General features: G+C 37.3%; 8 protein-coding genes across 38 annotated transcripts; 7 read left to right on the top strand and 1 right to left on the bottom strand.

Annotated features, from left to right (window-relative positions):
* The first annotated feature begins 12,711 nt into the window (after nucleotides 1–12,711).
* LOC105040859 (protein SPEAR1-like) lies at nucleotides 12,712–14,361 on the top strand. Its single transcript, XM_073253296.1, has 5 exons — nucleotides 12,712–13,056; nucleotides 13,214–13,309; nucleotides 13,697–13,758; nucleotides 13,853–13,925; nucleotides 14,005–14,361. Exons 1-5 carry the CDS (start codon nucleotides 12,850–12,852, stop codon nucleotides 14,119–14,121), a joined length of 555 nt encoding a protein of 184 aa, XP_073109397.1. The 5' UTR covers nucleotides 12,712–12,849; the 3' UTR covers nucleotides 14,122–14,361.
* A 20,359-nt stretch (nucleotides 14,362–34,720) lies between these two features.
* Nucleotides 34,721–38,976, top strand: LOC105040861 (probable xyloglucan endotransglucosylase/hydrolase protein 26). The gene is given in 5 exon segments (XM_029263072.2): nucleotides 34,721–34,962; nucleotides 34,964–35,066; nucleotides 35,854–35,954; nucleotides 36,058–36,251; nucleotides 37,208–38,976. Coding segments are annotated over 5 exon segments (942 nt in total). The 5' UTR covers nucleotides 34,721–34,827; the 3' UTR covers nucleotides 37,617–38,976.
* A 15,679-nt stretch (nucleotides 38,977–54,655) lies between these two features.
* LOC105040862 (casein kinase 1-like protein 4) lies at nucleotides 54,656–64,650 on the top strand. Of its 5 annotated transcripts, none has more exons than XR_003800249.2 (17): nucleotides 54,657–54,936; nucleotides 55,032–55,072; nucleotides 55,610–55,679; nucleotides 55,767–55,915; nucleotides 56,838–56,933; nucleotides 57,032–57,102; nucleotides 58,395–58,456; nucleotides 58,536–58,599; nucleotides 59,132–59,216; nucleotides 59,307–59,433; nucleotides 59,883–59,965; nucleotides 60,283–60,340; nucleotides 61,729–61,868; nucleotides 62,943–63,143; nucleotides 63,235–63,356; nucleotides 63,681–63,791; nucleotides 63,906–64,650. XR_003800249.2 is itself a non-coding variant. In XM_010917587.4 (15 exons), the coding sequence occupies exons 1-14, from the start codon at nucleotides 54,861–54,863 to the stop codon at nucleotides 63,138–63,140; spliced, it is 1,296 nt and encodes a 431-aa protein (XP_010915889.1). In that variant the 5' UTR covers nucleotides 54,656–54,860; the 3' UTR covers nucleotides 63,141–63,143; nucleotides 63,235–63,630. The 5 variants fall into 5 exon arrangements, 2 of the variants coding, with proteins under 2 accessions (XP_010915889.1, XP_010915888.1); XR_003800251.2 differs by having other exon boundaries at nucleotides 63,681–63,813; XR_003800250.2 differs by having other exon boundaries at nucleotides 63,675–63,791.
* Nucleotides 64,651–73,682: 9,032 nt separating this feature from the next.
* LOC105040864 (VAN3-binding protein) lies at nucleotides 73,683–77,019 on the top strand. Its single transcript, XM_019849121.3, has 7 exons — nucleotides 73,683–74,320; nucleotides 74,427–74,878; nucleotides 74,957–75,323; nucleotides 76,083–76,232; nucleotides 76,534–76,583; nucleotides 76,674–76,731; nucleotides 76,808–77,019. The coding sequence occupies exons 2-7, from the start codon at nucleotides 74,462–74,464 to the stop codon at nucleotides 77,017–77,019; spliced, it is 1,254 nt and encodes a 417-aa protein (XP_019704680.1). The 5' UTR covers nucleotides 73,683–74,320; nucleotides 74,427–74,461.
* Nucleotides 77,020–77,034: 15 nt separating this feature from the next.
* Nucleotides 77,035–89,029, bottom strand: LOC105040863 (probable lactoylglutathione lyase, chloroplastic). Its single transcript, XM_010917588.4, has 9 exons — nucleotides 88,733–89,029; nucleotides 87,366–87,570; nucleotides 87,141–87,265; nucleotides 86,846–86,910; nucleotides 80,738–80,950; nucleotides 80,579–80,626; nucleotides 79,630–79,737; nucleotides 79,305–79,445; nucleotides 77,035–77,377 (listed from the first exon to the last, which is right to left on the bottom strand). Exons 1-9 carry the CDS (start codon nucleotides 88,881–88,883, stop codon nucleotides 77,336–77,338), a joined length of 1,098 nt encoding a protein of 365 aa, XP_010915890.1. The 5' UTR covers nucleotides 88,884–89,029; the 3' UTR covers nucleotides 77,035–77,335.
* A 4,480-nt stretch (nucleotides 89,030–93,509) lies between these two features.
* Nucleotides 93,510–111,898, top strand: LOC105040865 (uncharacterized). 18 transcript variants are annotated; one of them, XM_029263300.2, is made up of 15 exons: nucleotides 93,510–93,669; nucleotides 93,841–93,922; nucleotides 96,243–96,349; nucleotides 97,555–97,912; nucleotides 100,107–100,144; nucleotides 100,267–100,346; nucleotides 104,382–104,449; nucleotides 107,764–108,054; nucleotides 108,615–108,738; nucleotides 108,838–108,950; nucleotides 109,028–109,093; nucleotides 110,347–110,437; nucleotides 110,576–110,643; nucleotides 111,391–111,428; nucleotides 111,521–111,898. In XM_029263300.2, exons 1-15 carry the CDS (start codon nucleotides 93,644–93,646, stop codon nucleotides 111,702–111,704), a joined length of 1,734 nt encoding a protein of 577 aa, XP_029119133.1. In that variant the 5' UTR covers nucleotides 93,510–93,643; the 3' UTR covers nucleotides 111,705–111,898. The 18 variants fall into 18 exon arrangements, with proteins under 18 accessions (XP_029119133.1, XP_019704825.1, XP_019704829.1 ...); XM_019849266.3 differs by having other exon boundaries at nucleotides 93,511–93,669; nucleotides 96,252–96,349; XM_019849270.3 differs by having other exon boundaries at nucleotides 93,511–93,669; nucleotides 96,252–96,354; nucleotides 97,758–97,912.
* A 1,328-nt stretch (nucleotides 111,899–113,226) lies between these two features.
* LOC105040866 (protein phosphatase 2C and cyclic nucleotide-binding/kinase domain-containing protein) lies at nucleotides 113,227–129,854 on the top strand. 10 transcript variants are annotated; one of them, XR_012139999.1, is made up of 19 exons: nucleotides 113,227–113,527; nucleotides 113,632–113,749; nucleotides 113,886–115,002; nucleotides 115,308–116,599; nucleotides 118,239–118,370; nucleotides 118,474–118,698; nucleotides 118,838–118,963; nucleotides 119,132–119,194; nucleotides 121,189–121,271; nucleotides 122,469–122,700; nucleotides 123,013–123,326; nucleotides 123,469–123,553; nucleotides 123,661–123,727; nucleotides 123,918–124,195; nucleotides 124,285–124,350; nucleotides 124,454–124,575; nucleotides 125,997–126,153; nucleotides 126,277–126,831; nucleotides 129,837–129,854. XR_012139999.1 is itself a non-coding variant. In XM_019849264.3 (19 exons), exons 5-19 carry the CDS (start codon nucleotides 115,583–115,585, stop codon nucleotides 126,520–126,522), a joined length of 3,213 nt encoding a protein of 1,070 aa, XP_019704823.1. In that variant the 5' UTR covers nucleotides 113,227–113,527; nucleotides 113,632–113,749; nucleotides 113,886–114,726; nucleotides 114,831–115,002; nucleotides 115,308–115,582; the 3' UTR covers nucleotides 126,523–127,074. The 10 variants fall into 10 exon arrangements, 7 of the variants coding, with proteins under 7 accessions (XP_019704823.1, XP_073110534.1, XP_010915903.1 ...); XR_831280.4 differs by lacking the exon at nucleotides 129,837–129,854 and adding an exon at nucleotides 127,203–127,441; XM_019849264.3 differs by lacking the exon at nucleotides 129,837–129,854 and having other exon boundaries at nucleotides 113,886–114,726; nucleotides 114,831–115,002; nucleotides 126,277–127,074.
* Nucleotides 129,855–134,703: 4,849 nt separating this feature from the next.
* LOC105040867 (probable aquaporin TIP2-2) lies at nucleotides 134,704–136,045 on the top strand. Its single transcript, XM_010917606.3, has 3 exons — nucleotides 134,704–134,908; nucleotides 135,006–135,253; nucleotides 135,472–136,045. Exons 1-3 carry the CDS (start codon nucleotides 134,782–134,784, stop codon nucleotides 135,841–135,843), a joined length of 747 nt encoding a protein of 248 aa, XP_010915908.1. The 5' UTR covers nucleotides 134,704–134,781; the 3' UTR covers nucleotides 135,844–136,045.
* Nucleotides 136,046–144,179: the final 8,134 nt, after the last annotated feature.

The following is a 144,179-nucleotide window of genomic DNA, read 5'->3' as shown; positions in this document are numbered from 1 at the left end:
GAGAAAAGAGCATTCGAGCAAAAATCAAAATGTTCGAGATAATTATCCAATTTGCCATCCTATTCAATATTAAAATGTTATCAAAAAATTGATATATTTATCGTATTGGCCATATATATAATCAGCTACAAAGTTGCCGGTGGATAAATCTAAATCATTGATATTGCATCGGGTGGTTAGGGATATTATAACAATAAAAAGATTCAAATATCCTTCGAAGCATAAAAAATCCATCCTTCTTTTCTGTTTAGGTTGGACTTGCATTAGCTACATCACCCTAGAACCCTTCATGATTGCGTCAGATCTCTACTATGTATCTCCTTCCATCATCTATTATTTCTGCGGCTCTGCCACATCCATCAATTCTTTGAAAGAGGATGAGGTGTTATTTCAAATGCAAAAAAAGAAAAAGAAGAAGAAGAAGAGAGAGAGAGAGGGAGAGAAAAGAAGAGGAGAGAGAGAGAGAGAGAGAGAGAGAGAGAGAGAGAGAGTTATGCATCTTGAAGGGCAAAATGGGACTGTTGTCATGCAAGAGGGTATCTAAAATAGTCGTAACGGTTGCTTCAAAACATAACTTTGAAGCATGACTTTGGTAATTTCATTCACTCTGTAACCTTTAGATAAATAAATGAATAACTATCTGTTCATATGTAATAATTATTCAAGGAAGTCGGTGGAACAGTGAGAGATGATAATGAGTGCAGATAGAACTTGGTAAAATTACTTACTTTTCCGGGTTTCATGATGCTTTTGTGATCAATTTAGCATCTGCTTTGAAAAAAAAAGGGGCTAGAATTAATACTCATGATTCTAATGTTCCTCAATGTTTCAGCTTTTTCACACGTCTTATTTTTGGAATATTATTTAATATTGTTCTTGTTATGTGGAAATCATAATCCAATATATCCGTTATCTCTGATTTTTATAAAAGTAATACAACTTGATGGTGATCAAGCTACTTTGATTAATCATTCCTCTAAAATTTAATGGATGGGTCATCTAAAATTTTGGTTGGTGGACATTTCATTAGATGATTTTCTTTTTTGATTTATCTTTTGCGTTTATGAGATGCCCATTGTATGGTTCTCTTCAATTAACGTTGCAAAAGAATATATATATATATTGCAATGATAATAAAAAACATTCAATAAATGTCCATGAGTTGGCCCAGCCTTTACAGTGGAAAAGTGGACCATGGGCCGGCCCATTTGCATCCAGGTGAGAGTGAGGTCCACTGTTCTCAATCTGAACTCGTGCCATCAAGGAGTAACCATCTGAAGTTTGCCTGGACTAGAAAAGTATCCATTGAAGCTGAGTGATAACATTTTGCATATGAAATTGTTGCCTTTAAGGTACAGTTTATCAATCAGAACGTTAACCGAAATGAAATATTTGCAAATCTCGTCTAATACAAAACGGTCAAGATTATCACACAGTTCTCTCTATCGATTTATCTAGTCCAGCACCTAATTTATTTATACCTTATTATTGCTATTGCAAAGTAAATATTTTATTGTTTTAAAGAAATTAAAAAGGCAATGAGTTGTATGTGTTCTTGGAGGTTCATTTCTTGAGAAGATTGGTTGATTAATCAGCGACAAAATTTGTTTTAATTTCATGTTTCTCTGATACATAGCACATAAAGAGAACAGCCTTGCAGTGCAAGGAGTTTTCAACTGAGGTTTACATCCTAATAAGTTTTTCATGCGACGCCATCTTAGAAGTTTGCAGGGTAAAATTCAACATATAAGTGACACATTGACCCTATATCCAACATTTGAACTTCATTATCAGTTTTTGTATATATGAATGTATGTCTTCATGGTGTGTAAAGCATGGGCTCCCTTTTCATTCAATACTAGTTTTGAGCCCACACGTTGTGGGCAGGTTCTAGGTCATATCATTGCCCATTTTTTAAAAATAATTATTTTTTATATTAATAAATTAATATGACAAAATTATGTCCATTCAAATTTATGATATTAATTCATATTGTCGGTTACATCATTTAATTGCAAGAGTGGACTTTAATCACATCATTTAATTCGCATATATGAGCTTCAATTCAATTCTTTAATATCATAATATTTTTTTATTTAATTAAATAATATTTTATAGAATTTTTTTGATCCACGTAGCATTCACAGTTGATAAGCTCGTGCTCACGTAGATAGCTTAAATTATTATTCTATTTTTTTTCAATTCCTACTTTTATATATATATATATATATATATATATATATATATATATATATATATATATATATATATATATATATATATATATATATATATATATATATATATATATATATATATATTAGATTTAGTCATGTGCATTCACTTGCCTAAACTTTGTGGCAACATTTTTGGTGATGTGCATGTTGATGCCGGGCTCTTATTATCCTTTTGTTACTGGGTTTTGTCTCAGATTTTCCTCAACTTTAGATTCATGTAATGATGAAGGCTGATCGAGAAAACTTGGCGACCGTTGAACTTATCATGCGATAATCTCTACCATGCTAAAGAAACTTTTAAGCGTGGATGACTGCTCAATTTGTAGTACTATAGCAATTTCACAACCTGTGTCCTTTATCAGTCACCGCAATAGGTGGATTTATTAATCACCATCATATAATAGCACCAATAATTGTGAGATTATGCGATAGGATGTCTTTACCAAGAAAAAAAAATTGACAAATGTCTCGGTCTAGTTTTTCTCTTTTTTTTTTTTTTCACTATAGAAAATAGAAAGAAAACAAAAACACCAAGACATTCAAAGATAAGAAAAACCAAAGACATCCAAATACAGAGAGATGCAAGATTCGAAAGAACACCAGAATCCTCTTGATAATTGATTGTAGAATTTCCACCTGCCAACCAATCACCCACCGCATTAGTTGCACCCTAGTTTTCTTCACTTCACAATAAAGCCATAGCAAATTATGCAGATTGAGCTTCATGTCAAGTAGGGTTGAGATTGGATCTCATAGAACATCGTAGGTTATGGGTTAGTCTAATTAAGTCAGGCCAAGGGGATCAAACTACAACCTAGTATGGGTCAAAGAGTCATGACTGACAAAATATTGCTCTAATTTTGATCTGATTTGAAACATCACAGTGTCTAGTGTGCCATCCTACGCTTTTGTTAGCAAGCAAGCGGACAATTAATCAACCATTCATTCATTTTCCAAATAATTTTTTACATAAAATATCAAAAATTAATGGAAAAAGAAAAAAAAGATCTCTCAAATAGAATGTGCAATTACAGCAAGCTTTCAAGCCAGATAAGCTTCTTAATTTGATGGCAGCTGCACCCATAAAATATTCCGGCGCTATCTTAAGGCAGAAAGCTACTGTTTTCCATGGGAGATTTTGTCTCCCATAGAAGCATTAGAAAAATGCTATTGGGAGGACGACGGTAACCTAATCTCATGCCTCGGTAATAGAAACGATTCGATAGGTCAAATGCCTTAGAAGAAGGAACACCCATAGTTTGGTTTCTCTTGTCATCATCCTTTTAGACAAAATGGATTGATTGACCATAGATATAAAATGGGACCACGCCATTCTCGTTGGCTTTTAAAAATAAACAGCCTTAGCTATCAACCAATCGACACAGTAACCTTATGGGACCCTGGAGGGTGTTTATAATATTGATACCCTTTAAAACAAGAGTGTTGGATATATCTCCTTTCAGCGCAATTTGACAAACAGCAAGGAGGAGTTGATTTTGTGGCATCTCAACATTTGATCATCAACTATGTGGTTAGCTATCAGTCCTTTTTTTAATTAATGCATGGCAGTATCCATATATAGGAATTGTTTCCTTAAATTGCTACACCCTTAGGCTCTCACATGCTTGCTCATAAATTTAGAATATTTCATTCTGAGTAAAGTTTTCATGTCCCCTTCTTTTTGTCCTTGGCAGGTCGATCGACTGCGCATTTAATTTGCATAAGGAAGTCTAGATATCCACGAGATCATGGAACTCATCAACTTGAGCTTTAACAATTCTCCACAGATCTTGGCGAGTATTCTATGAGAAATCTATAAGAAGAGATTTTTTTTTTTTTGGAGGTAAGAAAGCAACTGCGATTAGTTTATTTTATATTTTGAGAATCTCTGGAGAATGCCAACTTTTGGTTTGAATTTGGAACCTAGAGTTTGGCTGAAGAAAGAAAATAATAATAATAAAAGACTACGGAGACAAAAAACATTTTGACAAAAATCTTTTACAGGTTGTCCCTTTCATGTCCACTTGGTACTTGTGAGATGCTTTTTTTTTTTTTTTTTTCCTCTCTGATTGATTGAAAGTTGGCACCTAACACTCGACTAGGACAAAGGCGAGATTTGATATCAAGTACTTGGTGCAACCACCAAGATACAACAGCAAGAGAATATTTCTAGCGAGCTAGTTGACACTTATAAAACAGCAGGATCTAAAGTCCTGATGTTGCAAATGATTGCCAAAATCCTGGACTTGCAGATCTGTTATTTCTCTTACACCGTGGGCGTTGAACTTAACACCTCCAAATAAGTTAACACGGGTAACCATCTTTAGCGTGTTTCTTGAATTACGATATGGAGTGCATACAATGCACGCACGAAGAAGAAATGTTTATGAGCTTTGATCAAACTTTGCTTCAGAATTCTTATTTAATTCATGCTAAATTATCAAATACGATCTCACCTTTAGTCTGTTCAAGTTTTCTGTCTTAAATAATGATAAGAAGAAGAGTTCTGAACAATTATCATCATCATTATTATCATTATTATTATTATTTTAAGAATAATAATTAAAATTTTCTCTTTCATTTTTACCCCTCAACTTTTGGGGGGGAGAGAGAGAGGCTCGCATGTACTGTAGTTACTCGGATCTATAATTTTGGAATGCAATATCTAAGGATCAAAACAAAAGCGTTGCTGCGTGTGTTCTCCTGGAGTCACACACAGAGAGAGAGAGAGAGGTGCAGAAACTAATCACTTCATAAGTTATTTGCTTGATAGGATAGCATAGAAACTAATTAGTTGAGTCAACATACATAGATCTCAGCGAACATATTCACATAGAATTAAAAATTTGCACGACCCATTCCCTAAATAAATGTTGCCTAGTCGGTTTATTGGTCCAATCTACAGTTCTCACCAGATTACATCTACTAAGAATTTGGTGAAGAACCACTAAAAATAGAACAAAGCATGCATTAGATATAATTAAACTTTATAAAGTAATCAAAACAAATGAGTCTGAACTAATTTTAAGTTATTTTCTACATAGGAAGAGATCGAGCTTGGTGCAATACTAAGGTTGTTTCATTGTAATTTGGAGGTTACTGGTTTAAAACATGAAAATGATTTTTTTTTGGGTACAACATGAAAATGATCTTTGATAGATAGGAGCACAACAGCATATATTTGACCCTCCCTAAACCCATTAATGGGAGAGCCTCTTAGAATTAGTTGATAGTTGGCACCCTACCCTTTATTACGGAGGTATGATGGGACTCTACTCTTCTTCTTATTTTCTAATAAACTAATGTTAAACAAAAGACTAACTAATTGGATATATTATGAATAGAATCAATCCTCAATTGCATCAAGAAAAAGAGATTTCTTTTAGCTCCACCAAAAAAAAAAAAAAAAATTTCTTTTATGAGATTAGTAGTCTGAAACATCTCTGGCCCTTAGGGAGTCCCTTTAAAATTCAAAGACAGAAACTTCTTCTAGACAGCAGGAGATCAATGTCTAGTATGATTGAGTTATGGTCTAACTGTGACGGCAGCAAACTGAATTATGTGCGCTCCTTAATTCTTGGTTCCAATGTCAGTGTGCATGTGTGTGTATGAACAAGACTGTGGACCCAAAAGAGAGAGAAAAAAAAAAGGGAGGATACAAGAATTCAACAAGTATTCAAATAAACCTTGCGTCGTGTCGCATAGGCCTCCACATGTTTGGGAATTTAAGGTTAGTTTGTAGAGTTGAGGTTAGCAAATCCTGGAGAACAACATTTTCAAGGGGATGCATGTGGCCGCATTCTACGTTTGATATTCTATGTTTTCTTCCAAAATTTTCTCCCTCCGCTTTCCTTCCTTTTTATTATAATACTCATGAAAACCAAACCAACCCTTATCTTATATGTCATCATTCTATGTTGTAACGTTCCTTTCTTTGACTAGGAATTAGGGTTTGAATTTAGTGCTGCATCGGTCGCTAGAAGGCACTGTGCTAGATAGCCTACCTAGCAAACGAGCGTCATAACTAGCTAGGGACGGCTACCTAATATCTTCATATGTTATGCTTTGGAGCCCTAGCATTTTATCCCCTCATAAACAAGCAAGTATACTATAAAGAAATACATATGTGCTCACATATGTAGATTGGAATTGGGTTCGTCACACAGGAGGAACTGAAGTAAGAGTGCTTGTTGGCTCTAAATCGATGTATAAATTGTCAAAAAGAAAAAAAAAAAAAAAAAGTTGATCACTAAAATATATAAAGAAATAAGACGTTAGGGTTGCAGGTAATGCTAACTTAATGGAGAAGCAAACTTCCATCGATGCTCTTACAAATGTTATATAAGAAAAAAAAAAAAAAAAAAGGCGAAGATGCGTTTGTTGGGTTCCAGAAGCAACTTGGCATGTTTGACGCAAAGGGCTCCATCACGACACTGCCAGCACGCTTCCATGTGTTATTATTAAATAATTAAGTTGTTAGAGGTTTGCATGGATTTTGTCGTATTCTGCGCTGAGTCTTGCTCTTCAACTAATAAAGCACGCAGAAAGACGTAGACCATGAGCTTCTTTGACGTCACTTTTAATTTTTTATTTTTTTAAAAAATAAAATTATAAAAACTTAGATAAAATATATATTTTTTGTTAATATTTTTAATTTTTATTTTAAAAATATTTTTATTATTTTTAAAAAATAAAAAATAGATATTTTTTATTTTTTATTTAAAAAATAAAAAATTTATATTTTTATAACGACTATGATACTGCCTTCACCAACTCAACCATGCATAGTTGCAATGATCTTCACCGTCGTCATAATCACCATTAACCACCAGCTTATCATCACCATTTCCACAATCAACACTATTGTTATTGGCATCAACTCTAAAAATTAGTATAATTCTGACATTACTACTATCCTTTCTATCTACAGCATCCCACTATCACTATTAATTATTTTTTTGATCATCACCACCATCAGTACCACTATCATAATGATAACTATTGCCATCCTCGCTGTCTCTATTACCGCTCGATATTGTTACTGAACCTATCATCACTATTGCCATCACCAATATTTCTACATCACTAGCATCCTGCTATAATCATCATTATTATCACAACCACCACCACATCCGCTATCCCTGCCATTGTTATCATTATCTTTGTTTTGACCATCACCATTATATTTATATATATTTTTAAAAATAACTGACTATCCCAAACATATTCATATTTTTAAAATTAAAATTTTATATTTAGTTTTTAAAATAAACATAAAAGTGATGCATGACTGTAATTGTACCTTCCACTATGGGTTCATTCACAAAGCATAGGTCACAATGGACTATTTGGCCTCAGTCGATTCTTTTCCAAATTGGTTAACGGCATAATAAAAATTTTAATATTTCAGTATCATAATAATTACCTTAGTTCTTATGGTTACAGAGAATAGGCAACCTAAAACGAATGCAATCCAAAGAATAGTCAGAACTCTGAAGTGAGCTAGCTTTTGGTGCTTAGCGGATTTATGTAACTCGAACTTAAACAAACCCAATCCAATATTTCGGTCATAAGGATCGATGCCTTAAAGTCGGATAAGTTTTTGCCTTCCTTACCAACCCAATCTTTGCTAGTTCAGTCGGGCTAGGGTTTACAACTTGCGCAACCCAACTGAAGTTTTATTCCAAGCAAAGCTGATACGATGAGGTCCACCACCGAATCCACCTTTTCCCCTCCTTGCAAGGAACCTTCAAAACTTGATACGGATTATTTGTCTATTATATAAGTTAAATAGATAGAATAGAATTACTAATTTATTAAATAGAATAGATTAAAATTTTAAAATCTCATCTATTTAATAAACAAATGAGATTTAGATTTAAAATTTTTTTAATCCAAAATGAATCTCATTCGATCTGATCCTACCCCCGTTGCCACCTCCCAACGTTAGTTGCATCAAGTACAAGATTTATTCATAATTATATAATACATGTTATTCGGATGGACAGCGCGACTTGTGGTTTCATAATTATCTTCATCATCCGTGATGTAATTTGGCTCGACTTGACTTAAGCTAATTTGGATGGTGCGTGACTTAAGAAATAAAGAGTTGGTTAAATTTAGATCAAATAGTACATCATACGTTTGGGTTTGTTTGAGTGCAGATCTCAATATTTGATAATTTACACATACCAAATCAAATTAGTCCGGTCCATATCCCCATGTGGAGATCAACAAAACAAAATTTAGAAGAATCCAATAATAAATAAAAAATTGAAATTTTAAAAAAGATATACGTGGATCAATGGTTAGATCATAACAATGAATCGGATCACCTAATATCCATCCTTGTCTCATTATTTAAAATTTTTTATCTATACTCGTCTTCTACCCATTTTGGATTGGGTGTAGAACGGGTTGGATGGAATAGGTATACAATCATGAGGAAACAATGAAATATCGGAGATGCCGACAATCTAATTAAAATTATATGATCAGCATTTCCGAGTAAGTACATGTAAAAAATGTATTATATGTATTCGTTTTAGGAAAACAAATTGGTAAACCGTGTGCGCCCCACGTCCCATGTGATCGAGCCTCCATGCGTGCACCAAGGAACTAGCATAAGTAAGGACTCATCAAGCACAACCACAGTTAAAGGTGCAATAGTTGCGCACGACGTGGGTGTGCTTTCCATGCCTAGATAACACATTGTTACCAAGTATCGGTTCTAATGGTTTTTAATATACAAAAATTCGATTTTTCTTTTTCTTAAAAAAAAAAAAGTAATGGGAGTAAGATTTCTCCAATTGCTTGAAGATTCCATGATTGTTGATATAAATGGTTAGGTGGGTTAGGACAGCTTTGGTTGCGGTGTTATTGAGATTGCTATGATCGGCGATAAGCACATGGGTCTAAATTTGATGATGCTTTTTTTTCTTTGGTATAATAAATTTGATCATGTTTGGTTGTATAACTTAAGGTTTGAATGGCTTGGGTCTCGAAAGATCTCTCTGTCATAAGAAATGCTTATAGAGATTCATGGAGGAAAAGAGGGATAGGATGATTGTTAATTGAAGTTATTGCCCAACTATCAATTAAAAAAAGCTCGATAGTTCGGCATCTGTCTTAAAGTAGTGAGAACCCGAGCTATAGAAAAGGAGGCATCAGCAATTTATCTCAACAATTTGATCTTTCTTCGTAACACCTATGATATCTTGGGTTAAGATCTAGGTGTTTAAAAAAAGAGTGAAATTACATTATATTTTAAAACCGATATCATTAGTTATGCTCTATGCACCTTAAAATATATATGTCTTATAATTTTCTAGATTTCAATGTGCACCATGTCATCAGAATCATCTATTTTGTAAACCAAAAAGTTACGATAATTCAATTATATTTCAATATTAAAAATTGTATTACTTTTTAATGCTTGCAGGCTTTGGAGATAGATGAAATAAAATATTTCTTCAAGAGGTAGAAAATGCTGATCATATAAATCCTCAAAATTTTTCATTTTGAAAGCAAAAAAGAAGGTGGTTGTCTCTAAATCATGCATATTTAAAATGGTATGGAGGATGACGGAGGGTGAGTCACTAAAAATAATATGGTAGATCCAGGACTGCTATAACATATGATGATTTGATTTATCTTACTTCAATTTATTCAACTCTCAACAAATCTTTATGCATATTTGCAATTCGAGGTAAGAAAAGACTTTTCTTTTATTTATGAATATTTGAGTCTCATCTTGTTACTTAGCCATGATATTATAGATTGCTAGTCAACAAAGATTCTTCCTAGTGACTTATATTTATTGGTATTCATAATAAACAATGGACAGTTCACCTTCTTCAATGGAGTAATAAAAGTCAAATATATTTTTGTAGCGAACCCAAATCTTGTGGTACTTGAGCCATATCAAGAAACTGGAAATATTAATAGTCTACCATATGCCGTATACGTCTTCAAGAAATCAACCATTACTATGCTATCAATCAAGGCAATGCGATCATAGTTGGATTCCTTTTTTGATGTAGCATGGTTGGATTCCTTAAGGGAGCTTTAGGTAGCTTGTATGGCTTGAAATTTTCGTGACAGAAATAGCTTCTTGCAGCAGCATGAGAAGAAGAATAACTTTATGTATTCTAAAAAAGGGAAAAGCAAATTGGGCTACAGTAGGTTAACCCTACCTTCAACAGGAGAAGACTTTTTATTTGAATTTTGAGATATGTTTTCCCAAATACTTGATGCAGTTAATTCTCGTCTTTCTCCCAAAAAAAATTCCCAAGTAGTTTTTTTTGGATCAACTGGCCCGCTACAAACAGTTGACAACGAATCCATGTTACTATTGACACTTGAGGTGGGGGGGGAGGGAGGTGAAATAAGAAGCCTCTTGCACCATGGGAAAATTTTTATAGGTGCAACTAGTGTACGTTGAGTTAATTTTCTCAAAGAAAGGAGTAAAACTAGGGTCGGGTTTTTGTCATACCCATAGTTTCCGTTGGCCCAGGTCAATTTGAATTAAACATGGACCGGTTTAAATGTTTTTTGAATAACGAAAAAGATGGTAAAAATATTAAAAGATACGTTGGGTTTTAAGCATATTACCATCGGTAAAATGCTCAAGATTAGACAACTCCCCCAATCCAAAGCCAGTTCAAATTAGCTTGTTGACTTGTACATTACAGTTGCTTTCTTGATTAACCCAGCCTAATTAGATAGTATAATGTTATCATCAAAATACTATCAAGAAATAACCTTCAACTACTAATTCTAGGTTATATACTAGATTAAAGCTCAATAATCAAAACCGTGTTTAGGTTAAAATAAGGAGTCGGGTTGGGTTAATATTTGGTATTCATGAGCTTGTCAAGTTGGATTAGATTAAAACCAAGTAACTTGTTTGTCCTTTGTTGTGTTGTTTGCTTAATTAAATTTCCGTCATGAGCCCAAGTTGGTTCGTGAGTTTGGACTAACTTGCTCCAATGCATCCATACTACGTAATTCCTCTACAAGTTGTCTTTTTTTTTTTTGGGCTTTCCATTCTGGGAGCATATAATATTTGCATGCATAAGCAGGTTTACAACTATGAATACAAAAATTAGATTGTATTGACCCCTCAAAAAGATATGCCTAAATGTTCTCCACGTGACAAGCTTTGTGGAGAGTCCAAGAAACTCTCTTCGTGCCATTATTAAATATCGATTCATGCAATCTGCGTTTAAGTGTCTTGATGACTGAAATATTTACTAGGATCTCTCCGAGATTTCTTTTCTCTAGTATAGAGAGAATCATAGATCTTATAATAAATCATTTGTTAAGTTATTCAGCCACTAGCCATTTTTGGACTATCTCTAATATATGGTCGCTTTGAGAGTGGAAGTAGACCATACAATGCTCGTCATTCACCAAATCTATATGAATACGAATATAAATATGAATATTCGATTAATAATTGTATCCATATCTATATTTGTTAAAAAAAATAATTGTAATATGTACAGGCAATTATCTAATCCATATTTATTTGATTTTATTTGATACTTAATTTATTCTTATATAAAATTTATATATTAAAAATAATAAATGATCATATATAAATGTACTACTAACTTAATTTATCTTTTATTAAATAATGTTTTGATTTTATGTTTATAATATTTAACCATTTGACTTTTATTTATATTTACATCCAAGCTTTTAATATACCTAAATGTTCTTCACATGACACTGTCTTCATGCCATTATTAAATATATATAATCTGCATTTAGTATTCTAATGACTGAAATATTTAGTTGATCTCTCTAAGGTTTCTTTTTCCTGATATTGAGAGAATCATAGATCTTGCAATGAATTATTTGTTAAGTTATTTGGCCACTAGCCATTTTTGGATTATCTTGCCTTGGGGGTGGAAGTGGATCTACAATGTTCGTCATTTACTAATTGTTATATCTAAATCTATATAAATATGGACATAAATATGAGTATTCTATTAATATTCATATTTATATCTACACTTGTTAAAGAAAATGAATGTAAATATGGATAAACAACCATCCAATCCATATTTATTAGATTTTATTTGATACTCTGATTTATTCTTATATGATATTTATGAATTTTTAAAAATAAAAATGACTAATAGATATGCTACTCACTTAATTTATCTCCTATTCAATGAAATTTTTGATTTTATGATCACAAAATTTAACCATGTGACTTTTATTTATATTCACATCCATACATTTAATATTGGATGTTTATTTACATCTGTTTGAAGCAAATATAAATATAAATTTCTGTATCTCGTATCCGCCAAATATAAATAGATCCGTATATACCGTGTATTTAACGCGTTTTCAATTCCAGGTGACTTTGGAGACTTTGCAGAAAAAACGATGTATGATAAAACGAGAGAACCAACGAGAAAACTAAATCTTCATCAAAAGTCGGGCCAGCGAAGCATTAATTAGTTTTTAGCTTGGAAGCACCTTAAAAGGGAGTCGTGGATGTGTGTCGTTCTTATCGGCTTTCTCCCAGTCTTTCTTTCTCTCGCTCTGTCTCGTCAGTTTGGGAGGTCGTTCTCTTGATTGGATTGGATAGGAGATGGGCAGCAGCCTGTATGGCGAGCTGTGCTTGGGAAAAGGAAGGTCGGGGTCTTCAAGGAAGGGAAAGAAAAGTGATTCAGACAAGCCCAAGCTGCCGCGGAGAGGTCTTGGGGTAGCTCAGCTGGAAAAGATCAGATTACACAATCAAATGATGGCTGGCTATCTCTCCTCACTTCACCCTCCATTTCAGACCCATCTTAACGAGGTGTCTCTCTAGATCTACTCTCTCTGTATGATATTTGATGATTATTATCCAGACTTACTGGCTCTCTTTATTGAAGTTTTAGGTTTTTCTACTTACCAAGTTTTTTTACTTACCTTGATGGTTGCAAATTTTTTTTTGTTGTGTTTCTTTGGAGCAGGAGGATGCAAGAATACACATGGGATCTCCATTATCCCTTCATGCTTCCTCAATTGCTACTACATCTTACTTATGTGGTGTTCATCCCAACACCATGGTATGTCAAACTCGATTCCAATAGAATATCGTGCATGGTCTAAACAAGCAAAAAGGTTGTATGTGAAAGCCATCTGACATGCGACATCTCGATGTTTTACACCCTTTTGCTCAGGAAGTCGTCGTGCTGCCATGTTATTAGTCATAGTTTTCACGTCTCAATTCATGTCTAACACGTCTTGTAGGGAAGGTTGCTCCAAGATCTTTAGGTGGAGTGCTAGTTCTCTGCTTCAATTAACATAAATTACACTCTCCATGTTCATCAATCACCTTTATCCTCCCTTTATCATATCAGGCTTAATATTCTGCATACTTGATGATAATTCTATAGCATCATGGGAACCTTTCATGTACACAGTCTCAATGAAACAACTTCATTTGCTTACAGATGGGATTTGGAGGCAGTGACAATACTAGATTTGGTGATTACTATTCGGGTGCAACGGCTAGGTACTTACTGAGTGCTTTCTCTTTGCTTATAATCCCGGCACAGTTTCTGATGAGTATTATTATCTCATGATTTTTATGATGTCCTATCTAGCAGCAATAACATGACGCCGCTCCATCATTTCGAAAAACCAACTGTGACACTACCGCTTTTGACACAAACATTGCAGGTGTATTTACGAGTCTATTTTTTTCTTTTTCCCTTCATTGTTATGTTTGTTTGAAGAAATTTTTCATTTTTATGTTTAGGATTCGGAGCAAAAAAAGGTGCAACATGATCAACATTCGCTGGGTTCAATCAGTCAGAACTCTGATTCAACTGATGACAGTCAAGAGCTAGATTTGGAGCTTAAATTATCCATATGAGTGATTCCAATAGAGGTTCTGTGGATGGGTTTGTTTGTTAGTTGACACGAGTAAGTATCAAACTGCTGGTATATATATGTTAAATTTTCAGAGTCTGGTATTCTGATGAAGATATGTAAGAGAGCTCGACATTACGCTCAAAAAGAGTGTGAGTGATCATAGTCTGTTTTCTGACAGATCATGTAACGTAGAACTCAAAAGAGCAACCAGCTTAAATTCTTAGCCTTTCATATTGGCAAATACTAGAAACTTCCTTAAGCATTTAAATATATGTTCTTCAAGTAAATCTTGCATGTCTGTAATGTATGCTTCTTCTTGTCATCTAGGTTAATTAGCCAAAGTTCATTTTGTTTAGCGATCCAAATAATAATAAAGGAGTTTAAACCTGAGCCTCTCGTCATATATTGTTCTCTTGAGCAGAAGCTGGACAATCTGTCTTTCCTAATCCTGTTATTTGTCTTGGGTGCAAGAAGAAAAATAGGTAATAAGATGCATGATAAAGAACTTTTTAATGGAAAGCATGGGGATTTTCATTTGAGTAGTGGAGTGGTACAAGAGGTTTTCAATGGCTTTTTTTTCCAAAGGTTCCGATCTCTATTTATAAATACAAAGATGACTCTCAAGCTATCCTCATGAATACAAAAGTGATCCTTTAACCTCTATGTGACTCTTAGTTTATTTAAGATGGCTCTATAATCTCCACAATGTATTAAATACTGAAGTTATACATAACTCTTTGACCTCCGCAATACATTAAATACTAGAGTTACATGACTCTTGAACTTACTAATACTAATTATAAATTTAATTATAAATTAACTTCTAACACTCCTCCTTAATTTATAATTCTCATGATATCTCTTGTTTGCTGAAATTTTTCAATTGTAACTGATCTGGTAAAGATATCGGTCAGGTGCTTATTGGTATTGACAAACTCCAGCTGTATATCTCTTTTCTTGACTAAATCTCAGTGAAATGATAATAGATATTGATGTGTTTTGTCTTGTTATGAAATATAAGATTTTTTTTATTATGGCAATGGCAAACATATTATCACACTGAATAATTCTTGGATCTTGTTCATTATGTTGCAAATCAGAGAGATTCTCTGGAGCCAAACTGCTTCATATGCTGTATTAGTTGTTGAAATATATTCAACTTCAGCAGATGAAAATATCACGATCTTTTGCTTCTTTGATGACTAAAGAATGATTTTTGTTTCCAAATAAAATACATGACTTGAAATGCTTTTACAGTCATCAAGAGAGCCTATCCAATCACTATGTGAATATCCAACAACTTTCAAATTTTTTATCTAGAGCTTTTGCCTATACCAAGCTTCATAAGATGTTTTATTTTGGTACCATCTTTGTAGGAGATTGACTAAGAATGAAAATAATTTTATTGGTAGCTTCCATCCAAAATTCATTTGGCAATTCATTTCCTTTCAATATACTTCAAGCCATCTCCATTATTGTTCAGTTCTTGCATTCTACTACTTCATTTTGCTCCGACGTATGACATATTATAAGTTACCTCTTGATGTCTTTCTTCTTGCAATAGTTAGTAAATAATGTAGAGATGAATTCACTACTCAATCTGTTCTTAGAATCTTTATTTGATGACCACTCTATCTTTCGATATAAATTTTGAATTGGAGATGGAGAAGGCTTTTGACTTTTGCTTAAGAAAATAAACCTATATCATCCTACTTTAATCATCAACAAAGAGAAAAAAATATTTTTTTATTAAAAGAAAGAGTTTTTGTAGGATCACATATATCTGCATGCACAAGCTCAAGAGAAGCCCATGCTCTCTATGATGTCTTTGGGAAAGAAAGCCGATATAATTTACCATAGATGAATATCCCTCACAAATTTGCTCTCTTTTATCAATTGGTGGAAGCTGAGCAACCATGTTCTTTTCTTTTAACAAGTTAAGCTTTTTATTATTTAAATGATCATATCTCAAGTACCATAAATATGATTCATCAATCTTTTTACTTTTTAAAATAAGATTTTGCTTGATTGATATGTTAAGAACAAAGACTTTATTTTGGGTCATGTTGATTTTTGTCACAAAAATATTCTTATCTTTATCAAAGAATTTTGCATTCACCATTATCAAAGATTGCCATATTTTTATTTTATAGCAATTTTCTAATACTTAGTAAATTTTGAGTTAATCCAAGCATGTATAAAACATCATGGACAAGTCTCTTCATACTTTTTTTTCATATAGACTGCTATGATCCTTTTGCCTTCAACTTGCTGTAATTTGCCATCTTCAAGCTTTACTTGAGAGGAAGTCTTCTGATTTAGATGGATAAAAAACTTTCAATTTTCTGTCATATGATCGCTACATCCACTATCCAAATATCAAGTTATTTTGTTATTCGTCTTGCAAATTCATGTATGAATAAAATAGTTTTTCACTATTATCATTTCAAGAAAGTTTGCTTTTCATTCTTTTTTTTATCTTGGAACCAACTTTCTCTTTTAGAATGATTTGAATTTTTTTTTTTTGCATCTATAATGATAGGATTTAGATTCATGTTTAGATTTTTTTTGCAAATAAAGCATTGAGAATTAGTATTACTATTTCTTTGATTGGATTGAACCTAATTATATTTTTCTTTGCCTCAAACTTCCATAGAAGACTGCTTCCACTTGTCTCAATCTCTTCTTTGATATGTGCGCCTTTCTTTTTCTTCTTACTCCATACTTGAAGATTTCTTTTCTCTAATTATAAGCTTGGATTAGAATGCTTGCTTTAATGGTTGAATTGAAAAATTGTTCATTCTTTGTTCATGTATGAGTCTCAAGTGACTTTATTAGTTCATAAAAGGTGAGAATAGATAAATCCTTTGATTCTTCAATTGCCATCACAATATGATCAAATTTAGCAGTTAAGCTTCTCAATTTTTTTTTTTTTATAATCTTCTTATCTTGAATATTATTGCCATAGCTTCTCAATTGATTAATAATTTCAATAACTCTAGAAAAGAAATTCTTGATTATTTCATGATCTTTCATTCCTAAATTAACAAATTCTCTTTATAAATATTGAAGCTTAATAGAGACAACTTTGCCGGAGTTTTGAAACTCATTTCTTAGAATTTTTCATACATCTTTAGATTTATTTGCGCCCATAATTCTGGAAGAGACGGTTGTGCTTATCCTTTGTTGAATAAGAAGTAAAGATTTTACATCTCTTCTTTTATTCTCTTTGTACTCTTTTTTGCTTTGCTTGAGTCCATGCCGTAAATGCTTCTTGATTTGCTGATTCTTTATAGCCACTTTTAATTGAGTCCCACAAATCTTGTGTGATGAAGAGAGTCCGATTTGAATGCTCCAAAAGTCATAGCTCGTCGAAGATTGGGACTCGACTTTGCATGTGGTTGAAGGTAGTGTTATTTGTACTTGCATTAGAATTTGTTGTCATAGTAGAATTTAATGGAGAAATAGGACTTAGGTAGATGATATGAGATGAAGTTCAAAAGGCTTTGGATGGAATTAGAAATAAGGAAGAACATTGCTCTGATAACAATTTTGTGGGGTGCAAGAAGAAATATAGGTAACAAGATGCAAGATAAAGAACTTTTTAATGAAAAGCATGGGGGATTTTCATTGTAGTAGTAGAGTGGTAAAGAGGCTTTCAATATCTTTCTTTGTCAAAGATTTTAGTCCCCTATTTATAGATACAAAAGTCCCTCGTGAATGCAAAAGTCATTCTTTAATCTCTACAATGTATTAAATATTGGAGTTACATAACTCTTTGATCTCCATAATATATTAACTACTAAAATTACGTGACTCTTGAACTTGCTAATACTAATTACAAATTTAATTACTAATTAACTTCTAACAATTTGTACAATTAAGTACCGGCTGTTTCACTCTTTGTTGCAAGAGTTGTTCTTCCGAATGCACTTTAGTTTGCTTAAATGCTCATTTATTCTCTTTTTGAATTGAGAAACCATCTTTCATTTAATTTGGCAAAAAAAAAAAAAAAAAAGACGCTGTCTATATAGAAAATTTCAGTTTTACTCCCACATAACCCTTAAGAATAGAGGCAAAATGATATTGGGTTCAATTTAAGATACAATACCAAGTACGATCAAAGGAAACCATTTCCGTTGGGAGCAAAATCTTCTTCAATAATGTGATTGCTGTCACTTATATATGTCAGTGCTATTAAAGAAGTGCCATTTTTTTAACTCTTCTTGATCTTCATATAATTGGCTCATTGTTCTTGCGCTGGGAAGTGCGGGCATATGGTACGTAGTCAACACTTCATGAACAAACCATCATGTGTAAGTTAAGGAAAAGACTTGTATTCTTTCATTAATAGTTTAAGGATTGCTGAATCGCTGTGAAAAAGATAGGCAATAGGTTAAGGAGCTTGATTAAAGTTAGGTTTGGATGATGACGACGGATACCGTTGCAAGAGATTGTATTCCATTGTGCATTTTTTTGTTACGAGGAACTTGATAGATCTTAATTTTCTGTAGTAATGAATGGTATGCTTGCATGAAATGGAAAATGATCAAATTCTACAAGTTATATTTTTTGCGCTTGGTGAAGAAAAGAATGAACGCATGCACATTAGGGCTTTGCTCCCTGCTAGCACCATATCACGTCTAACATTGTGATTCCTACAAGAAAAGTTTGCATAGACAACTGCATGGCTAGGAATGTTCCTTATATACTTCCTTTAAGAGCTAGCTAGCAAGAAGATTATATTTTATCAACCTCCAAAGAAAGCTGCTCTCTCTTTCTCTCTCTCTCTCTCTCTCACTCACACACACACACACACGCATACACAATTTTTTTTATGTCTTCTTTAATTGTGGAGGGACTTATGGTGTTGAGCCTTCAATAACTATTGATAAACCTCTTCATATACTCTTCCGATCTTGATCATTAAGGTGAAATTTGTTCAAGGCCTCCACTAAACTGTACTACCTGCTTGATGATGTTAAGATGGTGAGAATTCTCATAATCATTACATAGGACTCTCATTTTAGATTTCAGAATCTGCATTATTTTTTAATATAACAATGTTTATTAACTGACATGTAGTATCATGAAATATTACAGTTTTCTTTCAGTGTGCTCCTTTTCCTCATCAAAGCCAAGGTTTGCTTGCAAAATATAAAGTAACTCAATTTTGGCACTGATGTTTAGCATGCTCTTTCTTTCTTCCTTTCTCCATGCTCCAAATTTGGATGTCTTGGTACGTGGTGCACTTGGACATAAGCTATACTTCATAACGCTTCTTGACATTTCACATCATCATATCCTGATAACATCATCACTACTCTAATTCTCAAGTCTAATATAGTAAATAGCAACCACATTTCATCAAATTTTATGAATTTAAAGAACATAGATCTAACTCATTATTCATTATATTCTTATGATGATACATATTTACCTTTTTAAATTGGAGATTTTTATTTTTCATTAAATCTAAGGGTCTTTCTTGGATGACAAGTAATAATTAGTGGAATATTTTTTACTAAGATTTATATCCCGCATGCCTATGAGTTGATTTGGAGGAGGATTCTTGACTAAATGTTTGAATAGGTTAACTCCCTTTTGTAATTTTTATAGCAAAGTTTACACTTGAATGAACCTGTGATGATTTAAACTGATTATTTTGCCGTGCATCTATTATCTGCCAGGTGCATCTTTTAGGCTGCACTAGGAAGGGTGAAGAGTAGGGGTCTTCCCTCAGGTGGGGATTTATCCCGCCAGCACTTTAAAACAGCAGGGAATAGTACTATTTGGATAAAGCAACACCGAATAACTCCATTCCACCAGACCGGCATAACGGAATTATTCTGTAGAATAAGGGAACTTATCTCTAATAACAGTTTTGGCCCTATTCGCTTTCTAAAAACACCAAAAAGTAAGATGACGGGTTTCTTTTGCACGTACCTCTACTTATCCTTTCGTTTCATTGGATGGATTATCCCATTTACGGTGGAGAGGATAACCCTCCAAAAATTTTATCATACCTATCAAATACATCCTTACTATTTATGTTCGCACATTTTTTATATTTGTCATGAAATATATTCTTTCCAAGTTCATATTTATTGCCGTCTTAGTATCTCGTACCGGCTCAAACATTTCTTAACTACCACTTAAAGGAGACATATTTGAGATTGTGATTCTTGTAGACTAGGAGCGGATAATTGGAATATAACATACTAGATTTAGTGACCCACATAAAAAAAACGTTGCGAAAAAGAGTAGTAAGTTATGGACATGAAATCGTGGACAAATATTAAATATGTATCTTCTTGCTACATTTGGGGTGATCATTGTTACGGCTGGCATGGTTGCAGTGGATCCATCGTTCTAATGACAAAGGTTCAAGATTAGCATCACAAGTGAGGATTAGCTTTCGGCAAGCATACTTATAGGCATAGGAAGTTGTATGGGTTAGAAAATATATTAAGTGAAAGAAGTGATTTAATGCGAGAGATAAGAGGACATAATAATAATCTTTGGATTCACATCAATGATTTAGATGAGCACCATGCGTGTATTAAAAAAATTAAAAAAAGAAGGAATGGATAAACTCTAAAGATATTTGGACAGTTTGGATAACTATAAAATTTATCTGAACCATTGATGTGGATTCAAAAATTATTATTATATTTTTTTATCTCTCATATTAAGTCACTCTTCTCATTTGATACCCTTTCTCTCTCTCTCTCTATATATATATATATAAAGTTTACTTTTTTTTTTCTTCTTTGCTAAAAGGATTTTTTTAGGAGATAAAAGGGTATTGCATTGCATGTTTTACTGTCCGTTGGCAGGTGTGCATCAGATCCCATGTCTTCCATATGCCAAGTTCAAATGCCATTTTACATAGGAAATGGTGCCGGTTGCCTAAAAAATAATTAGAAAAACAAAACTTTTGCAAGTTTTGAATTTTCTAATTATTGATGAAATAAAAATTATAATAGTATAAAAACAGATTTCTTAAATTTGACTATTCTTCCTGGACAAACTTTCTATGCTTTGTTTTCCAAAGTTTTTTGAGCAAGCAAATATAGCCTTACAGATTTTGTTCTAAGGAATTGAAATGTTAAAGTTGATACTGGTGTTTGTTTTATACTTCCACCCAAATTATATTCCATCACTTTGTGGATATTAGTTCCAATGTTGGGAAACTATTTTAGAGGATGTTTGCTTAATAAATGTTCCAAGAAATAATCTAGATTGTAGTATACCATGAATGCTACAGTATTCTCAGGACAAACTAATGGGAGGCATTGTGTTCGATTCAATTCTCCCCATATATTGCACTCTCTTTTTTTTGGTAAGACCATATATTGCAATATTTATTGAGTGAGACCACGATATGAAGTGAAATAATCTCTTTCCCATTAGAAATAATCTCCTAGATTTTGTCTTATAATTCAAATATGCCAAGAGTCAAATATATCTGTCACCCGCTAAGCATGTTGACTACCTTCTAATTTTCAGTATAATTACGTAGAGGCCATTATCTCCACTACTTCGATAATTGAATGCCCTGGAACGCACCAAGCCGGTCGAAATCCGATGCTATATACGAGCAATACCATTGGAGCCTTAGATTCATAACGAGTTATCTCATACATTTAAACAACCACCCCAAGGCAAGAGGTTAGAAAGATAGAGAGAGAGAGAGAGAGAGAGAGAGAGAGAGAGAGAGAGAGAGGTAGTAGAGAGAATTTGGAAGGCCCGGATATAAAAATTGCCATGGAGAGAGAAGAAATTAACCTTGGAGACAAGACGTTAATCTACTAGTTAAAAATGCAGATCTATCCCGGGTTCCACTCTCCCACCCTCCTCCTTCCCCTTCTCCTGTCCATCACCCGCGTCGAGTCCTCCCTCTTCCCTTCTTCCTTATTAATAGAGATAATAATTTACCTAAAGGCCATTATCTCCACTAATTCAATGATTGAATGCCCTAGAACACACCAAGCGGACCGAAATCAAATGCTATATATAAGCAATACCGTTGGAACCCTAAATTCATAACGAGCTCTCACACACACTTGGACAACCACCCAAAGCCAAAAGGTTAGAGAGAGAAAGAGAGAAGAATAGTAGAGATAATTAGGAAGGCTCTATTGAAACAAAAATTAGCATAGGAATAAAAATGATACGTAAGAGATATATCCTTTAATTAAATTTTTATAAATTCATGTTTTGGAGGTGTAATCTAAATGCGGCATTGGCATTTTTTCTCCTTTGAAGCTAGTGATGACTCCATGGACATGAAGGTGTCCAAGCACGCACCGGCCTTCACGACACACGGCTACTCCATGAACCAGCTTTTGGTTGTGCTCAAGTTGGTAGATTTGAGCTTTGCGGGTATTGGGAGGCATCATATTGCTCGGTTGATTAACGTCACCTTCGTCGTTCAGTCAGCATTTTTTTTTTTTTTCATAAAATCAATTTTATCAAACTAGTCTGCTAAAAATATATATGTATGAATGAAAATATAAAATATTTTAAAAAATAAAAAATATTCGATACAACAATCTATAAAGTAGTGGTCGTATGGTCAGCCATGTAATTCATCATCCAATCAATGGTGCTATTTGCTTCTTTGCAAAGATGAGCCGGCACAAAAGATTACAGAGTAATATAAATTTTTTATTCTTTTATTCCAAGAGAACACCGAATAGAATGGTTTAATTTGTTAGAGTCGATTATGATTAGAATTGTTTCAAATTCTTATGCCTCTGCTCGTGCAGGTCAACTTTGATGAAAGAAAATTTCTAACATCTGTAGGACGCCTAGCAACTTTTTGTTGGTAAGCAGCAAATTTGTTGCAAATTTCAAATCTGATCCAACTCACCAAGATGGTTGGGTTCTCAGTCACCTCATAAGAAGCAAATTGTGGATCATACTTGTTGCAGCCAACTCTCCATCATTTGTAGTCGGTATCGAGCACCTGCAAGACAGCGTCCACACAGACTGAATTGGTGTCCGATGGAAACTCTCTGATGTTTAAGTCAGAAGAAGTTGGTAAACAGTAACTTTGATTGTATGAAGTAGTAGAGCTTTGGCCCAATGTTAGCTTACCCGTACTGTTCACTTACTTCCTCTTTTTATAGGTGATTCTGGTGTAACCGTCGAGTACATGGTCCCATTTTTTATGACACTAAATTATCGGACCATAAATATAGAATTAATGGGGCGCTACTTTTCCTTAATAGCCGCGACATAGTCGATAACCATTCGTGACGATTATGGTATGTTGAGCAGATTGCTGACCATATATCGATATAACCTATTTTATGTCGGCAGAATCTATGAGCGACCATCGATTATTAGCTCTGTCATATCGATGCATGCCGACGGTCTAAATCGTCTGCTGTCGATCGGTGGTAGTCGAATACTAGTCGGTCAATTGATCTTAGTTGATTAGCCGACAGTAGACCGATGCAATTAGCTCGATCAGTCGATGAAGAATCGATACTATCTGTTCGGCCGATGCATTGTCGGAGTCGTAGTGATCAAAGTCGAGGGTCGGTCGATTTACCCCAACAGTTGCCCCCCACTCTCAAGTCCAAGGTAAGCCGACGTGTGAATTGCCACGTGGTTTATCACGTTGGACGAAGAGAGTTCTGTCACATCAAGTCCCAATTTTGATGTCATTTTCTCCGAGATATGGATGATCGGCTACTTTATCATGTTGGAAGGTACGATCATCTGTCATACTGACTAATCGATCTGGTATCAGTTGTCAGTGTCAGACGTCGTTTTGAGAAGTCGATTCGATGTCGGATGATATGATTTTGACAAGTAAATTTGTGCCACGTGTCCGAATGTTATTGGGTCGGAGTTGTTCATGCGGATAGAGGTGATGTGGCTTGATCTGGGACAGGTGTGTCAAACCATCCGATCAATGGTCGGTCCAGATGTTGTCATTTATCGTCATCTGGTAGATCTTCAATTTGATCGCCTTCATCTCGACCGTTGAGGAATCCTATATATATAGGGTCACTCTCAACTAAATTTTTACTTTTCGTTGTCTTTGGTGTCGGGACTCTGTCGGATTATTACCCCAATAATATCGCTCCCAACTTTCAGGTCAAGTTCATTTTTCTTTTTGAGTTCTTTCCTCTAGAATCCTCGTCTTCTTTAGAGTCGTTCTTATGGCTAGGACTTCTCTTTCTTGGGATGATCGATCGGAGAATCCGACTGATGAATTCCAGTTGAGTCCGGATATAGAGGTCTCTTCACTTTTGGGATCGAACGTTGAGCGGCTCCGAAAGTAGTTCTGTATCTTGGAGTAGTTTCAACTTTTCGTCCCTGGAGCCGATGGTCGGGTGAATAACCCTCCTTCGGGCCAGGTGGCCTTCTATATCGAAGATCTTTGGATGGATCTTCGATTTTCGATCTCAAAATTTATTCAAAATATTTTGAATTATTATGGACTTTGCCCAGCTCAGCTGGCACCGAACTTGATCCGACTGATAATTAGTTTTACTTTGCTGTGTCGGATATTGCCGACCATGCCTCGTCCTTCTCTTTTCCAAGCCTTCTTTGTCCCCCGACCTCATCTGAAGGTCCAAGGGTGGTGGTTTTTTAACCTCCGAAAAGGTCTATCCTTTATTACCAATCTTCCATCATCCATTCATGGATGGAAGAATCAGTTCTTCTTTGCTTCTTCTTCCCTTCCTTGGGATTTTTCTTCTCGTTGAGGTGATCCACGGACTGACCCCAACGATAACAGCTGAGTAGAGGTCGACGATCAGAATGACTTTCACCGGTTGAAAGACATGGCGGTCCCGAAACAGAAAGAGCTTGTAACCGAACATGCCCTTTATGACGTCGGCCTTAGTTCGATTCCTCATCTAGGTATAGTATAGTTGGTCGATCATTTCTAACTTTTTTTACTTGCTGAATTGTACTGACTTTCGTTGTAATTGCAACCATACAGCAGAGGGTGCGAGTGTTGAATGCCAACATTCGTCAGTACGTTGCCAAGAAGAGGGCAGCGTCTGAGGTCGGGCCTTTGCGGCCACCGAAGAGGCATCAAACACCGGCTCCAGTCGGCATTTCAATGTCGGTTGTGGAACCCGATGCTCCGTCGGCATCAATTTTCGAGCCAGTTCTGGCACTATCGGCCCCGAGAGTGCTCCCTGTTGCATCATCCAAGGAAATGGCGGCAAGGAGAACTACCGAAACAGCATCGGTAGTCCCACCATCTGAGGAGGTTCGGGCCGAGGCAGGAGAGCCCGAACAATCTACGACTATGCCAGTTGCTCCTTCAATTGGGGTGCAGTCAAGCTCAAGCTTTCCCTCGCTTTCAAACATGGGGCCGCCGACAACAAACCGAGGAAAAGCTTCGATGATATCGGTGGAAGAAGTTGCATCGGAGGGTCATACGGTTCACTTCGACCTTCAAGTGCCTGTCGATGAATCGGCCCTGGTTAATTTTATACTGGCCAAGCCACTGTGCCAGACTACTCTTCTTCTGTCTGATTGGGAGCGCCGGAGGAAACGGTCGGTGGTTGAGATGTTTTCGTCCTTTTATCTGACGATTATCGGGGTAAGTTTCTTTGATAGACTCTTCTTCTTCTTCTTCTTTTAACCTGACCTATCTTCTATCTGCAGTTGATCCACGACATGTCCGATCTGGAGGCTGGCTACATGAAGTTCGACGATATCCGTAATGCGTAGAAGAATAAGGTGGCAACCGCCGATGCTGAGAAAGTGGCTGCACTCGAACAACTTAAGTCGGTGGTGGAGCGGGAAGCCAAACTTCAAGAGGAGGTTTCCCAACTAACTGATGACTTGGTATCCTCGGGGGTCGAACTTAAATCAGCTCACGAGGCTATTTCAGCTTTTGAGTCGCAGGTCAAAAGCAAGAAGCACTCTATCCACCGGCTTCGACGGGAGCGAGGCGGATGCATCAAGGAACTTGAAGCCGAACGTAGACGTCATCGGGCCAGCCTGAAAAGGTTGGCACTGGCCGAAAAAAAATTATCTTCCACTCGAGCTGATGCTGACTTGGCAAAGGCAGAAGCAGAGTCGGCAAGGGAGGCATTGAGTCGGACAGTCGAAGATTTTTGAAGTTCAAAAGAATTCAAAGAAAAGATCCTCGAAAATGGCATCATCTCATACTACGTCGGGTATGAAGACGATCGAGATGCGGTCAAAAAATTATACTCGAATCTCGACTTGAGTGGCATCGTCTCTCCAGGATCGGAAGACAGGGTTGCTGAAGAAGAAATTGCTCCGACTAAAGATGAAGCATCGAGCGGGCCTAAAATCGTTCAAGTCGATGATGTTACCCCCGAACAAAGAAACAGGAACGGTGACAAAGCTTGGTGTATTTTACCTCTTTTTTTTTTTAGTCTAATACTTGTAGTCGGATTTTGGTTTAATTTTGTAACTCTTTGTTGACAATGAATGAAAATATTTTTAAGTTTGAACTCGTATTTTTTAGAATGTCTGCAATGTAAAGTAACCACCGAACATTGATCGATAATCCGATCATTCAATAAGACTCGTAGAATATCCATTAGTTGCATAGTCCTCGACGTACTTTGATGGTAAGTCGAATATCTATTACCCGACACTTAGTCAGATTTGTACGTCAGATTATTTGATAATCGGTGGCAAGTCAAATATCCTTTGACTAGCTGTAGCCATGTCGGTATAATTTCAATCCGACTTTGATCATTTGGATATTTTCGTTCCACTTAGTTGGGACTAAGTCGGTATATTAGTCTTTCGACTATAGTCAATTTTTACAATGGAGAGCCGATATTGAGAATCGAGGTATAATCGGTAGTACGACTTTTGCAGTGAAAGCCTGTATAGTCGATGTCAGTTGAGATTGCAGTCGGTATGTTAATTTTTGCAGGAGAACTAAAATACGGTCGTCACTGAAGCAGTTAATTCTTCGATTTTTATAGTGAAGGCTGAAATAAACTTCATGTCAAAGTACAGCAGATAGTTCGGTTTTGGTAATGAAAGTCGATATATAGCCAATAGTTCATAAAACTTGTCAAAGATTTATGATTCTGAAATTCTGATTATATTTTAAATAATATACATATCGATGACTTTATTGATAATACATCTTCAGATTGTCGGCATTCCATGTTCGGAGAATCGCTGACCCTTCAAGGGTTTCTAGCCGATATGCATCCGGTCTAAGAGTTTCGATATTCTGTAAGATCCTTCCCAGTTTGGGGATAGTTTTTTTTTATCCAAGGATTTTGAGATTTCTGCTTTTCTTAAGACCAAATCTCCTGGTCGGAAGATCTTCGGCTTGATTCTTGCATTATAATACCAGGCTATCCTTTGTCGATATACAGCCATCCGAACTTGAGTTACTGTCGGAGTTCTGGAAGGAGATCTAAGTCGGCTCTCCGACATTCGGAGTTGCTCGGTTTACTATATTATTTCACTCTTGTTGATGGCAATCCAATCTCGAGCGATATCATTGCTTCTGTCCCATAAGCTAAATTGAAAGAGAATTTTCCTGTCGGTATACAGAGAGTCGTTCGATATGCCCACAAGATCGGATATAGTTCTTTCACCCAGAGGTCTTTGGCTTCATTCTGTCAGATTTTTAGCCCGTGCAGGATTGTTCGGTTAGTTACCTCCACCTCTCCATTTGACTGTGGATGGCCGACCGATGTAAGTTTGTACGTAATATGAAACTTCGCACAAAACTCTCTAAAATTTTGATTGTCAAATTGTCAACTATTATCGATGATGATGGTGTGTGGCAAACCGAATATGTAAATGATGAATTTTTGAATGAAGTCTTCCATCTTGCTTTCAGTGATTTGCGCTAGAGGTTCGGCTTCCATCCATTGGATAAAGTAATCGATGGCGATCACTATAAATTTTCTCTGATCAGATGTCGAGGAAAAAAGATCAAATATGTCGATCCTCCATTGTATGAAGGATCATGGTGCTACAATCGATGTCAGCTGACTAGCCGATTGATGTTGTATATTTGCATACTTTTGACGTGGTTCACACCTTCGGACGAGTTCAGCTGCATCTTTTTTTATGGTAGGCCAATAATATCCTTGTCGTAGGACTTTATAAGCTAGAGACTGGCCCTCCAAGTGATTTTCACAAATCCTTTCGTGTACTTCTCTAAGTGCATAGTCGGCATCTGTAGGTCCCAAATACTTTAGCAAGGGAACAGAGAAGGATCTTTTGAAGAGATGATCATTCATCATCACATATTGAGAGACTATCCATCGGAGTCGTTTAGCTTTCGAAGAGTCTGCAGGAAGGATCCCATCGGTCAGGTATTAGATGATCGGATCCATCTAGCTTGGTTCGATAATGAGCTGCAATACTTCCTCGACTTTATCGATACTCGACTGTTTGAGTATTCAACGAATGCTCGATTCAGTGAGTTGAAAGCAGTAGTAGCCAATCGTGAGAGTATGTCAGCCCGAGCATTTTCAGTTCTGAAAACATGAAAGATCTTCAAATATTTCAAGCTCGCTGTAATATTTTTCACCTTCTGAAGGCACATCATAGTAGGATCTCGGACTTCAAATTCATCCTTGACTTGTCTAGCAATCAGTTGTAAGTCGGTGAAGACCTTCAAATTGTCGATCTCAAACTTCTTGATTATCTTCAAGCTGGCTAAAAGTGTTTCATATTTGGCTTGATTATTTGAAACTTTAAAGTTGAATCGAAGGGCGTATTCAGTGACTATCCCTTCGAAATTTATGAGTATAAGGCTGGCTCCACTACCTTGTGTATTAGATGCTCCATCAATATGCAGCACCCAAGTCAATCTTAGATCGGGATCGATAGTCGTAGCCTCCTTTATTGTATTATCATCTGTATCTTCTGGCTTATTGTCGGATATTGTACATTCTGCAATAAAATCGGTTAGAACTTGTGCCTTCATGGATGGTTGTGGGCGATATTATATGTCGAACTCATCAAGTTTCACTACCCACTTCATCATTCGACCTGACGTATCAGGTCGATGTAAGATCGTCTTCAATGGCTGATCTGTCAAGACCACAATTGGATATGCTTGAAAGTATGGATGAAGTCATTGTGCCGATATGATTAGGACGGAGATCATTTTCTCTGCTCTTGAGTATTGGACTTCGGTATTATGAAGTACTTTACTGGTATAGTAGATCGATCGATGGATTCGATTTGTATTCTCCTGGACAAGCACTGAGCTAACCGCTTCTGTTAAAGTTGCCAAGTAGAGATACAATGTCTCTCTGATCTTTGGTTTTGTAAGCAAAGGTGGAGAAGCCAAGTAGGTTTTCAAGTCTTCGAAGGATTGTCAGTATTCATCCGACCATGAGAAATCCTTCGTCTGCTGCAAAGTTTTGAAGAATGGTAGACATCTCTCGGCCAACCTAGAAATAAATCGACTGAGCGCGGTAATCCTTCCATTGAGTTGTTGTATCTCTTTCTTTGAACTTAGGTGCTTCATATCGATAATGACCTTTATTTTTTTAGGATTAACCTCGATTCCTCATTGTGAAACAAGAAATCTAAAAAAATTTTCGGATGTTACTCCAAACGCACACTTGATCAGGTTTAACTTTATCTGATGCCATCGGAGTGTGCCGAATACTTCCTCCAGGTCCCAAACATGATCTGAAGTTTGGAGACTCTTCACCAGCATGTTATCCACATATACTTTCATATTTCATCCGATCTGCACCTTGAAAATCTTGTTGACGAGCCATTGATAGATAGACCGGTATTCTTCAGATCGAAAGGCATTACTTTGTAGCAGTATATGCCTTTGTCGGTCATAAAAATTGTGTGCTCTTCATCTTTTGGTGCCATGTGGATTTGATTATACCTAGCAAAGGCATCCATGAAGCTTAGAAGTCGGTGGTCAGAAGTTGCATCAACCAATTGATCAATCTTCGGCAATGAAAAGCTATCCTTCGGACAAGCTTCATTCAGATCAGTATAGTCGATGCAGATCCTTTATTTTTTATTAATTTTTCTTACCATCACCACATTGACGAGCCAGTCGGGATATGTAGCTTCTCTGATGAAGCCTGCTGTGAGGAGTTTGTCGACTTTTTCAACAATGATCTTGTATCTTTCAGGAGCAAAAGGTCGCTTCTTCTGTCTCACCGACTTAACTTTTGGGTTGATATTAAGTCGGTGAGTTATTATTTTTGAAGAGATCTCGAGCATGTCGGTGGCCGACCAAGCAAAAATATCGGTGTTAGCTCGGAGCAATTTTATTAATTGTTGCCGCTCTGAGTCGGATAGTTGTGATCTAATTTGGACCATCTTCTTGAGTTCTTCTCTTAATGAGATAGAAACCAGTTGTTCAGCTGGTTCACCCCTCTCCTGATTCTCTCTTTGGTCCAATTTATCAACAGATAAAGAGTCTTCAGGTTTATTACTTTGGGTGGAGACAAGGAAGCAACGTTAGACGAGTTGTTGATCTCCACACATTTCTCCAACTCCATATCTCGTTGGAAATCGGACTAATAAATGGTATGTCGAAATCACTGCTCTCAGAATATTAAGCCCAGGTCGTCTGAGTATGATGTTATAAGCCGAAGGTACTCGAACCACCGTGAACGTTGTAAAAATAGTGCTCTGTTGTGGTTCGATTCCAGCTATTAAGGGGAGAGAGATTTCTCCTTCCACTATGACAGCATCTCCTGTAAAGTCGACCAATAGAGTCGAGACTCTTCTGAGTTGGTCAGTCGGTAGTTGTATTCGGAAGAAAGTCGAGTAAAACAGAACATCAGTTGAACTTTCATTATCTACAAGAATTTTGTTTACATCATAATTTGCTATCATTGTCGAGACAACAACAGCATCATCATGGGGAGTCTGAATTCTCCAAACATCTTCTTTCGAAAAAGCTATTACATGGTTGAGTCATCATCGTTTCACTGACTCTTCTTCAAAAATTGCCCTCCAATTCGGTCATTCAGAGATCATGTTGATCACCCCTGCAGTTGGTTGATTATTTACAACTTCCTCAGTTTGCGGCTGAGGTCGTCGATCGATAGGAGATTGTATCGGCAGATCTCTCCGGTACTTTTCAAAGTAGCCTCGTCGAATCAGGACTTCTATCTCGTCCCTGAGTTGAATGCATTGTTCGGTATCGTAACCATGATCACGATAAAATCGATAATACTTCCTTCGGTCACAATTCCTCGACAATGCTTTCATCAATGGAGGGTGTCGTAGATATTCTGCTCCTTCGATTTCCATAAAGATCTGCGCACAAGAAGCAGAAAGAGGAGTATAGGAGTCATACCTGTCGTAACTCGATCTTGGACTCCGTCGTCGAGGCAAAGCTTGCTTATTAGAAGATGGCCAACTTGATTCGGTCGGAGCTCCTCCCTTCTTCTTTTTCTTCTTCTGACCTTTGCCTTCTATCTGACGTCGGTCAGAAGCTCCTTCATCTGTGCATATATATTTGTATGTACATTTTAGAAATTTGGCATAAGTCCGAGGAAGAGTCTTGTCCAAAGAATACGTGAATCGAGATCCTCTCAGACCTTTTTTCATGGCCAATATGGCCATATTTTTATTGAGATCTTTGACCTCAAGTATGACTGCATTAAAATGAGCCACAAAATCTCGAAGTATCTCAATCCCTCCTTGTTTGATCAAAAAAAGATTGTCGGAGGTTCGTGACGGCTTTTGACTGGTGTTAAAGTAAGCCACGAAAGAATGTTCTAGTTATCCAAAAGAGTATATGCTTCCTGACTGAAGTCCGGAGTACCAGGCTCGAGCAGTTTTTCGAAGAGTTACCAAGAAACCGATACACAAGAGGACGTCGGTTGCCCCCTGAATTATCATGAGAGCCTTATAGCTCTCAAGGTGGTCAATCGGATCGGTGGAACCATCATATGGCTCACTTGCAACATCTGAAATCGAGATGGGATTAGTTCGTCCAAGATGTGCCGAGAGAGAGGCTGGGCGGTGTGAAAGTCGTAGTCATTGGAGGACTTCCGACCTTCCACCTGAAGTTGGACGAGTCGGTGGTTGATTTTTTGAAGCTTGTGCTCATACTCATCGAACCGACGCTGCTGAGAAACTCTGAGGGTAGAACCCCCCGACGAGCCTGAAGGAGAAGCAGAAAGTGTCTGCAACCATTTTTCTTTCCTAATGCGGTCGAGATGGAAAGAAGAGGAACGTCGCGAGTGGTGGACGGTACGGTAAGAGTGCCAAGAATGTCGCTGTTCGTCTCGGTGAGAGAGACGAGATGGCCGCTCCAGAGAAGGGGAAGGTGATCGCCGTGGATGGCGGCGGTTGTGCTTGGACGGCACCGAATGTATCACCGATTGTTCCGCTGGCAGCGGCTGCTGCTGCTAGGTTTGCTGTTGTTGGAGGCTTTTGACTACCTCCGTAAGAACATTCATTTGCTGCACGAGTGCAGTAATCTGGACGTCCGTGGTGATCACGAGACATGAGAAACTAGGCTCTGCTACTGGAGGGGGAGGAACCTCTTCCCAACGGGAAGAGTGTCTTGCTGATCCGGTTGCAGTCGAGCGTTGGGCTCTGATTTTCATCATGATACAATATTGTATTTCACCCCTTTCTGGTGCGTCAATTTGTTGCGGCCAACTTTTCGTCACCTGTCGCCGGTATCGAACATCTGCAAGACAACATCCACACAGACTGGATTGATGTCTGGTGGGAACTTTCTGATGCTTAAGTCAGAAGAAGTTGGTGAACAATAACTTTGATTGTATGAAGTAGCAGAGCTTTGACTCAAAGTTGGCTTACTCGTACTGTTCACTTACCTCTCCTTTTTTATAGGTGATTCTGGTGTAACCGTCAAGCACGTGGTCCCACTTTTTATAGCGCTAAATTATCGAACCATAAATATAGAATTAGTGGGGCGTTACTTCTTCTTAATAGCCGCGACATAGTCGATAACCGTTCGTGACGATTATGATATGTTGAGCAGATTGCCGACCATACGTCGGTATAACTAACTTTATATCGATAGAATCTATGAGCGACCGTCGGTTATTAGCTCTGTCATGCGGATGCATGCCGACGGTCTAAATCGTCCGCTGTCGATCGGTGGTAGTCAAATACTAGTCGGTCAACCGATCTTAGTTGATTAGCTGACAGTAGGTCGGCGCAATTAGCTTGGTCAGTCGATGAAGAATCAATACTATCTATTCGGCTGATGCATTGTCAGAGTCGTAGTGACCAAAGTCGAGGGTCGGACGGTTTACCCCAACAATACTAAATTGAAGTGTGTTGCAATATAATTGGCCGTAACAAGGAAGGACAGGTTAGTTGGCAATTCCATATTAAATCAAGTCTCCAATATGCTAAATTTTTTCGTCTCTCTTGTGTTGATCACTTTCCCTGAAATGTTTGTGCATCGTTCTTCCTGTATGTCTTGTGGATGTAAAGCATTACATAAACGAATTTGTCCATCATATCTCCAGAAACTTAAAATCATCAAGTATAGAGTGAGCTGGGGGTCTTATTTGTTGCCGTCCCTACATTCGGACACTGATGTGGAACATGGGAAACTAGGATAGTCGCGTTAGCCATGGGTGAAATCCACAAGAGTTCTATATGGACTCGGCATGGCATTTCTCTCTTCTTTCCCAGAAATGTTTGCTTGGTGAAACCGGATTCACACTAAACAATGTGGTTTCAAATGACATGATAATGTCATATGACAAGGTTTTTGTTATGTGTTAATCGTCAACATTTGGATTAGTTTATATAAGTTTTGCATATAATTTTTACTTGTTTTATTTAGCCTAATAGCGGTTATTGTCCAACGGACTTCCCTGGGCCAACCAGCTCGAGACCTATCCAAAAGCCCAGACTAGAACGGACTTGCATTGGGAAGTTTGGAGGGAAAGAAAAGATCGGATATTTTTGAGGAAGAAAGACCCTAGTTTCTTTATTTTGCAGAATATTCTTCAGACTCTCCGTGGCTGAGAACATCTTGTTTTTGAAGAATGAATACAACCATAGGAGACTCCGGATCAAGCTAGAAATTTTGGCTACAGCTGCAAAATAATCTTCTCTTTTTCTTTCTTTTCTTCCTTTTTTATCCAATGTAGTTTCTTTTGGAATATTTTTACCAGAAATAAAAAGGATAACATCCGGCTACCTCCGGTTTCAATCAAAAAAAAAAAAAAAAAAAGAAGGAAACGCGCCATGAGCAAAGTTGGTGCACTATCTCCAGTTGGACGATACCTAAATATTGCTGGCCTTGGCCTGGACCCATCAGATCACCTACACTTCGTCCCTCGCACGACTGATAAATACTACCAGCACCACCACCAGGCGCCAACGCGGATCGAAGGTTACATGGCTCCAAGAACGTCAACGGTCGAAACAAATTTAAAACTTCATCTTCTCATAATATATTGTTATTGGCACCTCTTCATCAAAATATTAAATGGGAAAACCCGAGAAACAATATTAGATCAGCAATACATATATCTATAAATTACTCTCAGAGGGCCGTTAGTGCAGGGCACAACACTGGAACTAAGTCATGGAATTTTTCAAGCAAAGCTGGGCACAAATTTTGTATTCCTGAAGCGAAGATGAATATGTCAAATCACACGCTTTTATTCTTCCAAAAATTTTCATACAGACTTGGGAGGAACTAGGGAGGCAAGGGTTCCCTTGTTCCAATGGTCAACCACAATGTATTCTCGATCCTATATAAGGCACACTCATGGCCATCTCTAGAGCACCCAAGCACGGTTCCATAGAGACAGAAGGCACACCTGGTTGCAGGCTGCAAATGGGGAACTTGCCCATTTTCCTTGTTGCTCTTGTTTCTCTGGTGCCATTGAACCAAGGTCTTGTTTCATGCTGATTTTTATACCGACGCCGTCTTCACCTGGGGCTCGCTGAACTCAGCAATCTGGGGCAGTGGCAACAACCTTGCACTCTTGCTCGATAAGGTCTCGGGTATAGAAATAAAGGTTTGCTAATTTGTCGAATTTTAGAACGGGTATTTAACTTTAGACTTTAGTATTGCAGCAACGCATTCTTAGCGTATAAGCATAGGGAAATCTACCGAAAGCTATCGAATGAGTGTGCTTTTTTTTTTCAGAAGTTTGCAGTCATTGACCCTGTCTGACCAGTTATATGCTGCATTTCAATTTCATCCCTGCTTACCATAAATAAAATGCAACAACTGAGAATATAGGATAATCAAATTCCCATTATCTTAAAATATCTAGAAATATCTCATTTATTGTGCTATAACAATTCATCATTGAACTAAATATATGAAATGTGATACACAAAGTTAAAATGTGTTGGAGAAGAAAATAAAAATGAGTATGTAAAGCTGTTTGTATTCTGAATTACTTCACTGATGATCACACCCTTCGTTGTCCAAACTCAGGTGAGGTCTTGATGGTTTACGAGTCCCATTTTGCATATATTATGTAAGAAGAAAGATTTTCCTCCATAAAAGACAAGAAGAAACGAGCTTGAAGCAAATTTTTGTACAGAAAGCCTCAGGCTCATCCTTTTGATTAGCTACATTCCTGACCAGCAGCAGTGGTCAATACTAATTCATTCTGTTTCTTTCTTCTCTCTTTCTTGCTCTTTTTTAAGTTTTTCGGGCTCCCAACTCCCTGTTCACAGCATAGAACAGGGGCAGGTCATGATTATATAAGAATGTACTGACACTGTACCTCCTTTTCTGATTCCTATTCAATTTACATGTTGCTGTCTTCAATTATAGGTTCTGGGATACAAACGAACAGAGAGTTTCTCTTTGGAAGTATAGAAATGCAAATCAAACTGGTTCCAGGGAATTCAGCCGGCACTGTCACCGCATACTATGTAAGTCCTAATCTACCAGGATCGTGAGAATTCACTCACACAAACTTAACATTGGATTTCCATTGAACAGCTATAGCTAAAATATATTCCACATCCATTACAGATGTCGTCAACAGGAACCAAGCATGATGAGATAGACTTTGAGTTCCTGGGAAATTTATCCGGACAACCTTACATCATTCACACAAATGTCTTCACTCAAGGTGTAGGAAATAGGGAACAGCAATTCTACCCTTGGTTTGACCCAACTTCTGATTTCCACAATTACACCATACACTGGAATCCAAGTCAGATTGTGTAAGTTAACTCTGCTAATCTTAGTGCTGTTTCCAACCTAAATACATCTCAACATTCTTCCAGAAAGCTCACCATCCCTACAGATCTTAACACCATCTTTTTAGATGGGTTCAGACTTCAGCACTTGGTAACTTCTCAAAGCTTAGTCTACCTGCTACCAGGGTTTAACATGCAGCATATAATACCTAAGGAGGCAAAGAAAAAAAAGAGAGAAAATAAAAGAAAAGAAAAGGGTATGCTGTGCCATTGCTGTATCAGTCAGGCTTTGACATGATCACAAATGTTGTTGATTCATATAAAGATCAGAGAAAATAAATTTCACTGTAAATTACAACTGCAAACAACTAATGTAATTTTAGTTTAAATATTTTCTTGCAAAGTGGTACAATACAAAGAATAATGTTTAAAAGATTAAGTTCGTTAGTAGCAATGAACTTGATAATTATCACTGCAAACTGCTTTCTTATTTGCACATGTTGATTCACTGATTTATGAAGCACTACAAACCAATATTTATTAGATTCAAGCACACCCCTAAGATAATTAAGCATCAGTATCATATCATGCTACTGAGGCCGACCTCTGCAAAAAGAGTATAAACCATAGCCTTGAACCTTGGCTGCTAGACATCACCAGAACATCAATCCAGTTCTAATGCACAAATATTTCTGTAACAAGATCCAAACTTGTTTTCAAGTGAATGGACCATTCACAACTCCATCTTATAAATTTTACATCTTTTGAAGTATTTGAATTCCTATTTCTGTAATCTAGTTCTAATGCACACCTAGTTCTAATACAGGATTCATGTTATGCATGCTTCGAAGATCTTTTGAAGTATTTGAATTCCTGGCAACATGGCCACCATCCTCAGTGACTAACAAACGTGAACAATCTATAGCTATTAAAAAAAAAAAAGTCAGATTTATGATTGATATAACTCCAATTCATTGCAGGTGTTTTGTTGATGGGCTCCCAATCCGAGTCTTCAGAAATTATGAAAAAATCAGGATTCCGTTCCCCAACAAGCAAGCAATGACAGCCTACTCAAGCCTTTGGAATGCTGATAATTGGGCAACTAGAGGTGGCCTTATAAAGATTGACTGGAGCAATGCACCCTTCATAGCAAGATATCGCGAGCTCCGCCTGAGAGCTTGCACATGGACTGGACCAAACAGCATCAGCCAATGCGCTCAAACTACCCCTGCTAAGTGGTGGACTTCACCTGCATACAGTGAGTTGAATGACATGCAGAAGGGTCAGCTGAACTGGGTCAGACAGAACTTCATGATATATGATTACTGCAAAGATGCAAAGAAATTCAAAGGGCAAGTCCACCCTGAGTGTTCTCTGCCACAATTTTAATGGATGATTTGATTTTATAATGAAGTGGTTGTGATGGTACAAGTGACAAGGTAAATAAGCCTGTGTTGTTTTAGTTGATTTCGTTCTTTAGCTGTGAACTGAAGAATAAACAATATGAGGGTCTGTGTTCCAAGGATGACCAGTAATTCTCAATTCTTAGGTCACAGGCCTATTGTATCCCTTTTCTCGGGAACCGAGTTTAATTTTGAGTTTCACTTTGTATCTGATACATTTTCTTGTTGCATGAAATAAGCAGCATATGAGCCGCAAGCATTTAAGCAGTGTATTATTTTTTTTCGGTGTTCAAAGAAAATATTCTTTCAATTTATGAGTTCTTCCATCCCATGGACAGGATTTCTTAAAACTAGGTAATATCGAGATTATGAGTGGAGATGTTAAAATCACAACAACCAATAACAATGACAGGATATATTTACCTGCTTAAAAGACAGAGATTTCTTAGATTTCCTTCTTTGTATTAAACAACCAAAAGATGTAACAATGAGAAGATCATGCAGGAAACGATATTAAGATCATCTGAGATTTGGTGAGAAAAAGGCAAATATTGTAATGTTCACACTTCAAAATGTGCCAAGCAAAGAAAGTTAGAGGGGAGTATTCTCTTGACATGGAAAAGCAAAATTCAAAGAGAAAATATTAGGAGGAAAAGGAGGATCTTGATTAAACCTAACAAGTGAAATATTCACAATTCTTATCTATTTCTCCATTGAATTGCTTCCCCTTATGTTTCTTGACAGCCGGATAGCGTCTAGAGGGAAAAGGGGAAAAGATCAGCCACCCAAAACTACACCCGGTGACACACTCCATTTCAACATGTGAGGCAACCATATCAATACATATCTCATGTAGCAATATTGGTTTATGATAGGAATTAGAATTAGAATGGTTAGAATCGGAATCAAAATGGCCATATCCTCTTATGCATTTAGTTCGTGATCACAATCAAAACCGGAATTGGAATGGGATTTAAATACTAGGAAAGAGCAGGAATTGGATTTTGCAGTATTTGGATGTCTTATTTCTTCCTGAAACTGGAATAGAAATGGGATTCTCTCCAAACAAACGGCTGGAATAGGAGCCACTTATTCCATCCCTATTCTAGAGTCCAACTCCTTCCAATCAAATATTCAAATTTCAAAATTATTCAAATTCCTTACTTACATAAAAGCCAAAAAAAAAATCATATAAAAAATCAGTTGGATGTCTTTATCTCAGGAGAGTATAATTATGATTAAACGTGGATCAGGGAATTAACTGCTTAGAATATAAAAACATATAGATCATAATGCAAAAAGACTCACACAAACACTTAGGTGTCACTAAACCAGAAGCCATTGTCTTTTATTTGCAAGCATTCATTGCGACGGAAGACATATCTATTTAGTACGTGAACGAGACAGGCGTGAAGATTGAATCTGAAGAATAAAAATGAAAATATTTAGGGAATGATGGAAGAATATATACCTTAAACAACTACCATAGATCGCGTCCAATATAACGCCAGTGGGCTTCAAGAACTCCATCAGAAAAAAAAAAAAAAAAAAAGGTAAAGATTAGTTTTTGATGCCGTAGATTGAAGAAGGGAAGGGAAAAAAGGAGGCGGCTTTAGGATTGGGGTGGGGAAGCAATCGGTTGGGCGAATGACGGAAAGGATGGCGGACGAAAAACTTAGCCTGGAGGGAGTCTTCGCTGGAGGGAAGGCGGTGGAGAAGGCAGCGATTTGTTGCGGGAGACGTGGGTCATCGGTTCAGGTTGCCGACTCCGGAGTATGAGATAAAATAGTTACTTACCTATTACCACGAATGTAAAATTATTTCTTCGTCACTAGCAGTTTCTTCTGATTCCGGCCCAATTGCCGACTTTGGAATTTGATCAAGAGAAGAGTTTATGTGTTTTCCTGATCTTGTTTAGTAATTGGAATATGATAAGGGAGAACCATCATAGGTGTTGCAGCCAATCCTCTGTTGCATCTAACTTTGACAAAAAGCAACTTACAAAAGAAGTCCACAAATCAAAATTATGTCCAATGATGACCCTCCGATGCCTAAGTCAATGAGGAGTGATGAACAGCTGATAGAATAATCAAAGTAGCAAAGTGTTGGTCTAGAAGTGTCTTACCTAAATTGTTCATTTACCTCTCTTTTATAGATAATCTGCTGGTAATCATTTGTAACAGTTAGACATATGGGTTTCGTTTATTTCGGCACTATGTGATCGTGAGATGGACAGTTAAAACCCTTTGATGATCATGGTATATGGTCGTTATGTGCTTTCTGTGCTGGCGATTTTTGATATATCGATTGTATATCAGTAATCTTAACGTACCGATTATATGTCGATATATATGGTACATCGACTAATCGTCGATTGATTATTTTGACATATTGATTATTCTGATCAACTCGATCCCAAGAAGAAATTGGTTGAGAATCTCTGATTATGTGTTGGTGTAACATATTAATAGTCGGAGGTTTCATTTATTCCACCAACTGAGAGTGGAGTTCACCGACTATGAATCAGGGGGAGTAGATCTAATTGCCCCAGCAATTGCCTACCACTCCCAAGTTCAAGGTACTTGACACATGAATTGACACGTGGCTGGACATGTTGGACGAAGAGAGTTGTCACGTGTTATCTCGAGCTCCGATTCAACTATAGACATTAATGATTCCTTTGAAAATTGAAAAACCTCCAATCATTTTATCGTTTCGATAATCGTGTGACCATCATTGGGATGTCAATTTGAAAAGAGGGTTAGACGGCCAGACGATCCAGTCGATTTGATTCTGACTAGTCTATTTCCACCATGTGTCCAATTATTATTGACTTTTAACTATTCACACGGATAGAGATGATATGGCATAATCAAGCAATAGGTGCGTCGAACCGTCCAATCAATGATTAGTTTTGATGTAGCCACATATCAAAATCTGAGGTAATCTTAATCTGAACAAATCCATTCCGACTGTTGACGGACTCTCTATATATATAATATCGCTTTCATTTGGATTTTCTACTTTTCTGCTTGCCATTTTTTTGCAAACGAGAACTTTGCGCTGAGTGTCAAGAGCTTTAGGGATCTAGGAGTTTTCTTCTTTGTATTTTCATAGTCTCCAGGTCATCCCTTAGTTTCAGGTTAAGCTTTTCTTTCTTCTTTTCTTTTTATAGTCTTCTTTGATTTCTTTTCTTGCCATTTTCGATATCTAGTAGCAATAAGAAGGGTAAGAAAAAGGTTAGAATAGATGAGCCATTTCGGGATAGTCGATCGGATAATTCGGTTGATGATTCTCCTTCGGGTCTAGACGTAGAAGTTTCTTTCTTATGCAGATTCAATGTTGATCGGCTCAGAGAACAATATCGTATTTTGGAGCAATTTCAACTTTTTGTACCCAATCTGGATGGTCGGATGAGTTCTCCTTCTCCAGATCTGACAGCAATTTATGTGGAGGATCTTCGGACTGATCTTCATTTTTCGATTTCGGAGTTTGTCCGAAATCTTCTTGACTATTACTGTCTTTGTCCTGCTCAATTAACTCCAAATTTTATTTAATTAATCATCAATTTTTTTTGTTATGTCACATGATCCCGACCAATCCTCGGTCTTCTCTTTCCTGTGCTTTTTTTGTTCTTTGTCCTCATCCAAAAGCTAAGGGTTGGTGGTTCTTCAACCTAAGGGTCTGTCATTTATTTCTGGCTTTCCTTCATCCATCCACAAGTGGAAGAACCAATTTTTATTTGTTTCTTCTTCTTCATCTTGGGGTTTCCCTTCATCTTAAAGTGATCCAAGAACAAGTCTAAATGAAATAGTCATGTCAAAGATATCGATCGGGAGGACTTTCTCCGACTGAAAAATATGGAAGTCCTTGCGCAACGAGAGCTACTAACGAAGCAAGCTCTCTATGATGTTGGATTTAGTCCAGTGACTTCCTTAGGTATAGCTTAGTTGGTCCTTTATTTTACTTTTCATTTGCCTTCGAACTTTATAACCGAGTCATTTTGCCTTTTGATTGCAGCCATGCAACCAATGGTGCGGATTTCAGTGGCCGACATTCGACAGCATGAAGTCGAGTGACTTCTTTAGGTATAGCTTAGTCGATCTTTTATTTTACTTTTTATTTACTTTCAAACTTTGTAACTAAGTCATTTTGCTTTTTGATTGCAGTTATACGACCAACAGCGTGAATTTCAACGGTCGATATTCGACAGCATACCGTCAAAAAGAGAGCAGCGACTGGTATCGGATCATCTCGAGTGTCGAAGAAGAGTTGGGCTGAGGCACAATCGGCACTAATGAGGGAGACCGACACTCCATCGGTAGTCATTTCTGAAGCTGAACCTGTCATCGCGCTATTGGCTCCGATAGTTCTTTCATCGATCGAAGTGCTGCCTGTCGAAAGAAAATCGAATAGAGATGATGACATGGCGGTCATCATATGAACATCGACAAAGACAATGCCGACCATAATCTCATCGATAGGGGGATGAACAGAGTCTGCACTTGCATCCGAACTAGAACCGACCGCCACAATGCCGACAGTACCTCGAGCCCCTTCAATTGAGCCGACACTATCTCGGGCACCTTCAACACCTGAATGGATGATGGCTTCAAGTGAGCGACCACCCACTGGAGAGCAGAGAAAGGCTCCAGCTGTTTCGACTAAAGATGGGTCGTCGATGAGCTTCATAGCATTTTTTGATGTCTAGATCCTTGCAGGTTAGTCGGTCTTGGCCAACTCGAAATTGGTCAAGCGACTCATCGAAGCTACACTTCTCCCGACTGATAGGGAGAGCAAAAAAGATTGGATTATGTTCAAAATATTTTCATCTTTTTATCCGATGATGCTCAGCGTAAGTTGATACTTTACTTTACACTTATTCTTTTTCCTCCCTTCTTTTTTTTGACTTTTTTTTTCTTTTAAGCTAGCACATGAATGCAGGCATTAGAGAGTGGATATCAAAAAATTATCGATTTTCGTCAAATATGGATGGAGAAAGTTGTGGCTGCGAACGTCAAGAAAGCTGCAGTCACTGAATGACTTCAAGCGATGACCGAGCGAGAGGCAAAGTATCAAGAGGAGAACTCTCACATGAAGACAGAACTGGAGTTGGTAAGAGTCGAGTTGGAGTCGTCAAGAGGCGATCTGCAGTTAGCCCATGCTGAGTTGGAATCGGCACAACAGACTATCAAATCTCAAGAGTTCTGAATAAAGAAGAAGAAGCATGAAGTTAATCGGCTCCGAAAAGATCGTGACAGTTGCATTAAAGAGTTGGAAGAAGAAAAAAAATATTGGACCACCAAAGCAAGGTTGGCATTAGCCAATGCATAGTCGGCCTCCGCTAAGGAGGAAGTACAGTTGGCCAAGGATGCTCTAAGTCGGGCGCAGGAGCAAGCCGTCGAGGATTACAAAGAATCCGAAGACTTCAAAAATAAAATCCTCGAGGGTAGCTACGGCTCTTACTGTATCAGCTATGAAGACAGCAGGAATGCGGTCAAAAAATTATATTCGGACTTAGATCTGAGCAGTATCACTACCCCTGATTAGGAAGAAGAAGAGGCTATCGAAGAAATAGTGCCGACTGAAGAAGCTGCACCGACCGCACCAGAGTTTATTCCAGTTATGGAGGAAGCCATACTGGAGTCGGCTACTGTTGAAGGCCACGAGACTGGTGTTGCACCAGCTACCGACACAGTCGAGGAAGAAGCCGATTGGTGACCAGTATAGAAATTTTTCTTTTCTTTATAATTGGACAATTGTCCAACTCATTTTTGTAATCAGACTTTAGGTCTAATTTTGTAACATTTTACTCATGAATGAAAAGAAAAAGTTTTTCAGATGTTGAAGATTTTCTATGTATGGAATTCTTTGTATGTCACCTTTTTAAACTTGATACTCATTATTACTGATATAGTTAAATATCAGTCGAATAATCAAATACCAATCGATAGTTGAAGTTGTAGAATTTGACTGTTAGTCGGATACTAGCCAACTGAATTGTAAGCGTAAATTTGCCTAAGTGTAGTCGAGTATCAATCAACTAAACTTTAGGCATAGATTTTTCTAAGTATTTGATAGACAGGGTTTAGCCAAATATTTTTTGACTGATCGAAGTTGAGTCGGTTTGTTATTCTGTTCAACCGTAGTTGAATCAGCATATTATTCTGCTTAGCCATATCTAAGTCAGCATGAGTAGTCATGACTTGAGTCAGCATTCACAATCTTCCAACCGAGATGAAGTCAGTATATATATTAGCCGATTACTCATCGACCTGATATTATTTTTGTAGATAGCCAAATATCAAAGAAAAATCAAAATCCGATCATTCCATTAAGTGTGTTACACATGCGAACAACTTTACTGATAATATATTTTCAGATTATCGGTATTTCAAGTCTGAGGAATAGTCATTCCATTGAGAGTCTCTAGTCGGTATGCACTTGGATGAAATATTTTGGTCACTTCGTAAGGTCCTTCCCAGTTTGAAGATAATTTTTTTTGATCTAAAGATTTTGAAACTTCTGCTTTCCTCAAGACCAAATCTCTTGGATGAAAAACCTTCGGTTTGACCTTTGCACTGTAGTATCAAGCTACTCTCTGTTGGTATACTGCCATCCGAATTTGAGCTTGTTATCGAACCTCAGGGAGTAAGTCCAAGTCGGCTCTTCGACATTTGAAGTTACTTGGCTCAACATACTGTTCGACTCTTATTGATGGTAATCCAATTTCCAGTGGGATCACTGCTTTATCCCATAAGCCAAGTTGAATGATGATTCTCCCACTGGTATATGAGGAGTTATCTGATACGTCCATAAAATCGGATATAATTCTTTCACCCAGAGGCCTTTGACTTCATTCAATCTGATTTTTAGATCATATAGAATCATTCGGTTTGTCACTTCTACCTCACTATTAGATTGTGGGCGGCCAACTGAAGTAAGTTTGTGCGTAATATGAAGTTTCGCATAAAATTTTTTAAAATTTTAATTATCGAATTATCGATCATTATCAATGATGATGATATGTGGTAAACTGAATCTGCATATGATTGACTTTTGGATGAAATCTTTCATTTTACTTTCAATGATCTGCACCAGGAGTTTGGCTTCTATCCATTTAGCGAAATAATCTATGGCACCATTAAAAAATTTTTTTAACCAGACATCGGAGGGAATGGATCGAGTATGTCGATTCTTCATTATATGAATGGCCATAATGCAACGATTGATGTCAACGGGCTAGCTGGTTAATGTTATGTATTGGCATATTTCTGACATAATTCACATCTCTGGATGAGGTCAGCTGCATCTTTCTTCACGGTGGGCCAATAATATTCTTGTCATAGAACTTATAAGCTAATAATTTGTTTCTCAAGTGATTTTCATAAATTTCTTCATGAACTTCTCAGAGAGCATAGTCAGCGTCTGTATGTCTCAAATATTTCAGTAGTAGAAGGGAGAACAGCTTCTTGTAAAGTTGTCCATTCATCAAAACATATTGTGAGGCCATCCACCTTAGTTGTTTGGCCTCCAAAAAATTTTTGAATAAAGTTTCATCGATCAAGTATTGAATAATCGGATCCATCTAACTTGATTTATCATTTATTTGTAGCACTTCGTCAACCATGTCAATATTCGGCTATTCGAGATATTCGATGAATATTCGATCGAGTAAGTTGGATAAAGTAGTTGCGAGTTAAGAAAGTATATCAACTCAAGTATTTTTTATTTTCAAAAATATAAGAGACTTGAAATATCTGAAGGCTGATGTAAGATCTTTCACTTTCTGAAGGTATTTCACTATAGCCGGATCTTGGACTTCAAACTCACCATTGATCTGTTTGGTGATCAGCTGTAAATCGATAAAAATCTTTAAATTGTCTATGTCGAGCTCTTTGATAATTTTCCAGCTAGCTAAAAAAGCTTCATATTCGACTTGATTATTTGAAGCTTTGAAATTAAATCGAAGGATATATTCATTCACAGTCCCTTTAGAATTGATGAGGATGAGGCCGGCTTCAATCCTTTGAGCGTTGGATACTCTATCAATATGTAACACCCATATCGATACTAATTCAACCTCAAAACCTTCGATTTGTTTCGACTTGTCATCAAATTTATCTTTGTATTTATGATCGGACATAATACACTCAGCGACAAAGTCGGCTAAAACTTATGCCTTCATCAATGATCATAGGCGATATTGAATATCAAATTAACTGAGTTTAATTGCCTGCTTCACTATCCGATCAGAAGTATCTGTCGATATAAAATTACCTTCAACGATTGATCTATCAAGACGACTATCGAATGTGCTTGGAAGTATGATCGAAGTTATTGTGCTGATACGATTAGAGCGTAAATCATCTTTTCTACTCTTGAATATTGCATTTCGATATCATGGAGTACTTTGCTGATATAATAAATTGATCGTTGAATCTAATTTTCATCCTTCTGGACAAGTACCGAACTGACCGCTCTATGAAAGTCACTAGATAGTTACAATATTTCTTCCATCTTTGATTTTGTGAGTAGTAGGGGAGATGTCAGGTATCTTTTTAGGTTTGCGAAAGATTGTTGGCATTCATCGGATCATGAAAAGTCTGTCGTTTGTCATAAGATCTTGAAGAAGGATAGGCATCTTTCTTCTGACTTCGAGATGAATCGGCTAAATACGACGATCTTTCCATTAAGTTGTTGTATCTCTTTTTGGAGTCGGAATGCTTCATGTCGATGATGATCTTTATCTTCTCTAGATTAGCTTCGATTCCTCATTGCGATACAAGAAATCTAAAAAATTTTTCGATAATCACTCCAAATACACACTTGATTGGATTTAGCTTCATTCGATGTCATCGAAGTATGTCGAAGATTTTTTTTAAGTCTCGAACATGATTAGAAGTTTTGGTGCTTTTTATCAGCATATCATCGATGTAGACTTCCATATTATATCTGATTTATGTCTTGAATACTTTATTGACTAACCGAGGGTAAGTCGCTCCGATATTCTTTAAACCGAATGGCATCACTTTGTAGCAGTAGATGCCTTTATCAGTTGTGAAGGTAGTATGTACCTCATCCTCGAGTGCCATTCGAATCTGGTCGTAGCCTACAAAGGCATTCATGAAACTCAGAAGTCGATGTTCTGAAGTCACATCGACTAGTTGATTGATCTTTGACAAGAAAAAACTATCTTTTGGATAAGCTTTATTTAAATTGGTGTAGTCGATGCAGATTCATCATTTTCCATTGATCTTTCTCGCCATTACTAGATTGACGAGCCAATCTAGATAGTTTGTTTCTCTTTTGAAGACAGTTGTGAGGAGCTCATCAACTTCTTCATCAATGACTTTTTGTCTTTCAAAGGCAAAAGATCTTTTCTTCTGCCTCACCGATCTAACTTTGGGATCAATATTTTAATCGATGAGTTATTACTTCTAGAAAAATCTCTGACATGTCGATTGCTGATCAAGTAAATATATCGGTATTTATTCTTAGTAAGTCCACCAGCTGTTTTCACCCCAGATCAGATAATTGCGACCTAATTTGAATTGTTCTTACAGGATCGTCTTCTCTTAGTGGGATCAAAACCAGTTACTCAGCAGGCTCATCTCTTTTTTCATTTTCTCTCTGGTCCAGCTTGTCAACCGACAGAGGATCTTCAGGCTTACTGTTCTCAATAGAAACCATAAAGCAGCATCGGACTAATTTTTGATCTCCATGTATTTCTCCAACTCCATTTCTTATCGAAAATCGGATCATGTCGATACTACTGCTTTCAACGCATTGAGTTCGGATCGTCCAAGTATGGCATTGTAAGCTGAAAGAACTCGGACCATCATAAATATCAAGAGAACAATGCTTTATCGTGGATCTATTTTCGTAGTTAGTAGGAGAGTAATTTTTCTTTCCATATTGCTGCATCTCCAGTGAAACCGACTAATGACATCGAGATTTTTCTGAGTCTGTCAGTCCGTAATCGTATTCAAAAAAAAATTGAGTAAAATAAAATATCATTTGAACTTCCATTATCTATCAAGATTTTTTTTACATCATAATTTACTATCATCGCTGAGACGATGGTAGCATCATAATGGGGAGTCTGCATTCTCCGAACATTATCCTCTAAAAAAGAGATTACATTATTATCAAGTTGTCTCTTCTTTACAGATTCTTCTTCAGAAGTTGCCCTCTAGTCTTTCAATTATCCAAAAATCATGTTGATAACTCCCATCATTGATCGATTGTCGATTGCTTTCTTAGGTTGTGTCTGAGGTTGTCGATCAGTAAGAGATTGAGTTGGATGGTCTCGTTGAAATTATTCGAAGTAGCCTCATTGAATCAAAACTTCTATCTCATTCTTGAGTTAAATGCACTATTCGATATCGTGACCATGATCACGATAGAACCAATAGTACTTCTTATTACAGCTCCTTGACGGTGCTTTCATTAGTAGGGTTGACAAATGTACTCATCTCCTTCAATTTTCATTAGGATCTGCACACGAAAAGTAGAAAGAGGAGTGTAGAAGTCATACTTGCTATCGTAATTATTTGGCCTTGAACTCTGTCGGTGGAGTGAAGCTCTCTTAATGATCGTTGGTCGAATTGGTTCGATCGGAGCTTCATTTTTTTTTATTTTTTTTTAACCTTTTTCTTTTATTTGACGTCGGTCAAAAGTGCCTTCATCTGCGTGAATGTATTTGTATGTGCGCTCCAGAAGTTCAGCATAAGTCCGAGAGAGAGTCTTATCCAGTAAGTGAACTGGATTCCCTCAGATCTTTTTTCATAGCCGAAATGGCTATATCTTTGCTGAAGTCCCTGACCTCAAGTGTGGCGGTATTAAAATGCACCACAAAGTCTCTCAATGTCTCTCCTTCATCTTGCTTGATGAAGAAGAGGCTGTCAGATGTTCATGACATCTTTTGGCTAGTGCTGAAGTGGGTTACGAATGAATATTCAAGCTACTCAAATGAATTTATACTCTTCGGTTGGAGCCTAAAATATCAGACTCGAGCAACTTTTCGAATGGTAGCTGGAAAGCCAATGCATAAGAGGGCATCAGTTACCTTCTGGATCATCATGAGAGTCCTATAACTCTCCAGATGGTCAATTAGATCGGTGGAGCCATCATATGGCTCCATCTGTGGCATCTTAAATCAAGATGGAATCGACTTATTTAAGATACGCTGAGAGAGAGGCTGAGCAATATAAAAGTCAATGTCGTTGGAGGACCCTCGGCCATGCATTTAGAGTTGGACAAGTTGGCGGTCGATCTCTTTAAACTTGTACTCGTAATCATCGAATCACGATTGTTGGGAGAACCCAGGGTAGAGTCTCCTGAAAAACTCGAGGATCAAAAAGTTGAAGATGAATGTAGCCTCTTCTCCTTCTTGATACTATATGTATGCGAAGAAAAAGGAGATCACCGCGAATGGTAGGCGGCATGGTGAAAGTGCCAGAAAAATGATGGTTCGACTCAATGAGAATGTCGAGATGGTCGCCATTCTGGAGATGAAAAAAAAGATCGTTACGAAGCACGATGACTATATCTGGATGGTACTATATGCACCATCGGCTCCTCTACCGTCGGTTGCTGCTGTTGCTATGTCTGTTGCTATTGGAGTCTATGCACTGCCTCCGTAAAAAAAATTATTTACTATATTAAAGCAGTGATTTGGACGGTCGTAGTGATAACAGGACACGAAGAATTGGATTCTGCCATTGGAGGTAGAGGGAGGTCTTCCCAATGGGAAGTTGTCTAGCGGAGCCAGTGGAGTTATTTTGAGCTCTTATTTTTGTCATAATTTTTTATTTCACTAGTTCTTCCTTCTTCGTGATGCACCAATCTATTGTAGCCAATCTCCTATTGCGTCTAGCTTCGGCGAAGAGCAACCTGCAAAAGAAGTCTACAAATCAAAATTGTGTTCGATGAGGACCCTTCGGTACGTAAGTCAGTGGGAAGTGGTGAACAATTGATAAAATAATCAAAGTGGCTGAGTGTTGGCCCAAAAGTGCCTTACCAAAATTGTTCATTTACCTCATTTCTATAGATAATCTGCTGGTAACCGTTTGTAACAGTTAGATATATGGGTTTCGTTTATTTCGGCACTATGTGATCGTAGGATGAACAGTTAAAGTCCTTTGATAATCATAGTATGTGGTCGTTATGTACTTTATGTGTTGGTAATTTCTGATATACCGACTGTATATCGGTAATCTTGATGTACCGATTGTATGTCAGTATATATGGTACATCGGCTGATCGTCGATTGATTATTCTGACATATCGATTATTCTGGTCGACTTGGTTCCGAGAAGAAATTGATTGAAAATCTCCGACTATGTGTCGGTATAACCGATTAATAGTCGAAGGTTCCATTTGTTCCATCAACTAAGAGTCGGGTTTATTGACTATGAATTGGAGGGAGTAGATCCAATTGCCCCAATAATAGGTCAGCTCCGACAATGTTGCAATATTGTAATGGAGAATTATGCATAGGTCCTCAAATAAATGTTCACCTATTTTTCATTTCTTAATTCACAAATTTCATACAAATTCAGCAGAAAATGCTGAAAATATGGCAGGGCATTATAGGTCCTTAAATGAAACTAAGTTAGGAAGATGAAAATATGATCAGAAAACTTCAAATCATGAACTGATCATAAGATTATTCTTTTAGATCCCAAAGAAAAATTGCACTTGGGGGCCCAGGAAAGAAGTTTTCAAATCTAGTGCTTCAAGGCTTTGGCAGGGGTGTGCTGAGAGTGGGAGAGGTTTTCTTTTTGGCTGGGTCATGGAGCAACCTCTGGAAAATGGCGTGATGTTGGTACAGGTTTTCTTGGAGACCACCTCAGGAAAAGAGAGGGAGAGCAAGAAAGTGCCCTGGTGACCGCTAGAACAAGAGAGAACAAGAGTTCCAACCAGAAATAATTCTACCAGAGCCACCAATAGCATACAAAAATTTCCAAACATTTAATCTAGGAGAGCCCAGGGATTTTAGAGGTCCAAAAAAATGATTCGAGAATTTTGTTTCCTGTATGGTTGATAGCTCAAAGTCCGCGGACATCAACCACATGCGTAATAGAACTCCGTGTATTCAGTTGGCCTATTAATCCAAATAAATGAAATATCTTGACACATTATTGTATAATTATGTGAGTTAGAAACTAATTCTTTTATTGGAAAACTAATCTAAGGAATAAAACGGGATCGTCTCAACTGCAACAAGCCAGATTACCGGTATCACGAGGTCTAAATTTATAATATCGGTAACATCCTAAGGGAAGCCAGTCAAGCTACGGTGGCTGCACGATGTGACTCAAGACAACCAAGAAATCACGTGGAACTTGCCTATCGACTTCTTCAAAATAGTTGATGGCAACTTTTTTTTTTAAAAAAAAAAAAGAAAACTACCTTCTTGAGAGAAGTGGGCAGGCTTTTCTATATTTCAAATATCAAACGTCACAATGTAGATGATAAGACTGATTATAAAAAAAAAAAAATGCTAGACAATAGTGTATCGGTCCCCTATTGTACTATAATACTTGCAGTCCTCTCCTTGGCCATTGGTTTCTTCATGGACTTTGGCCTTTGCACGACAAGGAAAATAAAAGGAACCACATAAGAGAAGAATAACCACGTTACGGAGAAGAAGCCGGCCGATTAGAGAAGACCCAGCCGTCGCTGGGTGGGAGGCCGGCGACCAGAGAAACTGATTCCGATTGAGCCGCGACCCCCGGCGCACAGTAGCGCTTGACTCCACCGATGGTTGAAACTTGTTCTCCTTGGACGCATGTGGCCTTGGTTGCATCCGACGCTGCCAAATTACCAGAATACCCTTGACTCCACCGATGATTGAAACTTGTTCTCCTTGGACGGTCGTGATTGATGATACGTTGATCGATTTTGTTCCTGTTTTGGCTGTAACGGCCGGGATCGGATGGAAGCTGCGATACGTGTCATACGGGGCCAGGAGTACGTGTAGGCAGGAGCCAGGATGGTGGGATGGCAACCACGCCCCGCGTCCCGCCAAATCCCGGAAATAGCGTGACGCCGGCGACAGTTCACGTATACGTTATTGCCCACTTTGACCGGTACGTATCGTGGCTGAATTGGCTCCGCTGCTCCGGAGAATTTGAACGAGAAGACCGAACCGGCCAGCGGACCGGATTGATTTGGAACGGAATTAGTTCCGTCATCTCAACCGGCTTGGTTTAGAAAAGGAAGGCATTGGGGTTGGCCAATACCAACTTTTGGCGGGACCAAAACTTCTAAGAAAGTGGATAAGCACAGACAGATGCAATCAAACGTTATAAACTTCGATACACCGACCCTTAATACCTTTCGAGGATGACGTTTGACTCAACTGGCTCTATGAGTTTATATCAACATAATTTTCTTGTTTTATCTCTTTCTAACATTATTTATTCTTGATATATGTTCAACCTTCACCACCAATTGTCTAGGGAAGCTTTTTCATTTTTAGTTATTCTATATCAACTATTTTATACATGTCCACCAAACCTAAATCAGAGCCCGCATCCTTAGGCAAACCAAGCCATTGCTTATAGAACCGAGGATTAGTATGATTGGGGTCAAAAAAGCTAGGGCCAACTCCCTCTGGAATTGGTTCCCCACCCCTTATCTAAAGATGCAAATTTAATTATCTTATGAACACTGCATTGATGTATGTACTGACACTTAGAGGTACCACCCAAAGGATGTGCAATCATGCAATTCTTTATGGGATGCAATTTCTTGTATGGTGCCATTAGATTGTCACCTTTTACGCTAATAATTTTGAAGCACATAGATTTCTGGATTATGTAGACCGTTGAATCTAACAAATCAAAGGTTGTTGTTTTTAACTAACTGTCCATGTCAATTGATAGAAAGAAAATATATATTTATCTTTAAATTGAGTGACAAAAATCCAATAGCCTTCCTCTGACTCCAAGCCTCTTCCATGATCTCTCCTAAATTCTTTTGACAATTTCATGCATGTGGCCTTGATAAGCTTTTATATGTTTTTATCAATGACTTTCACATATGCTAAGTTAGGGGAAGACAATAAAAATTTAGGTAGAGGAGTTAGATGCTGGCACAAGTAGAGAGGTAGTAGAGTAGCCTATCATCCAAGATGAGAAAGATGTTCTTGTTGAGGAGAGTGGAATTATGGTCATCATTATAGGTGACAGAAGATGCTTATAAGTCATAATGATGAAAGAGTTAAACCTCACCCAACCTCTCTCCATCCAACATTGTCCATGTGACCAACTAAAATGAGCAGCCAGAAAATATTATAGTAAAAATGCATCACCTCTAAAACCTGCAACTTTAACATAAAGAGCATGGTTATGGGGGTTTTGGCAAGGGCTATGAGGTATTGAAAGAGGAGAGGAGAAATAATGCATATATGGGAAATATGACAAATGCTATGAGAGATGTAGTAGCATGAGGTGAAAAAGGTAAGTTCTAATAGAGAATGATGGAGTTATATCAAAAATTGTAACCACTAATCACATGCTTGGTCTTTAGAATTATAGTGATTTCCATCTTCATCATACCAAGAACATGATTAGATGCAATCATGATAGGTTGACAAAAAGAAACAGATGGCTTTAGAATTGTATAAGAGTTTCAATCATTTTCTTTGCTTATCATTGAGATAGACACCCATAATTCTCATCAATTGATGTGGAAAAAATGCAAAATAACAATCTTCATTTGATTTAAAGCTAGTATTTGGCTAAGTGGTCTACTAAATATAAATTTATTTGTAATGTATTACAAGATAAACCTTATCCTATCTTTCTATCTCTCTTTTTATTCTTCTTCTTTATAAATACTCCAACAAGTATTCTGAATTTTTTCTCAATATGTATATCATCTTACTCTTGTCATTTAGGCTTGTAACCTTCGTTAAAAATTTTTATAATTAAAAAATTATTTTTAATATCATCTATCTGTGTAGATCAAATGATAGGATATATGCAAATGATACTAACTATTTGTAGGAGAAAAACATACATAAAATATCTTTGATTTTTGAAGAGCTTAAAACTCTACATTTTTTTTCCTACTCCTTATATTGATTAAACTTATTTCAATGCGTTGGCTATTGCTATATGTAGTCTGATTAGATAATTGTTTTGTTAGTAATAATTCTTATTCTAAAAAAAATATGCAATTACTTTTTCTCATACTTTCTCTACAATCTAGATTCTTTTTTATCCTGCTATCCAACTTGAATTTTGGAGATAGATTTTCAAGAAAACATACCTAATTGTGGTAAGCAATGCAAACATATGAGCATATATGTAATTGAATTTCTTGCATCGAGTATTTATCATAAAAGCAGCTTTCAACAAAAACAAGATACACAAGCTTGTCATACATATGTTTCATTCTTAAATATTTTGCATACATACAATATTGATGCAGTACCACTGCTTGGTGCTCACTTTATAACCTATGAGCATGCCGGCTTCAAGCTCATGCCATAAAGGAACACAGGTCCACTATAAATAAAACAGATGTATTCAAAACCAAAGCATACCAGGACACCAATCAATAAATTATAAAAAGAAGAAAGCATGGTATTTTATAATGCAATATTGACTTATGAAATATTCTCTCGAATCATGGCAATGCGCAAAACCCTCACCTAACATCTTTTCATTCTCTAAAAAAGTTAACCCTAATCTTCTATCAAAAAAAAAAAAAAAAAAATGTTAACCCTAATCCAAAAGCCAACCAATCAAAATGAGTGATACAAACTTAGATCGCACATAACCCTGACAAATTAATCTTCTTTCGGTTTCGGACCGGGTCTAGTCAAACTAGAACAATCTCGGTCCGGACCACGCCGGTTCAACCACGCCGGTTTGTTTGTCTGTTATCCAGATGGACCCGCTCTCGCTAGTCGAGGGGAGCAAGGGTTCCCTTTGTGAACTATTTCAATACCGAAAATACCCCTCACAACGCTACTACTCTCTTTTATGACCAGTCCTTCCCCCGTCTTTCTCCCCCCACCGTCATCCGAGAGCCAGAAGACAACACACCTAAAGACTCCTCTCTTTCTCTCTGTCCCTCCCTCCCCTCCTCCTCCCTTCTTTCTCTTCCTTCTCCGCTCTTTCTCTCCCTCTCTTTCTTCTTCGATCCTTGTCTCTTCCAAGCCCTAGTTCTTGATGCGCTTGTGAGGAGGTAGGAGAAGGTATAGGGCATGGAGCGGATCGTGGGCGGGAAGTACAAGCTTGGGCGCAAGATTGGGAGCGGATCCTTCGGTGAGATCTATCTCGGTGAGTCCATGGCGGCCTTCTCCCTTCGATTCTTGCACCGATCGAACGTCTCTTCAGTTCTGATCCCTTCTTTCTGTTGGTTTGATCTGTTGCAGCGACCCACGTTGACACGTTCGAGATCGTCGCGGTCAAGATCGTGAGTTCATACGGATTCTTGTGTTTCTTGTTTCTATTTCTATTCTGATCGGGATTTCTTGATATTGGTGACGAGGAAATAAGGGAATTCTCGTCATCGAGCCTCTTTGTCGAGTTAAAAAAAAAAAAATTGTTTTTTTAAGTAGAAAATAGGATAGTGCTTTACCTGGAGTTTTCTTTTTAAGTGATCGGTCTGCTAGTCGTTAAGAGACCCTAAGATGTGCGAAGAGGTAGACCATCTGGGAGGGATTACCAAAGGCATGTTTTTGGTTGTCATAGCTTCTTTTGAATTTGTTTTGATCATTCTGAGTTGAAAAAGCAGTACTTTTTTTATGGATTTTGATTTTTTCTGAATTTTTTGGAGAATCCGCATTGCTGGATATGTACAAATTTATAATTACAGTATCTATTCGCTTACTCTTTGAGAATCTTAGTTCAGTACTATCCGGTTTTGTAGCAAGGCTTTTCTTTGCTGGTGTTTATAGTTTGTTTCTGTTGAAGAATGAACGAAGGTTTAACTTATGATTGTTGTGCATAGGAGAACAGCAAGACCAAACACCCACAGTTGCTTTACGAGGCCAAGCTGTATAACATTCTTCAGGGTGGAAGTATGTCTTAGCTTACGGCAAGACTTTCTGTCACTATGCTGCTAGTTTCTTGATAGGTGTGATAATTGTGTAATGATGTCCATGCAGGTGGTATAGCAAACATAAGATGGTGTGGTCTAGATGGAGAGGACAATGTTCTTGTTCTTGATTTGCTTGGTCCAAGCCTTGAGGATCTGTTTGTCTATTGCGGTCGGAAGTTCTCGCTAAAGACAGTTCTAATGTTGGCAGATCAGATGGTAATTTGAAAATTAGCATATTTGGAAATCATAATCACCATGAAAGGTTTCTGATGCCTATATTTTAAAAAAAGCATGACTATAAATCAATGTATTTTGTTTGAGAACTGATGTTCATAGTTGCATGAAGATTAACATTTCCTGAAGTAATTTATAGAATGTTCAACACTATGATTGAAACTTTGTGCTATGCCTAGAAATGACAAGAGAAGCAGCAAGTGACTACTCTGTATTCTCTGCGTACAAACAAAGCAATGAGATATTGGGTAAAATTGCTGTATTTACACGTATAATTATCATCAACCTTTCTTGCTGACCTATATAAGATGCATGATGGTTTTCTTCCACGAATGATTTGCCTCTTGTTCTCTGGCTGCTGTTTTCTAGAATTTGTTGTCACATTCAAGGATGATACTTTTAAGAGGATTGCAGATGCTTATTTCTTATTTGCTTTTATGCCTACTTTCCTGTTTAAGAAGTATTTTATGTGCTTCCTATGTTGTCGTTAGAGTAATTCCTGTTTAAGAAATATATTATTGCTGACGAGCTAAGATGCACGATGGTTTTGTTCCATGTACGCTTTGCCTCTTGTTCTTGGACAGCTGTTTTCTAGAACTTGCCATTGCATTCAAGCATGATGCTTTTAAGGAGGTTGTGGATGATTATGTCTTGTTTGCTTTTATACCTACTTTCTTGTTTACGAACTATATTACATGCTTCCTATGTTGTCATTAGAGTATATCCCTGGGGTTCGTGAAAGTTTCTTTTCATGATTGCCTACTAATTGAGCTAGCACAACTCTGGGCTGTTTTCCTTTGGTACTATTTTTTTTTAATTTTTATTGCACAGCACTTTAGTTCTTCATTCCTGTAAACAAGTAACATTGAGAAATGCTTACTTTATATTTGATGATCAACTACAGATTACGAGAATTGAATATGTTCATTCAAAAGGGTTTTTACATAGGGATATTAAACCTGATAATTTTCTCATGGGCCTTGGTCGGAAAGCAAACCAGGTAGTGACTTTGATTGGCTATAATCAGTTCATAGTTGGCACATGCATGTGATCAAGTGTAGTTATATCAATGATATATTCATCTATCTTATCGTGTAGGTATACATCATTGACTTTGGGCTTGCAAAAAGATATCGGGATTCTACCACGAATCGCCATATTCCATACAGGTATGAAGTGTAACTACTAGAGTAAAATATGTATGAGCTGCACATTCTCTTTGATGATGACCAAGCCTATACTTTGATCACTTTTTATGCTCTTTCGTCATCTTGAAGTAGAATATTCAATTTAGTCATTGCTACTGACTGTGAAGTGTCATATTATGCTGTTTATGTGGAATCGTTTGCACAATACTTCTTTCACACTCAGACTTTGTAGCATGAACATATTTTCTGTGGGCATCAGAACATGATGAAAGAATTGTAAATATGCTCTGTGCCTTGGATGGCTGCATCACCTCAAATTCACAGAATTTGAAGATGTTAACAGAAATAATTTAAGTAATCAATTGCTTTTACAAGTTCCTGCATTCTTGTAAATGTCATTCCAATAATTCTTTTGATTTTTTTTTAGTATTTACACTCCAGTTATGTAAATCTAATCAAATTTTATGATATGTGTATGTCATTCCATATTCTGTTTATCATTTTTTTTGGCTTTGAAAATGCTCTTCCACTTTTTTCTAGACTACCTATACAATCCTCGCTGTATACAAATAACAAAACAAAATTAGACGTTTGGTTTTAGACAAATAAAGAAATTTTACCTAATAACAGTCATAGAAATAAAAAAATAAAAAATTCAAAAATCTTAGCTTCCAACAAAGTAACGAAAATAAAAAAGAATCAGTTATAAACATGAAAGGAAAGGATTGTACCAAAAAAAATTATGATAGAGGACAAATAAACTAGGAAAGTTGAAATATGCCACCTGTAAAAATATAATATATACTTTCTTTTGATGAGGTCATACAAAGAGTTCCTTATCTTTGTTATTCTCCCACCAGCATTTTGTGAGAATAAATAATAAAAAAATAAAATCATGTTGTAAGAAATTAGAGAAAAATACATAATAAAAACTTATGGAAGTAAATAAATTAGAAAAAATAGAAATACCAGCTGTAGATGGATAGGAAATATTAGCTGCAATATTTATGAGAGTAGATAAATATAGAAAAGTACAAAAAGGTCTCCAAACAAATAAGAGAAAATCTAATTATGCTTAAATTTTTATAGTTTATGTGTACTATGATCTAAAGTTTTGTATTGTTTTTCCTCAAGCATGCATTGCATGTGCCATATACTAGTATATGTATGTATATATATATATTAAACATACATTTGATCTTTTTCTTTATGCCAAATAGCATCATCATGCACATATGGGACTGCGAAAGATTATTTGGGGTGATTCTGAATGCTTGGCTGCATTTTTTTTTCTTTCCTTTTTTCTGCTTCAGAGAAAACAAAAATTTAACTGGTACTGCTCGCTATGCAAGTTGCAACACTCATTTGGGCATAGGTAAGTGATGGCCAATCTAATAGTTATGACAATACAATTAATTTTTCTTATCTGACTTACTCTAGCCTTTTGCAATCAGAACAAAGCCGTCGGGATGATTTGGAGTCTCTTGGTTATGTTCTTCTGTATTTCCTGAGAGGAAGGTACATAATTTTGTTGCAGTATTCCCAATAGAATAAAGTTATTTATTTCTTACTTCTGAAGATCTTCTTGAAACTCAAGAATGTCACAACCACAATTTTGGGAGTTGTTATATCTAGCTGTTATCTTTTACATTTAGCTTGATATGTTCTGTTCTATTGTGGATGGAAGATGTTCATGTGTATTAGTTAATTAAGTGAATGAATAATGTTTATTGTGTTTTTGATTGTTGTCGATAGTCTTGAAGTCCGGTTATATTAGTGATAGTGGTTTAAGTGATTTTACCTTTTGGTTGTTAAAAATGGAACGCAATAAAATCTTGTCATGTCAAAATAGTAATTATTGACCATGTATGTGCTAAAATCATTCTTGGGGCCTCCCATTTTCACTTTATTACAACATTACTTTCCATCTGGTCTATCTGCCAACAGTATAAGCTTACTTTAACAATTTTCTTATGCATATTGCTGTTTTTAATTGTTGTCTGCTTTTCTTGCTGTTCTAATTAACTTGTTATGTTATTACTGTATGAAGTCTTCCATGGCAGGGTCTAAAAGCCGCCACAAAGAAGCAGAAATATGATAAGATATGTGAGAAAAAGCTTTCAACTCCTATTGAGGTTTGTATTGACCACTTATATATTTTTTCTATATAAGCCATAAAATTCTAGATGATATCTTGATGTATTGATCAAATGTGCTTTTCATAGGTTCTATGCAAGTCTCATCCAGTTGAGTTCGCATCCTACTTCCATTACTGTCATTCATTGACATTTGATCAACGACCTGACTATGGATTCCTGAAGCGCCTATTTCGGGATTTGTTTAGTCGTGAAGGTATGGCTTGACAAATCTTTTTACCATGCCAGTTCGTGTTCTGAAACTATTTCTTTCTATATCCTTCAGTTCTTTGTTTTGATGAATAATATCCAACTCTGTATTTACTTGCTTTTTCTTCATCATTTTGATATATGATATTTTATTTGTAAATGAAAAGATGTGTGCAAGAGCTAATTAAATTAAGGTATATGAAAAAGAGACTTGAGTTTGTGAATCATACTCTTAACAGGTATAGGATTGTAATTCTCAGTGTGAGATGCGATTCTTGAATTTTTATTCTCCTTGGGATCTGTCTTGCATATTATGTGCTGCATCATGAATTGTATGGGATTTATCGCCAACATGTTGTTCAAAGTCTGCCTCTATGAGCTCATTATGTCATGGTCTACTGAAACATTTGCTTTATTAGTTTGATTGAAATTGTTATTTCCTCTCATTTATGACAGGTTACGAGTTTGATTATATCTTCGACTGGACCATTTTGAAATACCAGCAGTCACAAAGAACAAAAGCTCAGCCTCGATTCTCGGTTTGTATCCTAATTATCACTAGGGATTCTTTTGCACAGCATCTGCTTTTTCCCTCATATTATTTTTTACTCTTTCCTTGCTGGGGAATGTTGTTCATTCACCTTAAATTTATGAGATGGTGTTTTCTTTTTCGCCTGTTGTTGTTAGGGGGATACTGTGGTTGTCCATGAACCAATTAATGTTGAAATCATCTTGTTTTTTTTTTTTTACCATTTGAACAAATTATGTATGTATTTTTCAATCTTTCCTTGTAGTTGTTAAGGTTGAGATGCGAATCTATGTTGGTACTGACTAAGTTTGATGTATAAAATGGCAGCCAGCCTCTGGTGGAATGACTAGCCGAGCAATCCCAATGGATGTCGACAAACATCAAGGTTGCTTTTATTAGCACAAAAGCTTTTGATTTACATGTAGGACACCAATGCAATGTAAATGGAAGTGGTTTGACAATGATGATCATCAATAACTGATAGCACTATGTGTTAGGCAATGCTCTTATTGTGAATATATTTCTGTCATCATTTGGGGTGAAAATTGCACAAAACTAGAGTGCAGCATGGAGTTACTTGGTAAATAATGACCAATTTGATGTTTTGAAGAATTTTTCCATGTTCAATTGAGTTTGTGTGTGTGAAGCATGTCCTTTCAAATTGATTTGAGTTTAACATAGCAATAATTTATGACATAGACAACATTCTTGCAATTGTCTGTCTAGCTTTCAGGAATAAAAAAAGTGGATGTAGATTTAGTGAGACAGATGTTTTCTTTCTCTTCTTTCCTATCTTTGATCAGAGGAAAAAATATTGTAATGATCAGTTTCCAGATCATGCAAGAATGTCATAATAAAAAATTACAAGCAAATGAGGATGTTCCATACATGTGTTAGGAAAAAAATAATAAACATCACATAAATATAGATGTGACCATTATTTAATTATTCCTCTTAAAATTATGATGCATTTATGTTGCATGCAAACAACAAAAATAAATTGAATGTGTAAGGTGTATATATGACAAAAATCAAATAATTTGAGACAAAGGAATCACTTGTGATATCTGGTGTTCTGATTGGAACAAAGGGAGAGAATGAAGCATATCTTACGTAAAAGTTGGACATTCAAAATGGTATATTGCACAAATTAAAAATCCTACTTCAAAATATTATAGATGTACATATTTTGTTCCAGTTTACATTTGGATGTGATTTATCATCCATCAAAACAGTTGGTCGTACATTTATGGTAAAAAATAATGTAGACCAATATTTTCTAATCCTTAAAGTACTCCAAATCAACCTTTTTAATCCAATGGCTATGCAAATGTGTCTTATCAACTAAGTGATAAAGATTTTCTGAAGTAATTTAATGTGGACATATAGCTTGGTGAAACTAATAAATACAAGCTTTTCTAGGCAGTACTACCCGGATTTTCATGTTCTTCCCAATGTTGTTGAGTTTGACTTGGACCTAATCTTGATTAGGGAAAATTAGAAACATGATCCTGGACATACTCTTGAAAGCTCTGGTTCAACCTCTGTTTACAAATGGATAGTTTTCTAAAGAACAGCTACTTATGGTTGGGCTAGAAATTTTGTCTGCTTGCTGTCAAAGTATTTTTATTCACTATGTGACAAATACTATATTAAAGTTTTCATGAACTAGTTTTTACTTATTTTTTTAAAATTCATGAATGTTAAGAATTAATGCATTTCTCTACTACTTGGTAGTGACATTTTTGTTTCAATCAACTGCTCCAATTTAAGGTGTAAATGATGTCACTCATCCAGCTGAAAGTACAGAGCGCATTGGACCAAGTAATGCAGCACGCCCAACAGTTCGAATGCAGTTCAAATCACCAGCTGATAATAATAAGATTTCTGACAATCAGGGTCTTGAGAGGATGGTAAGTAATAAAGTCATCCATTCTCACACTTTTTTGAATTTTGCTGTGAATTTTCAGAAAATAAACGAGTGTCACTCATTTATTTTAATTAGTTGAAAATCACGTTATATAAATGGGAGATATTTATGCTGCCATTCACACCCTTGACTTTTAGCATGTTTCCATATTCCTTATCATAAAGTTGCAGTCATTGTCTAACATTACCATCGTGTTGTGTTAAGCCTTATTTCTTGTTTGGTATATGCCGTCTTGTGAGTTGAAGGTTTTAACAATTCCTTCTATTCATTGAGGTTTCTATGGCTCTGCTGGTATGCTGATTGGAGCTTTGTTTTTGAAAAGAAGCAAGTACTTCTTAAATTCCTTCAGCTGATTAAAAATTGATTTGTGCTTCCTGGACAAAAAGCAAACATAAACTTCTCAACCTTCTATGGAAGCCAATTTTGAAATTATTGTACTTCAGCAAGTTTTTATGGGAAATCTGAAGTGTGTGTTAGGTGGACATGTTTTTTAATCTTACATTATTCCATTGGTATTAAGACTTCAAATGAAGAAGAATCTGCTCTTCCGCAGCTTCCTTGGAAGACATAATGACATTTGAATTGCAATTTTAAGAGTGATGTTCTAAGAAGATGGTGGAGAACATGAACCATACTAAAAAAACCATCGTAGTTGGGTCTTACTTTTCTACATGTTGGTATGAAGGTGAACTTTGAAAAAGGGTGTAAGAGTGACATTTCATGTATGAACAAACCTCATTCTGATTTTTCTTTGTATTATTATGTTCCTATGAGATTTCTGCTACCAGTTAATAGATCTGGTTTGCATCTTAATCTTCTTGTATTTGGGCTAAAACTGGGGTTTTTTTGGGGCTTGGCCACCTTGTTCTTGTTTTTACGCTCTTTGCTGTTCTTATTACCTCTTTGGTTAACTAGTTAATGCGGATTTGTAATGATGCATGCTGGTCTGACTGGAATTTTCTCTCATGATGGTCTTCTAATTTCATGTGTCATGCATAATGAATGGCTTGCACTTCTTGTTAAGTTTCTAAAGGTGATTGGAATTTATCTGTTTCAGAGAGTGGGAACAAGTGCTGAAAAAACGCAGATGCCTTCTACATCATTTACTCTTCCTGGTGCTTCGAAGAGACATGTTCTAAACTCAAAACAATCTGGATCAGCTGATACTTCGCACCTAGGTCAGGGTTTGGGAAGCAACTTTGGTTCATCCAGCAGTTGGATTCCTACATTGCAGCGGAACGCTTCAGCCAAATGATTGGTAAACTAGTACGCCTATCTGTTCGCACAAGTATTCTGCCTTGTATATAAATAAATTCGTCTAGTTGAGCCTGCTCTCTTGGGGTATTCAGGTGCTGATTCAAATGGGAAGGATCTGAAAAACAGTTTATATATGCTGTTGAAGGTGACTGCAAAGTCGTCATTGCTCAAGTCACTTTCTGGATATCAGGATGCATACTGTATTTTTGTTAAGGTGACTACAGACACATTGGATGATGCTAAATGCTGGTCTTCACAAAGCATGGTTGCTGTTGTGTTAAATACTACAACAGTTGACTCACATTGGTCTAGCATTTTATCATTCCATTTAAGCTGGATAATTTGTGAATTGTCTTTTGTCATTATCTTGTTAGTAGATCATATGGTTTTCATTGTGCTTGCTATATGGATGTGTTGTAACAATTGCTGCTTCGTGGAGCTCATTGATTCTGGGTTCTGTTAATTTGTATATTTTTTGTGTTGCTGTATTATTTGGTTCAAACCCCTGGATGGTCATCTGAAATAGTTTTAGCGTTAGGTACTCAAGTCGCTCGGGATCTGAATAGAGCACAATAATCTAGTTTTCAGGTGCCAGTCTTCTATTCTTTTGTGTAAGAAGCTTTCGTCAAGTAGCAGTACATCTTTACCTGTAAGTTGGTTATCACTATCAGGTAGAGGTTTTAATTGTGAAGTTTACACAATTTATTTCTCTATGAATTAACTTACAGCTAGTGGCTCATCTAGTATGTTTTCTACTCTCCAGAGGACGATGCTGTAATGGTTGAAAAGCAGGAGATAGTTTTGAAGATCTTCAGATGGACTGAACAAGTATTATGTACAAATCTGGCTTCATTCTGGAGAATATGTAAACAGGTTTTCCGGAATATGAAGAGCCACAAGGTAGTCTTTGGTAGTGCACTGTGTTCCCTGCATTATAAAAATCTTGATGGTTCTCTGCAAATTCTGTGCATAGTTCTGCAGATTGAGGATTGTCATGGACTTCCATGAATTTCCGAAAGATTACCATGGGGGATTAAAAATTTGAAATTATTCATAGTGATCATGAAAGATTTTCTTTCTAGAAAATATATAAGTGAGCAACGAATCTAATGATTTGGAGGATTCTGCTCATAAATACCCTTCCAAAATAGTCAGGTTCTGCCAGATTTTGCACTGGTGGAAACAAAATCACTTAGTCCCAGACGAATCTTAAGGTGTGCATGAAATTCATATCATTGAAATACTTTAATCTGACTATATCAAGCATGGTCCGTGGAGTTGGAATGCTATATAAATCCTACATGTAATATCTCAGCTGTTGTTTGTGGTTGTTGGTTCTCCACTTCAAGGATTTTTAGCATGAGGGTGGCTTTGGGTGGTTTCTTGTTTGCCTTCATTTTGTAGGTCTGTTGGTGACTGTTTTTATTCACCCGCTTTATTCTTTTCTGGGATGGTATATGGCACCTGCTGTCAAATTGCTAATTGAAGTACTTCCTAATATTTTCTCCTGTGTGTGCTCGAAGTTTGTGATGCATTACAAGGTTTGCACAGTGAATAAGTGATTAAAAAAGTTACGGTCTAATCATACAACAGTATTTACAGCTCTAAACATTGTGCTGGAAAGGGCGTAAATGCAGAACTGTGAATGCTCTCTCTCTCTCTCTCTCTCTCTCTCTCTGTGATGTTATAAATAATTTGCTAAATTATCGGCGATTGTATTATTCTGCTGTATTCTTTGCGTCCAAACACGGTAGATAGGTTTTTTTAATGTATGTCATATTTATGACTCCTAAATCAGTTGTTGAATATTGTGAAATACTAAATTGGGAATATCCTTCTTATAATAATATATTCTTTACCAGCAAGCCAACGACATTGTATATGTGATTTTCTTCCCTACCATTTTGTCTGTATAACAAAGATGTTTGTAGTTTATAATGATGTGACTTTAGCTTGCTATTCTGAATTATGAGGTCTAACATAATCCTAGGAGAGGTATGTTGAACAATTGTGAAGGTGGATATAAGCAGGTCCGTAGTATTTAATCTATCTTTTAAAGTTAGGCCATATGCTTTTTTTTTTGAAAAAAAATTTGATGGAACTTGATGTATGCTTGGTGGATCGTGCTTTACCTGTCTCTGGCTGAATTTATCCTCTTCTCCTCCAGTATGCACGTGAGGTCATTTTTGTTCGTATTCTTTCTTGTTCACCTTGTGGCCGGTGCTGCTGTTTCCTGATTTATTTGACTGCACATTTAAGCTTGCATGGTTATTTGTACACTTGAATCGGAATCTGGAGTTTTTGCATCCCCTCGAAATCATGGCCAGCTTGACTGAGAACAAAGAGTGGAAAATCTATTTTTGGTTTGATGAGCTCAGTCTCAGTCCCAGGTTGATGTCACCGTCGGATTGAGCAAGTTTCAGCAGCGAAATGGGTGGTTGGGCGATCACGGATGATAGCGAATTGGGTTCCGAGTTGGGCACCAATCCATACAAGATTAGGCATGTGTTTAGTTGATGTTAACATTGTAATGCGTTGGATGAGTCTGGCTGGTTTATTATTTGGCAGAGGAGATCTAGTTTTATTGACTCATTTTCAGTAAACGAAATTTGGCAATGGAATGGGGGAAGACAAGGGCTAACAGAAAATTGAAACCCATGGCCATTATCGGAATGCTGGTTGAGGCAGGAGTCACCAGCCTTTATGTATAGAGGATCATCCAGCAGTAAAGCTGTCCTGGAGTGCTTGGATGCGAGGAAATTGCATTTGGTGGGCCTCCGAATCTGTGTTATGGTGCTTTTTGTGCTCCTGGCTCGCTTTTTTTACCTTCCCATATTCTAGTCCTAATTTTAATTAAAAGATGGCCGCATGATAACGTAAGGCTATGCTTGTGTAGGTTTCTTTGCTGCTTTGGTTGTCCGTTCCAACATCCAGACTCTTTTTTCTTTCCTCCTGCATGTGCTGATTTCCAGTCGCTTAGTTGATGGAAATATCCTTTTATTTTATTTTGTTTTTCTTTTATATTGGTTAACATATTTTTTTAATATTATTTTTTAATAGTTAATTCAAAAGATACCTTTTATCCTGATTTATTTTCGAATATACCATCCTAATGGCCATCTCAGCTCAAATCACGGGTTTAACTTACGGTTTTAAATCGAGACGGCATCCAACATGGTAAAAAGAAAAAAAAAAATTATGGCCGTAGTCGATGTTTTTTTTTTTTTGTCTTTTTCTTTCTCTCTTAAAACCACTCCCTCCTACCTCCCACCCGTATGGTCTTTCACCTTTTTCCTTCATCTTTTTCTTTCTGTGGCCACCCTGCATGCACCCCCTCCGGTGTCCTCTCTGGGTCCTCCACCTTTCTCTTCCCGCAGTTGCCCTGTATGCACCTCCTCCAGTCCCGCCCCTTTTGGGTCCTCTGCCTTCCTCTTCCTATGGTTGCCCTACATGCACCCCCTCTAGCATCCCTCCCCCCTCAGTCTTTCGCCTTCCTCTTCATGCAGTCGTTCCGTACCCACTCTCTCTCATGCCCCCACCCCACCTATGTGTCTTTCACCTTCCTCTTCTCGCGGCAGTCTCACACCCACTTCCTCTTGTGCCCCTAACACCCCCTCCCCCCCGACGCGATGCGTCGTTTGTCTTCCTCTTCTCACGACCACTCTGCGTCCACCCCTTTCGGTCCAACCCACGGCTCCTCCGTCTGACCGCTGTTCTACCCCATCTTAGCTCCCACCACGGAAGGAGAGGAAAAAATGAAAAAAATATTTTTTAAAATAATAATAAAATTTTATTTTTAAAATAATAAAAAAATATTATTTTTAAAAAATAATTTAAAAAAAAGAGGTCGCAGGGGCAGAGGTGCCATGGGCGGTGGTGTGGGCTCTTGCTCCAACTCGTCGTGGGAGGAAAAAAAATAAAAAATATTATTTTTAAAAAATAATAAAATATTATTTTAAAAAATAATTTAAAAAAAAAGAGGTTGTGGGGCAGAGGAGGCATGGGTGGCGACGTGGGCTCCCGCTCCAACTCATCGTGGGAGAAGAAGAAGAAATAAAAAATATTATTTTTAAAATAATAAAAAAATATTATTTATAAAAAATAATTTTGAAAAAAAAAAGAGGTCGTGGGGGCAGAGGAGTCATGGGTGGCGGTGTGGGCTCCTACTCCAATTCGTCATGGGAGAAGAAGAAATAAAAAATATTATTTTTAAAATGATAATAAAATATTTTTTAAAAAATAATTTTTTTTAAAAAAAGAGGTGGGGCAGAGGAGCCATGGGTGGCGACGTTGGTTGCTGCTCCGGCTCATTATGAAAGGAGAAGAAGAAATAAAAAAATATTATTTTTTAAATAATAATAAAATAGTTTTGTCTAGATTTACTAGTGCCGGTATTAACATCTTATTAAAGAATGATGAATCACAATGTACAAATTAACATCAGAATCGATCGACCACAACGAACATAGCCCAATGATCCAGCCTGCTTGTGCAGGCCAATCGACCAAAATGGCGGGTCTACTGCCTATGTGCTTGTTTTTTGAGTTTTTTTTTTAAATTATAAAATACTAAGAATGGTCCAACCTATTAAACCTAGTGGTACGTCTAGATCGTTCGATCCAAATGGTCTAGATCCGTTAAACTCTAACATTAAAAGAATTAAACACAATGTCAAAACATAAAATCTTAAGAATTAAATCATAATAATTTATATGAAATCTCAAATTTAACATAAGATCAATCAGAATACATGGTTCCATTTTTTTTGAAGCTATTAAATTGATTCTAGGGTGGGGATTAAGATTATGGTTGAAATAGAAGAGAAATTTCAGAAAAATCAATAGGGAGCAAGATGGCTTCGGGTTGGATTTAAAGGCATATGAAATTATGGGTTGAACCCAAAACTTCGCAACAGTAGGATTTCAAATTGTAACGGTAGGATTTTAAATTGAAATTGCAACGGTAGGATTTAAAGGCATATGAAAAAGCATATGAAATTATAGGTTGAATCCATAATTTCGTAATTATAATGATGTAATTTCAAATTGAAATTGTGGGTTCAATCTACAATTTTACTGTGGAACTGAAATTATGGGTTGAACCCATAATTTTACAGTAAAATCGTGCTTTCAGCCCACGATTTTATTTTAAATCATGTCTACATCAGCAATGCAAACTTGTGGATCCAACCCACGAGTTCGGCCACTTGGACTCAAACTCGTGGGTTCAACTCATAATTTAAGTTTAGGTGGTACCAAAACAGTAATTTCAAAAATAAATTTGGAATAGAAATATTTTTGGAATAAAATATTAAAAAATATTATTTTTAAAAAAATTCCCCTAGCGTGCGTGTTTTTCCGTTTTTGGATGTATTAGGCGGTGGTTAACTAAGAGCGACCTCAGTTACCTATCATCATTGCCCAAGCTTTATAGAAGATGCGAGGGCAGAAGAAGCATTATAAACATTATCCAAAGGCTAGCTCTTTATATTTGCATAGCTGTAACTAGTTGTTTAATAATAGATGCCAGATGCATGCATAGAAATTTGGTGTAGTTAATATTCAAATAGACAGATTTTTCATTTCATTTTGTGTCATATTTTTAGCTAACTTATTGTATTATTAAATCTTAGTAAGCCACATCCTATTTTCTCTTAATGTTTTACTTAATTTTGAAATATTTTTCGTGGATTTTCGGGTCATGTGTTAGGTAGAATTGTTATATGGAGGACAAAAACTGCTATACGTTGTGGAGTTGTGCTTTTAAATGATTTTTGTGTGTCTTTATACAAATTATTGTATAGTTATATAAAATTAATTAAAAATATGAATCTTACATTTGAACCAAGACTTTTTCGAGTGGTCATGCTATTCTGTTTAGTACCCAGTTGTTCTAGATTTGAATCTTACACGGTGCATTGCTAAGTATTGAGGCTTGGATAAATATAGTGGAGATGGGTCTCCTTCTTTTTCTCTCACCAAAAAAAAAAAAAATTATATTTTTTGTCACAATTTTGAGTACTTTTAAAATATTGGCAGTTTTTGTCAATAAGTACTCTTATTTTTTAGTTAATTATAGATTCAAATTCTTCATGCAAGTTGAAGGTGCATTTTTAATTTTAAATGTTGCTTTATAGTTATAGGGAATCTATAACTAGGGCTCCACAAGATGTTGGGAATGGTGTTAATCAACGGCCTATTTCAAAGTAGTAATCTTCCTTTTCGAGGATTTTTTCTTGATACTTCCCTTTTCTTTCAACTTCTTTATCTATTCTATCTTCAATGCATTTTTTTTCTCTTCTATTAAAATTCAAATATATATAAATTCAAAGCTTAATTTAGTATAAAATTGATTATATTTTCCATCCTAATGCTCTAGTGATGTTGCTTACATAGGTCTTGGAACTTGTGGGCATTTGGATTTTTTGCATACATCCTTGCATGTTGACTTATTGCATTCTTTACTCTCCAAAAATTATTATTTGCATATATATATATATATATATATATATATATATATATATATATATATATATATATATATATATCTTATACTATTTTTACAATGATATTTTTTTTGTTAGGTTATGTCTGATGATGTTAAGAAATATTTTTAATATAAAATGATTTTGTTGATCTTTTATGTCTAATATCTTTGAAAAACTTATGCAAAAACATGATTTTGTATAGTGTAAACTAACCAAATATAGAATTTTCTAAGAGAGACTAATACAACAGATTCATTGTATTATTTTATATTTAAAAAAATAATTACTTCTTCATATGTTCAACCAAAATCTAATAGGAGGCATATCATCACAAAATAGGATGATATGAGATGAATATATGCCACTAGTGAGTTTTGGAAGGCAAACATTTAACAAATTATTTTATTAGAATTATATGTGTGTGTGTATAAAGAGAGAGAGCGAGATCTGATCAAGTGGATCTCCTCCAGCACTTGTCTAAGTCTAGATTAGATTGGAGCCTCACATCAATATTTCGAGTTGACGGATGTTTCTAGATTAAAAAGAGGCAGACTACCCTCAAACTAACTTACTAAAAATTATGATTAGGAGACTTTCAGTACGTGCATCAAGTGGTACGATAATTCAGAATCTCATCAAAAAAGGTTAATCAAAAAATATTTTTTGGATTCTTTGATTCTATATAGATATCCACGATCTTTCAAATAATAAATCGATGTGGAACTAAACATATGCCCATAAAGATCCTTATATACTTTTAAGCCGTAGCCTTCTTGCTAAGCTAAGGGTTGAAAATCATACATTCATTTATAAACATCATGACTAGCTCATGGGTAGCCCAATGAACCTGTACTATAATATCCTTTGATTCATATGAGTTTTAGGTGGGATCTATTGTGATATCATTTATAACAACCATGATCTCATCCAAAAAGATTAGTCTGAAAATATTATTTAAATTTTTTAATCCTGTATAAATATTCAAAAAAAATTTTAACAAATAATCGATGTAGGATTAAATATACATCTGTACAAATTCTCATAAGTGGCCAAAAAATTGACAGTTTAAATAATACAAAGCAATATATATATTTTTTATCATTTGATCCTAGATTACGATTATATGATTTTTGGTATATAATCAAAGATCATATACAATAGCTCAAATTATTGATGAACAATCCTATTAGTTGACGTAGATCTCATGGGATCTAAATGGAGATCCAGTTGGTCGGAGTCTATTATATATAGATATAGGATTTGATTGGGAGCTGATGTTTGTCTTCATCACCCGTAATGGAGCTGTTCATGCTTTCAAGCTCGATAGATAGCGAGATATGGAGTCGAAAGCATTGAGAGTTCAGGAGGCCGAGCATTGTTTGCTGGCCGGCCAATGTCTCCCTCAGCCCTCAGGTGTGGCAAAAGCATCGGGCAATCGGATCATCTTTCAAAAGTTCGCCTCCGTATTATCTTTCAAAAGTTCGCGTCGAATCCCACGGTGGATAACATGCCACGCTACCCTTTGCATTTCACCAATTCCCGATTGCACGCTATCCACCGTGCATATGCTCCGGGATTTGCCCTGTTCACTTCCACCTGGTGCATGCAGTAATTTCTCCAAAAGTTCCGCCAAGATGTTGAAGTGGTTGAACGCGAAGTGGGCCCATTGGCCGACGAGCTGCATTTTGTTCCAAAGTTTCCCATTGATTCAATTGAATCAATCCAAGTCCTGGAGAACAAATCTAAAAGAACCATGGATCATTATTCCCTCGGAAAAGCAAGGTTCAATCTGATCCCTGACCTCTGGAAGTCAAAAGAGACAATCTCAGCATCTGAATTGAATCCAACTTTGAATGATCAACATTTATATATTGTTGGATTTCTCTTTATCTTAGTACACCATGAACAAAATAAGTGCAAATGGCAACTCGTATCTGTTCCCAGCTACGTTGCTCCTGCATGTTTTGGGATAACATATACTACTACTCCCTCACATTGAAAAGAACAATGTATGAAAGTTTACTTCTGTATTCAAGCTACGCATTAATTTCCTTAGTTTCAGCCTGATGTATATGTCCTAGATGTGTTTGCCCAGCTCCTTTGTGGTCATGTGACTTAGAATAATCCATTGTTATTTACCTTGTTATAACTCGTACCGATCTTATTGACTCCTCTTCTTCAACCATGTCTTAAGCTTTCCATTTGCATTATGTTGTATGGGCAATCGCATTTAGCCTCCTGGATCTTGCCGTTGCCACTTGAGATGAATGTGATAAGATCCAAAACTCTTACAGTGTTTTAGTTCTAATGCTGTTGATTTCTTAACAATCTCTTGGTTTCATTTTCATTAGTAGGGGGAGTTATGGAGCTCAGCCTACTAAGTTCTCAACAATATCTTGATGGACCAATTCCATGACATTGTGAAGCTCTAGCATGAATTTCTAAACATTTTTCAGGATAAGCCTGGGAACAATAGTTCTTGTCATCCAAACGGCAAAGGGCTCTACACCAACAGATATCCCACTTTTCTAAAATTTTACTGGAGATCAAGGTTGCTGGATGTTTTAATTCAAATAGACACCTCCAGGAGCCTAGATCTAGCCTCTGGTCCCCATTTCGTTGGCTGACATTGATCCACGTCTTCCAAATGGCATAGGTTCAGGGTTGCAAACAAAGTACTTGGTCAGGGTGAGCTCTAGCTAGATCACTCTAATATTTTAGCAACAAATGGACAATAAGAAAGTAGGCTAGCGATGGTAGGATTTTATGGTTTACCAAAGGCCTTAACCCACACGATTAGGCATCAGTGCAATGATGATAAGGGACTGAGGATATTCAGTGCCTCTGCATTAAAGTTACAGATGTCTACTTCAATAACCTTAGCTGCTCTCTATGTGCTTAGGGAAGTGGACATTGCACCAAGAACCGAGAAAGCCGGTTGGCAGTGCAGAATGATTTGATACCTTCCACCCGTCTTCTTTGTTATAGAATATGGATTGCAGAGAATACTCCTTGAATGGATACTAAAGTGTGCATACTTGGGACACAACTCTCATTGCGAGGTAAGAGTGTCATATAAATGCCATTGCCTTGTGAAATCTGGAAGAAAGTAGGGCATACTAATCATGGCCTGGTAGTGCTAATACTTCATTTGTTGCAGTCCCACCTGGACTCTTGTCGCATATATGCATTGAAAATTATATCATTCAGATGCTCGGTTATGTTAATGCCATTTCCTTGACAAGGGAAAAGGAAAAGAAGCCAAGCACAGGTTGGCAATCATGGCGTAATGGTAGTGCAGATACTTTATCATGTTCTCATCCCATTAATAGGACAGTCCAAATCTTTTGCAATGATGCATATGTGCATGTAAAATTGTATAAAAAATGCTCAAATGTGCGACAACTGATTGCCATACACGATCATGTAATGTCGATACAAATAATGTTGACCTATGAGTGGGATTATGAGATGGTTAGTTGTATGAGTATGGAATTCCCTTTACTACCTTTTTTTTGGGATGTCTACTGCCCTTACTCGTTTGTGGGACATCCAAAATAAAGGGATATGGCTTAGCCCAGGCTTTTCTGCAGCAACAAGGGGCTGAAGCTTGACTGACCTTTGGATTCAGCACCACCACAACATAAGGAATTCAATTTTTGGCCTTTGGCGCCAGCAATAATAGTTCTTAATGTAGTTCACCATGAGTTCTTGATATTTTCAATTCTATGTCAATGATCTAGAGTGAGTATTATACCTTGATGTCAACTTTATATAATATAGATACATTTGATTCGTGATCAAAATCACAATCAAAATGAATTAGAATAGGAATGAGAATAGCCATATCCCCCCGATATGTTAGGTTTTAGGGATCGAGGCATTTTTATTCCCCTTTAAAATTGGAATGGATCCGATCAATGGCTGAAATGAAAGTCACTCATCTCTAGTTTCATTCCAAAGTCCAATCCTTCCTAACCAAATAAGCCCACAAAATGGGTCCAATCAAATAGCTGAAATAGAAGTCACTCATTTCTGTTCCTATTCCAAAGCCTAACTCCCCCTAATCAAATATGCCCATAAAAGTATGTAGCTCTGAAATCCATGGGCAAATACAGCTGCAGGCCACCACCAACTTGTGGATTGGATGCTCTGACGTGCCATCATTAAAATTCAAATTGAAGCATCAGAGCAGACCCAAGGAGGCTGGCAGCACTGCTCTTGTGCTCCAAATATTAGAACGACTCCCATGTTCCCTACTCCGTAGTTCATGTAAGTCAAATATTGAAATAGAGCATTCGTGTGCAAGACCATTAAATTTGGATGTGGAGGTCCACCAACCCAACAAATGATGGCGCACGCCGCTCAGGAAACTGGAGCGAGCTTTTTAAAGAGTAGATAAAGAGAGGGACCGGCAGACAAGACTTTAGCACCCACTTACCGCACGAGCCAACATACAATAATCCTCACTCCTCTGTGCCTTTTATCAGTCTCCACTCTTAAAAACCAAATTTTCCCTTCCCACACCCGCATGCTTGTCTTCTACTTGATACTCTCCTCATTCTAACGCCTTCTTCCTGCTAAAGATTACCCCATGTAGAGTATGCATGGTTTCATGCCAACGATACGCATTCTCATATCTATTTGTTCGACGATATCACTAAAGGATTTGGCTCATAAATCTCCGACGGGTAGGTCTATATATTTGTTTTCATCATATGTTTTGTTTCCTATCATTCGACTAAAAGATATATGCTGATATATATCTTCGACTTTGCATTACTGCTTCAATCCAAGGGTGCGAATAGGAGCATTTAAGCTGTTCTAAGGCCATGGAACGAAGCCCATATCATCGCCCACATCTTCTCAAGTGCCAATCACAGCAGCTGGAGAACATCAACGAGGAAGGCCCCATATGCTGGCACTCGTCATCGCTGCGGGCCCCTGAGACTCCTACAGAGACCATGGAGTTCCTTGCAAGGTCATGGAGCCTGTCTGCCATAGAGATCTCGAAAGCCCTCGCGATGCTCGAAAGTAAGGAGGATCCTCCAGACTCCTCATGCATGGAGAAACCAGCTTTGCCCTCAAATGAGAACGTTCCAAATACACCCAACGCGCAACTAACCACAGCCGCCACCGAAGATGAAACTGCGGTGAAAAAAACAACAATTACACCACCAGCGGTGCCGACTCATGAAGCCATTGGCATCAGTCCTCCCATTTCCCCAAGAGATCATATGGATATTAAGGTACAGTAGATTCTCGAGCTCTTTCTAACTGAACCACTCATCTTTTTCTTTTCATTTTTAACTCGTTCAGACATCCAGCTTCTTAGAGGATTGCCACGAGGGAAAACGATGGGCAGCTGGCTGAAGGATCATAAGGAGAAGAGAAGGGCGGAAGCTCGAACCCGTAATGCCGAAGTGTATGCTGCGACTTCTGTGGCAGGGGTTGCAGCTGCAGTTGCTGCAGTTGTAGCCAGCACCGTCTTTTCACCCGATGGGTCGAAAACCAACTCTGGTTCGAAGATTACTGCAGCCATTGCTTCGGCTGCAGCACTGGTGGCATCACACTGCGTGGAGATGGCTCAGGCATTTGGGGCCAGTCATGAGCAGATCTTAGCCGTCATCCACTCTGCCGTCAATGCACAAACTAGCGGAGATGTCATGGCATTGACTGCTGGAGCTGCCACAGGTATGTTTTCTTTGAATTAAGTCACTCAAGGGTTTCATGCAAGAGGATTTAAATAAACATAATATTACCAGCAAGCCTTGCCCAAACTCCAACTTTAGAGTTTAACTGCAAACATTAGTACTAAAGTTTATCATGTTCCACCATTCACATTTGTCTAGGGTCGCGCTGTCCATCATAGCAAGCTACATGTATGATACCAACTCTCAATGTTATTACCAAATAAAAGCACTGCAGGAAGGTATCCTGTTTCACTTCAATTTCTACCAAATAGAATACTCTTAACATCCTCTAGAGGATTGAAATACATAAAAAAAGATGGCTATCTAAGAGCTGACACATCAAGTTATTTCAAATAACAATTAATGCCAGGACTGATAGCCTTATCCTTTACCAAATTTTGCAGCTAAAATCTTTTATAGAAATATCATCTAATCCCTTTGAAGAAGATGATATATGTTAATTCAACACTATAACACAAATTATGCAGACCCAATTGATTCCTGACCGGAGCTCAGGTTGCTTTTATCTTGGCATCATGAAAAACAAATTAGGCTGTTTAAATTTTCAAGTTAGTGATCTGCATAACAACAAACAACTTAGTAATCTCTCAGATAATGTTGAGTCCAATATAGTGCACTAGTATGGCACGCACCCAGCAAACAAACGTTTGAAAATCCATATGTAAGTGATAATAAGTATCATGCAAGCAGCCGTTAATGCAAAAACTCCAACTCTCAGGCATAATCTTTTTTAATGCAGCCTTAAGGGGAGCAGCAACACTGAGGGCAAGGCTATATAAGGAAATACAGAGTGCAGCATTAGCAGGAGAGAGAAACGAAACAGAGGGATGCTCATCAGCTTTGAGTTTCATTTCCAGAGGGGGAGATCTTCTTAAACGTACAAGAAAAGGTACATATTTTCAAAGAGAGAAGCATATCCACAATTTATCTTTTCCTAAGCTTGCCAGTGCATTCTAAAAATATTAGGACATCTATATTTTGGAGGACCTTGAACAGCCACATAACCACCATAAAACAACAAAAGGATTAAATTTACCTGAAACTGTGCCTATGTAGTCTATCCAGACACTGGAGCAAGCTGCAAGAACTAAACATATACACAACTCATAGAGTCTCCAAAAACTATAACACTATTTCGTACTAAATCAGTGCAAGGCTTAGTAGCAGAGACTAAATGGACTCTTTGGCAGGTGTTCTTCATTGGAAACAAGTGTCAGTATACATAAATTCTAGTTGGCAGGTAAAACAGGATAAACCAAAAGGTTGATAATTATATCATTGATATTGCTTCAGATCTATCTATATTATTTCTTTCTTAAACAAATTACAGGTGATTGTTAAGATGAAAAGCACACACATGGCTGGAACCTTCGTGAAGAAGAAAAAGAGTAAGATTAGTAGGATAGTTATACCTAGAGCTTCGGATAGTCCAGTACTTGAAACTAAGTGGTGTTGTTCTTTCAGGTGTCGTTCTTGATGTCTGCTCCAATATCCCAGCATGGCCCGGCAGAGAATTAGAAGACAGCAGCCATCAAAGAGCTTACTTCGGAATCAAAACACCCGAAAGGATAATTGAATTTGAATGCAAAAACAAACATGACCAACAGATCTGGATTGAAGGCATACGCCAAATGTTAAATTGTCATGCCAACATGAATGTCACCGTGGCAATTTAATAAGCAGAACCAATATAATAAGAATGAGTTGGAGCCAAACTAGATTGATATGATGAATAAATTAAAATTGCATCAAAAGGAATCTCACATCTACACCGCGCTATATGGATCAGATGTGTTACATGCTATCACTAACATGGAAGGTTGAATGGCTTATGTACAAACTGAGGGGGGGTGGGGTGGGGTGGTGGGTGTCTTGTGTTGTGGGGTGGTCTGTGCTTTTACAAGACTTGACAGGCAAAGGCCGCATTTAGTGATAGGAGGTCAGATATTCCTTGACAAACTCAGCACTAGAAGCTTAGGCATGATGATCAGTTCATTCCAGTTCCTTGGCAAAATCTATGTTGTCAACAAAGACCTGCAGAAGAAAAACAATTGGAATCGACATTATTCAAGTCATGATTACTGCATGATTCTACTAACACACTCACAGCAGATAAACAACATGATGCCAAAATGTTAAATTGGAACAGAAAAATTGGTAAAAAGCAGAAGACTTAGGGAATTTTTTAAAAAATCAACAAATGAAATGATTTGGTTTCTATTAGACGGGTGGCTTATCATCGCATGGAAATGCTTAGTGCAACTTCATGGTTCCCGTGACCCATCATATGCTATGTACATCTCATACACTTGACACAAAATAGTATAATTGGCCCCATGATGCAAAATACTCTAGGAGTTGACCTAGCGCATGAAATAAATTATTAGCAAAAACAATCAATAGCCTACCAAGAAAAGAAAAGTTGAATGTGAAAGCCAAGTCGACGTGGCTTGGTTGGGCTCTAGTACTTACCTTGGAATTATATTTTGGATTTTCCTTAGGGAAGGTAGCTGGTTACCTATAGGCAAATGCTACCATAAGAGCTCCAGCATTGTTAAAATTAAGAGTATATTATAAAAACCCTTCTGAGGTTTATATTTATTACACTTATATCCAATAGTTTGTAAAACCTACACACTTATACCCCGTTAAATTAGCAGCATTAATGAAACCGTTTATCTCATATGAAAGGTTAAAATTGCGTTTAAGTGGGGAGGAGGACACACATATTTTCTTATGTCTTTGGATGATTGTTACGTCGCTTAAGGTTATTTTGGATGTGGCATGTGGGTCCCATTTAAGTTTTATGGTTTGACAAATGTTCTGTTGAGTTATAGGTGTTGGATAAAAGTAAACCTCAGGGGGGTAGCCATTGGTTTTTTGAACTATTGGACTTAAGTGTGATTTATGCTTAATCTTGGGTTTTTCAAACAAAGACAGAAATACAGTTTCAGTATCATTGCTAAAAGAGTTATTAGCATGGTTCTAATTCACAAGATTTATAAATAATGGCCATCACATATGTTTGACAACCATTAATTAACATGGTCATAGTAAACAGTTTTTACATTGTCATTGTTTCAAAATTTTGACACAGATTTTTGAAATCTAGTTCAACATTATTCTAAAACAAAAAATAAATATTCAATTAATACTTGTTGCATGGTTACATTACTGCCATAGGCTGTTATATGCAGTTAGAATGGCTATGAATTGCTGTTCTAACTGAAGTAATTACACTGGGAGACCCTGAAAGTTATCTAAGTGGTCATCCCTCTCTGCTCACTGGCTGGAGGTGCTGGGTTCAAATCCTGAGTACCGTATTCAAAAGAATCCAGCCCAAGTAATTTTCATATATGGGTGGGATTCCCCCTCGAGTGAAAATCCTGGGGCACTTAAACTACAGGTAGGGCTTCCCAGATGGGACACTCTCCTAATTGGGAAAAAAAAAGTTTTTTTAATACATTTTGGTTTCCCTATGATCCATTATGTAGGTTCAAAACAGGGCTGGGAGCATACGATAAGGCCATTATACCAAACAGAAAAGAGAAGAAAATATGGTTCAAACTTGGAACTCTAGGTCTTTCTTACTTATAGATGCACCTTGATCAGACCACAGAACAGCCAAGTCATCTACAATATTCACTTCCATGATTAGAGGAGGGGGAAGAGGGCAGAGATCTAGCCAAGATGCCTCATAGAGACCATGACTAATAATTAAGAACATTGGATCAAGGAATTAGTAATGTGCATGCTCATGTCACCAATGTTCTTTTGTTGTCCAATAACATCCAGGCTGGGTGTGGGATGGAGAAAAATTTTTTGAACTATGTAGTATAAGACATGAGCGTAGGCAAAAACCAACTTACCACATAAACAGGACTTTTCTGGAGAACTGCAGTCACTAAAATCCTTTTAAAGCCAAATGCATCAAAAACAAGGTATAAAGTTGGTAACATACCGTTTTCCAACCATCAGGATCCAAGCAGGCAGTGATCTTTGTGTTAATGCCAGGTAAAGGGCCTGGTTCACGAGTAATTTTTCCCCCGTACAGTTTTATTGCTTCTGCAGTTTTATAAACATCATCTGTGCCTATCGCAATCTGACAGGATATCAGAAGTTATTCTCCATCGAGTGTAATTAGACAAAAACACAAAATGAATTAATATACAAAGACAACTGTGACCATACAGAGAAAAATTTGTGATCAGAGTCATAAAGACAGCATCACTGAGCTATCAGTGATTCAGTGGTAATACATGTCACAACTGGAAAATAAACATTACCTGAGCATAGGCATTTCCTTTGTCATATTCTTTAACCCCGTAGTTGTACATCAACCCCACCACTGCATTTTTATCTTCAGGACCATATCCCATCATTGCCATAGTATGCTGAAAATAGGTACAAGCAAATATCAATCACAAAGGTTGACATGAACCATGACTTATGGGTCAGAAAAAGAAGTATATGCTAATAAACAAATATATTGAGGATCATAGAGACAAAATACAATTTTAAGATAAATTAATATACATAAAAGAGAAGATTAAAAGAATGATATTGATACAAAATAGATAGCAAAAGTGTCCGCATGATCCGCATCACATTAAACAACCTACACAACGGTTTAGGCTCAAAAGGAAGTTATCAGGATATCAATAAATTCAAAAATGTAGATTAATAGTAGATATGGTGTCAACCAATGATGGTTAGATCTATGAAGGAAAAGTATGTTATCGACATGGTTGAACAAGACTCCAAGCAATTTGGAGAAGAATGTACAGAATGCTGAAGATTAAGGCACTAAAAGAAGCATTGAAGATTACAAAATAAAAAGGAAAACACTGATATAAAATAGATAGTAAGAGTGTGTACATGACATAAAACAACCTATACAAATGAAATTGGCATGATGCATAACCCAATATGGCATTGGAAGACAAAGAATGCATGAATATACACACTAAACCACCCACTAATATACACACACCAAATCACCCATGCACCCATGCACCAACAAAAGAGGAAGGAAAAAGGGAAAAAAAAGGGCATACATTTAAAAGAAAAGGCAATTCCACAACTTCCATTATAAGCAACTAGACTGATGAATAATTGATATAACTAACAAATAACTTGTTAGTCCTGACAGATTTTTATACAGATGATCTACACAAACTAGATCATATATAGCTGATGTACAAGATAAGAAATGTGATGAATAAAGAGAGTAACCTTGTACTCAGGATTGTCTTGTTTGTGTAGAAGCTCCATACCAAATGCCTGTTTAGAAGTAACATGGATTTAGAACTTGACAAGTTGATCAAAAACACATGATGACAATTGCGAACATGTCTATACAAAATAAACTGAATTCCTCATTCACCAACTCACCTTCTCATAGAAGTTTGTAGCACGATCAAGATCTCCTACACGAAGCATTACTTGACAAAAGGGCTCTGGTGTAGGGCCCCTTTCCAAAAGCTCAAACTTATAACCATCTGGATCTTCAATAGAGGCAACCAGAGTTTTGCCCCCATTTAATGGGCCAGGTTCCCTCGTCACTTTTCCTCCCTTGGCTTTTATAAGATCCACCGTCTTGGCAACCTATTATAAAAGATCAAGAAAATATGATGACATGTTCTTGTAAATATTATTCTATCCACCTAAACATAACAAATACTTGAAATCCTACTGATATGATATTATTTCTATTTGTATCGAAAGACTTGTTGTAACCTATTGATCCAATAAAAAAGAAAGTCTTTAAGAGTGCTTCGACATTGTGAACAAGGCATTAAAATATTCAATATTCTTGCATTTCAGGAAGGCACGTCAAGAAGGCAGATGAACTTGAATACTTTAATCAGTGTATTTTCATTTTGCATATGGTAATTGCATGGTTAAATCTTGAGAGTTTACATGTTAAAGTTATTGATATGGTATAATAATCATGTTTGGATTATTCTTATCAGCCGAGAAGGCATAACTAAGATCTATTAGTACATAGACTTTAGATGAATAAACGATGTATTTTGATGTTCAAAACCTGCCAGCTTTTAGTTACGAAATCTATATCAGAATTTCATCATTTTTTTTCACTTGTATCATTTGTTCTTCTTCATAGATTTGCATATCATTTTTCTCCAAGTTTTCAGCACAGTAAAACATGATATTGGATGAACATTTAGACCCTCAAACAAAAGCAGGCATAATGCATGATAAGAAATTAATGTTTAATTAATAGATTTCAATGTGCATGGACTAACAGAAAAATCTAAATCAAGGGAAGATGTAAATTTTATGGTGGAAATCTGTTCATCAAAGCTTGCCATTTCATTTGATGGCCACATCCAATGGAATTGAAACAACTCAAGTGTCCTGATCAGGTTAACTAAGAAGACTTTTTCTAACCAACAAAGCATAAAATTTTATTTGGCATCACTGATCTAGCATCTACTAAGACCATATGAGTTTGAAGTTATCTATTTCATAGTACGGCTCCTCCATGATTTATAACGCAAGTTTCTCATTAAATGCTCATATTTTAAATTAATTGGTCTATGAACTTCTAATTTCAGTTATAGAGAACTCCATTACATGACCATTCTTATCAGTTATAGAGAACTTCTAACTAGAAGGATTCACATTTTCTAGACCTCAAAATGTAAAAGATGGATTCAAGGATTTGACTTCATATATACATGTCCATACACAGAAGTGTTTATAATTTGCAAAAATTGCAAGTGCAATAGTAAAAGAAAAAGTGCAACTACATAGTTCATGACACAGTAAAACACATACATAAAATGCAGTAAACTACTTGCAGTATCTCTAGATCGTATTTCTATCTAGCATGTACCTCAAACTCTTTTACAAGTCAAAGTGGCCAGAGTGACCTACTAGAATGTCACAATGCAACTTATGGATGAGGCATTAGCATACTGACTCCAAGAATATTTAAGAAGTAGCCCATGTAACAGAAGTGACTCTGGATAAAACATATAGCCATCAAACATTTGCTAGCTAGAAAATACGAACTCCAAATTGGACTACATTCTGATCAATGGAATATCAATCCTTGGGGGAGTAAAACATTAGGTTGAATCAAGGTTGTAAGCAGGAAGAATTGTCAGCTTAAGATGTGTCTTTATTTGATATCCAATCTTAAGCTCAAAAGCAAGTATACACTCCTACATAAACCACTTGGCATGGTGCTTCAAGCTGTATTTGGAATTTAGATAAAGCAAAACTTTGGAGTCAAAATTGAATAAGAATTATCTTTGTATCAACTCATGTCTCTAGTGTTTGAAACCTTACACTGGGTTTGGGCATATGAACGCAATTCTTGGCTTGAAGCAATACTGAGGCCAGTGTGTATATTCCTAAGCTGTGGTTAAGCAAAACCTAGCTTGAACCAAGCATGGCCATTGACACCCGAGTTGGTTTAATATTAACCAACCCTCTCATCTTTCCCCAGAGTTGCAAAATGCCCACAAGAACTGTTGATTATTGCATATAATGATTTCTTAGTATTTACATACAACTCGATGTGGTCGAGAACATTCAAGTCTTCAGCATATAGCCCTTTACACCGGTAATTCATCAAGCCATCTGAAAAGATGACCTTCAATCACCCTTATGTGAAAGGCTTCTCTCTTGCATTTTGTTGTCCTTTTACTTTTCCTTTTTTGATGAACATGTCTGTTCTGGTTCTGGCAATTCAAGTTATTTGGTTTCATAGCCTTTATCTGTTTAAATATTAAAAAAAGTTCAACAGATATTGTTTATTAAGATCTTTCAATATACATGTTTCTCATTCAAAATTTCCAATTAACTTAAGGATATTAGCAAAACAATATTTTACAAAGTTATTTCAATACCTACATAACAAATCTCAAAAAAGTACAACCACTCACTCCTACTAACAAATCAGAGGATCAAACTAATTGTTGGCAGAGTTCAGCTCACTCATTGTTGGAGTTCGATTCTCTTCCAATCTTTAAAGTGGAAACCAACGAACTTCACAAATATCCAAGTATTCCATATGTTTCTGACTCGGAAAGCGTCCAGTTAATGCTGTAGGCAGCTATATATACTTCGGGGGGATTTAATGAATAACCCTTTGCAAAGAGCCAATTAATCACCTTCAGGGTTTCAGCATCATACTCTACATAACTAACTGTCTGTGAGTTAGCATGTATACGATGACAAATAAGGAAGCTCCTTTGGCAACATTTTTTTTTTAGGTGTATGTGAAGCTTCAAGTAACAGGCAGGGATTTAGATTAGGCATAGTAAGTTTCACCATGGCCGCTCATCAACAACCATGTGTGATAACATATAGTTTAATATCTAATAAGTAATAGCCAAATTGAACTAAAGCATCCCTAATAGATGTCACACAAATAGGCCTGAGTTGAGAAAAGTCAGGAGATGATAGGTGATGGCTTGAAAAGGTGCACAGGTTGTTTCACCTTTCATAACCTTAAAAAGGAGACTGGCGTGGTACTTTCTCTGGCTTTTATGCCAAAACATATGTTACCGAGGTTCTCTAATTGATGAATTTTCTAAAATCTGCAGAATTATTCAATCTCCAATGATACTCCTATATGTTTGGTTGTTACATATATAATAATCTCACACATCTTACAAATATTTCTATTTTATGAATTATTATAGTGATTAGTAGATGCAAAATATTGTCTTTTTATATTCGTGTTTTTAGATGTGTTGTACTCATATACTAGATGTGAGGGTTAAAGGTAATCGCAATAGTCGGCAGCAGGGCTGCTGTTCTCGTTTCTAATATCCTATTGCTTTTTTCAAGCCACCCAATTCTAGTTCCAGAAGATTTTGGTGTCAAAACATGGAAACATTATTATATGGGCCACCACAAAAAGTTTCAATTCATAAAGTGAATGGATGAAGTACCTTCTACTATTGCATGGACATGTACAAAGGATTCAGACATTTGAACATGTATACAAGCATCTGATTAGGCAAAAGGAAAAGGTACAGGGAGACATGGTGGGAAAAAATATATATGTAATTTATTTTAAATTTGATAATATTGCTGTTGGGAAGGGTTGGGTCATTTCCAATTGTTGGCTACTGGACTGGATTCAAGTCATTCTTGTCTATTTAGCTGGGCCCAGGTTTGTTTTCATTTTACTATAGCTTAAGGATTTCTATAGATGTATGACTCAAGGACTAAGTAAAATATTACCAAGATTTTGATGACCTCTTTGATTTATTTCACTTCCCTTCCTCTTTTTGCAAGGAGACAAGAGATGCCTTTCAACAGCAGTGGACTGCACCGACTATAATGAAAGAGCAAGTACAGCCGATTGTCATGTCACAGCAAAGACAGACTTGCCAGCATGGTGGAAGTTCCCATAGCAAATACGTAGCCTTCTCACTCCCTCATGGCATCGTGATGCAGTGAGCTTCACAGCATGGTAGCATTTTTGTGGTGAGTACCTCAGCTCCTCACATCCCTCCCCCCTTGCTATCTATCCATCTTTCCTTTGTCTCTCTCCTTCCTCTACACCTTATCACTCCCAAACCATTGCCCCTCTTTCTCACTACTCTCCCCCCAATTGACTAGCGTTGACGTGTCCTTTTAGATCCATACAATCTTAGTGAAAATTGCCTGAAGATCACATTAACTGAACAGAGAGGTACTCTTGTTAGATGCAACCATCAAACTATTGTCGTAGCCATTGATTGTTAATCTAGTGAATCTACCATTGCGTATGTCTCGAATCCACAGAATAAGAGTCAGAATCCCATAATAAGATTAAAATCAATATCAAATCTACCAATAATCATCAAACTTAAGTGACCTACACAATTGGACCCTCAACTGGTGAAATCTTGTTCTTGCCAAACTTTCTTACTATTCTTCATGCCCAACTAAGAGGTAGCCAACTCCTGAGACCAGTATCTACCAGTGTTTGCCATACCATCCTATACCATCTAGTATGGGGCATACCATACCATACCATACTAATACTATTGTACTGGTCCGTATTGTGTACCCACATTGTGATAAGATGGTACCAGTACGGGATCCGATACCGAGATGGTGAATCTTGGTATCTACTGATCCTTTTGCACCTATCATCATCTCCTTGGGCATTAAAAGCTACCAAAGCCTTAGTTTTGCATAGTCTCACTCTTCACAAACATGAATTGGGTTTACCTTTGAATCCAGACCAATTGTGTTATGTTGAGTTCGGTCAGGAGCTAGATCTTCTTATCCTTCCTCTCTCGTGTGCAAGTTTTCCTCTTTCCTTCATATTTCTCTTCATGTTCCCTAAAATTATTTTCCCCACCACCATTGACTTGTAACACGATTATAATTAAGCTGAGTAATTATGACTAATCTTTTTATTTTCTTGTTTTTCCATCTCCAAGCTTTTGGGTGTTTGAAACTTGCTTCTTGGACATATCCCCTAATTGTGTCTCTCAGTGTGCAAGTTTTTCTCTCTCCTTCATATTTCTCTTCATGTTCTCTAAAATTATTTTCCCCCACGACCCTTGACTTATAACATGAGTATCATTAACCTTAGTAATTATGACTAATCCTTTTATTTTTCTTATTTTACCGTTTACAAACTTTTGACTGTTTGAACATTACTTCTTGGATATATCCCCTAATTGTGTCTCCTCAATTACCATCATCTACTTCCTCATTGTCTTCCAACATTCTGTTTTAAAGTCACATTTTTCATTTAAAGTCTCTAGAGTTCTCTTATTTTCTCTCTCAAGCACAAGTTTATCAGGCATATAACACTTCAAGTATCTACCAGATAGTTATCAATGGTTAACAATCTAGGTTTAAAGGATGCATGAGACATTTCATTCTATCATATAATAAGGGTGTTATCATGTTCATAGCATACAATATTTGTACAAGTATCGTATTCATACGATATGACAAGACCGTGGCCTGTTGTAGTTGTATCTATAGGATTATTACCGACATTAGAGTTCTTTTAAGCCATTGGAATCAATTCCACATACATCACAATAACACCAATTAGTTACAAAAATATAAATTAGTTACTGAAAGATATATGTATTATATACATAAGTTAGTCAGACATGCTATTATCAAAAGTTGCAGTAAGAGCTATTATAAAGTTATCTGGATGCACTGTATTCGCTAACCAATATTTCATAAATAATTTCGATATACATAGAGCTCTTTGCAATCGAGATTTTTTTTTACCTAAAAAAAATGCTTACAGTTAAACAAGCAGAGGGGAATATAACACAAAGACATCAATGATAACATAATCGGTAAGGCACAAAGCACAAATGCTAATAGAAAACAAAGCCTGATAGTGCATAATGATTTTTATGTGGATCTCAATTCAATCATTCAAAGAGAAATGGATATAACAGAAGTTCAGGATTGCTTCCAAACATACATGCATGCCCAAAATCCACAAACAGGATTACAGCGTATAAATTTATGTGAACAGAATCTTACATCCTCAACTGCAATACCGAAGTGACCAAAACCATCTCCAATATCATACTTGTCAACCCCATAATCTGCCAACATTATAACAAACAAAATTTTTATCGGAAAACACATCGATACACAGTTATGCAGAATCAAATAAACAGAAAGGTGATAAGCAATGAACTACTAGAGCACAAAAAAGGAGAGAAGAAGAAGAAGACAAAGAAAGAAAGGATTATGAAATAAGAAAAATGTCTAAAGGGATAATTAACGCTTTAAAGTAGCATGCCAACATGAGGATATAACACAGGTAGCTTACTGTAAGTGAGTTCAACAACAAAATGTGAGTCTTCAGGCCCGTATCCAAGGAAAGCATTTGTGTATCTTTCCTCAGGAATGTCACGTTTTCGCAGCAATTTCATGCCCAAGCACTCTGTGTAGAACCTGCACCAATCAGGCAGACAAATTCAGCGGAAGCCATGTGCCCATAAATCAAAGACATGATCTTTGGTACAGAGGTATAATTCAGAAAAGAAAAGGATACTTTATTGTCTTGTCCAAGTCCCCAACACGATAAACAACATGAAGAAGCCTCCTCTTGTCCTTTTTCACCCACTCTAAGGCCTCTTCTTGACTAACAGTGGTGCTTGCTTGAGTCGTCATATTTCCAGCAGCACTGGCCTCTACGCCTCTCGCTTTTCTTATCAACTTACAAGGTCTTATTCCAAACAACTGCTGGTGATGCATAGCTGTGCAATCGCAACCAGAAGAGTCGATAGATCAGGGACCAGTAAGGAAGGTAATGTAAAAGACCGAGGGCTCCTTCTCTTCAACTTGACACATAGTAGTTCAAAAAAACCCAGGAATGAAATAAAAATCGATGAAATAAATAAATAGAGTAGATATATTGATACACAGAACACATGAGTTCCAATGTGTGTGTGTGTAAGGCTAATACTGGATCCAGGTAATAAAGACAAGATAGGGGCCTGTATTGTACTTTTCTTGTTTTTGTATTCTGGCTTCTCAGCAAATTAGTAAAGCATCTCGTGGAGGTTGATGTTGAAGATGGTATTTGCACAGAACTTCTGTTATTACTTGCTTCTATTTTGATTCCTTTGTTAACCAACAAAAGTTTGCTGCCAATAGCTCTAAAGATTTTAAAACAATTTGAAAAAACAAATAGGTTTCATCATATAAGTCTTTCAGTGTAGTTTATTTTTTGTCTTGTGCTTTGAAAGCAAAAACAGAAAACATAAGCAATATCTAACAGGCCCTAGAAGATCGATTCTAGTGTTTTGGATGAACTTCTAGATTCACCCCAACTTCAAATTTAGTCAAAGTGTATCTACAAGCACCTATTCAGTTCATTCAGTTCAGTTAACAATTAGACTTGCAAAAGCTGCACTAGTTTTTGTATAATATACCTCCTTTCTCTAAAGAAATTGCACATTAAATTCAGTAGTCAGTAAATCAAATATAAACCACGGGTAGAGCTATCTCCGACTGTCACCGACGATTTCATGTAAAACTCATATATATAATACTAAAAGATGTATTTTTCACAATAAAAAGGACAGATATTTGATCGAATGAGTAGTTCTTTTTTTTTTGGGTAAATGTAGTTCTTGTTTTCTAATCAGTCATATAGAGCATATTTGCATCGTAGAAATTCCAAAACAAATCGAAACGCCTCAAAACCCCAGAACAACCACAGCATCGAGCGAACGGAGGCTCATTACATCCCGACCAAGTCGCAAGACCCAAACGATAGCTCACGGATCGATCGAGAATTTTTAAGGAAAAGAATCGAAATCGTTCAAGAATCCATGGGGAAGATTAAGAGGCGATGAGAAAAGCGAATAAGGTGAAGAGTTCGGCAAAAGAATTCCGGTGGGATGGAGGGCTCACCGCTTCCGAGATGGGAGAGAACAAGGCGGCGGAAGGGGACGGAGTGGAGGCCGAGGCGGGCGTTGGAGGCGAGCCGGACGGCGGCGGAGGGGGGACGGAGGGCGGCGAGCTGGAAGGAGTAGGAGACGGCCATCGGGAGGATCCTCACCATCGGCCAGGCGACCGGCTCTTTGGTTCTGGCTGGTTTGCGCTCGCTTCGGCGTTTCTTGGGGCCGCTCGCGGTGCTCGAATCCCTCGCCCTCTCTATCCGAGTTCCGGGGGCCTGTCACGTGACGGGTCTACAGATTGTTCCCCGAAGAAAGGAATCGCACCCGCAGTCTATAAACAACACGTATTATGCAACGAAAGTCCCCAATGACAAAGAGTGCTATTTCTGGTCCAAGTGATTGCTCCGTGATCGCGTCGCGACATTACCATGGCATGGCAAGTTTTACTTCGACCCGACTTCAATTTATCTAAACTGGATAACTCAGTTTTGTCCTTTTCAAGGCCGATCAAGATATGTAGCGGAAAACGCCTAACAAGAGGGGAGGACTTTATCACCAAGCCTTTGGCCCGCATTCATGTACTCTCTCGGGTTCATTGGGGCATGGTCATTGCGAAATGACTTTTGTACATGTATCCCTTTGCGTTAGATCTATCTAGTTTTAAGTAGGAAGTTGCAGTCACTCTAGAATTTCCTAGTACACGCATGGTTGAGTTGAAGAATCTGCTGGAAGCTGATGCAAATGGAGTGGGCTATGTTTGAAAGAAAGGTGCTACGTTGGGCTAATGATTTAATGGGTGTGTTCTTTCTATTTCAGTCTATAGACTCCTCTTTTTTTTTTTGGGGTTTGTGGGGGTGGGGTAAGATAGACTCTCTTTACTTGTACCCAAAAAAGCATAGAGTTGCCTTGTAGGATAAACCGAGAATGACGGAGGAAGGAAGAAATGGGGGGAGCACCTTTAGCCAAATATATATATATATATATATATATTCCTTGCACCCACAATGAAACTTGCTCTTGCACCTCCTTATGGTGACTAATATTGCTTTAGTTGAATAATTTGCTTAGGTTTTCGTGATTCAAGAGTTATTACTATTGAAACTTTCTTGAATCATACGCTTGTCGGCTAACACTGCTGCAAATCTATTGCTGTTACCAGCATGCCTCCTCAAGCTCTTCATAAGGTTTGTCAGGGACAGCTCAGATTTGAATGGTTTGATGGATGCCCATTGGGCAAAAGATCTTATATAGTTTCTCGTAATACATATGGTATAAGGTCTACTTTATTTGTGGACCTGACTTTTTGTTAACCTAGCAAAGGGGCACCATATTGAAAAGAAGAGGAAAAACAAGGGGGCCTGAAACGAGACATTGCTGCATCTTCTCATCGAAGTAGGTGACACTGACTTGCCTTAAAAAAAAAGTTGGTGACACTTAAACAAGCTTAATGTTCCCTTTTCTGTTCTTTGAACTGTATGAGCAGATTCATGACCAAACTATGAATTTATGTTTCCAATCATATCAGTATCATTTTATATCCCTACCTATTATTATATTTTAGCCTAGTATATAGAAATTACAACAATAGGTGCCCACATGAGTATGTCAGGGGTTAATTTGTGTGTTATTCGCCTACACTAAACCTCATTGCATGGCCAATGAAAAGTATGGAGCACCCTTATAATCAAAAGAAGGAAGAAAAAAAAAAAAGCATGCGTGATAGTCTAGCATTCGTTATTCAGAAAGAAATTAGCGAAAAGAGGTGTGAGATTTTCTTTTGATTAAAGATATTTGGATTTATATGGTCCTAAAAATCTCGAAATGTTGTGAATCACCTTGTAGATGGAATCCATTATCCTTGTTTTTATGAGATGAGCAATGTTGGAGCTTCCTTGATTATGTGGGTTTTTGTTTTTCAATCTTTGCTTCTCTCTAAAATGTCATGATCTCTCATTGAATTTTCAGACATTAGGGGATTTATTTGAAGAACAGGCCCTCAATAAGACATTAACAAAACTTTGCATTGGCTATCACCATCCATTTTTTTTTATTTTCTTGACCAATATAAGTATAAAGATGGCCCATGAAAGGAAATTTTAAGGTTTTGTGATGCGATGATAAGCCATAGTAATTGCAAGATAGACTCCACGAGATCACTAATGCTGTATATAGATAGGATAATATGGAAGCTTATCATAAAATAAGTGCACTTATGATTGCTAGGAGTTTTGCAAATAAAAGAGATGGGCAACATTGTATACAAAAAATGAACTATTATTATTCACTAGAGTATTTTCATATTTTGCATTTTTTAAATTAACAATGATAAAAAAATTCACCCAAATAAATAATACATGTTTGGAAAAAGGTTTTGAGTTTTTGACCTATAGTTTTATACTTTATAAGCAACTAATCTCATGGTTTTGAGAAATAGAAATGCAAGGTGGGAAACGGTCAGAGAATGCAAGATAGAGAAAGGCGTATGGGTGTGAAATGCAGCAATCAAACCCACTTCACTCGCAGATACGACGACAGTAGTTTGCCTTGCATAGTAAAACAGATTTTTTTTTTTTTCTGGTAAAGGTACGGTAAAATAGATTATCACCCCTCATTAACTCTTGTGTTACACTTTTTGCTATTATGATCTGTTTGGTTCATGGAAAATGGAGGAAAAAAAAAGATAATTTTTGAAAAGTGAAGAGGAAACTCTTATTTAGTTGGAGTTTTAAGATAAAAAAATAAAAAAAATTTGTACTTTCTATATTTCATTGAAAGTGAAAATTCATAAAAATGATGGATTTGAAAATTTTTTTATAGGGTGAGAATTGATGATTTTTTTTTAAAAAATAGTCTTTTAAAATTTATGGTTAAGATATTATAAAATATCGATGGATGGTTAAAATGAAATACTGAATAGTGATATAATAGTTAAAATAAAATACTAAATATTAATATAATAATAATAATAATATTATTATTATTATATTTTAATATTTATATTAATATAATATAATATTTATATCTATATTAATATTTTTGTATTAAAATATTAATATAATATTAGTATTATATTAATACAATAAATTATTATGACCGATGTTATATTATAATATATTTAATATTATATTTATATTAATATTAATATAATATTATTATTTATATAAAATTATCTTATATTTATTAAAGATATAATAGATATTCTACATAATTTTTATAAAAAAATAAGTGCTCAACTAAACATATACTACTCTATAGTAAGTTATTTTTTTATCATCAACCAAACATATGAAAATTCAACTTTGTAGGAAGTTATTTCCTAAGAAAAAAAGGTTCTTCTTGCGAACCAACCAAATAAGTTCTATATAACAAATTGCTATGCACCGTTGGCCTATGCTAAGGTCAAACCTGATCGAATTTGATTGGACTAGCTGCAACATTTGTTTAAGCTAAAAATTGGGCCGGCCCAAATCCAATTGAAGCGTAATATGACCCGAAATCTTTCGGACCAAAATTTATATTTAAGGAAAATTCTTTGTGCATCATGGGGCGGTGTAGAAAATTTATTCTGGAGTGTACCGTCTTATTCGATTGGTCCATATAGCCACCACTTTCCAACATGCATTTAATGCCTACAGTTCTATTTTTTATTTAAAATTTTAAATGATAAAAATATCCCTCCCTTTTGAAAAAAAATCATTACATTCTATGGCATATTATGATATCTTATGTCAAATTATGATTTTATGCACACAAGATGTCATAATACAGCGTAGAAAATTATAATGTCTAGCCTGTTATATTATGACATCCTACGTCAAATTATGATTTTTTACACACAGAATATTATAATATTGCCTATAATGTCATAAAATGGAAGGAGCATTTTTGTCCAACTACTTTTCAATGCGCATTTAATGTCTGCAGTTTCGCTTTTTAGTTTAAAAATTTTGAATGACGAAAATGCTCCAGCTCTTTGAAAATAATTATGATATCCTGTGATATATTACGACATCCTGCATCAAATTATGACATTTTACATGTTAAATTACGATTTTGTGTATGCAGGATGTGATAATATAGATATAAGATGTCATAATTTTTTCTAAAGAGTAGAGATATTTTTATTATTTAAAAATAAAAAAATAAAATTATAAATATTAAATATATATTGAAAAGTGATGATTATCTGATTTTCTACATTACTCATGGTGCACATAAAATTTCTCTTATATTTAAATTCCAATATGTTCCAAATTTTATCAAGTCTAACCTGTAGTAAAATCCTTTGTACACCGCAGGTGATGCAAAACTATGCGCAGATGATTGATTCCCGCATATGGCTCCTAAATTTTTTTTTTTACGCATCACATTTCGACTTCGTATGTGAATCAATTATCATGGGTGATGCGTGTGTTTCTGCACTGCCCATGATACACAAAGACACGTGCACCGCCCGTGGTGCACAAAGAATTCCTCCTAACCTATATCCTAATGGAAATCAGCCTGGCCTGACGAGTCTCGGCCCGCCCGGCCCAATTACAGCTACCGCTCCTCCTCTGCTTGCTATCTATCATCTAATCCGCCTGTTGGTATTTGATCACGAGATCACAAGCCACTCATTCTTGAAATGAACCGATGATGTGGCGGCCAAGATTTAGGGCGCCTAACTCGTCCCAACGGTTAAAAAAATAAAAAAATAGGCAGTTTCTTGATCACGTCATCACCCATCATAGACCTTCGCTCTTGGCCATTTCTCTATTTTTAAAAAAATTTATTAAACCAATCATTTCTTCCGATATTATACACCTACTTAAACAGTCGTACTAGGTGCACGTCATCCCGGCCGCGCGCTGCTGTTCTGGGTCACGGCGAGAAAGAAGAGGGGGCAGCTGCTCGCTTCGTGGGTTGTCGCCTCCCAACCCAGATGATCGCTTGCAGGTCTTTCTCCAGGTATACATCTCAAAACGAAACCCTAGTTCTCTTACCTTTCTATCCCCCCACAAAGAAATTGATCTTTCTCGTTATTTGTCCTTTTGCTTCGAATCACACCGTTGCGGAAGGCTTCCTTAGTTGGTTTTCTTGATTTTTCATCACTACTGCATTCTTCTAAAATTTTCACAGAGTCGATTGTATATTGAAGCTTGTATGCGCCCCAACTGCTCTTTCTAATCCTTTGTGCCGTCTTCAGGTTCCAACCTTTCAGGTTTCGAGCTCTGATTTCTTCTTCTTCTTTTTATTTGGTTCGATTCTTTTCTTTTTCTGTCTCGGTTTAGTTCTTTTATCAAGGTTGGTTATATTTGCTCATTCTATGGATTATTCTTTGATTTTGTTTAATCATAGCGGACAAATTTGCTGCTTAAGTAGAAATTTCCGTATATTTACTTGTAAACATGTTTTTTCAATTCTCGAATTATCTGTAAATAAAGAAAGAAAACGAAACCCTAGAACGAGCTGTTCAAGAAGAAAAAGAAACTGTGACTTATAATTGTTCACTTAGAATTGATTTCTTTACTGTAAGGATTTGAATTACTGTTTTCAGTTTCTTGAATTATGTATCAAGAAAGAAAAAAAAAAAAAACTAGAATGAGCTGTTCAAGAAGAAAAAGAAGCCATGAATTATAACTGCTACCTCAAACTGGTTTCTTTAACGGTGTTCTGTTTCTTGAATTATCCATAATGAAAGAAAAAGAATCCCTTGAATGAACTGTTCAAGAAGAAAAAGAAACTTTGAATTATGACTGTTACCTCAAAATTGCATTCTTTACCATAAATGTTTAAGTTTGCTATTCACCAGTAGACTGTCTATTATATAGTTGTTTGTTACTCATTACTGGAGAGCCCTTCACTGAAGAAAACTCCCGTGGAGAAATTCTGATTCCGTACCCAATAGGGGTGGATATGTGGTTACGATTCTACCATTTATTATGACTATAAGTATCTAAATAAAATCTTTATGTAATTGTCTTAATATCAGGAATTCATGATCTTTTGATTGGTACAAACCTAAGGGTATCAATTCACCAGTAAGATAATTATGTTTGGTTCCTGTAGCGCTTGATGTAGAGATACATATAAGTTGATGTGTTGATGATCAATTTTGGTACAAAAAAAGTTTAATCTAATAGCATTAGATGTATTTATGTTTATTTACAAGGCTAGATACTCTTAAGTTCTTGTGTTTTCACAAGTATAAGACAAGGCTGAGTCACCTGTGCTTGCTTCTTTACATAAACTTCATGCTGCGAATGTTCTATGATTTGATTTATCAAAGTCATTTGCATATTTATGCATAAGGAACTGGACTTCTTTCAAATCTTTATTAATGGCATATACTTAATAAGCAGTTTTTGATGGAACTCCTAGCCAGAATATAATCTTTGTAATAATTTGGAGATCTTTGTAAGTTTTGCACCACTTAAATGATGATCGACCAGGAAAGCGTGAGATCTCATAGCTGCTTCTGTGAACTAATTTGAGGGTTTAATTTGTGCTACTCATTTTAAATAAAACATAACTATGGCATGCCTAATTATCTTGATGTGATAAGCTATTACCAAATTACAAATGGTGAGAAAATCCTAAATCTTTTTCTAGTAATCAGATTCTCGATGGCAAAGGCTCAGATTGACAAGCACAGTAACACAATTTCAAATCCTAGGGCGGCCACTTTGTATAGAAAAATATCAAAGATTAGATCTGTCCCCAGACTGCCCCTCCATGGAATTCGGATTGCCAAGGCCATAATTGGGTAATAGCAATCAGATGCTTGATGAATTCTCTTGCCATACTGATGCTTGAAATTGCTTAGTTCCTGTCTCAGAGACTGACACCACATTCAAAGATATGGGCTGTTATTTGTTTGTTTTATCCATGTTATCTACAATATTATATTCAAAACCCTTGTCCATCGGCCTTGCAATCTCTATAGATGACCTCTATAAAGTAAACTATTCTTGTTTGAGGGTGATACTTGTGATTATAATGTACAGTGAAACATGTAATTTTTTGCTATAGTCTTTACTCTGTACAATGAATATTTCCAAACACATCTATCTCAATATTCTTGTTCTGCCATGTCATTTTTTGTTTACAGATACCTTCTTAAGCCCAGTGGTTAGATGCATACAACATTGTTGGCCTCACTGTGATTTTATTGAAGTTCTATTCAAGCGACTTAAGAAAATATTTTTGGAATTTTTTAGCATAAACATAAGTTCTTTTGATATTGTATGTTAATTCTATTTGATATAATACATATTTGATTCATGGATGAAAAAACATGAGTCTTACATGAAACAATCGAAGACCAGACTAATTTCACCTGATTGAAGATACCCATTGTACCTTTTTGGGTTGGTTCAGCCAGCAGATGGACTAAAATTGTTCAGGAGAAATGACAAAATTCCAGAGCATTTTCTTTTCAAACTTTTTGATTATTGACTTAGTCTAGAATTCTAGATGCTTAATTCTAGTGTAGTTGAGGTTTTCATCTAAAATGTTTTTGATGACAGTTCCTAAGTTAGCTATTTCAGGGTTATCACCATGATCACAGTTTAAATTGTGTTATGAAAATGGGTGGGGCCAAGAAACGGAAAGCAACTATGCCTGTATGGAGGCCAATCTCCACCCAGTCAGGTTTCTTTGTCATTCTGAATTCATTTTCATTACTCTTATTTAGGTTCTATATTTACATGGACAGTCTGTGGTCCTTCCATGATAAACTACCTTGTTCTTCACTTATTACATATTGACCAGTTGTTACTTCCGAACTTTTGCTGTTGTTTATAGCCTGGATATTGAGCTTCCTACCTTGACCTAGCAAGGCCAAATCAACTAGATAATTGAGAGTGTTTGCAATTATTGTTAGAATATTTGTGATTTAGATATATATTTCTACTTGTTCAACTACTTCGTTGTTTCTGCAGAAAAAAATTGCTATTACCAAAACTACCTAGCAGTCAAGCTTACAAGTTCTATTGTATTTTTGGAATTTCTTTGTTTAAAAGGATATGGTTGTATCAGGTTTTATCTCTGGATCATTTTGTGACAGGATGTCCTTGCTTTTACTACATAATTCATTTTTTTTAAAATACTTAAAGAACCATTTCATACCTGTAATCTATTTTCTCAAAAATCCATGCTCTGTAAGAATCCTATACATTCCTTTCCGATCAGAGATGTAAAATCATAAACTATCTCTTTTACCATGTAGCTTACCGTTATTTTTAGTCCATGAAGTTTTGTTCAAGAAGTGCTCTGGTAATAACATATATAACTCAAAAATAGAGATATGCTCATACTCACTGCTGAATTGACTTTAGAGGCTTGGACATCTTACTGGTTCACTGGTTCAGCTGAAGCAATCTGTATGATGCTTCAAAATGTTAGGTCGTTGTGTATAAAGGGTTCTTCTAGAGACCTCTTCTAATTATTGTTCTCTGTCATCATTTTTTTTTGAAAAAGTCTATTCATTAAGTTAGCAAAAGATGTTTTAGGGTTGCAAATCCCTTTTCATTAACCAGCATATTCAGTCCAAAATGCTAAATTTTATGGGTTTGGGGTTTATGTATATCTGTTCCACATAATACATGATCAAATAAGCAAGGCATCCAGTTTACTTAACTGTAAAAGGCTACTAGTGCATTTGCTTATTTACATGTATATTTTTCATGGCAAATTTCATTTAATATTATATACAGGACACTTCCTGTGTCCAAATGCAATTTTGGATTTGGATTTTGTTTTTTTTGTTATTTCAGTTTTATCATGTGGAAACTGTAAGTATAAGTAGTCGAAAACTAAACTCAGGAACCTATATGATGCGGTTGATTGTAGGGAAAGGTCTGATGTTCAATGCGAAGTCCATGAAATGTACAATAATGCATCCTCCTGTATGGCTGATATTGAAAATGTTAGCAAGGATGAACCAATTTCTGGCATGCGAACGTCTTTAACTCAAAGTGCTTATGTGGAAAATAGTGATAGTCAATCGGAACTTATAGGAGGAAAACAATCTATTTTGCTTTCATGTGAGGTAGAGAATGCACTGGGGAGCTGTGGCTGTGAAATTGACTCCAAGTCCAATGAGGTGAGATGCCAGAAAGAAGTTATGGAGGAAACTTTACAGGAATCAAGCTCCAACAAGTATGCAGAGTTCGTTTGTGGAGTTGAAAAACATTCTATTTCTGTTGAGGTTTGTATATGTAAATATCATTCACGTGCTTTGAAGGAAAGCTTAATTTTCATTATTGGTATCTTGTGCATAAATATACTGGCATCTTTTGCCTGGATATGTCTGCAAGGTCTTATTTATCCAGCATCGAATTATCTCTGAATGATTGTTTACTTTTCATCCAATTAGTGGAACATAACTGTCTATATGGATTAGCAATGAGGCCTGATTCCAGTAATCATAAAAAATATCTAGTAATGGATTATGAACTTCAAACTAGGCTAAGTTCCAAGAGCATTTGATGCTCATAAAATTTGTGATCTTGAATGAAAAAGCCAAATTTAACTGTAAAGCATAGTGTGTTACAGATCCTGCATAGTTTCTATTGGTGTTTTAGTCCTTTTTAGTGACATGCCTTCTTGCATCTAATTTGTCATGACTTCTGTGAAGTCCCTCACTCTTGGTTCCTGTGTATATCTCTATCCATGCAACCGTTTTGGGAAGCCATTGTTACATTTTACAATTATTATCCAGATCCCCTAGGGTCTTGGCCGGTTCTTGTTTGAACTTCACATACAAATTTGAATCGTTTGCCAACAATGGCCTTCTTTGCCTTTCCGTGAACATCTTTAGCTGTCTGCAATGCATTATCTAATTGTATACTTCACATTGACACCAAAAATAGTATTCTTGTTTGTCTATAGTCATATATGCATCAATCTCAATTATTGCCTAATAATTTTTGATTATATAACATAACTGATATATTATTAGGTTTTCCTTAACTTCCATTTGCATTCTATGATCACAATGCTAAATTACATTGCAAGAAGTTTGTTGGCCTCTTTTATCTTCATATAATGTCTTCATCTATCTCTGCATTTTGCATATGATAGGTTCTAGGTAAAGAAATTAATCACTGGAGAATAGCCATATGTATCTGTTTGAGTAGGGTTCATTTGTTTTATCCCTTTAAAATTTCATTCCATGTAATATTCCTTCAGTTTATCTTTGGGCTCTCGTTCTCCAAATTGATCAAGCTTAAGCATACACCAGAGTTCTTGTATTAGAGATTAACATTGTACCATGACTAATACTCCTTTAAATGCCGATGACACCTAACATTGTAATCAATTTGATTTTGATATAACTTATATAATACTAATATTTGCATGATTACTTGGTATAGAACTAATAGCTCCTTTGTACTTGCTGGTGTAGAACTTAATCTCCGATGTCAATATAATACTAATATAGGTTATACAGATACTATCAGATGCTTATTCTCCAAACTTAGCAATCTTTGCATTCACCAGTGTTCTCGTATTAGAAACTAACACAACATAATAAATAGTCCCTTATATGCCAATGTTAGAATCTGATACATGTATTAACACTGTAACCAATTTGATTTTGAAATAAGTCATATGTAGATAGTATCACGTGTATAGCTTATTGTAAAACTAGTAAACGCTATTATTATGACTAAGCATAAAGGACAAGCATTTTCTTATGCTTCAGCATTTATTCAGTTCTTAACCCTCCATCCTGTGTTATCCCTAAACCTTTAGTAGATTATTTATGGTCTTCCTTGTCACATCATTTTTGTTCCTATACTGTATTTAACCTATCTTAATCCAACTATCTTGCATTTCCTAAATTCGCTACTCCAAAATCTGTAAACATCAATATGCTTTAATCTTTAAATATGCCAACAATAGCAATTAATAATTAATAATCATATAGAAGGCTTGTCTGTAGGCTGAGACTACTTGTCGGAAAGCTTCCAGGACCTGTTGAATTATACTATATTCAGTTATTGTGAACCCATAGAGATAGGGTTACTTCTATATGTTGAAATTAACTGTATAAGTGCACAAACATTTTTATTGTACATTTTAACAAATAAGTTCTACTTGTCTCTGTTATTCAGTGAAAGAGATTGCTATTTTTTCACTTTACCGATTGTCATTTCAAGAATTCTGACTATAATTGGGTTCATTTGATTTGCTTCATTCAGATTGCTTTGATCTGTCCAGTTATGGTACCATGTCATGAAGTTTCATGTTGTGGCAGTTGTATCTCAAATTAGGCACTGGCATTTTGCTGTTGCTTTTGCTATGATATGTAGCTTACGAGCTTATGTAGGATTTACTTTCATATTTTCCATGATATAATTGATTCAAGCTGCTTATCTTTGGATTTTTATCCACAGGTAGATTCTTCTTTGATTCGTTTCGTAAAAGGAAAAGGGTATAGCTTGATGATGTTATTTTCTTTTTTCAAGAAAAATATTGTTTTTGAGAATGCTTTCGCTCCAAATCTGTACATTTGATTGTTATAGAATATGAACTCTCAAGGTATTCTGCTTGCAGGGGCTCTGTGCAAATGCAAATTGAGAGAGAGACAGCAGTGAAAATTATATTTCCATCATCAAAGGAGGACAATTGTATTGGTAAGGATGTAATCTTTACTATCTCGATTACAATGCAAATAATTGCATAAAGGTTTTGTTATATGCTTCATGATTATTGGAGATTTAAATCAAATAGTCCTCTGAACTTCCTTTCAACTTAATACGGCAATTATATTTTTTTGAATTATTTTTAGGAAACTTGCAATCGAACAATATTTATGACATTTTCAGATTCTGAACCAACATTTCTTTCGCATTATCTTCATAAGTAATGATCCTAGCACTCTTTAAGTAAAAGGGTCATACCTAGTAAAATGATCTATGAAGATGTGAAGGGGCTCAATTTTTTACTACTAGAGGGAATACACATATGTAGCCTCTAACATTAATCAAACTAGAGATGTACATTACATCCCAGGGAGCATGGATACTTCAAATCACATATCATGTTGGTATCAAATACTTATTTGATACCGATTTTTGTTAGATACTTCTCATATACATATCTAGCACTTGTGTTAAGTATCCTATTTTCAAAATTAAAATAAACACTCAGAATACTTCCTGGATACACTTTAGATACATTTTTGGAAACCTCCAAAAATGACAGAGTATATTTTGTAGTCTATGCTTTTAATTTAAAATATAAAATATGGATACGATCTGTTGAATTTGAATGATAGCTAAATAATGATGAGTTTGTAAAAATTCGTGCTATCATATAGAGAGTAAACTATATCATTTTGCTAGCCCACTGTGCTTTATAGATGCTCTTTTACATACACATGTGCGTGCGTATATATATTCCTTGGTTTATAGCTGTATTAATCCTACTTTTGCAAGATTTATTGTATTGGCATTATCTGTATCATATTGTATCCACATCTCCTATCTGTGTCCGTGCATCATAGGTTTCTTCTCGTTATGTAGCACTAGCATCTAGCACGTGCTATGCATGCGAGAGTACATATTTATATAATATATATGTATGTATTTGTATATACATGTATGCACATATTTATATATACATATATATGCATACTTATATACACAGACGTACATATACATATATACTAGGATTCAGGTCCCAACGAGACGTCTCATGGGACACTGGGACGGGGTACCATCCCATGTGTCGGATAGGCCATCCTGCTAGCGTTTCAGCGTTCCGATCGGGATGCCTTGGGACATCCTCTATCCCACATATCGGGACAGGACGGGATGGCCACGCGTTCCGTTCTATGAGAAAACCGGGACAGTCCCATCCCACTAGATTTAAAATCTATTATATATATATATATATATATATATATATATTGAATCTTAATATATGAATGATTATGATCTATTTATTATTTGTTATTATTTTTGTTTTAGAATGTTTAATTTTATCAAAAAATAAAATTAGATCCATGGAGATGTTTAAAAAACTCATGATTTTTAAGATAGAAAGAAAATTAGGATTCATAGTAGAAACTGAAAAATAAAAATACAATACATGAGATGCATGGATAATTTAGCCCCCTCTAGAATATTTTAGCAAGGCATGGGCCCTAGATGGACTCATTGATGGAGTCCGGTTTCAGCATGTCATGGAGTTCCGTTATATTTAGGAATTTTTTATATTTTAGAAAGATACAAATTTTAAGTCTGCTTAGAAGTTTAGAGAAGTCAATTTCTAGGATAGAAAGAAAACCAAGATTCACAGTGAGGAAGCAATATGTGGAATGCGTGGATGTTTCCCCCTTTCTAGTGTATTTAAGGTGTGGGTCCATACTGGCTTCACCTAAGGAGTCCAATTTTTTCCTTTATTTATTTAAAGATGCGGGCCCCCCATTGGTTTCACTTGGAGTCCGACTTTGTGCAGCCAACTCTAGAAGTTCTCATTATATATGGAGATATGCAAAAAATTTGTTGAGAGAAGCCACTAAGCTAGTGAAACTTTGAAACTATGAGAAATACCCAATATAAGATGCTATTACGGGGGAACAAGCTCAGCTAATGCCAATGCCATTTGAGAAAAGCTTACAAACTGGGTCATCTCACAGGTTTGTACAATTCTTCTTGATAGACTACCATGACATCATGGTCTCTAGATGTATTAGATTTGGCATTTCATTTATAAAATTTTATTTCGGGATTACCCAGTTGGATCTGAGGTGACAATGGGGCACCTGGCCCCTTTTGTCTTATTTAAGTCATACAACTCAAGCATTGATTGCATGAATACATAGTATTGTAGCTGTTTTTTTTTTAAAAAAATAACCTCATGTACTTTTAGTGAACATATCGATACTTGATTGACATACTTGGTCTATGATGTTAAGATTTCTCTACTTTTCTTGGAGTGGCTTCAACTTCATTATGCTTTGTTACTCTTGAAATTCCTGTGCTAATTATTATAAGACAATGTTGCTAGCGGTTGATCCAAATTCTTATCTAGTTAATAAAGTTTTCAATCATGACTCAGTAGTTGCATGTGCCATAGTTTGGTTTGGTATGTAGTCTTTGCAGTTACACAAGCAACAGTATTTTGCATTTTTCTCTTCCTAGACACTTAACCACAAGTGAGAGTTTAAACCTACTCATCATAGCTACTGACATCTAAGTGGGCCACTATATATTGGGACCCATGTGGGTGTGTGTCTAGACCTACATTGGTTGCTGTTGGAAAGATGTTGGATTTTTAAATAGAGCCAAGGATTGTAAATAATAACTTTTAGCTAACCTTTCTGGGTAAAGTCCTAGGCCGTACAAATGGTATCATACGGGCCTTGGTGCACAATCCATATGGACAGGGGTCACTATAGCATAGCCCCAAAAGCACAATCCATATGTACAGGGGTCACTATAGCATAGCCCCTTTTGGGCTGTCTGAGAGCCAATCATAGTGATTATGATTGGCCTTTATGATTTTGCTTGGCAAGGACACTAGCCTTAAATTGGAAGTAGTGTGTGTTAGGACTCGTGTAGGTGTGTGTTTGGTCCCACATTGTCTGTGCAATGGGAAGATCGTGGGTTTTGATAAAAAGCTAAGCATCTCAAAATAATAACTTTTGGCTAGTTTTTTTAGATGAGGTCTTTAGTTGTTACAATTTGCACCTGCTAGCTAACTGATCCTCATAGAGGGTCAACTTAGGCGGCTGGTTCCTTAGAGCAACAACCTAGGGACCACCTAAGCCTGGGTAGCTACTTGCGTGTCCCAAGTGGTTATCATCATAATAGGATGATAATTTCATTCTCATCTAGTTGTTTGTTAGCCTTGGCTACTAAACTTTTGCTTTGCATTATCTTGCACATAGAGAAAATTGATGTGAAGTATAACTAACTTTATGAAATTTTGGACGGCACCATGGTACCGACCCGAACTAGCCGGTACATTCCATAACGTACCGGCGGAGAATCGATCTAGTTCAGGCTGAATTTTCGAAAAATGGTCTGAATTGAATCAAACCAGTTGGTTCGGTATGGTATCTGTTCGAACTGTCCGATACCGGGCGGTTTGGTCCGGTTCGATACAGTTTGGGGCCGGTTCGGTCCGGTTCGCCCTTTTTTTTATTGTGCTGTTGGGTGAAATTTTTTTTTGATTTTTTAATGTCCAGTACGATGTGGTATGGTGCGGTACGATACCTTGCCGGTTGGCAACCAGCACAGGTTCCGATACCGACCTTGCAAATCTTGGACGGCACTAATTAAGATTAATTGTCCTTATGTAGTTTTGCGTCATATATCATCAGATTTTAAATATTGAGATAAAATATTGAAATATTCAGTGAATTCATATTTTTTGAACATTGGAGTTATGCTTTATTGGTTGTAGACATCCAATAGTTTCTTCTTCAGTTCATTATATTCAGTTCATGCACCATCCAGTTTTTTCTATCTGATTTTGTCCATGTGTATCATGCGAGTTGTGAATATTCTTGATACGCTGTTTATCAAATGAATCAAGAGTTTGATATTGATTTTGCGTATCAAGTAGAATGATTTGGTATTTTGAAGAATACTTATTACTTTTTTATATTAGCTTTTGCTTCACAAGGTAAAATGATGCTAATAAGATACTTTCCATAGTTATTGAAGGCAATTCTGTCGAAAGCGTGACTAAAGCATCAGAAAAAATTGCAAGTATACTTGAAGAGGTAGGTTTCCTATTAAATTTGAATTACATAAACAAAAGCTTTGCCTTGATTGCATTAAAAATAAAATTTAAGTCAGATTTTAAATTCTGCTATATAGTCTCTTTTGTCAGTTATCACAGTTTTCCAATTATATCTATGATTTTTTTTTTAAAATTTTTTAAAGCTTTCTTTAATTGTGTCCGATACTATCATAGTGAACCTATTTTCTGTTAAAGTAAACAATATTTATATAATTGCTTTGATTGTTGTGGAATCAGATTTTAAGAAAGTTACCACTGGAAGTAGTTACCACTGGAAGCATCAAACATCAAGGCAATTTTCATTGAAATTGATGGAAAAAGTTACATAGAAGATGAATTTGAATCTATACATGGCCCAAAATAATGTTCTTTGGGATGTTTTAGAGTCGTTTTCAGCACTTAAGACATACTTTCCATCATTTCTGTTTCAATAATGCTTTGTGTGTTTCGTTGAAACACAATTTTGTATTCGGTATTTTGACCACTGATGGCTGGATATATACAGTTGGGTCATCCATGATGGTAATAATTATGGCATTTGGGCCACTGTTTTGAATGTTTCCAGCTTTGTTCTGGTCATGTATTTTGGTATTTTTGTTGTAAAACTTTTAAGAATTCAGCCATTATCACCTAAAAGCCCAAAAACCAGGCTTTTGGTTCAAGGCTTGCCCATACATGGGCCAGGACCCAAGAGTGGTATTTAAAATGTTGCTTGGAGCTCGGTGTACTGTGGCTGTAATGTGCAATTAATGTCATAACAATGTAGGAATCTACTTTTTTTGTATTCAATGTATATTGAGCTAATCTCCTTGGTGAATTTGATGCATTTCATGCTATGTACCTACTTTTATTTTCACAATAACGAAAATGACTGCGAGTTGGGTGCGTCAACCCGATACGGCAGCCTCACCATGTAAACCACATAAACACTAGGTTTATTGTATGTAGTGCCTTCAACCAGCCTCCTTACACATGTAGCCTCTACAAACTTGTAGCATGACCAGAATACCTTCATTTGAGGCAGTGCTTTCTGGTCCAAGCTTTTGCTTAAAAATATTACTGCTGTTTTACCAACCTAGTTTTGCTTAATTAGAAGTTCAAGAAAACAACTCAGGGGTTACTACTATGCATATGCATCCAAATAATTCCAATATAAGTTTGCTCTAAGAATAGCCAAAGGAGATAATAATATTGGGCTGATCAAGCACCTCTCTTGCACTTCTGTTGAGTGCTCAGATTTATGGTTCCATTTAACTCATCGAGCAGCCTATGGACATTGCCTTAATTGACATGTACTGGGTTGCTATGACCTAGGATTTTGCAAGCTGTAAGCAGAGATAGAACTTAAAAGAAACTAAAAGTATGCCATGAACAAATAACCAGAGCCATATAAAGCATATTCCATGGTGCTACATATCTTTCCAAATATTAATATGCATCCTAAGGCTGCAGTTGGTTGGGAATGAGAAGGAATAAAAGCCATTTAACCTACCTTGTCCAACCTTTTTTCAGCCAACCTCTCATTTGAGCACCTATGTTAGATCACCTTTTTAGAAGGGCAGAATAGGTATTTCTAAAAAGTTGGTATACACTAAATGCTTTACCTTTTGTCTTCTTAATCCATATACTCCACTTAACCTAGGAATAATTTACTCCTATGAAAAGGTGAAATAATTTGACCTCCCTTCGAACGCACTCCGTTTAACCCAGCTAATCTGAAATTTTCACTCTTGAACCAAATACAGCCTAGGTATTCCAAACTCTGACTGCGATTAGGACATGTTGAACAATCTCTAATAAATGCTTTCTATGGCATTATGAAGAAATGTGTGACATTGTCTGCTGGAGCTTGGAAACAATGGAGCACATCTGAACACACATATCTATACGCATGTGTATATTTTTATTTGCTCATGGACATACTTATACACAGATAAAAAATTATATGAATGTGTATATGGATTAAAGATTTAAGTGTTTATGGCACGAGGTGTGCCGAACAATGCCTGGCATGGCATGTACTGTACTTTAGTGTGCCAGAACTCCTGCTTTGTTGACATCCCTGTGCTGAAACAAGAAAAAGGTACCTAATAGCCCTTATGGCATCTGAACACACATTTGGCACAATTTGATACCAACCGGCTGGCTGATGTCTAGCAGCTTGCAAAACTGGCCTGGCATTGAACACAAGATACACATATAGGGAAAAGCTGCTGTACAAATAGGGTGAATGAGAGGTATTTGTATTTTGTATACACCAATCGTATTGCCTAATGCTTTGTTTGGATTGGGGGTACACGAGAGTTCATAAGGGGAGGGGAGAGGAGGGTAATGGAGGGGAAGGGAGGGGAGGGGAGAGGGAATTAATGAACCCTTTTTTGGAAAGGGAGGGGAAGGATAAAGAAGGTACATATCTTATCCTTGTTTGGATAGAGGGGTTAAGGGAGGGGTAGAAGAATTTTTATATATATTTTGACAAATATGTCATTTCTCATTAATAAATATACTATTTAATATTTGTGATATTTTGACAAAGATCGTGAATCTCTGTCACTGGAATCTGCCTTCCAAAGATCATGATATCCAGATTTGTGTAAGGAGCGGCTTGCGGACGAAGGGATGGCTATAGGGTTTCTGAGTTGTGCGAAGAACAAAAGGGCAGTTGGGAAGATAGAGTATATAATGGTCTAGTCGTAATTTTAAAATTTTATTAAGGATAAGTTAGAAAAATAAAAATTAAGCGTGAACCTTTCCCTCCGTTACACTCCAAATCGAGGGGTACAGAAAATTGAGTAAGTGAGGGGTACGGAGGGGTTGAGAGAACCCTTCTCTATCCTCTTTTACCTCTCAAAAGATTTTACCAAACAGAGGTTTATTCTTTACCCTCCCTTTCCTTCCCCTTATGAACCCCCGTGTACCCCCAATCCAAATAATATGTAAATGTGCTTGCTTTTATTTCCATTACCTTCAAAGGGCAATGGCATTCTTGCTGTCAATGAGGCATTAAATGCACCTGAAAATGTTAATGTCATGGATTTATGATGAGACAATATTGTCCTATTAAATTTCAAGAGTACATTTGTCCTGGCAAGCACATGGGAATAAAAGAAGCATATTTAGGTAATTTGGGTGGTTTTGTTACATGCTATTTCATTTATTTATACATGTTTATGTTATCTCTGTGACTGTGAGTATGAATTTGTTTAATTGGAATGCATAATGAAGTAGCATGATTTATTAATTTTCTCATGCATCTGTTAATGTCTGCTATCTTTCTTTTGCCATGATTTCCAGGCAGTGAAAAGCCCACGGCTTGATTACTCTCACTTTATATCACTTCCACTGGCTATTCACCCGGAACTGGTAGAGAAGCTAAACCATTTTCAGAATTCGATCTTGGGGGATGCTCCTTCTAGCCAAGATGATAATCTAGAGAGTGCTTCAGATGAAAATGAGGATGAGAAACAATCAGAAAGTCCGAGTGTTGCAGTTAATCTTGAAGTTCAAGATGAAAAGGAATGTATAAGAGTGAAGATAGATACTGTAGACTCCAAGTCAAATGATCAAACTTCCATCTTGTCTCAGGTATTGTGGCAATTGTAATGTTTGAGTAATTGCGGCCACTGTCAAGTTGTTTAGTATTAAACTTCGCTTCAGGGGAAGGCTTTACATGTCATTTTAAAGAAAAAGAGCTTTACAGATTATAGAAATCTTGCATTTTTTTTGATGCTGAACATGGAAGGATCAATTCAGCGCTCGATAGTCTTCCAACCCGGTTCACTTGAAAAGATACTGGATTTGGAGTAACTGTTGTTTGAACATATCTGATCTGCTTAAACAGACACTTGATTTTGTTGATTTTAAATTGGCCTATGCAGAGATACGATCCACAGGCATTTTGATCTGTCCCTGAGTGCAGCCATTGCTTTTTGTTCTTCTCTAGATGTGGATTTTTTTTTTTTGTTCTGAATGAATCTGTCAGGCTGCTGAGTTTAACTTCTTATCTGCTTTTATGAGCTTGTTTTTGTCAGTATATGTTGTTTGAACCCTGAATGAAAGGGCATTTGTTTGGATGTGTTATCCTTGAAGATTGATCAAATTTAACGTTCCAACTTTCCTGTTGAACATATGCATTTTCTTAACAGGGTTTCTCTGCAATTTGGCTAAAGCATAGAAGCATAGCTCTCTGCAGCTTATATAAATGTAGTAGAGAATGTCTTTTTTGTAGATATTCAGATTTTGTACTCGTCATCAGACTCATTTTCTATGGTATTTAGATCTGTTTATGATTTGCACATGCTGTAGTTTCCCATTTCCATTTTTCTTTAGTGTTTGAGACATTTGATTGCTTTAATTGTACCACTACAGATTTGGGCATTGACAGATCCATATTTATCAAACCTAGAACGTTCCACTTAACTGTTCTTATGCTGAAGCTGTGGAACAAGGACCGTGTTGCTGCAGCTACTGAGGTTCTGCAGGTGATGACCTTATCTGAAGTGGCAGGATTCTAGGTAATCTGGATTACCTGACTAATACACTATCTTTTCCATTGCAGAGAATATCTTCGAAAGTAAAAGATGCCCTGGACAATCGACCTGTCTTTATAAGACTCAAAGGGTTGGTAAGCTTTTCTCCCTATTTTCCTCTATTTTCAGCACTTGCTAGCCTCTAATTATTTCAAAGATGATAAACTGCTGGTTTAAACCCCAGAAACTTATTCCTTGATATCATTCTCTTTAACGCTGCTAATGAATATCTTAATGAATATCTTGTGCTTTGATTTGCATGCTGAAGTTATATTGTTGCAAACATCTGTTTAGGGGCCCTTCTGAATATGCTGATTATCACTATTACCTGTAAATCAATTGGGACCATTCTAGATTATGAAGTTTCTTTTGGAATATGATTTCTTAAGTGGCTAAAAATATATGAAAGGATGATATGAAAAATGTGAAAACCAAAGTGGGAAATGTTAGCTATGAAAATCTTTTAAGTAATGCAAACCCAAAACTTGTTTTTGTCTAATAATGATTATATACCTGAGGCAGTTGAGCTTATGAAATTTTTCATAAACTGCCTCATTCCCATAACCATTTTCTTTTGCTTTCCTGCAAGACAAGTGCCGATTGTAAATAAATTGTTGCGGAAATAGTTATCATGTTTTGAAGTCCTTTATTGAAGATTTTGGCTTCTTGACTTTAAGAGCAATTGAATCAGAGAAAAGTAAGGCAGATCTTGATTGCAGCTCAGTTCTCAAAAGATATGGTGAATTTTCATGGGCTGACTGATTTCCAATGCTAAAAGTTTTCAATTAAACCAGCTATAAAGTTGTAATGGCCATAGCAATGTGCACTTTATATGGGCAACATTTTGATCTTGGGGACATTAATTAATGAGATAAAAATAAGGTGCATGATCATGTGAGGATGATTCTGTGTAGAGTAATCCATGTTTCAATGTGGTTCTTAAAAGTAAAACATGCTGAACAACTTCTGAAATAAATCAACCTCACTAATATTAGGTAAATTTTGCCAAGATATTTGATTTAAGATTTGAAGAATACTAATTTTCTTGATATATTTTGCTATTGATCAGTATCATTGCTGTATATGGATAGATGTGCCCTGCAGCACAGAGATCATTGCATTATTATACATTCAGTATGAGTGAATGCTTGATGAAATCTTTATTTGTCAGCAAGATTGTCTAGATTTAATTGCAATCATAAAGTGCTTTGTCAGCCTCACTCCAGTTTGAAGAAGCACATTTCCTTGAATGAAACATAAACTGTCCGAAACCCATTGCCCTAATTTAATTATTAGCATATTTGTTTGACTTATAAAACAAATTTAAAGCAAAATAGTTTGATCGCAGACATGCATGAAAGGTTCACCAGCTAAGGTCCGTGTTGTTTATGCTCCTGTTGCGGAAATTGGTGGAGAGGGACGCTTGCTACGTGCTTGCCGTATCCAAAAAAAAAAAAACATTTACACATTTAATTTATTAACATCTTAATTATCCAGTTAGCAGAGTGTGAATAGTAAGTATAGTCAATGACCTTTCTCATGCTAAGACGGTATTCCTTGACACTTAATTTCAACAGAAGTCATTATCGATGCTTATGTTGAAGCAGGACTTGTTCTTGAAAAGGATGCTCATCAAACATTGAAGGTGAAGTTTAAACATGTCTTCTTTTCATCTCTTACAGCTTCCCTGTGCATATTTAGTGTCAACATTGTTATGCATTGAGCTATGATTATGATTCCTTGTGGCACCATTGCTTGGGTAAATATTTCTTGGCTTATGTCACACTTTCAGTAATTCATTTTGTTATCACATCAAATTCTGAGTAAGGCCTTGTTATAAATGCACAATATACATGCATTTATGTAATTATGCATCTAATGTTTGTATGTGTGTATGCATGCGTGTTCCCGCTCATGTTAGATCGGGAGTTGTGAGCTTTACGAGATTTGTTTTTTCTGTATTTGTCTGTCTTAAGAAATGCATCAAGCTCAAGCTTTCATGGAGAAGTCAGATCATTGATCTTTGTGAAAGCTCAACGCGACAGATGCAATGTATTTGAGTTTCTTCGGTGCATGGGGATTTATGCAGCACTAGCAAATGATTTTTAATTGTTGCAATTCGTTGTGTTTGGAGCAGTTCGGTATCAGCATTGGCAAGCTAAACTTGTGCAGTTATCATCTGCAGATTGGCGTGTTTATAGCCATTTTTTCATCAGCACATTTATCACCAATAAATTGCATTTTATACCTTAAACCATTTCGTTCTCCCGTATTGCCTAAGAAAGTGAGCGTTGTGTGGATCTCCATTAGTGAAGACTACCAAGAATAAGGTTTGCAAAGGTCTTCATCTTTTGCTACTAATGAAATTGCTTCATACCTTACTGAATTGCAGCTGCACGCCACCTTGATGAATGTGAGGCACAGGAAGAGGTGCTTTTTTTTTTTGCAACATGATATTATTATAAATGGATTGCCAGAGACATTAGACTAATGTTTCTAAATCTGGAGATGCTTCAATTCAGGAAGAGGACTAGAAGACATGATTCCTTTGATGCACGGCACATCTTCAAGGTTCATGGTTCAAAAGATTGGGGTGAGTATCTCATCCAAGAAGTTCATCTTTCTCAGAGGTTCAAATTTGATGAAAGTGGATATTATCATTGCTGTGCTTCGATTCCTTTACCCGAGAACATGCAAACTGAATGAGCTCCACCTTCCTGGTTCATATATTCAGGTATACTGTGTTTAGATAGTTTATGATATCTGTGCATCAGATGTTTGTTCCATGCAAATTTCCAATAATTTTATTATAATACTTTCTAGTTACTTTGTCAGGAAGAAAAAAGATTGTGTAATTTATATGCAAGCTTTTCTACTGACATGGCATTGTTGACGATAAATATTTCACTTTGATTTTTCTTATTTATGTAATATGAGTCTATATTACCTGTACTATCATCACAAAATAATTTAAATGTGATAAGGCGGTAAGAGCCAAAGACGGGTTATATTTTTCTATTTTAGCCATCTAAGTAGTTTTGAGCTGTTTTTCGCATGTATAAATTGGATCGCATTATAGAAATGTTGTTATTTATAAGGATACATCAGATTCAGATTCAGGTTACTCTTGGAAGCCAGATGATCAGGTTTTCTGACGGTACCGGGTCTTGCCCTTGAGACCAGTCTGCAGGGCTGGCAGCCCACAAAACTCCAGCATCACCTATATAGGATTTTGGCCGGAGAAAGATGCTCTTGAATTTTTGGAATCAACTGGAGGTTGAATCAAATGTTAGATGTACTGCTCATAGATCTACCAAGTCTGGGAGGCAGAATCAAAGATTTTCTCATTATCAGCTAAGGCCGGTGAACTGTTGATGGAATATTGTTTTTGGTGGCTTGGAGGCTCAAGAGTTGGAATCGAAGGCTCGGACAAAGGATTTCACAGAGCATATTTCCCAGAGGCCTGCTTAGCCAGCCATTTTATTTTGATGGCTCTGAGAGCCATACGGAGAGATCTGGCTAACTACGACTCTTTTTGACCAGCTGAAATACAATTAAAGAGAGAGAGAGAGAGAGAGAGAGAGAGAACGAATGGAAATCACCATTGCCATTCCAGCTCTGACACCGGTGGCGACAAGACCACCCGCTCCAGAGATATCGACTCAGATCATATTTCGACAAATTTGTACTCTAATTCAAATGGCCGACATTGATAATGGACTGGTAAAAAATCCATGAGTGGACGCCAAAAAAAAAAAATCCAAGATGCATGTGCCACTGAACCTGTAAAAAGAAGGCGCAGAAGCAGCACACTTTCGGTCTTTGCACAAACTCGGGTCTGCATGGAGCGAAGCAAAGAAAACGACGCAATGTGATGTTACTCTTGACTAATTTATTGGGCCTTGTCAGTTCAGGATGCTCTCCATGAGCGGCCGAACGGACCTCGCTTGTTTAAAGTGGGATTGTTGTGGGTATAAGAGCACCCTCGTTAGAGGCCTCTGAGAAGTGAGAGGGGATGCGTGTAAAGTTAATAATACCTACAAGATCCTAGGCAAGCAATAAGCGTTTAAAATTTAGATTCATCTACTGCCATCTTTTCTCTCACTGAAACACATAAAATGTACTCGAATTTCTTCTAAGCATCATAGAGGAAGAAAATGTTACCGTGGCTATAACATATACCTTCTGCAGCAAGGCTAAAAGGACGACTTTTCGCAAGCAAGCTCCTAAATTTTTTTTTCAGGGCCGTACAGGATTTATGACTTTTGTATCTTGGATGGCCAATCCCTGTAGTGGTGAAAAATGATATAAAATTTTCTGCTGTCCAAATGGTATTAGCAAGAAATTGGACCATTTTTTTCTTTTGTTTTGTTCTGCACGTGAAGCTACATGGTGACCTAACCCAACCTAACAAATTGATAGAGCCATGGAGACTTTCCTTGCCCGCGGTGTTTCATTTGCATTTCCAATAGTTTGCCATACGATTTTCTTCTTGGAGGTGACCGCAGATGAAGTATTCAAATGCACAGGTACAATTTTCCATGCAAGTGTTTGATTTGTCGCCCTTTTTTTTTTAACATAATTAATCTCATCCATTTGTCTGTATCATGTCACTTTTTGTGCATTTAATAAGATGGCCGCAGTTACGCATAGCAATCAACACAATAAAAGATCCACCGGAATGATGAATCACTATTTTATTTTGGGTGATATCACAAGGTCCATGGGACATGTGACAACATGGCAACTTGGTCAGTCAGGCTCCACAGCTCTTCCTCCCATGAAAATACGCAATTTATTGTCTTATTCCCAGTCATATTCATAAATATCCTCCATCATCTTTGAAATATATACTCTCACCCTCTGCTACTCCATACTTGCATACAGCTGTCTGGAGACAAAATGGACGAGAGAAGCGCCTCTTCTATCTAAGAACCGAGAGGTAATGTATCTATCAATTCCCTTATCCATCAGTGGGCCAGACGTGGGAGCTTCTACTCTTCACCGGTTCTTTTCATGTGGGGAAGGCATCAGGCACGGCACGAGATCGGAGACATTATTGCATGGACTATGCGCGGTGGATAACGCGCAACCGAGAATTGGTGAAATACAAGGGGGTAATGTGGCGTGTTGTCCACTGTGGGATTTGGCTTGGTCCATTGGACCTGCTCCAAGTAATAATTGGACCACGAGATCGCCGTCCAAGGAGAGATAAAAGCGTCCCATGATTGGACCGCACAGAGAAAGCAGAAGGCCAGCAAAAAGTCTCACCAGGAATTGGATGAGACTAGGGGGCACGGAAAGAGAAGTGGGGCTGGGACATATAAGCATCACGAGGAGCTCAGAAGTTATCAGAATAAACGGCAGGCCGGCAGGAGAATTTGATGTCAGAGAAGACCCTCCTGTCCAGTGTCTCCCGATAGTCTTAATTATCTCGAAACGTGTGCCTGAGGTGCATCATACCGCCGCAGGGCTGATCGGGGCGGGACCACCGATCGGACGGCTGGCAGTGGCTGATCAAGTGCCAGTTGGCTGAGATGGTCGATGACTGGGAGCACTCCTTATGTGGTGGGGTGAGGTGCGGTTATTGTTAAGCGGGTACGGGAAATCTGTTACCTTTGTGGATCCCCACTGCTGCTCCTTGAGATCGTTGGCCGATTCTTTGATCTGGGCTATTACTTTTATTGGAAGTCCGGGATCCAAAAAAATAATTCCATCCTTATCCGCTGTAAGTGATTTTTCTCAGGATATTTGTTCTTTTCTTGTACTGGCGGATAGGACATGAGAACTTTAAAAAGGTGTGTTGGTGACTACTTTCGGTAGAATTTGCAGAAAGTGCTGGTGGTTTTGGAAAATCTTGGAATTAGGTATGCTTGGGCTATAAGCTATTCCTAGAATTTTCAGAAGCTCGTAGGGGGGGGAGCTGATCTTTCTGGGGCCAGTTTTCTTGCTGAGTTGGTGGACTCGATAAAGATGATACTGGGGATTTCTGAGAGTTGAATAGGTGAAATATTTCTCGTCTTACTGATTTTTTACTGAATTTTGACGAAATGTAGGGAGATTTTTGGATCTGGGTTCGGTTTCAATTGCATCAGTACGCTGAGCTCGTGGTTGTGAATTGTTTTTTTTTTTTTTTTTTAAAGAGCTTTACAGAAGATGTGAATTTGATTTCTTTGAAAATTTTTGCCAATTTCGTAGTTTGGTATCAATAGAATAAATTTCTCAAGTTTGTGAGAGTTGTATTTCGCATAACAAACAATAATTTGGATACTAAATTTGATGAACTGGTTTGCTTCGTTGGGATCTTAGGAATCTTTGAACAAATCTTGTTGTTGGTAGATCGCACTTGAGTTTGTAAAATTGGAAACATCGATACCTCTAAATCCTGGAAGAGGCAAAGGGTCAACAGTTCTATACCTCAGTTTTGTCGGAGAAAATTTCTTTTGATTATGGCAGCTGGACTTGCTTCCTGCTGTAAAGTGTAGTCACAATTCAGTTTGCGAAGCCAGATTGTTGCAGTGGAGACTTATGAATGTTCTTGCAATTCGGGCCTTTCTTTGCTTGTCCACTGGGTTTATCGACTGATGGGGTGTTTGTATTCAAAGGGCTGCATTGGCCAAGTACCTGAATCCCCAACAGAATCCAGGGGGAAGGAAAGCAGAAGGGGAGTCGCAGATTCTGGTCTTTCTCCTGTTTCGTCAGATGGATCGGAAGAAGATGATCGAGTGCATCAATTGGGTATAGCAGCAGATGTGGGCATCAATCGTCTCTCGAGGGTTTCATCGCAGTTCCTTCCTCCCGGAGGGTCAAGGACAGTCAGGGTTCCCTCAGGGAACTATGATTTGCGATACTCCTACCTATCTCAACGAGGATATTATCCAGAGGCACTGGATAAGCAGAACCAAGATAGTTTCTGCATTCACACCCCATTTGGGACAAATCCTAATGATCACTTCTTTGGTGTGTTTGATGGGCATGGGGAGTATGGAGCTCAGTGCTCACAATTTGTGAAGCGAAAAGTATGTGAGAACTTGCTAAGGAACAGTCAGTTTCATGTTGATGCCGTTGAGGCTTACAATGCTGCTTTCTTAACAACAAATTCAGAGCTGCATTCTGATAGCTTGGATGATACGATGAGTGGGACCACTGCAATAACCATATTGGTAAGAGGTAGAACAGTCTATGTGGCAAATGCAGGTGATTCTAGGGCTGTTATCGCAGAGAAGAGAGGGAAGGAAATTGTGGCCATGGACCTCTCTATTGATCAGACTCCTTTTCGAACTGATGAACTCGAAAGGGTCAAACATTGTGGAGCGAGGGTGCTGACTTTGGATCAGATAGAGGGGCTAAAAAACCCAGATGTGCAGTGCTGGGGTACTGAAGAAGGTGATGATGGTGATCCTCCAAGACTCTGGGTGCAGAGTGGGATGTATCCAGGGACGGCATTCACACGGAGTATTGGAGATTCTATTGCTGAATCTATTGGTGTTATTGCAGTTCCCGAAGTATTTGTTATGGAACTCACTTCTAATCATCCATTCTTTGTGATTGCTAGTGATGGGGTTTTTGAGTTTCTCTCCAGCCAAACTGTGGTTGACATGGTAAGCAGTTCCTTCTATGCCTTCTTTATGCCTAAATTTTTTAATTCACCAAATGTGACAGTTTATGGGTCCATGCTATTCTCATGATCAATATATACATTTGTCAAAGGACACTAAAACTAACATAACTGGGTATGGTCATTGAAAATGTAGAACCAAAATTAGCTTGTTTTAGATGAGACGGTCATCAACATGCTTTTTTTCCACAGGATAGAAGGCATGCAAACTCTAAGTTGGTCATCTATTAAAACCTGGAATATTGCACCCCTTTTAGTCAAACTAATGCAAAAAATGCCAAGCCCAACTGGTTTATGATAACTGACGATAAATCTGTGTAGCATCATTTAACTTTGGAGTTTGGACCATCAGGTTAGATTAGTGTCAATAATTGTTTTCACATCGAAAAGTACAAACAAATGTTTGTAGAATGAAGCATGAGTATATGTACTACTTGTCCAAGAGAGGTACAGTGAGAATGGAATGAAAAGCATAGCAAACATAAGTGAAGCCTTGGTTGGAAAACTGGAAGTGCTTCTAGTTTGTGATGTCATGCCTATAGGTTTCAATAAGGAAGTCTAAGACAATGCTGAGGCATGCACTATTATATGCTTTAGAAGGAGGTTCATGTATGCACTTGAGAATCATAGATTAAGAATGTTGAGATTGGTAACATGATGATGAATAAGCTGAGGACATATGTCAGAGGAAGCAAAATACATATCCTGAACAAGGAGAAAATGGCTGCAAACCAAAAAAAAGAAAACAAGAAGAATGATAGCATGGGCATTTACAATGAAGATCTGAGGAAATGGGTAAGAAAACAGAGGGAAGACCTTTGATGACACGGTTTTCTTTTGTGAGAAGAAAAAGGATTTAAGAAATCTTTCAGTGCCAGTGGATGTCACCCTTAAATTTAATCAGAATGGTTTGTTGGTGATTGGTGAAGATTCATAACATATGCTTTATAAAATAGTGGATAGAGGTTCATAAATTGAACTCCTAATGCATTTCTCCATGGATATATACATGTTTTGGACCTCTTTCAACATTTTTCAAATAAAGCATATGGTTCTGGATGAATCCACCATAGCCCTACTCTAAACTATAAATTTCAAAATTTGAACTACCCAAAAAGATAATATCCATAATTCCAAAATTTTGATTTAGCTACTTAGCTATATGTTTTGATTTTCAAATGTTATGTAAAACTTCTTGTTTATTTCTGAGGTGATGGAAACATTGCTAAAACAATCTATTGACTAGCACTTTTGGATCATCAAAAAAAAAAAAAAAAAGGCCAACACTTTTGATTTGCAATTTGGGCCTTCTTTTAGTTGCTTGCATAGAAGTTATAAATAATAATAATAATAATAATAAATCCACTCAATGATTTGACATGAAACATGTATGATGTATATTTTGGCAAAGAATCTGTTCTAGAATATAATTGTGATCGCATGAATTTCCAGCATGAAAAATAATAATGGGACCTGATTAATAATTAGTGCTACTAGATATTTTCCCTATTTCTTGAATACCATCACTTGCATTTGATTTTTCTCCAAGGTGAACTATTTCGCATGCCTCGCTCTCCCCCCCCCCCTGCTCCCCTGTTCTAATCTAATCACTGTACTTTCAGGTTGCTAAGTTCAAGGACCCTCGTGATGCATGTGCTGCAATTGTTGCTGAATCCTATCACCTTTGGCTACAGTATGAAACTCGTACCGATGACATTACAATCATAGTTGTGCATATTAATGGGCTAACTGATGTACGAGCTTGTCTTGCATTAGTTTTTTGGGCTACTCATGCCCTTTCTTGTCGATAGACAAGTTCTTTCCTCACCCTCAAGTAATTTCTTGTCTCCTTTCTAGATGGAATCTATTCAAAATATGCCAGATGTGCCTGTAAGACCATTGCCACAAATTGTGGAGGTGACAGGATCTGAATCTCCATCCACTGTAAGGTGGAACTCCAGGAATCATCGTGCAAGGCATGATTTATCACGTGCACGATTGAAAGCCATTGAGAGTTCCTTCGAGAATGGTCATGCTTGGGTTCCACCCTCTCCATCCCATAGGAAGACATGGGAAGAAGAGGTAAATATGTAATTTATGTCTTCATATCTGCAAAAGATTTGTATTAGTTGATTTCAAGGGAAGTTTCTTATATCTGGAAGTGTTTGTTTTCTTTAATGACTGTCACCAAGTGATCATAATATTGTTTGATGGTGTTCAGGCACATATTGAGCGGGCATTGCATGGTCATTTTCTTTTTAGAAGGCTCACAGATTCTCAATGCCATGTTTTGCTTGATTGCATGCAAAGAATTGAAGTGAAGGGTGGGGATGTAGTTGTCCAACAGGTTGTTTCTTGTTTAGTTTTATGCCATGGTCTAATATTTTGTGATTAAAGTCATGACAAAGTAGACCCTTTTTTTTTTTTTGTGAAGTTGCTAAATCATAATTAAGCTGAGTTTTTTTCTCCTTTGATGAAACATAATTAAGCTGAGGTTACAAATGCCAAAATGCAGGGCGGAGAGGCTGACTGCTTTTACGTGGTTGGAAGTGGCGAGTTTGAAGTCCTAGCTACTCAGGTGCTCATTTTAGTTTATGCATATTAGCTTTCTCAAATCATGGATTTTTGCCCCTCCAACTTACAGGGACAACGATGCACTCGAGCTTCCTTTGATGCTATGGTTTACCAATTTTTCCACGACAGGAATTGACAAGTATATTCTGATAAACAAAAAATGTTTTCCTTTGTATAAAAATGGTTGTAGAATGGGAAATACCTGAAAATTAGGATGGAAGCTGTGGCAAAGGAAAATCAAGGATAAGCTCTTTGAAACCTGAAGGCTATGAGCTGTAAAGAATGCATCATATCAACAAATTGACACCAACAGCAAAATATACATGACTACAGCTCACCTTCATATGACTGCTCATGGGTAAATTTTATGTGCTATGTGATTTGTATCCTTGACAAGCCCTCTATCAAATTCTCTTTGTATAATATCAAATTAGAGAATGAATTCAGTTAATAGAGAATGAGGGGATACCTAGTGCAAGATTCATGAAACAACTGCTACCCAATCATGTAGGGAATCAAAACTTATTTGGGGTCATTACATTTCTAGCAGTCACATCAGGATGCTCATTGTACAATAGGAAGGTGAACAGATGATACCAATTGCCAAGGGAATCATCTCAAGGTATTTAGCCTTGTTGTGGAATGAAGTGAGGGATGATATCTTGCCTGCTCATCCAAAGAGGAGAATCTCTATGCTAAACTTAGCAGCCAGTCGTGGAACAACTATGGCTGGCAATATCTTTAAATTCATGAATGTCTTATGTAGAGTGTAATGGAAAAAGAAGTGTCAAATAGTTGTTTTGCCTGAAAGGATGAGCAAAAGCTGAATGATAGACGTAGGGGGAATTCTCAAACGCTGTCTTTGTTGGTCTCTGAGCTTCAAATTTTATCTAGAACAACTCTTTGATTTTTGTTAACTCGGTCCATTCACTGCCGATGTGATGATGTATATCTAAATGTAATACTTATGGTCTTGACAGAGATGTTTCAGCTATAAGCAGTTCATGATACTGGGAAGGGCAGGGCTTCTTCTTCTTCTTTTCTTCTTCTTCATCTGTCCATGTGGGTGGATGAGGGGAATGAAAGTTTAACTTCCCACTTTTACTCTGTAGTTCTTCTTCTTTGTCTGTTTGGGTTGGGGGGTTTGAAATTTTAACTTCACCCTTTTAGTTTGTGCCACATTGATTTAGTAATTAAGATAATGTGTGATGTTCTTTTTCAGATATCCAAGAGATAGTGGATCAAGTGTTGCAAAACTAAGTCAACCCATACAGCTATTTAAAATCTCAGTTATATATACTTGATTACATCCCAATAATAAATATTCAAAAAACCTGCTAGATTATCTGAACAAAAGTTGAATTACTTAAATATAGTGTTCATATTACATTTATGAAGTTTATAAACTTTAATGAAAAAAAAAAAATTTATAGTCACAAAAGTGAAAGACATAGGGCATATTATTATAAATAAGTTATGACAATGATATGCTAATAAACAGAAATTTCAAGCTCAGAAATTCTGACTTGCATATGTCAGGTGTTCACTTAACTTTTCTATCTCAAGCTAAAATTATAATCTTTACTCAAGTATAAACATAACATACATGAATATATTGTTGCTTGAATATTTGTTAATTCTACGGGCATGAATTTTATTCTAGAAGCCCAAAAGACCAAAACAATTGAACTCTGATTACAAAGTCTATAAATGACAATATTATTCTATATGGTCCTATATATATTTGTATCAGAAAATATCTGGATCCTATTTAAGCTTGTATTGGAAGGGATGGCCACTGATGCATGTTAAACTGTAGATATGTCAAACACTCAAACCCCCTACTTACGGTGATGGGCATGGTTGGTATTGTCCTTTATTGGCTGGAATATCACACCAGCTGACATTGGAATGCTGAAACTCGTTAATTTCACTTGAGATCTTTCACATCTGTTCAGTAAATTTTGCAAGGCTGAGCTGTAACAAGTTGTATTACAGGAAGAGGATGGGAAGGAAGTGACCAAGGTTCTGCATCGCTATACAGCTGAGAAACTGTCAACCTTTGGGGAACTGGCACTAATGTGAGATATTTTTCTTCTTCACGAAGTTTGGTTATTACACATTAACCATGTGTATCATTTCCACATTACATGGACTCTACTGACACTTTTTCTTTCATGCACCAGCAATGCATCTTAATTTACTGTAAATGTCAAGGACAACAAAAGAAATGCTAGAGGAAATTTTGAAAAATTACATATGTGGAGAAAATTTTGCTAGTTCCATTTCAACAATTTGCTTAAGAATTTCTAAGAATTTTTGTATGCTTATTAAATTTCAATGAATTAGTGCACTAATGAGCATTCTGACAACCTTATGTGTTTCTATACAAGTAACAACATTCACATGTTAAGAAATATAGGTAGGAGCTTGAAAGTAAGCTAATGCAATTTTAAAATATAACTCAAACAAACCCCCACATATTAGAAAAAGATATTTATGGTTCTTTTAACAGAGGAAGGAAAAAAAAAAACTTAAAGATATATAATAACAATACACAGTCCTTGATAGAAGTTGAATATATGCATCCACATTTTCATGTGTGACATGCCAAGAATTGTAACAAAAAGGTCCTATAATATAATAATAGCTAAAATATAGGTAATATTGACATAAAAACAAAACAGATCTGGATGTGCTTCTGTATATGCTTTAAAGAAACAGCTCTTTAAATAAATGAGTAAATAGTGAAGGCCCACACAACCAAAATGAAACCGCAAAACAAAGACTGTATTTTGGTTGCACTCTTAGAATGTGCTTGTTTCAGCATTTGAAGAAAATTTCTTGATTGATAATTATTATTTTTAAGCAGAAAGAAAAATCAAACTTTAAATGAAAGGTCCCTTCACATCTTAAGTAAAACAGGACAAAAAGGCTGTGAAATGGATAGACAATGAGTTTGGATTGGTTGTCTTTCAAGTAATGGAGAGAGAGCTTTGATACACTAGATAGCAGATGACAAAAGGCCAAGCCAGTTGATATTAGCTTTTGCATAGCTCACAATTCATATTGCCAAAGAGATCGGTCAATTATCAGACAGATTTGTGTATGCTCAAGGCAATCCCATTTTCCTCAATGCATAATGTTTCTGGAACGTTGTGGACTTTATTTCTAGGAATCAGCCAATTTAAATCATGCATGTTTCTGCTAGTATCTGAGAGAACTGTTGCACATTATATTGCATGCCTAATGGTTCTTTGGTTCCTGTCTATAAACAGGTATAATAAACCGCTTCAGGCATCTGTTCATGCAGTGACTGATGGAACCCTCTGGGCCTTAAAGCGAGAAGATTTTCGAGGGATACTAATGTCAGAGTTTTCCAATATATCATCACTGAAGTTGCTTAGATCAGTAGAACTTTTCTCAAGACTGACAATTCTACAGCTGAGTCACATTGCTGAACATCTCATTGAAGTCACTTTCTCAGATGGACAAATTATAATTGATAAGGTGCCAGCTGTGCATCCTTATAGAATCATTTTCTTCTTGAAGAATATTATTCTTCTCTTTAAGGCTTTGAAAGCATTCTTTTTTGTTGTCCTTGTCAGATGTCAAAATTTGTACATACATACTATGGAGTTATGTATGTCATGACTCAAACCCTGTAGCTTTCCATGTTCTATGTGCCTATGTTAAGTCCATTTTTAAGTACATGTTATTGCCCATTTTAACGGTGGTGGAGTTATGGTGACTTTAGCTAGGATGCATGTGATGTTAGTCATTCTTGACCAGTTTTCTTAGTCATGTTCATCTGTTTTGCAGAATAACTGTCTCTCTGCATTATATATTATTCAGAAGGGTCGGGTGAGGCTAACTTATAAACCAGAAGCAATGAGTCCAAATATCTCCAGTTTTTTGTCTGCTCATCTTTCACAAGGAATTCACCATCAAGAGCAGGATGAGCATGTGGTGGAGATGACAGAGGGAAGTTATTTTGGCGAATGGACACTTCTTGGTGAGCATATTAGCTTGTTAAGGGCAGTTTCTGTTGGAGATGTGGTGTGTGCAGTTATTACAAAGGAGAAATTTGATTCAGCAGTCGGGCCTTTGTCAAAATTTTCACAGGAAGATCTCAAGTATGTCATGATCTGTATCTTATTCTTGCCTTTCGATACATGCATGAATGCATATACCTAACCTTTGTATATATGTATGTGCATTTTTGCTGTTTCTTTTAGACGTTTCGTGCAATGTACTGAATTGCATTAATGCTTGCAGGTTGAAAGATTCTCTAGGTTGTTCTAAGGAAAGCACTGTAAATAACGATGCTGCAATGCCCAAGGGGGTTCAGTTCTCTGATTTGGTATGGGGTTAGTGCCTCCATTGTATTTCTCTGGACTACATCTACGTATTTATGTAAATCAAGGTTTAGAAATGGAAACTGAAATTTGATATTGAAATGATACACAGGAATGGAGAATGGGCATTTATGCAACTGATTGTAGTGAAATTGGTCTTGTCTTTTTAAAAGGCTCGGGTATGTTTATGATTACTTTTTTTTGCTTGCAATACCATTTAAGTAGCTCTGAATATAAGCATTCCCTTTACTTCCATGGAGAGTGTATTAATTTTAGACATACTTTTCGTTTATTATGTTATTGAAATTCTTATAAATGTTCATCATACATGAAGTAATTGAAAATTTTCACTGTAATTACTACTATCAGAAAATATACGAAGCTTTAAAAGGTTTTCTAAAAGGAGAATCAAAGATCTTGGAAAAGAAGCACAGGTCTTGAAGGAGAAAGATATATTGAAGAGTTTGAGCCCATCAGCTTGCGTGCCACAAGTAATGTGCACTTGTGCTGACCAATCATATGTTGGGATTTTACTCAACTGTTGCCTTGCCTGTTCATTAGCTTCAATAATCCGCACACCCCTAGATGAACCCTCTACACGATTCTGTGCTGCTTCTATTGTTGTTGCATTAGAAGAACTTCACAAGGTCAGGCACCTTTTTCCTTTGATGAATTATATATATATATATAATTTTTATTCTCTTTCAGTTTTACTGACACCTAGTTTATAAATCAGAATTCTATCCTTTATAGAGGTATTTCACCAGAGGTTCTGATGCTTGATCGATCAGGGCATCTGCAGGTGAACCGCTGAATGTACTTCTAGCTAAGCCGCTTTCTTTAGCTTTTTTTTAGAGAACTGTTGCATCATGTTTTTCACTGACTCATGCTTATTTTTGCTGTAGCTAGTTGACTTCAGATTTGCAAAGAAGTTACTTGGTGAAAGAACTTTCACTGTATGTGGAATAGCGGAATCTTTAGCCCCAGAAATTGTCCTAGGGAAAGGACATGGATTTGCTGTTGACTGGTAAAGTTGCTTCTGAACAAGCTGTATTCTTTGCCTAGTTTGCTACATTTAAACCATTTAAGAGCTCTGTACAGTGCTAACCTGAAAGACATGGAATCACATAAGTGGATAGGTCAGAGTTGATTATGAATGTGTAGAGTAAAACATCTACCTCAGAAATTTATGCCCGGATCCTGCCATCATCTGTCCTCTTTCTTTCATTTTATTAAATCTGACCTGTTATCTACTACAACTGATGTAAACTTTGTCACTGTGCCATGGGGCATGTGGGTTCTAAGGCTTGGCAACCACTATCCAAAGTTCCTGAGAGATGCCATTTCATGGCAAAAGAATGGGATCTTAGTTTTCTTTTACTTTTTTTTTTGTTTTTCTTTTGAGTTCTATTTTGATGAAACTGGACTATTAACAAGAGCAAAACTAGACTGCTAATTTGCAATACAACAGTTTATCAGTAGAATAAGACAAACTTCAACAAACTATTTTTTCAATATTTCATCCGAAAAAAGAAAATGTCAGTATTCAAGGACATGGAAGTTTTTTTTTTTTGGAGGGAGGAGGAGGGGGGGTGGAGGTTGAGAAGATCTGTTCTTTTGGAATTTATACTTGCGAGCAAAGGGATATCTTACTGGCATCTTATGGGAAGATCACACAAGGATATTTTCTTAAACAATATTTGGGTTCTTTTGAAAATGGGAGTCTTTGTTCTAGAATGCATTAAGCCATTTTTGGGTGGGGATTTTTAGGGGGATTCAGGTTGAATTAAATTTTCTTGGAAGAGCTAGTTTACCATCCTCAATGATTTTTGGTGGGTTAATTTCACATGTGATATCTGTTGGTGATGATGAAGGTATTTGGAGAGAAACATGAAGTAGCTTCCAAGAACTAGAGGATGGTGATTCTTGTCTGAAAAACAAGATTTGAATATTCATCTAGCCACTCAAGTCAGCCAAAAAATTTAGTGAGAGATATCTTTTACACTCACCAAGAAGTGCGTCATCACATTTGGTGCTGGCATGGTTTTTGGTTCTCAGGCAAATTTCCTACTCAATTAAGTAGTTATCATAATACAAAGCAAGATCAGTTTGCAAACAAAGTACTCTAATAATCACATGTAAACATTCTTAATTTTCCTAATCCTAACCTCAATGACAACACGTACATTCTGGGGTTCTGGTTAAGATGAGTGCCAGGCCTTGGTTAACATCAATTCCATGGTAAAATCTTACTAAAACAATTGTATATATTTCCAATGTTACGACATTATACACCATGCTTTATATGTGATGAGAGATACAATGATGTGATGATCTGATATTTTAAATCAAAAAATTGAATGCATTTGGAAACAGCAGGTACATTAAAAAGAGAATGATGAAATGAAATTGTTTCATCTGATGCATGCTCTCTCCTTGCATAATCAGGTGGGCTTTGGGAGTCTTGATCTATTTTATGCTCCAAGCTGAAATGCCATTTGGTTCATGGAGAGACAGAGAACTAGAGACATTTGGAAAGATTGCCAAAGGACAATTGACTCTTCCCCAGACCTTCAGCCTAGAAGCAGTTGACCTCATCACAAAGGTTTTCTCCTATCTCGCAGCATGATCTTGCAGCATGTGTAGCATGAATTTTCTGTACTGAATTTATTAAGTGCATGGTTTATAACTGTGCAAGCATAATAGTTTGTCCACTTAATTTCACCAGTTACTTGAAGTTGATGAAAAAGCACGACTTGGAAGCCAAGGCCTTGATTCCATCAAAAATCATTCATGGTTTGGTGATCTTGACTGGAAAGCAATTGCTGATGGCACATTTCCAGTACCACAGGGAATTACTTCTCGTATTGATGTGTACTTGGAAAAACATGCAGAAGACATCACCATGCCTGTCTCCTCCCCATCTGAAGATCTAGCTGATCTCAACACCCCAGAATGGCTGGAGGATTGGTGATATCTTCAGAACATATCTTTGCAGGATGGAGGAGAACATCAGGTGAAACTTTTGTTCTCACAGGCAAGTTCTGCTGCAGTCGATGCCTCTATCGTCTAATGAAATGCATAACTGATAGAGGTAGAAGATGGAGAGGAGTTCCTCGCTAGCATATCTTATGCAACTCCTTTATTGGAAGGTACAATTCATCATGGATTATGTCATGATTTGTTCTCCTGAATAGCTCTTTATCATGGTTCTGCCAAAGATGGTGTTTGTTGGAGATTGGATTGAGCAACTGCATGGCCTATCACATAGCCAAGTTCAAAGGTGAGTGGTGCATTCTTTCATATATAAATCTTTATTCCAATGCTTTGTTTCTCAATTGCAACAAATGGCAAAATGACCTCCCTGGAGCTACAAGCCTCATTTATTCTTATATTTTTGCTGCATGTAATTTTAATATATATATAACTAAGCATGAGTGGAACTACATATAGTTTGTAATATTGCGTGTACTGTGCAGAAGTAGTTCAATAATCCAATTCATCGTGTATATTCTTTACAGCGTTATTTTAGAGTTTGCAGTCTGTGGGTTATATTGATTCATTCATTGCTATTGGATTGTTATGGTTAAAAATTCAGAAACATAAAGAAGGGACAATTTTATGTTGAATTTTGATGCTCATTTTATGGATCAGGAATCTCGTGTAAGATTTGCTCGATGAGGTTTTTGTGTCATATGCTTTCTTATAGCAAAAGCAAATTTATAGAAGTCTTCCGGCATGCAACTCTATGGAATGAGTCTTGGGGAAAGGGTGTGGTGTGGGCTTTGAAGGCTGAACTTGTTTGGAGCGTGGACTGTGTGTTTGATGGAACTAAGTCGGTTTGTGAGTTAAGGGCCGATAAATTCTCTGAAATGAATGGATGCAAGTGGTGGTCAATCTCCCCAATAGAAATTCTTTGTGCACCGTCTGTAGTGTAAAAAATTTGATGTGGAGTATATCGCTTCATCATATCCATCGCTTTTCAATGCATATTTAATGTCTGCGGTTTTACTTTTTGATTTGATTTGAAATTTTGAATGATGAAAATATTTTTTTTTTAATTATAATATTTTTTTAAAAAATTATGATATTTTTTTCTTCAGAAAAAATTATCTTTTTTTAAAAATTATAACATTCTTTCATAAAAATTATGACATCTCGAATAAAAAATTGAAGACAGATATCATAATTTTTTTGAAGAAATATCATAATTTTTAAAAATGGGTGTTATGATTTTTTTCAAAAGATAAGGGTGTCATAATTTTTTTGAAGGGGTATCATAATTTTTGTGAAGAGGTGTTATAATCAAAGAATAGGAGTATTTTCATCATATAAAATTTTTAAACGAAAAAATGATCTGTAGGCATTAAATGTGTTAAAAAGTGATGACTATGTGGACTAATCGGGTAAAACAGTGCGCTCCACATCAGATTTTTTACACCGCCCACGGTGCAAAAAAATTTTTTTGGTAAATTATGTTTGTAGTTTCTGAATTAAATCAGATTTTCTTAAATAGTCTTTAAACTACAAAAATCTAAACTTTAGTCCCTCAATTTTCTGAATCATTTTAATGTTGCCCTCGAGCTGGATTTCGGCTATTTTCTCTCATTAGAAGGCTAATGTGGCAACCTCTAGTGTTGACATGATAAAATTCAGTATTTACATAATAAAATCTAGTATTTATGTGGCATTAAAAGTATTAAAAAAAAAATTTGCTATCCACTCTTCCTCACAAAACGCTCCTCACCCACCCTCCACCCTTCTCCGTTGCAGCCGCCTATCCAATTCTGTGCCACCCCACTTTCCTCCCATGACAGCACCATTGTCGATCACTGCTGCAGCCCCCTCGGCCGCCCCCACCTTGGGCCACCCCTTTTCTCTCATGCGATCGTGTTGTCGTCCTTCTCCACTGCAGCCCCTTGCTACCCCTCTCCGCCATAGCCCCTAGCCTCCCCCCTGGCCTTGCCTCGCTCCACCTCACCATGCATCCGTGTGCCCCCACGATTGAAGATGGAGGCCCGGGGGTTGGCGGTGGGAATCGCGGGCACGCATAGAGGTGAGGGCTTTAGGATTGAAGGCGACGAAGGATGTGGTCGGCGACACAGAGGTAGAGAAGGACAACAGCCACGATGCCGGTGAAGAGGAAGAAAAGAGTCAGAGCCACCGTCATGACGACAATCTGAAGGATGAAAGAGAGGATGCGGGCACCACCTTTGGGCTTTGCCGGTGGTTGGTGCGGGTGCATCATGACGGAGGGAGGGGAACTGATCCTCCGCACTAGGATGGGGCGGGGTTAGGGGGCACCAATGCACAACCCACCGACATTGAAGAGGGGGTCGGGGGTGCATTCGGAGGGGGTGCGGTCGAAAGGGACGGGATGTGGCTGGAGGGGAGGTAGCGAGGCGGGTGGGTGCCGGGGCGAGCGGGGTACGATTGGAGTGGTCAGTTGGAAGGAGGAGGAAGAAGAAGAACGAAAAAAAATTAAAAATAATAATAATATATTTTTTTTATACATCAAATTTATAAAAAATAAAAATAATAATAAAATATTATTTTTTAATTTTAGATCAGTATTAGTGACTGTCACATAAATATCGATGATTGATACGTAGGATTTTTGATGCGAGAAAGATATTAGAAATGGACGAAAAATAATATTAAAATAATTTAAAAAATTTGAAGATTAAAATTAAAATTTTTATAATTTAAAAATTATTTTAAAAATTTGATATGATTTAAGAATTATAGATATAATTTATTCAAAATTTTTTCATCATTCCGATGAAGCTGGATGCAGTGCGTGAAGGGATCCGAAGCGGTAACTCATACCAATTTTAAGATTATACGTACATCAATCATTGCTTTGTTGGTTAGGGGAACTGGTATGCTGCGTTCAATGCAAACTGATAATTTTGGGAATAGTTCCAAGGACTGGAATGAACGGGAGAGGGAATTGTCCCTTTTTTTTTTTTTTTGGTAAAGACAATTCAAAGAGGGAATTGTCTTTGAATCTCATAGCTGGTTGGTACCGGTTAAAAAAGGACCAATTAATACTGTAGCGACAGATCAATTGTTAACGATTGATGTGTGTTCGTGAAGCATATTTGACCGTGAAAGGCTTTCAATCAATCAATTAGTGTATGGGAGCATGCCTTTTTTTTTTTTATTAAAATAAAAATAAAAATTGAAGGAGGATGATCTGCTACATCTATCTTCTCAAATACCATATCTGAATCATTAAAACATATTTCATTCAACGGTCATTTACGTTCTGATATTTAATCGCAGTCTGATATCCATCGTGATTCGAATCCGGATCATACTGTTGGGACCAAAAGTTCATCCCGATGAAATGCCACCTCAATGACTATGGGAGCATGCCTTTGACCGATACATGCATAGCAAAGTTGTTTAATTAACAAATGCTCTTATGACCCACTCTTGTGACACGTCATGCATGGATAACTATTTGACATTATTTATTTTGAGGGAATGTGATGCACGGGACAAGTCTCAGTCTTCTAGCTTCTATCAACTAGTGTATGTATTTTGTTTCAGAAAAGAGAGATATATACATCCGTACTATGATTGTCTAAATCTTAAATACTATATTACTCTTATTATTTTTCTCTTATACACTTTTCCGTTATCTTGATATAATTAGCAGTCCTGTCTTTGTTCATATTAATTAGGCATATGCTAATTCTCGTTGTTGTGGCGTGTTTGGCTAAATTTAGACAAAATAACACTAGTTGATAGCTTACAACCTATGGGGCATATGCCACCAATTAATTAGATCGTTCTCACTTCAAAATAAATGCAATTTATGGAATTAAGCAACATAGTGGTAGGTTTTATTTAAATCACATTTATTAAAAAAAAGAAAATAAAAGAAAAAACCATCACTTGGAAAAGTTAATGAAGTTCCATAATTCTTCAAAAATTTTGTTGTACTGTAAGTCAGCTTTGAAAATGATTGCAACTCTTTGTATAAAGCAAGAGCCAATTTACGGGATTTAAGCATGCTTGTTGGGAATGATTTGGATCTTTTCATGAGGTGGATGGAGGAATCACAGTCGGTCCCATGAATTTCACCCTTATTGCACCTGATGAGAGTACATTTACAAGGCTGATGGATTCCATTCTATGCTCTCAAGCAAGCTTACCGACGCTATTGGTTAATTAGGGGCATGAGGAGTGCACTAGGTGATACTTTAGTCTGTGCTCAAGCAAAATGGAATTAGTTGAAATTAGTCCACATTTGTTGTAACCAGCTAGTGTAGCCTAGCAGTTGGTGCCTGGTTCTTTTGCTGGGTGAGTCATGATCAGAAAGAATTATGCAATGTTGCTGGTGACTTCAACAAACAAGGATTGTCAAAAGGTGCTAATGGTAAACTTACCGCGAAAGCCTTGCAACTCTTGTGTAGATAATAGAGTGATTTTTTTGTACACGATATGGTATAGAAAAAATATACCACCTCGTTCGTATGGTCATTATTTTGCAATATATATTTAATATTTATAATTTTATTTTTTATTTAAAATTTTGAATGACAAAAATATTTTTTTAAAAAAAAATTATGACATCGTGTAATTATATATTATGATATTTTATAGTCAAATTATGACTTTTTGCACACAGAAAATTATAATTTGACCACGGGATGTCATAAAGAAAAAAGGAATATTTTTATCATTTAAAAATTTTATAAATTTTTAATAATGAAAATATTCTATCTTTTTTATAACTTTTGAAAAAAAAATATGACATCCTCTGTGTAGGAAATCATAAATTGATCACAAGATGTCATAATATGGCCACATGATGTCATAATCTTTTCAGAAGAGAAGTATTTTCGCCATTCAAAATTTTAAATGAAAAAGTGAAACCGTGGCATTAAATGCATGTTGGAAAATGCTGGTTATATGGCCTAATCAAGTGGGGTGGTGTATTTTTCTACATCGCATGCAATGTACCAAGAATTTATCATAGATAATATTGTGTCATACACGGTGGATGGATTTGCAGTATTTAGTAACGTGGGTGATGCTTTTATAGCTTTATGTCTGCTTACCAACTGGGCCAAGTGGAAGAAGGTTGTATCAAGAATTTCTTATAGATAGAGAAATTCTTTGTGCACCGCGAGTGGTGTAGAAAATATGACATAAAGTGCACCGTCTTGTTTGATTGGTCCACGTAGTCATCATTTTCCAACATGCATTTAATACCTGTAGATCAATCTTTTTATTTAAAAATTTGTTATGACGAAAATATTCTTATTTTTTGAAAAAAAATTATGACATCCTGTGACGTAATATAGTTCAGGATATTATAATATGATTTAAGATATCATAATATGAGGAGGGTATTTTTGTCTAACTACTTTCCAACGTATATTTAATGCCTGCAGGTCGGTTTTTTCGTTTGAAAATTTTGAATGACAAAAATGCTCCTATTCTTTAGAAAAAATTATGACATTTTATGTATATTATAGATGCAGGATGTCATAATATGTACATAGAAAGTCATAATTTTTTTAAAAGATAAAAATATTTTCATCATATAAAATTTTTAAATAAAAAAATTGATCTGTACGTATTAAATATGTATTAAAAAATGATGACAACGTGAATCAATTGGATAAGGTGGTGTATTTCATGTCGAATTTTCTATATCGCCGATGGTGCACAAAGAATTTCACATCATAGATAATATTGTGTCATAAAGGGCGATGCAATTGCAGTATGCGTTAGTAGCGTGGGGGATACTTTTATAGCTCCATGTCTGCTGACCCACTGGGTCAAGTAGGAGAAGGCTACGCAGAAAGCCATGGATCATTGTCAGCCAAGTAGGAGAAGGCTATACAGAAAGCCATGGATCATTGTCAGTCCAACAATCATCCTAATAAAGGTGAAAGCTCAGACGAAAAAGTCTAACAAAAAGAATTGCACAATATTCCTCTTTAGGATTAATAAATGAGTATGAACTTGTTCATATTTGCAGACACCGGATAGTTGATAGTTCCATCAGAGGCAATTAAATCCTCGCCCTTGGTAGGAATAGTGCCAAATAATCGAAATTTTTACAATTACGTGCTGCAATAAATACTATAAGATGTACTCATGTTTTCCTTCCAATGTGACATTTGAAAGATTTTTCTTACACGGCTTCGCCGGTGAGTGCCCACTTCCCATTCTAACACTATTTAACAAGGGGAGTAGGGATAAAATTAGTATAACTAATATCTATCTAGATCTAAATTAACCTGGATATGGATAGAAATTTAAAAATTTAATTAATATTTATATTTATATATATATTTATTAAAAAAATAATTATAGATATTGATAAATAACTATCCGATCCGTATCCGAATATTCGATAATCCTATATAATTTTATATGATATTTATTAATTTTTTAAAAAAATATATAATTAGTTAAACATGTTATTGACTTGATTTATCATCTATTTAGTAATATCTTTGATTCTATAATCATAAAATTTAATGATCCAACTTATATTCATAATTATATTCATATTTTTATTATCTGAATTATATATCTATTTAAAATAAATATGGATATAAATTTTTACATGTAAATAATATGTGTATTCGTATTTATATTCATCAAATAAAATAAATATGAATATAGATATGTTGATATTTTCAGTCCTATAGATTATTATAATCATGGCCTCTGAAGGAGCAGCTAATGGGTCTTTTAAGAATTTTATTCAGATTCTTTCGTAACCGATCAAACTCCGCCACAGCCTTGTTGTATGCGTTCCTACAACTGTAGCTATAGAAAATTTATTGTCCTTGATAAAAGGATATCAACGTTGTTCTTCCAATTCAAACTTGTCCACTTCATAAGAAAATGGAAAATGGCGGCCTTGATTTTTTCCTGGTGTAGCACTACAGGTGCGAACAGAATCCCTATAAATCCAAACGGAAAAGCTCTTCGGGAACAAAAATTGTAAGAATATCACTACAGTTTTACCTTTTCGTTGGTGATCATACAAGATAAGAGTTGCTTGTTTCCAATTTTTTTCTCCGCCAAAGATTCTGGACTTTCTCCTGTGGAAGCTTGCGGATAGAGAATAGTATTACAACAAACAGTCGCACATGCCAGGTCTATGATTGTGGTGTCCACGTCTGGACCACTTCGAGTTACTTCTGCCTATAGTTTCCATAGAACGAGATGCTCGGCATCTTGGGATGCTTGAGGAATGATACGAAGGATATCTTTCATTTTTCTCACCAATAATGAGAATCAGCTTAAAAAACCATGAGAAATTAGTTAGGTGACCCTTTTTTATAAAAGAAAAAATAATTCAGCACGAGAACCACACTCACTAACCTCTCTGTGCTGGGCCCAATCATGAGTGAACGATTCCCTCTAATCCTCTCCAAGCCTTTCGCTGTCGGCCATGCCATCTTCCCATCATCCTCTCTCCGTTCCTTTCAAATTCCAACCAGCCATATGAATTGAACCGGATCCACCCAATCACAAATGGACTTCTAAAGCACCTTATCTGGAGGGAGAAAAAAAAAAAAAAAAAACACTTCCTTTGATTATTTCTCCCAGTTAATATGTGAAGCATTGCAAATGGAGTGACAGTTTGCTGACCAATTATTTCTAAATAAAATGTGAAGAAAGAAATTGTCGATCGGTCTTGACTGCTTGACCCAACGGGTTGGTTTCAAGAAGAAAACCGAACCGCCGGTTCTTGGTTCATTTTTATAATTCTCTCCACCTTTGACGTACTTGCCGCCAAGATGTCACGCAGCCATCATCCCCATAAATAAATAGTTCTCATTATGTCCACGACCCTAATACTTGGACTTTAATCAGTACATGGGCGCTGATATTTGTAGCTGGAAACGGTACCACTGCCGCCACTCATCAATCTATCCTCCTTTCGATCCATGGGATCGGGGCCCACCATGCAAGAAACAACATGGTTGGTCGGTCGAGTGGGACCCACAAATCATTGATGAGCTTCCCGACGCTTCCATCAATGCATGTTAATAACAGCTAGCATGTCGATATTGGATAATCTCTACACATCATCCCCCGTCCACTCCACCACATCACGTGCACGCCTACAAAAATTCCGAACCTTTGCGGACGTGTATAAATATCCACACAACTTGCCTTAAGTTTTTGGAATTCACCGTTTTCTCCTCACTCCCTAAAGTCTCATTAAGCTCGGCTCTAACCTCTAATGGCTGGGATTGCATTTGGCCGCTGCGATGATTCCTTCAGCGTTCATTCGCTGAAGGCCTACCTTGCCGAGTTCATATCGACCCTTCTCTTCGTCTTTGCCGGGGTTGGGTCGGCCATAGCTTACAGTTAATTAAACGATCCTCCATCTCACTTTGATTCATCTATTGTGGTCTACCACTCTTGACTTATTGGTAAACTCACACTTTATTTGTTTTACTGCAGACAAGTTGACATCAGGCTCCGCTCTTGATCCCACCGGCCTCGTCGCGGTGGCTATCTGCCATGGGTTTGCACTCTTTGTGGCCGTGTCCATCGCCGCTAACATCTCCGGTGGACATGTCAACCCGGCGGTCACCTTTGGGTTGGCTCTTGGGGGACAAATTACTATTCTCACCGGCATCTTGTATTGGATCGCACAGTTGCTTGGTGCTATTGTGGGAGCTTTTCTCATTAAACTGGTCACTGGAATGGTTGGTTTGAGCTTCATTACGTTCATGAACTCTATGAATTTCTGATAGATCTGACGTCTTTTCATCTAAGAAAAATAAAGGGGTTTAAGCTTTATTATTATTATGAAGTTAGAACAAACAGGCCAAGTTATGATGGTGGGCTTAAGTAGAGCCCATTTATGGCCCAATAATAATCTTGATTTAATGGGGCTAACTTCTTGCGCTATTTGATGTTGTAGGCTACTCCCACACATGGCTTGGCAGCAGGAGTGGGAGCCATCGAGGGAGTGGTGATGGAGATAATCACCACCTTCGCCCTTGTGTACACCGTCTATGCGACCGCTGCAGACCCGAAGAAGGGCTCGCTCGGCACCATAGCTCCGATCGCCATTGGTTTCATCGTGGGTGCCAACATCCTCGCAGCAGGCCCATTCTCGGGTGGATCCATGAACCCAGCCCGGTCCTTTGGACCTGCGGTAGCTAGCGGCGACTTCACCGATAACTGGATCTACTGGGTCGGTCCACTGATTGGTGGTGGGCTGGCAGGCTTGGTCTACACCTACGCGTTCATGTGCTCGGTGCATGAACCAATCGCCAGCAGCGAGTTCTGAGGCCATCTCTATAATGAGTCCTTTGGGATTACGTCCGTTGGGTTGTGGAATCAATTTGTTTCGGTTTGTGATTAGCTGTAAAGCTGTGGGACTTTTGATGTTGTTTCACTGTTTGTAACGCGATGGATGTGGAACTGCTGCTTTATAGTTTAGGTGTCAGCTTTTCTGTGGAACCCTTCAGTTCAACCTCGTCTTTTTTTTTTTTTTAAATCTTTATCCTCCTTTTTATCTCTCTTTATACTTCATGCGGATATTGTGATGAGATGAGAAAACACGACTTGCAAGATGGCAACGCTATATTATTTAATCTCCGTGGATGGTGTGGTAAGACAAGGAACAATGTCGAAGGCTCTTGCAACATGTCAGTGCGGCTATTGTTTAATCATGTGAGTACATGCATCCACAACTTCATGTTATAGGGCTCCGACTGGGCTGGGCAGCACAAAACCTGGAAGGAAACCCCAAAGTGCAAGGGGTAACGATTCGCACGGTTGGATTTTTTTTTGGTTTTTTGATAACCGAAGAAGCTGAAATCTTGTCATGCTCTGTCTCGCTAGCACAAGTGAGTATACGACAGACGATCGTTTATTTTATAATATTTTATTCATATATTATATAAAATTTAATATTTATATAATATTAATGTCAGTAAATTAAAATATTTAAAATTTTTGATCTAATAAACAAGTTTGATATTATTTTTAAATTTAATTTAATTTAATTACATAATATTTATTTTGAGATTAAAAAAATATTGAAATCCTAATCCTTCCGCTCACAACCAACAGTCCTATCCGCACCGGGTGTTGTATCTAAAGAAAAAATAACAGAAATAAGAGTGAGCTAAAAGCCTAATAAGTCATCTCTATCACTATTTGATTAAGCATTATACGCATAAATCTCAACATCATAATTTAAGATTTTTTTTGATTTCTAATTTAAGGATTACCGAGCAATATAAAATATGTATGTATTTAAAGTCATTAATATATTTGAATAATAAAAAAAAATATAATTTCCAATCATTATATCCAATTATTCAAATTCTCTCTCTTTCTCTTAAGCTTTTGATTATGGCTATGATCGATCCATAATAAGTTCAAAAAAAATCTAGATCCTAACTATAATATGTTGCTCGTTAACATGTGCCAAAAGGAACTAGTTCTGAAATCATATAAAAAATATGCCCACGATAACATGTACCAGTGATCGCCCTATTAGTATGGCCCAAAAAAAAATTAGCTCCCGACTATAATATATTATCAACTAACATGCATCGGTAGTCACCCCACTAGAGATCCAAAAAAAGATTAGATCCTAAACCGTGTGATCATAGTCAGATTAAAGAGATACATCATAATCAATAAATTTAATAAAATTTTAAAATAATAAAAGAAGATAGTTCATGCTCATGAAATTTTAGTTCATATTTGATCTAATTATTCAAAATCTACTTATACAGAGCATACATAATATAATTCAAAATATATATAAATATTATTCATTATTAAGTTAAATTAACATATCTTTGTCAAGTTATGCAAAAAGAACCTGTTATATATATATATATATATAATCGAATATTAGATGAAGCAACTTACCTTAGCTCACAAGACAAAATTATCATCAAGGTATATTATGCATTATCTAAATAATTGCAATCAAAAATTAGGTCTACATCCAAGGCATATAAATTATTATTTAAAATTCAAGCATCTGAAAGATCCTCAGAATTATGGGCCCACTCAAAATTAATTATATGAGAGAAAGTTTTACATTAAGGATAGGACTTTAGATCTATTTGACCCGTGGCTAGGATTCTGGTGTACATCCTAAATCTAAGTCGGTTCTTCTAATATTATCTATTTCTAATATAGGAATCATGAAAAGAGTTGTAATTATTGGTGGATGTCTGGTCAGGACACCACCTCCCAGAATCTTTTCGATATCGTGCATCACAGTAGGAAGAAAGAAGAAATAAAACAGAAACAATCAAATACATAAATCAGCCAAAAAAAGATTCGCCTCCACGGGGCATGCAAATTTCACTATAAAAAAAGAAAAAAATTACGAGAGAAGATCACATCCTCAACTCTCGTATACTTAATCTCTTCCTCATAGAAAACTCTCTTTCACAAAAGCTCTCTCTCTAAGAAGACCCCCTTGAACCTCTAAAGCGACTGCTGTCCGCTGTCCAACAGTCTGCCAGAAGCCCCCTGCTCCTGCTCCTGTCGGCGACTCGCGTCTACTCTTTGTTCTCTGAGTTTTCTGCTGAACGAAACTGCGCTACACAACTCTCTGCTCCTGTGAACAGGCCTTTTAAAGGCTTAAAGTCGTAAAATATTAAGATACAGTCTCCTACAGCACCCCAAAAACCACCTAGAACCATCGGATCGAGATCGACAGCTCCCAAAGCTGTTCGATCACGATGTGGTCCACGAGAAGGTGTGTAAACCGCAAGAAACGTCGGAAAAATGGCGTCCGATCCATGATGGACCGCGAGAAACCAAGGAGAAAGCCCCCCTCGGTCCACAGGCCAGCCCGTGCACCGCCTAATCCACCATGGATCGGGATACCAGGGTGGTGAACCCACGTGCGCGTGGGCCTGGGCTGCGCCCGCGCGCCTAAGCTTGGGCTGCACCCCCGCATGAGCGCCCGAGCTTAGGATGCTCTCCGTGCATTGGGCCACGTGCTGCTGTGTGCGACTACGCCACCGTCGCCTCCGCCGGCCCGCCACTGATCCTCCGTTGCTTCGAATTTTGTACCAACTTCAATCAAGCGTATCTCCATCATCCAGACTCCGTTTGAGGTGATCTTGGGCTCGTTGGACTCCATTCATCGTCGCGGATCTTATTATGGACTCAATGTGGATCGAATCTTGAGATATCAAATCTTAACAATCTTCACCTCAACTAAATATTCAGCCTCCTGACTCTAAGAGCTTCTGGATCTCCTCAACCCCATACCCTAGGAAAATCACCTGCTGATCATGGATGGATAGACATGGGAGTCGAGCCAGACTGCTCGATCCCATCTCCGTCGTATGCTGTGCTCCTCCTGACCTAAGATTTGCTCGGAGTATCATCCTGCGGTAATAGAAATCTCACCTTGCAATATCGCCTTTCATCCTCTCGAGTCTCGCATTTCATGCCCGATCCATCTCTACCTGGAGCTCCACCTCATTCTGGGCTCCACCTCGTACTGAGCTCCCTGTCAGATAGTAATGTCCTCTCATCTTCTTTTTTCTCTCCAGAACAATCCTATCATCGCGTAGCACCTTCAGGATTCCTCCACCAGTTACCATCCTATAGCCTCTCAAATCCAGTCTGCTCAGTGAGATAAAATTCTGTCTGAAATCGGATATGTATTGGATCTCTTCCAATCTCCTCACGCACCATCATGTGTCCTCCAACTGACTATTCTGATACCTCTGATTGCACAGCTCGATACATCCGGTAGATAAACAGTGCCCTCACTGTTCTCTAGGAAGTCAAACTGCTCCTCTTTGCAACATACATGATAGGTGCATGCAGAATTTAAAATTCACTATTGGGAAGAAGTAGATACCTCATCAGATATCTCCAAGGCATTACCCTCTGAATCGCTACTGACCGTCGTTGTAGTAGCCCTCATCCGATCCTTGAGTTGAGAGCAATCTCTAGCTAGATGCCCCAATTCGTCACACCGATAACACTTAATCTTGCTTAAGTTCCTCATCCTGGACTTGTATCATCCTCGTCGTGATCTTCTGTTGCTCCATGTACCACCTTCTACTCCTCCAAAAACCATCAAAGCTGAGTTGCAACCACCTGAGCTCAAAGCTGAGTTCTCCCTCCTAAGAATCTCGTTCTGGAGAATCATCGCAGTGACCTCATCCATTTTGATAGTACTCTTCCCTACTAGAAGAGCAGTAATCAAAGACTCGTACGAAGAGGGAAGCGACGCTAGAAAAACCAGCGCTTTAGTTTTCTCCTCAATATTTTCACCAATGCTGAGGAGGTCGGTGAGGATCTTCTGGATGTGACTGAGATGCTCCTGCACGTTCTATCCCTCAGTCATCCGCAGCTGGTAGAACTGCCTCTAGAGAAAGAGAGTGTTGGTGAGAGATTTTGCTATGTACAACTCCTCGAGCTTCGATCACAGCACTGTCGGAAAAGTCTCGCTAAGCACATGGATCACCACCTCATCCGCTAGGTACATGCGAATGGTACTCACCGCTTGCATCTGTAGCCATCTCCAATTCTGCACCTCTATAGTGGTCGGCTTCTCCTCGCATAAGAGAGCATCGATCAATCCTTGATGAATGAGCACGTCCTTCACCCTTACTTGCCACAAGGAGAATTTGCTCTTTCCATCAAACTTGTTGATCTCCATCTTGATTGATCCTATCTTCTCCATCTTCAAGCTTGCTCACCACCGTTGCAATCTGCGTCCTGGTACCGTCTTGCTCTGATACCACTTGTTGGTAGATGTCTGGCTAAGATACCACCTCTCGGGATCTTTTTGATACCGTGCGTCGCAGCAGGAAGAAAGAAAAAATAAAATAAAAATAATCAAATACGTGGATCAGCCAACAAATGGCTCGTCTCCGCGGGGCATGCAAACTTCACTATAAGAAAAGAAAAAAATTACAAGAGGAGATCACATCCTCAATCTTGTACACCCAATCTTTCCCTCACAGAAAACTCTCTCTCATAAAAGGTCTCTCTAGGAAGACTCCTCTGAATCCCTGAAGCGATCGCTATCCGCTGTCCAATAGTCTGCTAGAAGCCCCCTACTCCTGCTCCTGTCAGCGACTCGCGTTTGCTCTTTGTTCTCTAGGCTTTCCGTCGAACGAAACTGTGCCACACAGCTCTTTGCTCCTGTGAACAGGCCTTTTAAAGGCTTAAAGCCATAAAACATTAGGATACAGTCTCCTACAGCACCCCAAAAATCACCCAAAACCGTCGGATCATGACTGACAGCTCCCAGAGCTGTCCGATCATGATGTGGTCCACGAGAAGGTGCGTAGACCGTGAGAAACATCGGGGAAACAGCGTTTGGTCCAAGATGGACCACGAAAAATCGAGGAAAAATGCTCCCTCGGTCCACAGGCCAGCCCGTGCACCGCCCGATCCACCATGGACCGGGATACCGGGGCGCTGAACCTGCACGTGCGTGGGCCTGGGCCACGTCCGCGTGCCTGGGCATGGGTCGCGCCCCCGCTCAAGCGCCCAAGCTTGGGACACACGACATGCTCCCGCGGTCGGGCCGCATGCTGCCGTGCGTGGCTGCGCCACCATCGCCTCTGGCGGCCCGCCGCCGGTCGCCGCCAGTCGCTGCCGGTCCTCCACCATTTTGGATTTCGTGTCAATTTCAATCGAGCGTATCTCCGTCATCCAGACTCCGTTTGAGGTAATTTTGGACTCGTTGGACTCTATTCGTCGTCGTGGACCTCGCTGTGGATTCAATATGGATCAAATCTCGAGACATCAAATCTTAATAGTAATTACCTCAATCATGGGATATATTCCCAAAACTCGATGCATATCCCTAATCTAGTGCTCCGTGTGTGCCTTGATCTGCGACTGCAAGATTGTTAAATTATATTAGAGAGGAAGATGAGATGGTGGTAGGTCCTATATCAATCATCTGAGTATAAGGAGATCTATAAGAGAAATAATAAAAAAGAAAGAGATAAGTGAGACGTCAATAAGGAGGAGAGAGAAAAAAAAGGGAAAGAAATGGAGGAGAGAAGAAACAATTTGGGTAATGTGGCCTAATGGTGAGATGATTGTAGCCTCCTTGAGTAATGGTGTTCAGATCGTGTTAGGATTTGACGCCTCGAGATTCAGCCCACATTGAGCCCACAGCGAGGTTCGCGGTGAAAAACGGAGTCCAACGAGATCAAGATCACCTGAATCGGAGCTCGGATGGAGGAGATACGAGCTTTTGAAGTCGGCACGAGAATCGAGGCGGCGGAGGACCGCCGGCGACCGGCGGCGGGTGGCAGCGGCGCGGCCGCAGGCGGGGGCGCGCGGGACGCGCGTCCCAGGCCCGCGTGGGACGCGGGACCCAGGCCCGTGCGGGACGCGCGACCCAGGCCTGCGCGGGATGCGCGTCCCAGGCCCAGGCCCGCGCGGGAAACGCGACCCAGGCCCAGGCCCGCGCGGGACGCGCGACCCAGCGGCCTGCTGGCCCATCCCCTGTCCACCGTGGACCGGGTGGTTCACGGCTCGGCCTGTGGACCGCGTGGGCGTTTCCCACGCGTTTCTCGCGGTCCACGGCCCTATTTCGTGGACCGGAGCGCGATCTAAGGGTCGAGGACGCTCCCGATCTTGATCCGACGGTCAGGAGGATTTTTTGGCTATGTTTAGGATTCCTAATCACTCTCTAACCTATGTTTAAGGCTTTAAAAAGCCTGAGAACGAACAGAAGAGGTAAGGGGCTCGGGTTTTCATCGTACAGCCGTACGAACCAGCGTGAAGAGAGAGAGAGAGGCGCGGGTGTGCTGTGAGAGAAGGAGCAGGAGGCTCCTGGACAGCGGTCGCCAGACTCTTCAGGGGTTCAGGGGGGTCTCCAAGAGAGAGAGCGCTTTTGTGAGGGGAACTTCATGTGAGAGAGAATTGGGTGTACAAGGGTTGAGGGTGAGGTCTCCTCTTGTAAAATTTTTTTTTCATAGTGAAGTTTGCATGCCCCGTGGAGGCGAGCCCTTTTGTGGCTGATCCACGTATTTTGATTGTTTTTTCTTTTTTGTTTTGTTTCTTCTTTCTTCCTGCTGCATCGCGTGGTACTGAAAGGATCTTGGGAGGTGGTGTCCTGGCCAGACATCCACTCAACAAGTGGTATCAGAGCAAGGCGGTACAAGGACGCAGATTGCAGTGGTGGTGAGCAAGACTGAAGATGGAGAAAACAGGAACAATCAGGATGGAGATCAACAAGTTTGATGGTAAGAGCAATTTCTCCTTGTGACAGGCAAGGGTGAAGGACGTGCTCATCCAACAGGGGTTGATCGAAGCTCTCTTGTGCGATGAGAAACCGACCACCATGGAGGTGCGGGATTGGAAACGGCTACAGATGCAGGCGGTGAGTACCATCCGTATGTACCTGGCGGATGAGGTGGTGATCCATGTGCTGAGCGAGACTTCCCCGATGGTACTGTGGTCGAAGCTCGAGGAGTTGTACATGGCGAAGTCTCTCACCAACACTCTTTTCCTCTGGAGGCAGTTTTACCAACTGCGGATGACTGAGGGACAAAGCGTGCAGGAGCATTTGAGCCACTTCCAGAAGATCCTCACCGACCTCCTCAGCGTTGGCGAGAACGTTGAGGAGAAGACCAGGGCGCTGGTTTTGCTGGCGTCGCTTCCTTCTTCGTACGAGTCTTTGGTGACTGCTCTTCTAGTGGGGAAGAGTACTATCAAGATGGATGAGGTCACCGCGGCGATACTCCATAACGATGTTCTCAGGAGGGAGAACCCAGCTTCGAGCTCAGGTGGCGATAGCTCAGCTTTGGTGGCTTCTGGAGGAGCAGGAGGTGGTAGACGGAGCGACAGGAGATCGTGTCGAGGGCGGTCTAAGTCCAGGAGGGACTTGAGCAAAATTAGGTGTTACCGGTGTGAAGAGTTGGGGCATCTAGCCAGAGATTGCCCTCAACTGAAAAATCGGATGATGGCTGCTGTAGCGACGGCCGGCAGTGATTTAGATGGAGATGTCTTCGAGATATCTGACGAGGTATCTACTTCTTCCCAGCAGTGGATATTAGATTCTGCATGTCCCTATCATGTGTGTTGCAGAGAGGAGCAGTTTGACTTCCTGGAGAATAGTGAGAGCACTGTATATCTGCCGAATGGATCGAGCTGTGCGATCAGAGGCATTGGGACGGTCAGCTGGAGGACACATGACGGTGCAGTGAGGAGATTGGGGGAGGTCCGATACATACCCAATTTTAGGCGGAATCTTATCTCACTTAGCAGACTGGATTCGAGAGGCTACAGGACGGTAGCTGGTGGAGGAATCCTGAGGGTGCTACGCGGCGATAGGATTGTGCTGGAGGGGAAGAAGGGGAACAGAGGACATTATTACCTGGCAGGGAGCCCAGTGCGAGGTGGAGCATCGGGAGCCAGGTGGAGCCCAGAGCTAGGTGGAGCTCCAGGAGGCGGATCGGGCACGAGACAGGAGACTCGGGAGGACGAGAGGCGACGTCGCAAGGTAAGATTCCTATTGCCGCAGGATGATGCCCCGAGCAGGTCTCAGGTCAGGAGGAGCACAGCATACGACGGAGATGGGATCGAGCAGCCTGGCTCGACTCCCATGTTTGCCCATCCATGATCAGCAGGCGATTGCCCCAGGGCATGGGG

The sequence above is a fragment of the Elaeis guineensis genome, chromosome 3 (genome assembly GCF_000442705.2).
Source record: "Elaeis guineensis isolate ETL-2024a chromosome 3, EG11, whole genome shotgun sequence".
Taxonomy (NCBI): domain Eukaryota; kingdom Viridiplantae; phylum Streptophyta; class Magnoliopsida; order Arecales; family Arecaceae; genus Elaeis; species Elaeis guineensis.
The sequence above is the reverse complement of the archived record's forward strand: the minus strand, read 5'-3'. Positions and strand labels throughout refer to the sequence as shown.

Excerpts from the sequence above, each read along its gene's own strand:
- LOC105040867 (XM_010917606.3), top strand. The coding sequence starts at position 134,782 with ATGGCTGGGATTGCATTTGGCCGCTGCGATGATTCCTTCAGCGTTCAT. Across the intron at positions 134,909-135,005 it reads TGGGTCGGCCATAGCTTACA|ACAAGTTGACATCAGGCTCC; the intron begins GTTAATTAAACG and ends GTTTTACTGCAG. Across the intron at positions 135,254-135,471 it reads TTAAACTGGTCACTGGAATG|GCTACTCCCACACATGGCTT; the intron begins GTTGGTTTGAGC and ends TTGATGTTGTAG.
- LOC105040864 (XM_019849121.3), top strand. The coding sequence starts at position 74,462 with ATGGAACGAAGCCCATATCATCGCCCACATCTTCTCAAGTGCCAATCA. Across the intron at positions 76,233-76,533 it reads TCTTAAACGTACAAGAAAAG|GTGTTCTTCATTGGAAACAA; the intron begins GTACATATTTTC and ends ACTCTTTGGCAG. Across the intron at positions 76,732-76,807 it reads CTTCGTGAAGAAGAAAAAGA|GTGTCGTTCTTGATGTCTGC; the intron begins GTAAGATTAGTA and ends TTGTTCTTTCAG.
- LOC105040859 (XM_073253296.1), top strand. The coding sequence starts at position 12,850 with ATGGGCAGCAGCCTGTATGGCGAGCTGTGCTTGGGAAAAGGAAGGTCG. Across the intron at positions 13,057-13,213 it reads TTCAGACCCATCTTAACGAG|GAGGATGCAAGAATACACAT; the intron begins GTGTCTCTCTAG and ends TCTTTGGAGCAG. Across the intron at positions 13,310-13,696 it reads GTGTTCATCCCAACACCATG|ATGGGATTTGGAGGCAGTGA; the intron begins GTATGTCAAACT and ends ATTTGCTTACAG.
- LOC105040865 (XM_029263300.2), top strand. The coding sequence starts at position 93,644 with ATGATCGCTTGCAGGTCTTTCTCCAG. Across the intron at positions 96,350-97,554 it reads TGGAGGCCAATCTCCACCCA|GGAAAGGTCTGATGTTCAAT; the intron begins GTCAGGTTTCTT and ends GGTTGATTGTAG. Across the intron at positions 100,347-104,381 it reads AAAGGAGGACAATTGTATTG|TTATTGAAGGCAATTCTGTC; the intron begins GTAAGGATGTAA and ends TACTTTCCATAG.
- LOC105040866 (XM_073254433.1), top strand. The coding sequence starts at position 115,583 with ATGGGGTGTTTGTATTCAAAGGGCTGCATTGGCCAAGTACCTGAATCC. Across the intron at positions 116,600-118,238 it reads GCCAAACTGTGGTTGACATG|GTTGCTAAGTTCAAGGACCC; the intron begins GTAAGCAGTTCC and ends CTGTACTTTCAG. Across the intron at positions 118,699-118,837 it reads GGAAGACATGGGAAGAAGAG|GCACATATTGAGCGGGCATT; the intron begins GTAAATATGTAA and ends GATGGTGTTCAG.
- LOC105040862 (XM_010917586.4), top strand. The coding sequence starts at position 54,861 with ATGGAGCGGATCGTGGGCGGGAAGTACAAGCTTGGGCGCAAGATTGGG. Across the intron at positions 55,916-56,837 it reads TAATGTTGGCAGATCAGATG|ATTACGAGAATTGAATATGT; the intron begins GTAATTTGAAAA and ends GATCAACTACAG. Across the intron at positions 58,457-58,535 it reads CAACACTCATTTGGGCATAG|AACAAAGCCGTCGGGATGAT; the intron begins GTAAGTGATGGC and ends TTTTGCAATCAG.
- LOC105040863 (XM_010917588.4), bottom strand. The coding sequence starts at position 88,883 with ATGGTGAGGATCCTCCCGATGGCCGTCTCCTACTCCTTCCAGCTCGCC. Across the intron at positions 79,446-79,629 it reads AAGGAAATGCCTATGCTCAG|ATTGCGATAGGCACAGATGA; the intron begins GTAATGTTTATT and ends ATATCCTGTCAG. Across the intron at positions 77,378-79,304 it reads ATCCTGATGGTTGGAAAACG|GTCTTTGTTGACAACATAGA; the intron begins GTATGTTACCAA and ends TTTCTTCTGCAG.